General features: G+C 43.3%; 4 protein-coding genes across 7 annotated transcripts in view; 2 read left to right on the top strand and 2 right to left on the bottom strand.

The window, feature by feature from the left end:
* The window catches only part of CCNI2 (cyclin I family member 2), a 13,188-nt gene extending 3,082 nt beyond the window's left edge, over window positions 1-10,106 (top strand). Inside the window, exons 2-7 of the mRNA XM_032769207.2 lie at window positions 1,809-1,965; window positions 3,121-3,255; window positions 4,056-4,130; window positions 5,372-5,512; window positions 6,540-6,770; window positions 7,653-10,106. Of these exons, the coding sequence (XP_032625098.1) occupies window positions 1,852-1,965; window positions 3,121-3,255; window positions 4,056-4,130; window positions 5,372-5,512; window positions 6,540-6,770; window positions 7,653-8,057 (1,101 nt within the window). The 5' untranslated portion in view covers window positions 1,809-1,851 and the 3' untranslated portion in view covers window positions 8,058-10,106. The remainder of the gene's footprint in view (window positions 1-1,808; window positions 1,966-3,120; window positions 3,256-4,055; window positions 4,131-5,371; window positions 5,513-6,539; window positions 6,771-7,652) is intronic.
* A 4,837-nt stretch (window positions 10,107-14,943) lies between these two features.
* Window positions 14,944-83,230, bottom strand: SEPTIN8 (septin 8). 2 transcript variants are annotated; one of them, XM_032769205.2, is made up of 10 exons: window positions 82,906-83,230; window positions 53,417-53,531; window positions 46,895-47,090; window positions 45,258-45,444; window positions 33,690-33,851; window positions 31,145-31,241; window positions 29,708-29,876; window positions 29,319-29,451; window positions 27,369-27,559; window positions 14,944-17,143 (listed from the first exon to the last, which is right to left on the bottom strand). In XM_032769205.2, the coding sequence occupies exons 1-10, from the start codon at window positions 82,933-82,935 to the stop codon at window positions 17,089-17,091; spliced, it is 1,335 nt and encodes a 444-aa protein (XP_032625096.1). In that variant the 5' UTR covers window positions 82,936-83,230; the 3' UTR covers window positions 14,944-17,088. The 2 variants fall into 2 exon arrangements, with proteins under 2 accessions (XP_032625096.1, XP_032625097.1); XM_032769206.1 differs by lacking the exon at window positions 14,944-17,143 and adding an exon at window positions 19,166-22,192.
* Window positions 83,231-92,856: 9,626 nt separating this feature from the next.
* SOWAHA (sosondowah ankyrin repeat domain family member A) lies at window positions 92,857-96,676 on the top strand. The gene is given in 3 exon segments (XM_032769162.2): window positions 92,857-92,981; window positions 94,471-94,921; window positions 94,924-96,676. Coding segments are annotated over 3 exon segments (2,094 nt in total). The 3' UTR covers window positions 96,442-96,676.
* A 17,135-nt stretch (window positions 96,677-113,811) lies between these two features.
* Window positions 113,812-116,328, bottom strand: part of SHROOM1 (shroom family member 1) — a 73,883-nt gene continuing 71,366 nt past the window's right edge. For all 3 annotated transcript variants that reach the window (XM_032769179.2, XM_032769183.2, XM_032769180.2), the window contains exon 9: window positions 113,812-115,451. In XM_032769179.2, coding sequence (XP_032625070.1) covers window positions 115,197-115,451 — 255 coding nt within the window. In that variant the 3' untranslated portion in view covers window positions 113,812-115,196. The remainder of the gene's footprint in view (window positions 115,452-116,328) is intronic.

Below are 116,328 nucleotides of genomic sequence, written 5' to 3'. Positions count from 1 at the left end.
GATATAGTAATATCGATTTTAGCATTACTCCTCTCGTTTTGTAGGAGTACAGAAATCGATTTAAAGAGCCCTTTAAATCGATATAAAGAGCAGTGTAGTGTGGACGGGTGCAGCGTTAAATCGATTTAATGCTTTTAAAATCGGTTTAACAGCGTACTGTAGACCAGGCCTCAGAAAGTGGCCTGACTGTTTCCCTTTGTTACATTGGCTTCAGTTCTAGTTTCAAACTCTCCCTTTGGTTAACTGTTGGGGCTTTCAGTTCTGATGCTCTTTTACACCCAGTACCAATTAAAGCCAAAGTCATGTGCATTATTTTGCCTTTAGCAGAGGAGGAGAAAAACATTTCATGGAGTTTCAGCTTTGGAAATGTAGAGTAGTTTCCAGAAGATTAATGGAGGCTTTGAATACTTAACTGAGCTGCTGAAAATAGTGATAAGAGCTTCTAGGAAGCCAAGAGGAGGAAGCCACAGTCCACAGGTCTTTATAATAAAGAAAAGAAGTAGAGAACTTAAAATTTGTAAAAATCAACCCTGGATCCTGTTTCACAGGTGAAACACTGTTTCCATGCTCATGCTCTTTTCTTTCAGCTGTTCAAGTGGCACTGAAATGTAAGCATTAAAATCTTTAATTTCAGCTTGTCAATGAAGTTCACATTTCTTGATACCCAAGTGTAAGTGTTTTGACTGGTTAGAGGTGATTTTTCTAAAGCAATGTTATTAGTTTAAAATTTTATTTTTAACAATCAAATTTCCTTACCTGTGTTACTAATAGCATCCAAGATTAAAACAGCAAACGGAATTTTTTAAATCTAGTTTATTTTTTATCAGCTTGGCTGTTTGCATCTTTGCATTGCTTTCTGTTTGACTAATGGAAACAGACTCCCCAGTGTCATTTCTGGTTCTCAGGTCTTGGCTACACTGCCGCTTTGCAGCGCTGCAACTTTCTTGCTCAGGGCTGTGAAAAAACACATCCCTGAGCGCAGCAAGTTACAGCGCTGCAAAGCGCCAGTGTAAACACTGCCCCAGTGCTTGGAGCACGGCTCCCAGCGCTGTACGCTAATCCCCACGGGGAGGTGGAGTACCTGCACCGCTGGGAGAGCTGCGACCACACTCATACTTCAAAGCGCTGCCACGGGAGCACTGCCACGGGAGCGCTGTATGGCTGCAAGGGTAGCTATACCCTCAGTCACTAGCACTAGACTGTAAAGTTTAGATTCCAAACACCGCAATCAAAGTTTTATCTTGGTTTAAGCAAAACTTTTCCCCCTGGAATTATAAAACCTCATTAAAAACAATTTTATTCATCTTAGGTTTTGTGTGAAAACAAAGCAAACAAGGATGTTGAACCTGTTTACCTTAAACTAGAACTCCAGGTCTGTGTTTTCCAAAACCTTTAATGTAGCAGTTAATAGATTTTTTTGTTTTAAAAGCTAGTTAGGAACCTAATTTTATTTACAGAGCATGTGAGCCCCATAGTAGGTAATCATCCATTAGAAGGCTACTGCAAGTATTTATGCAGCTTGTGAAGAAAAGCTCTTGGCTGCATAGTTGTTCAGTTGTCTGAGGTTCATTCATCATGGATCTGCTTCTGCTTTCATGGAAGTTAATGGCAAAATTGTCATGAACTGGCATGAAAGCAAGACTGGGTCCTACCTCCTAACATCTTTGGACAACAGACAAGTAGCAAGGACATTCTCTAGGTAGTTCTCAACATTTTAAAGTTGAAGAAGCCACTATGAAAAAAAATCCTCATATAGTTTTCAGGAGTTGTGGTGATGTTTTCTAATGTTTCAGTTTTCCTTGGTTTAGATAGCTGTGCCTACCTGGGAAACTGGCCCAGCCACTTGTTGCTATGAAGTGTACCGGATCTTCTGAGAGTCAGAGATTTCCGTTCCTACTAGAGAATGCCCTAACAAGAGAGGCCAGGAATTGGAAGGTGCCAGTTTTTTGGAATTTCACACTGAAGGTATTCTTTCCTCTTTTCTTTGGAAATGCATTAGGGTTCCAGAAGTTTTTCTCCAAAATACAGCCCCAATTCTGCTATCTAATCCACATGTCCACATCGCATATGGACTAGATACCAGGATTGGGATGTGTGTCTGTCCAGGTTTCAATATAGTATAACAAGATGCACAATGTATAAAACACAATTGATCCAAAATAAAATCCAGAGAATATCCTTGCACAAATGGGAACCTGGGAGTGGCAATCGGATGAAAGGGGAATGTGTTTATTTGGGTTAAAACAAGGGACCTATATGTAAGTAATCCTAAAATCTACAGTGCTTTGTCACTTTTTATTTCCCACCCTCCACTTTCACTCAGATGAGAGTAAGAGGGGATGAACTGCGATCTAACGGTTAGGAGTCAGGAAACTAAATTCTGTTCTTGGCTCTGCCATTGGCTCACTCTGTTACCTTGGGAAGCCACTTAACCTTGCTCAGTTCTTCTGTCTGTAATATGGGGATAATAATGCTTACCACATTTGTAAAGTGCTTTGAGATCAAAGTGCAAAATTGCCTTTGAAAAGCATTTCAGGCTATGTCCCTTCTCTTCACAATCTAATGGAGTGCTATACAAGTGCAAGGTATTATTATTTATTGTATTAATGAACCGGGCACTATCATCTGAATGGATAATTTGAGATCAATACAATACAAGTTAATGGTGGACGTTATTATCTGAATCATCCCCTAATTTAGACTGTGGGCCTATCACACAGCTCTAGTTGCTTTTACATTAACATTTAAATGCATTCCATAAATCACTTACAATAATACGTCAACAAGACTTATAGTCTTTCCTGTCCTCGGAACACATCCTCACAAGAAAAGCCTGAGTAGGTAGGTAGGTTTTGCAGCATGTGCTGCATGGTAGCAAACTTGGCTTCTATCCAGTCCAAGGGTACAGCAAATTTGAGAGACAAGGGGCTCCACAAAGAACCCGTAGATGTAAAAAATCAGCTCAAGCCCTCAAGATGATCTCTACTGTTGGACTAAGAGTATAACTGAGCTGTTGATTAGAGCATTTAAATAGATGGATTTTTAAATTCTATTCCTCAAAGGTAAGTGTGTTGTTTAATAAGCCACCAATTATGTTTTAACTTTCTTCCTCCATCTCAGGGCACAGATATCTCTCCATCACACTATGAGAAAGCAGTTCTCTGGATTGCAGAATTAAGCTCCCAGTTCCAATTTTACTCTGAAACGTTTGCCTTGGCTATCAACATTCTTAACCGGTTATTGGCATCAGTAAAGGTAGAGATTCTGTTTGGAAGCTTTCTTTTATGATTTTATTATTAACTAGGGCTGCTGCAAATATCTAATTAGGATTCAGTTACAAATCTATTGGACTGGAGGTATTTTGGAATCACTCCGATAGTGAACCTCTAGAAAGCACAGAACTCAGATAGCAATCAAGGCCCTGGCACATGCTAAACTTTAAGTCAGTAGGACATAAGCAGGAGCTTCATTTAAGCACATACTTGAGTGCTGTCCTAAATAGGGATTTCCCCTGAATTATAGTCCAAATGCAGTTATAAACATGAAGGCTTTGGGTTCGTGCAACCACTTTTCACTACTATTTTACACAAACTATGGGCCTGATTGCTCTTCCCTTGAAATCAATGGCAAAGTTTTCCATTGGCTTTGGTGTGAGCAGGACAGGACCCTCTCTTACGTATTATTACTCAGATTCATAATCGGCATCAGGCAAAAGTTCAAGGCTAGTATTCAGTACCCACCAATTTACAATAAATAAATGGAATCATCACATGCTGACTGGTAACACTGCAGCTTAGGGCTGACTGTATTGCATGACCTAAGTATGGAATGCTGTGATATCTGCGCTCAGGAGGGGATTCCTTCCATTGTAATTTTCCTGTCTTTGCTTTGTTTGAGTATAAAATGATCTTTTACTAATAGAAACTACAATGTAGGTCAAAGCAGGTGTAATGCAAACTAAAGATGAAGATTTGGGCCTCTATCTGAATGACCATTGTTTATTTTAAGCTAGAACGTTGTCTTCTGTGGTCAGTGTTTTGCTCTTTCCCCTTCAGGCACAAGTAAAATACCTTCGGTGCATAGCAATTACCTGCCTCGTCCTTGCAGCAAAAACCAATGAAGAAGATGAGGTCTGTATGTTTTATTTAAATACAGTAAATCAACTTCTGGTCATTCTTGGAAGTCATTCATGTTTCCAGGCTTTTACCAATTTATCCTCTCTCTTCTTCGGTGAGCTAATAACAACAACACTTGTCTTGTCTTGATATTGCTTAACCATCATTTGGAAAGCATCATGAGTCCCTTAAATGAAATATGTATATTATTAAAGCTCTGCCCTTCATTGCTGCTGCTGTGATGAGAAATTGGGAGATTAAAGAAGCCAAGACAGGGTAATAGTTCTTCAAAGGAAGGTTAGAAGTATGTATTTTCCTGAGGGTAGGAGATGTGGCTCGACTTCCATCCAATTAAATCCCAGTGGTTTGGGGCAGATAACTTAAACATGGGTTGGTTCCCAGTCCATTCATTAAACACTTAAATCAGCAACTGCTCACCTGGATATGAGATAATCTCTGAGAGATAATTACCCAGTTATAATCATGTGGCTAAAACCTCTTGCATCATTTTAAAAGCACATCTCAAAAATCATGTAAACCATTTTGGACTAGTTGATTTTTTTTTTAATTCTAAATTTGAAATGCAAAGGCTTGTAATAATAGCTCAAAATTGCCTTTGAAGAGCATAGACTGTATCCTCTCCTCTTCATTATCTAAATGTGGCCAAAGCTTTTCTTTTTCAAACTGTGATGAAAGGAGAAGAGCTCTGGGCTCAAGGCCTTTCTAAAGGTCATGAAATAGAAGAACTCAGTATTGTAAATACTAGAGTCAGAAGTGTGTTTCTCCTTGAACATGTCAGCATCCTTGAAATGCTCTGCAGAGATGCACACAAGCCTTCACACAGTACATACCGTAAGGTTGTGCTTTGCAGTATTTTCCCAGTAGACAGGAGAAGTTGAGTCATTGGCCACCGGAAATAAGAGAACCACAAATAAAGAAAAAGCACCGAGAAACAGGCTAGCAGGAGGCTTCAGAGAGACCGTCACAACAGCAAAATAATAAGGCTGGGGAAGCAGTGCTCTTGAATCTCTAATTTCATATTCAGCAGGGTCACATTCCCTCTTGGTGTTGTCAGGAGGTATTTAGAAATCGGGTAACCTGAATTTAAACAATTCTTGGCTCCTCACGGCACCCATGTGTTAAATCAGATCCCTTTGCACGCACAGACAAAAAAGGTCGCACACAACGTTGTGTAGTAAGGTGGCTTCTTTATTATTATTATTTATTATTATTATTATTATTCTCAATTTTCACAGGTAATACCATCAGTGAAGAAGCTTGCAGTGCAGAGTGGTTGTAAATGCTCTCCAGCTGAGATTTTGAGAATGGAAAGAATTATACTAGATAAGCTTCACTGGGATCTTTACACAGCGACACCTATGGATTTCTTAAACATTGTAAGCACTAAGAATTTTGCAAAAGTCTAAACTGGTTTTGTTTCTTGTTTAAGGAAACAGCTTTTTTACCAAATAAGATTATAAAACACAGATGCACGTGCGTTCACACCCCCCTCTCCACAGTAACTTTTAAGCCACACATTCTTAGCTATCTGCAAGTCTTCTGAAGAATGTTACAGTGAAAAATGTCCACTTCTTTTAAACACACTGCTATTCAAAACCTTCCATTTTTGTTTAAAAATTATTCAAGCTGGCCCCCATTTTTAAAGGACAACTAAAATGGACTTGAAAAAGATTCCTGTACTGCACAACTAAACTCCATTTTTATTTTTTTAAATACACACTGCAAAAATATTTCTAACTATTTCCATTCTATTAATACTGTACATAGAAAGCTGTCGGAATTTTTGCTACATCACACACAGGTCCTCTCAAACCATCTCTTGCCCCTACTGGGCAATTAGACCATACTGATCTGGCACTTAGTCACATAATTTGCTAAACACTTCATAGAAACAATTACACTTTTCTTAATAAATGATCATGTGTTTATAAGGCAAAAATCACGTGATTTGAACATACCCTGGGCTCTCTTTTTATGGTAACGGATGGATATTTAAACCATATTAAGCTGCTGATTGTTTGAAAACCACCTACCATAGCCAGGTGCTTGGACTATGAATTTACTGAGGAAAAAGAAGCATTACAACTGAATTTACTCCTATCTGCTGGCCTGAATACCACTTGGCTTTTGTTGGCAATCAGGATAATGCAGTGACTTCAGAATCTGTTATAAAACACAGACCTTTTACATTCATTATAAGCTTTAAAACAGTTTGATGTTTGGCAAGTACAACACAGACTAAGTAACACATGGTAACAGGGAAAATATTTCTACACTTCCTGATGTGGATTGAAATTAGTTTGCACTTCTGGTCAATAACATATGAAACGTACAAAGTTCACTGTTGACCTCTGCTATTTTTGTTTATATATATGTGTATGTATATATTTATCTTCTCTCCAGTTCCATGCCATGGTGATGTCCAACTGGCCTCATCTACTAAATGGGCTGCCTCAGATGAATCCTTCCCGCCATGTTGCATTCTTGACCAGACAGCTACAGCACTGTATGGCATGCCACCAACTACTGCAGTTTAAGGGCTCCACATTGGCTTTGGTGATCATCACCTTAGAGTTGGAGAAGCTGACTCCTGACTGGTTTCCTGTTATTACTGATCTGCTAAAAAAAGCACAGGTAGGAGTCAAAATGGCCTCACACCACAAATTTGAGGCCAGTGCACAGATAAATGAGTAAAGCTTGCAGCATATTTACAACCAACATTGCACGTTTTTAATGTACTTCTCAGGAGTGCATGTATGTGGCAGGGTCTGTTCTCCCTTTGATACCACCCCCTTAATGTTAATGGGAGTTAAGTACTCCTGGAGGAGAGAGTGCACTGCATTTTGTTACGGGGGTCTTTTATTGTGAAAGGTGGGTTGATCACATTAGACCCAATTTTCGAGACATCTCAGTGCTCATTTGCTCTCAGAGAGGAGGAGGTTCTCCATAGTTCTTAGTGGGAACTGCTGGATGCTGAGCAGGATTGAAAATCTGCCCATTTATATGATTTAGGAATGCCAGGATCTTTCAGTGTTTTTAGCTGAAGTAAATGCAGTCTTTTGAAGATATGGATAGAGGAAGGCCACACCCTACCTCATGGGCATTTCTGTTTGTCTTGAAACGGAGACATTTTCTCTGATTTACAGAACACACATGTGCAGTGAGTATGGAGGTAGTCTGGGAGTCAAAAAACCTAGAATCTGTTCTTAACTTTGCCATTTGCTCATCATGTGACCTTGGGCTCGTCAGTGACTGAACCCCCTACATCCTAGTTTCCTCGTCAGTAACATTGGGATAATAATGTTCACCCACCTTTTGTAAAATGCTTTGAAAGCTACTGATGAGAAGCTCTATAAATGCTAAGCTATTATTATAAGCCTTGTATACTGGAAAATTTGATATGTTTTTTTTTCCTTTCACTGAGCATACTTAGAATTGCACTTCAATTAAAGCTTTGACCACAGGACAGAATCATTTACAAACTAGAGAAAAATGGTTCTGTATCTTTCATTACAGGTTAGTAGCGCCAAATTCATCCATTGTAAAGAGCTTGTGGATCAGCAGCTCATACATTTACAACCATCCAATGCTGTTTATATCTTTAATCCTGCCAACCAAGCCATCCGAGCTCATCCCAAGGAAAAGTTACCCTATTGTTATTCTGAATGGAAGAATTCAAGTCAAATTAGTTCAAGGGTCATTGTGAGTCAGCCTGTTCCAGCAACTTTCACACCTACTTCCGTCAAAATTCAAGAAGACAGCATGGAGACAGATGAATTCTATGATGGATTCAGGCACCTATACAATGAGGAAGGTGTCCCAGAAGGTAGAAGGGTCAGCATCACTGGCTCATGCAATAATCTCAGGCAAGGAGAAAGTAGTTCCCCTTGTCCTCCATTACAGCCACCTGAAATTAACTAGAGGAGGCCATAATTGTATAGGAACTAGCAAACGCAGTTGCCAATAGGTCAGATGAATGGAATGCTAGATGCTGTCAAATGAAAGCATTCCTTGTTTTGGGTAGAGCAATGCCAAAAACATTAACTTGCTGCCTTTTAAGTGTGTCCTAAAATAACGTTTGCTACTTCCCCACCATTTTTGTGTGATCTGAGCATAAAGCTGCGTAAAAACCTCAACAACTATGGATAGCTGAAGTCATACAACTCAGGGATCCAAAATCAGCAGATGGGCTTCACACTGCACTTGGAGAAACTGATGGGACCACATTCCTTGGGCAGCTATTATTTAGGCTCTCTCCCAGCATGCATTGTGACTTCAGCCCTTCCAGACTATAACATTGTTCTCCTCTACAAGCTGTTTCCATAATATGAACAGCTGTAGGTGAGTTGCCTTGTGGGGAAGGGAGCTCCCATTGCATGGACCATTAGGTCTACTAATATATTCCTAGGTGGGACCAAACTTCTGATTTAACAGTGAACAAAAATGTGTCATGAGAACAGTCAAAGCCTCTGCGTAAGAAATTCCAGTTTTACTTAAGGGCTGATCTTGAACTCAAAAGATGCTCTGAGTGCTTTGGCACCTTTCAGAATCAAGCTTTTAGGGATTGATCCAGAGTCCATTGCAACCAATGGGAAGACTCCAGTGAGTTTTGCATCAGACCTTCACAGATTATGTGGTGCAATTGAATTTTGTTCATATTGTAGCTTGCAAACTGTCTTTTTTTTTTAAACTAACTTTTACAATTTATATATTTTTAAAAACATTTGGTTCTTTGCCTTAACTACTAATTCCCACAGTGAGGCATTGAAACTGACTTCTGTAGTGTGTAACTGTTTTAAAGCAGCCTGGCAAATGTTTTAAAGGATGAGTCCTGAAAGGGTGATTGTTACTTTTTTATTTAAAATGGGGGCCAGCACTTAAGTGAACTTTTTTTTTTGTATACTAATTTGAAAGTGTAATCAGACCAATACTGTAGGGAAAACAGATTAGGCCTTGATCCTGCAAGTTGTGACCCAGTATGAAAGCTAGTTGCGTGCCTTTGTATGAGCGCAGGTAAGGCTAAGCATCAGGCATAACTCATCAGAGAGAGAGCCCCGGCCCATTCACTCTCAGTTGCGCGAGGGTAAAAATTGGGTGGGGCTAAGCAGAGACCTGGATGTAAGTGCCATCCTCATACTATGAGAGGGTTTACCCAAGCCTCACACAAGCCTTGCAGCAGCATTCTTCTTAACGAAGGATGAGGTTTCCTGGCAATCCTTGTCCTGCTCATCTCTTTTTACCTTGTGCTTATGTGAAGCATCTCCCACAGCTACGCTATGCAGGCTCAAAGCTGTTAGTCGCTGAATGAACAGATTTAGTTTTAGAAATGTTCTGTTAAAATGTTGACTGCGTAAGCACTGTGCTAAGGTCGGCTTTCTGTGTGTGTGCGCGTGTGTACATGCGTGGATGTGTAAGCCAAATTTCTTTTAAACTGCAAAAAATAGGGTGCTAAATGTACCAAAAAAATGTTATAGCAAGGTAGCGAATTAATGCAAGTGAGAGATATGAGTATGAGTGCATTTGGACACCCTTTGGAACACATGATGGAGCTGTATGGCAAGGCAAAGGCTACCACAAACTGTGAATGTTGCGCTTTATACTAGTTTAAACCACAGCCCTCCTTACAGATTGAACAGGGTGGTTTGCCAGTGTGTCTGATTGCAAAGCTGTAGTAAATAAGTTTTGAAATGGGAATTAAAAAACGATGCACTGTACCAGAAAAGAAAACTGTTTACAAGCCTTTCCATGCATCTCGAGGGCTAGTTTATGGAGGGACTTGGAATGTTATTTATTAATCCTGCCTAAGTAGCATAAGGAAGGTTTTCATTTTGTGGTAGGACCAAAAAAAGAAAAGAAAAAAAAAAGCAGCACCTTCCTTTTCTATCACAAACTGTGACTTGACTGCCTGACTTTTAAAGAGGCAAGTTATCTTTTGTAGTTTTCATTAAATAAACTGTAATCTACGTTCTAGTTTTCTGAGTGTGTTCCTTAAGGTTAAGAATGTAATAAAATTGGAATAGGGCCAGAATCTGCCCTGATGCGACTCCATGCAATCCCCTTAAAGGCAACAGGGTTGAGGGGTGTTTGTCAAGGGACAACTTGGTCCCAGGGCCATTTCATTTTCTATGCTGTTTCTTATGCATCCTCAGTAGCAGTGGCACAGCTGTAATTGGGCCTAAAACACTCAGACACATTGCACATCTGCCCTCCTGTCTAGCTTTGAGCTTGTGGGTAGTTTCCTGCCGCTCAGCTGCACAATTCATCCTACACTACTGAACGAAGCCAAATTTTAACCTCTCTGTATTCTGGTCCAAGCGGGGCTAAGCAGAAACCTGATATACTTATCCCACTTTGTATACGGTTTCTTCATTCTAAAAGGCAAACTCACACTGAAAAACCTATTCAGAGATGTCACTATTTCACAAATTAGGAACATGACTTGACACTAAAAGTGAACAGCAAAATCTACAAAGAGTGCCCATTGCAACGAAGGTATTCTGGCAGCTCTGTACCTTTGGGAGCATGCATCGCCTCTCAAACACATATTCTAACGTTACAGCTGTATCATAAATGTACTTGTTAGACTTCTGCGCAGCCTCAACAGAAACAAAATGTCATGTCAGCTAGCCACGGCTATGTTATCTACGTAAAGATCATCCATTAGAACTTGTAAAACTCCATGATATATTGCTCAGACATACTTCCTGTTCTTTTAAGGACAGAGGAGCTGCTGCAATGGTCTGACTCGAGCTCTAAGGAAGACAGTATTATCTTTTGTGTTATGCGATGCATGTAAATTTCCACACCTGTAAGAGAATACAGTCTGGGCTTATTAGCACCGCTTCCCTTATTGACTGAGCAACTAATCAGCATGGAAAGGTTCTGTATACTGTTTAGTCAAGCATCCTAAGGATCAGTAATACCAGAATTTAGAATCATGTTGCCAAGTTCAATTTCATGGATCAGTATTTTCCTTTTGCCACCCTCCCCCCCCCCCCTTTTTTTTTTTTTTTGATACAAGTCCACATCAATCACAGATTACTCTCATTCCAAGCAAGATTTGCACTGGTCTCTCCTCACAGCATTATGAAGGACATCAGTGTATTCTGTTGCCAAGTCATTGCGGCAATAGTAGCTATGGCTAAACTGTTGTGTATCATTATCAGATTAAAGAACCACTTTATTATAGAGGTTCTACCTGCCATTGCTCCTGGGCAGAGTTGTACCGATTCAGCCAGCTTTGCACTGGCTTGTGAAGGCCTGGTGTGGTTAGAGCTGGTTTTGACAGGACCACTATTGTGCCAGAGGCTTGGCGTGTGCATATTTATACCTGTGTAAAGCCAGGCATAGGTCTCTCATAACCTATGGGGAAAATGTCTATTCAGTGGTGCTTACCCAAGACTATCAAAGCTTCTGCTAACCAAACCAGCCAGTAACACATGTTTCTAGCAGAGAAGCAGCTTGGGCTATAAGACTGAGCATAGGACAGAGAATCAGGAACGCCTCATGTCTAATCCTGGCTCTGCTACTGACTGACCGACCATGTGATCTTGGGAAAGTTACTGAACTTTTGTGTCTGTTTCCTTATTTGGGAGATGGGGATAAAATACTGATTTCTCTCTCTCACAGAGCGCTGCGAGGATCATAATTAATGACACGTTTGTGGAGGGAGTGCTTTGTTCTTTAGTGAAATGTTCTCCTATGCCAATGTGTCACACGAGGAGAGATCTGGATGCAGAATATTATTGGAACATAAGATATGAGAGAAGGGCCTGGTTTTCTTCTCTCCTACACCACTGCAGCTCTATTGACTTCAGCAGAGTTACTCCTGATTTACACTGGGATAACAGAGCAGAACCTGGCTTCAGGGTTTTCTTTTCTATATTTTAATACAGGGTGAAGTTTTGGTGGTGGAAAAAAAACTTCCTGAGCCCTTACGCGATTATTACACTTAATTCTGTAATTAGGGAAATGGAGAATTTGGGGGAGGGTGGGCGGGGTTGGGGGGGAGTATACCACAGCTGATTCTGGATCCCTTTGCTGATAGTCTGTATGGATGGCCTAGGCTGGGTTACCACATTGACAGTCCTCGTAAAGAAATGCCAGAGACTAATTAAAGAATATTCCCAAAGAGCAACATAGCTCAGCAAGACAGAGCACCTTGTCCAGTATGGTGAAAAGGCTTGGGTCTGCTCTCATCCCTCAATTCTGAGCAAAAACACTAATTATTTTGGATTTAGCCTCCTTCAAAATGTTCAAACCAAGGCTCGGCTGCTTTATCCTGCCCTGGACAAGGGAAAGGCAGTTTGGGATTTTGGAAATTGAGCTGCTTTCCATTCACACTCAGACATTAATGCATCATTGTGGCATGAGCTTGGCCACTAGTCATTCACATTAAGGTTCAATCCCTCAGCTAACATCAAACCACAACAACTGAGTCATATGGGAAAATGAGCCAAAACACTTTCACTATGTGATCAGAAAGGGGTCCTGTTTCCACCTGGTCTTGGGAGAGAGACAGAATGGAGTTTTTCAGTCCTGTGGACACATCCTCTTCTTTTGAATGGTGTATTTAGCAGGCAATTTTTCCTGATGTGAAACAGCATTTAATGGCACACTAAGAGCTTCTCTACACTAAACAGCTATTAGCGACAAGCGACGCAGCCTTGTCACTAAAAGTCAGCATGTGTAAACGCTGTCGGTATTTTGCCGACAAAATACTTCCACCTCGTGAGCGGTGCTCCTGCCAACAAAGCTGCGATCACACTACCACTTGCATCAGCAAAACTTTTGTCTTTTGCAGGGGAGGGGGAAGGGGCTTTTTTAAGTACCTGTGAAAGACAAAAGTTTTGTCGACAACATCGCAGTGTAGACAAGCCCTAAGAGCTAAACCATGGCCGTTCTCCAGCAGATTGAGAAAGCAGAAAGCATAACAAGGATAGCATTCAAATGGAGGGGTGAGGTTTGTTTTGTTGTTAAGCCTTCAATGCACAGCTAATGACATGTCCCAACTTCTGCACACTGCAAAATAGGTCAGCATCTGAAGGTCTGATAAATGCCTATCGCAAACCTTCCTAAGCTGATTTTTGCATTAGGTATCTCATTTAATTCTGAAATTTATTGTATTAGGAAAAAGTTTTTTGTTTTTTTTAATACTAAAATATTCAAATATGCACACCTCCACACCAGTTAAAAACAAGTAACTGTCCAAAGTGCATCTGGACAGTTCTAAGTGAGCTCCACAGTGACGGATATGGGCAGTAACTATGCCAAGGCAGCCTGGTGGTCAATTAAAATCCTGGATAATCAACATCAACTATCAAAGATGGGGTCGTCTCTGCCTCTTGCCTTACCCTGGTCAGACCTCCCGCACACAAGAACATACAGTAACAAGTACCTTTTACACAGACGTGCCATAACGTAGGAAATCATCTGCTTAGCCTGTAAGCTGTTTTCTGATAAATCCTTCAGATACTGTTGCCTTCCAAGCAGCTTGAGATTCTGAATCAGAATCAGAACATGAACTGAACGTAGAAGCACATGCATACAGAGTGAAATAGTTTCCCATCAATGTGGTCGTGTTTCTCCTTCATTAAATGTGTGCCACAAAGATTGGCTGTATACCACAGTTAATATAGTATATTACAAACAATCAGATCTAAATGTAAAGATGCTTTGCTATGGACCTATATCCACTAGCATCAGGGCATTTCATATAATATTCCAACCTTTGATCACTACTTGCTGCACACGTTGTGCAGTTAATCTAAAAGAGAAGGTGATTTACAGTTACACATATTTGGAAACTCCCGTGGTCAGACCAAGAAGAGATCCAGAAGCAGAGCAATAAAGAAGAAAGATTTGAGACTGAAAATTCTTTTGCCCTTACACAGGTTTCTGAGAGGAACAGACGTGCTGAAACTTGAAGCAAAAGTACATGGCTATAATGGGCTAATACTTCTCCCCTTTAATAACAGTAATATAAGAACAGTAATAACATTTAGTCCCATATCCCGTCTACAGCTGTGACCAATACCAATGCTTCAAGAGAAGATGAAAAACCTCAAAGTAGAAAATTATGCAGCAACGTACCTGTGGAAACAGTCTTCTCCCAAACACCACAGAGTTAGTGGTTGGCTTATGTTTTGAAGCATGGTTTATATTACTTATAAATTTTACCCTACTTAGTGTAATTGACAATAACATATAAACGCCTAATCCTTTTTTGAACCCTACTATGCTCTTTTGTCTTAATAGACAGCACATTGCATACGGTAATTGTATTTTATATAAAATGCTTCCTTCTACATCAGTTTTAGATTAGTTTTGTTGGCCTGTCTATGCAATTCCTTTTAACCTGTCTTCACTGCTTTTCAGTTCAGTAACGTAATGGTGCACATGGTTCAATGTTCTGTATTCTAACAATGCAGAAGAGGACCCTTCATCGTCTGCTTTTGGTACTGCAGAACCCTCTAGGAGTTTTCAGCAGGTCTCCCATAGTCTTTTTCTCTGCTAGGCTTGTGGTTATTATAACTGCATTATTCTTCTTGAAAGATGTAGTCATGGCCTCCCAACAAGAATTACACAGACTTTTCGATAGTATTCACTTTCAATCCATCTGTCCAGCTATGAGACTATCAGGATTAATTTACCTTTGCAAGAGCGCCATCTTTATTTCAAGACTTGTCTACGGAGTTAGTCTGTCTTAAAAAACCAACAACCCATCCACTTATATTTAAAATATAGTAAAAGGCCAGGTAAAACTTGTTCTGTTGGAGGCAGGGACACAGACTGTCACCCCCAGTGAGACGGGCAATCTTAGGCAGGTTGCCAGCTCTGAATTCACCATCAGTGAAAAATAAATAAATACTCAGAACCTGGCCTCTTCTTGGCCCCAATCCCACTTCCATTGGCATGCGTGGGCATTTTGCTATTGATTGTTACGTGAGCAGGAGCAGACAATGGCGGGCAATGCAAGAGGCATGCACTTGCCTAAGGTTTTTTCCTTCTTGTTCTTTACTGACTGTAGGAGTTGAGATTCACCTTACAGTAAGTCTCCCAGCAGATACTGCCCAGGATCTGGTACCTCATGGAGTTTGCTTTCGTCATTGCTGGGGAGTCGCAGGGTGTGTGCCTGGGACTTTCAGTAAATGTATCTCTGTGATCGAGTGTATGTAAAATGCACCAATGTTCTGGTGATGGGAGCATTCAGTGTATGTCGTGACAACGAGAACTCTGAGCGCTCTCTGGAGCAGGCAGCACACACACACTACCTGTCTCAATATGCACACACGTTTGCTCAGTCATCCAAATTCTGGGCACATTCTGTTCAATGGGCGCTTCGTGACAGACTTCAAAATTTGGCACATTGTGGCGATCACAGAAAGCTACGTTTCCTTCCATCCTGTGGGCCAGCTCACTAGCTCTTCTTGGCTCATTGCACCATTCAAGCACTACAAAGAGAGTAGAAACCTCCCTTGAGACACTTGCCAGGGTCTGCCCTCAGATGAAGGGAGCCCCCAGCAGACACGGGGCCAGCATAGCTAGCTCCTGCCCCCACCTCCTCACAGGCCTACTGCAAGGCACGTGTTGGGGCAGGGATAGTGGCCAGAACAGGATGTGCTCCGGCTATCTCCATCTGGTGTATAGCTAGGAAAGTTCAGAGCAGCACCAATGTTGCTTAAAACCTGCACCCCAGAGAGAGAGAGAGAATCAGGGAGCTGTAACCAGCTCCCTATTAGCCCCGACTCTGCTTCTATCAGGTTTTTATTCTTATCTATTTTGAAAGAGACAAACAGGGTAAAGGGAACTAGATTTATGGGTAGGGTTATGAATTGAGACACATGGCTTCATTTTTTCACTGAACATATTTAGGTTTACTAGAAAGTACACTTTTAAAGTATATATTCATTTCACAATTCAGCTTTTTATTAAACCTACCTTTGATGCAGTCAAGATTATTCCTGTAACTAGTTTATGCATGTTTTTAAACAAAAATAAAAAATGGGCTTCTACGTATTTCAATACATTTGGTTTGGTGCAGAGAAAGTGTAGTCTTTTAACAGTATTTGCTTTTAGGGGAAGTGGCCCTCTGGCAGAAACATATAACCTACAATCCTGAACCCTACAATGTTCAGATTTCTAGCTTAAGGCCCTAGCGCAGAAAACTAATCCCCATCATTAACTACCGTAATTACATTTAGTTGTCCTTTAAAATGGTTCCATTATCACTCAACACATCAACAGATAATTTGCAGATAGAGAAGGATTCTGGAATTGCAATCCAATATTACCTGGAACTAAAGAATCGGGTGCAAGCACAGAAATTGGGGACAGAGGAAGTTTTAGGAGAGGATTTTTAAATATGAGGCACATGTGTTATCATTGGGAAAATTGAACAAATAAAGGGATTCTTTTGGCTATAGAAGTTTTCACTGATAAGCTACATTAAAAAAAACTATACAAAGTAGTTATTGCTAAGAAATATTAGAATCCGGCTGATATCTTAAGGACATTAGAAAGGTTTCTAATTACAATCGAAAAATCAAATTAAGAGGAACAAATCAAAATCCCATTACTGTACAATGGCTGCTTAAGCAGCAAGCTGAAAATCCAGTTCATGCTAACACACCAAGTCGGTTCCTCTGCTACTTGGAAACTTTAACAGTGTAAATGCTTATGACTGCTTTGTATGGGCTCTTAACCCAGAGATGATTAGTATCTTGGTTTTAGTGCACGTCATGCATTAGCCGTAATTAGCAATTTATCTTTTAGTGAGTATCTTAGATTTCATTTATCAAGAAACCTGTTCAAGAGAACTTGTCCAAATCAAAAGATACAGTATATCTTAGTCCTTGCTATATACTCTCTTCTGTGCAATATATTGCAAGCATAAAGGTGAAAGCACCAATTAATTTCTTCTGCATGAGATGTTTTGGCCTTAATAAATCTTCTAATTAACATGTCTTCCTGATGTTATGGAGCAGGCACTGGGAAGACTAAAAAAGCTACAGAAAGAACAAGACAGAGTCAATATTTAAGTTGCAGGTAAATTGCATCAAGTGTAGAGAGCACAAAAGGTCAAAGTAGCACAAAACCTCCAGTTGCACATAGGCTGGTAACATGCAGCGCTAGGCATGCACAAGGCACACCTGACTTGAACGGTGACGTATTTGCGGAAGATTTCATGTTGGAACTGGGATTTTTAAATCAACTGGGAATGCTGGAGAAATGTGACCATCATCACACTGAAAAAAATCTCTAAAATAAAGATATTCCAAAGAGACAGAAGGAAAGTGGAGCCCGTCTCCCTTGTACTCAAGTTTAACCATAATGGAGGACCTCTGGAGACTAGCTCATTCAATGAAAAAACAATTTTCTAAGATTAAGTGCCAAACCTGTCTGTGCCTTAGAGACTCTATACACTTAACCACTACACAATCCTCCCTCTTAAATATCACAGAACTAGGAGGCAAGAAATCTGGGTTTTGTTGCAGAACCAGATATAGGTTTGCTGTGTGACCCAGGGACCAGTTGTTTGATCTCTTGTTTTCTATCTTCCCCATCTGTAAACTGCAGATAATACTTACCTCATCTGGGTGTAGTGAGGCTTAACATCCACTAATGTTTATAAAAAAAGCTTTGAGATCCTTCGAAGATGGTACAGAAATGCAAAATATTATTATAAAGGCTACTTCTGTGGGAGAGAGAAGCCACCCTGAGAACTATTTTACCAGGTCACAAAGTGTTCACAGTTAATTATTACCAGTGTAGCTACTAAAGAACTATGTACACTCTTCCATCACCTTCTTTACACAGAGACTTTATAGGCCAATGTTTCTTTAAATTCCAGTTTAGGATGTGATTAAGTCACATCTGCTGCTTGGGATTCTGTGGGAAGTGTACTCATCTAATAACTCCAACATTTAACAATTCCTAACTTTGTGATCCAGGTTGGGTTCCCAGGCCGGGTTGCGATAGTATCATCAAGGCCATCAAATGTTGGTCAATGGTCATCTGCACACATCACATGCCTTCCTTCTTTCACTCATATCCATTCAAATACCCAAAGCACCAACTATTATGGAACACTTTTTATTTTTAAAGGTCAGGACAGCTTTGGCCAAAAACACAACTGGAGCAAGTGTGGGACGCTAAGGTCAAATTCTGCCTGAGGCTGGAATTAAGGTTGTTACTTATTAAGTGCAACTGTAATTTCTGAGTCCAGTAGCTTAGGCCAAACAGACCGAGACACTAATTCCTCAAGTTATACATGATTTAAGAGTTAGCAGGGCCCGTGGAAGATGCATTCAAAAACGGACTCCAGTTAGATTTTTAAATTAGCAAGTCTCTCCAAAATAATTTTGTGCATTTGTTTCCTAGGATTGCTGAGTGAACTAAGGGCACGTTGTGCCCCTGCATAAACGTATGTACCTTCCATTAACATTGAGAGGAAGTGTTCAGAAGAAGACTAGATCCCCCACCTTTTCATGGACTGAGAGTCTGGCCAACTTTATATCAGAGAAACATCTGATAGACCTATTCTTAAGAGAATTACACAGTGAAAGACTGCTTATAAGCATCTTGAAAAGCATCATTTGCCTAACAGGAGAGAAACTTAAGTTAATACTTAAGAATTTTCCCCAAGATAGAAAAGCATCTTTTTGTACACCATATGATACATTTACTAGTTAGTCATTTTTATTTCATCAAGAGCCCAATTCAGGAGGGGAAGGATAGCTCAGTGGTTTGAGCACTAGCCTGCTAAACCCAGGGTTGTGAGTTCAATCCTTACAGCAGACATTTAAGAAATTGGGTTAAATATCTGTCTGCGGATTGGTCCTGCTTTGAGCAGGGGTTGGACCAGATGAGGTCCCTTCCAACCCTGATATTCTATGATTCAAAGTCATAACAGAAAACAAATACTGTATTTGGGTAAACTTGCAATAATTTCACTGCTATTTCATTAGGATGCTATTAGAGGACTGAAGTTTTAGAAAAGTACTGTCAAATAAATGACACCACAAAACTCAAAATAAATGTGAGATTTAATAAAAGAAATAAGTACAAAGTGAACAGAAAGAATTGAAAGTCAAAAAAACAGTATGAATGACAAAGTGAATGAATGTAACATTTTCCGAGAAGTATGTTAACTTTACAAAAGAGCAGTTCCACAAATGTCTCCATATTCTTGCCAAATTAAAAACAAAAAAACCCAGTACCCACTTCTGTGTAGAATCTGCTTCATGCACACATAAAAAGTTTATAAAATTTAGAGACATCCAAAATACATTTTAACTTAAAAAGCAGAAACAATACATGGTAATGGGTGTTTAAATGACAGAAAATGAATAACTTTTCCATTAATGCCAAGATTTTAGAGATGTACGTTAAAAAAATAACCAGGAAAAATATTCTAATTGGATTGCTCATTTCGAGTATAATTTCTGAAGCAATCTTTATTTTCTTCTAGCCTACAACACAAGAGGTAAATCTTCAGCTTGGAGTGAGATTAGTGTCACATTACATTGATAACTTGTTAAATAAAAAGCAAGTACATAACTAGCTTAATGCACCAAACATTTAAATTTGGTCTCAGGCAAAAATGAAAAATCAAGTACTAACAAGAGAAGAAGCATATACTGACTTCTGTTGGAGGAGAATATTATGGTCTATCAATTCAAGAGGTTAATAATGACCAGGGAAGTTGAGGTCAGTATTTAACTAAAAGGACAAGGATGTTTACCACAACATGAAGTCAATGTATATGTAATAATAATAATTAATAATTAATATATCGTTACATACATTCTGAATGTCTTCAGAAATATCTGTAAATCTCTCTTATGGTCACGGATATTAAGCTTTTATTTTTATCATTATTATTATTATTTTTAACTAACATACTAAGGAAACAATAGTTACAGCTCTAGGAATAAAAGTATTCTGATTGCTGATGAATCAATCAGGAAGAAAATATTTGCATAGATGATCTTGTTGGCTGCAGCATGAGATCAGGAGAAAACTACTGACTGAAATCCAATAATAATGCATTTATTTGCATGTGTGATCTAATTAGCTAACTTTATTCCAACTCTCAGTACTGTTGGCCTTTGAGAAGGTAAAATAATATAAACCAGAAGCTATTGCTTTACTCATGTGATTAGTCCACTGATCTTTATGGAACTTCTCACATGAGTAAGAATACCATGATTTGCTACTAATTTGCCACATGACTATTTTCAGCCAATCATTGCTAGGATTGTCATGTACGTAACAATATGCTATATTCTTTGAGCATCTATTCTAAAAAACATATTAACCCTCAACATTTGACAGTTATTCTTTACAATATATTTAGTTTAAAGAGGCACAGCCTTAAAATTAAATGGTCAGATCTCAGCGAAGTCCTGAATAAGTGTTAATACTCGCTATTAACTCTCTTTCTTTTTAAAATGGCCTGTCTTCAAAAGTACCTGTATAATTTTCATGAGGTTCTTACTTACAAATATCAAGTAATACTGTGATATGATTTTCAATATATTCATATAAAAGGCCAACATCTGTAAGAAAATATTTCAACACCTGAGCATGTATTAAAAAAAACTGCTTTATCAAGACATGCAAGTTGAAGAACCTCAGTATACAATACAGCTAAATGCTACCTCTGAACAGACCTGCTAAAGGCTCAGCTTACAAGGCTATAACACCATTATTTGTAAAAGTCAAATAAGGAATTTGCCAGCATGTTTGTTTAAAGACTAAGAGATCTCTAAAAATGATTAGAAGAAATGAATGCTAAATAAAATGGACATGCTCACAATCAACATCTAATTAGCCAGTGTTTGCTGAACCAGTTAACCAAAATTCTAAAGGCACTAAGTGGGAGCTAGTATAAAATATTTGTTTTCTTTTAGACCAGTATCTGATGAAATTTTTGAGTCTACCTATTTTTAGCGAAGACAACCATGTCTAAATGAAAAAGGTACAATCTACCTAACACACCCATATTCACCAATTGCCTTGCCTACATCATGCAAAGGGTGGGGCCACTGGCCACTGCCTGAAATAGTATTGTTCCCTATACAGCCCTGTGGGCTAAACAATGGTTTCCAAATATCAAAACATTGTTAAAGAGAAAAAATTGCAAGAGGAGGGGACTAATGGGGCTTGGAGGTCCGTAGCCCTGCTCAGGATCAGGCTATTTGTATTCGTTACACATCTGTTTATGGCTACATTTTTTTACACTGGAAACAATTTAAAAGTTCAAGATGAATGATCAAACATCTTGACAGCAAAACACACTGGTTAAGTTACAGGTGGAGTTACAAAAATTCCATCATTCCACATAATATAACAAACCCTAAGGAAAGGAAAATCCTCCTATTTAAATGTTCCATGTTAGCAGTAAAAAAAAAAATCAAAACGTTGTCGTAGGACTTGTATTGCCACTCTCTTTATAATATGCATGGCACAAAGTGTTTAAAGAAATTAGGGTGTTTTTTTTAAAATGACCTGAGAGTAGGGTACTCAGCCTAGAGCACTCAGGCCATGTTAGGAAATTCAAAGTGTTTTTTTCAATTCTAAACTTATTCAAGTTGTGACTTTTCTTAGAAAAATAAAAGTGTGTTCTTCACACTGCTTATAACAACTGTAGAAAAAAATCAAATCAGGAGTCCCATTAAGCATTAAAAATTAATGTAATCTGTAAAGTAACTATGAATTAGTAACAATAATTCTGATAAAACAATTATGGTCACTTCACAAGTGGATGTTTGCCCATCAGGTCTGAAACAAAACAAGCCTGCTCATTTTCAGGATTAGTTGACTGTGTGTCAGAAAATTTACACAGTATGACGTTTACTTCCTTAAAAAACTATTCATAAGTCCTGTACAGATAACAATAAATTGTTACACTATAAACACTGAAGAGGCTCATTTTCTCTTTCACTTTGGTCCACTTACACAATGTTATGACAGAAGTAACACAAGGTAGGAAACTTAAGCAACTTAACACATGAAAGTACAAAGTCCACTCTTGGCCTGTGTGCGATTAACTGAAAGAAACAAAAACATAAACAAAAACAGCATGGATTAATGTTATGGAAATTAAACAAAAGCAAACTCTAGTGAAGATATATACAATGAAGAAGAGAGACCGCAGACCTGGCACTTCAGGACTTGCTAACTGCATCCTAAACTAAAGGTGGTGCGAAAGCATAATCTGGTTAACAATTGCATTTGTAAAAGCCAACCTCCCTGTTGAAACATTTTATCTGATTATCTGCAATCCTTAATCCCCAATTTTACTAATCAAAGCTATGAAAAAAATTAACTCTATCAAAATTTAAAACCAAATGTCAGATTTAACGAGCCATCTTACAAGAACTTCAATGAAACAGAATTAGTAAAGCATTTCTGCCAAGGATTCCTACTCTATCTCCCCTATTCCTTCTCCCTGGGCTTACTTATCTCCCACTCCCAGAGGCCCACAGAATATCTATCTGTTCAAGAATAGGCGGATGGTCCTCTGTTCAGACACCACTCCTACATCCACCAAATGGGCTGAGGAAGCATCCTTCAGGGCTACCTTTGTGGCATTCTCGGATCCTGATTTCCCAAGGCCTGCACCTTGGGTAGTCGGTGAGTGTAAAACACTACCATTATGAGTTGGTGGCATTTCACTCTCTCTTTTCACTGGTGTAAATGACTGCACAAGTGCAGCATAACAGAACTGGAGCGTCAGCCTTTGCCAGTTAAGAAAGCAGGAATCAAGACTCCGCAAATCCAGCCCAGCTCTCTTGTGTGACAGTGCTATGTACTAACTACAGAGTTAGCTTTACAGAGTGTCAGCCTGACTGAAGTGTTCCACACACAACCCAACAGCACAATCTGGAAGAGGCATCAAAAGATGTTTTCAGTAGTATCCACCAGAGGTCACTGTTTGCACATGTAAAACCTATCAGGATTCCAGCACTTTGCTAGTTGAGCTTTTGGTGAAACAGCCCAAATTAAAGACACTGGATAATCAGGCATTTAAACACACAGCTTCCATTACTTTCAATGGGTCTTGTGTGGCTAAATCTCCTAGTCCTCTTGGGAAAAATTTGCTTAGTTTACTACTAAGCATATTATAACTTGGGCTCGGCAGGACAATATTTTTTCCATTCCAGGAGATCTTGAAAATTTTTCCCATCCTAAATCAGGATGGAAAAAAAAAAATAAAAAATCAATCACAAATTTTCATGAACTGACAAATCAAAAAAAAAAATTGTTTTTGTTTGGGTCAATCAAAACATTTCATTTCAACTTTTTTTCTTTTTTAAAAAAACCTGTTTAGCATGAATTAAGTTAACTTTTGAAAGGAAAAGTCATTTTGACCCAAAAAAACTTTTCATTTAAATAACGTCAAAAGGGGATGTTTCAATGATTTCAAAATGTTTTTCCCAACTTTTTTTAAGTCGGGAAACTCATCAAACCGACCCTTTCTTGCAAGCAGCTTTGGTTTTGACAAATCAGCATTTTTTGGTGAAAAAATGTTTTGTCAAAAAATTGCTGACCAGCTGTAATTATAACATTCCCTATAAGGGCAGAGCTGGGTGGGATGGGTTGAGACATAAGACTATATTAATGCTCTCCCATACTCCTTCCTGTTTCCACACGGATATGCAATAATGGTTTGTTTTAAAAAAAAAAAAAAAAAAAAAAAAAAAAAAAGGATGGAAATACCATTCCAGACAAAATATTTAAAAAGTCAGAGCGTTGGCAGCCAATGGGGAATGGAACCTTTTCCAGCTCAAAATTCTTACGTTCTGTACCACGCAATCCAGCTTGAGCAGAAAACATTTTGCTATTCTGTACCAACAGCATTCTGGAACGTGCCCCCATATTTATTGCCTCACAATGACTTCTGTAGCAGGTGTAAAGTAAAAAGAGGTGATATTTCTCAAAATGCCAAACTGAACCCAGAATCTGAGACTCAAGATAGAATCTTTCTGGTTTTTCAGTCACGGTTAGTACTAAAGACCCCACAACTGGAACTTATTTAACAAACCTCTCGATGCACAAACCACAAAAGAATCCAGCTCAGTCTCCCGTCAGTGCATTCAGAAGTACTTACGTCAGCCTGAATAAATAGTCTGTAATTTTTTCAGTTAGATTCTTACTCTGTTAGTCTGTTGTCATTTTTTCACAGTCCCATTTCTGACTGTTACCACCATGTAATGATAGTGGCAAAACTCAGACTATTCAGTCATGGGTTAGTGACGATGGTGTTTCAAATCACATCTCAGATTGACTGTTAAATAATGATTTGATAGCTATCTCTAAATGGAGAGCTAGATAATCCATCATGGCTGAGATGCGAACTGTCTGGCTTCTGCTGCTGATGAGGAATGCAATTTGTGCACATCCCATATTCAAATAAATTAAGTCATAAAGTATATGTAAATTAGCATGTTTGTGTTTTTTTAATAAAATGTTAAACACTGCAAAATTATTAGAGAGAGAAGCTGAGGCAGCAAGGGCCAAGTCACCTAGGGATTTAAATGTTCATTTTAAATTCACCCATGAATTTGGGTGCTTGTTAAACAGTAGGCAGGCCTGCAAACTCCCCTTCACAGTTTAATGTACCTCCCTCTTTATCCACAACATCCTCTTCAATTGCATTAACTCACACAATCAGGACAAGATGCAACTCAACCTGTTATTCCTGTCTCAATACAGCTCTTGAGCAGAGGTGGTCAACAAGGCCACACTGTGTACTGCTAACGATGATTAATTATATCTCCCAAGTACTGAAGACTATGTCATCAAATCAACACACTAAGCTGTGACGGCCTGAACTACACTTAGTAGCATCCTCCAGTCACAAGATGTACAGAACATTATGCAACACTCAGAGCTGCAACAAAGGCAGCTATTCAGCCATGGACTATACTCACTATATCCAAGGGCAGAGTATCAAGTCATTCTGGTCTTAAAGATTCTTTATCCTGTAAGGGAAGGGCCAGATTCTGATCTCTCTTACGTTTGTTTCAGTTTACACATGTGTAACTGAGGACAGAATTAGGCCCATTGTCTTTTGTCTAAAAAGCCCCATGACATTATTCAAATCATTTTCATGCAAAATCATTGCTGACATTTGAAGGCTTGAAATAAATTTAGCCCAAAGATCTCAGAGGGCCTTAATTTGCACTACATTTGAATGGATGATCCTTTCATTATAATATAATATTTTATAATCAGCGCTTGGATTCTAGCTGCAGGCAGCATGTGCATAAAGCATGCGGGACAGAACCAGAATTGGTTTTTACTGCATCTGGAAAATGTTAATACAAAGTAAACACATTAAATAATAGAAACAGTCTTCCCTGGGAGGAAACAAACTATCAACTGAAGTGTTAGCGTACACTGTACTGAAGTTAGCATCACAGAGATAATATATTGGCTTGTAGTATAATATTTCATAGGCAATCTCAAACCTGAAAGCCGTGTTGTCAATAGTAAACTTGAATTATGATTGCTACACCTGATCTTTTTCTTTCCATCATCAAAAGTATCAGTTACTGTTACCACCAGCTTGCTCTGGATCTTATGGAACATAAAGAGACTATTTAAGTTCCTCTGTGCAGGAGAAAACAATGTAAGATGTTAGAACAGCGGAGAAGTATAGCAGTTTGTAGGGTGATCCCTTTTCCATTTTGTTCCCAATCCTCCACTCATAGAACACGGACTTCAATGGGAGCAGGAGCAGACCATTTGTTTCACTGTTTTCTCTTTTCCCCTGTCACTTGCATAGGGCTATACTGGGAAAACCATTATTCTCACTGATGAGCACCCTTGCTCCAGAAGCATTACTGCTGAACTCAGTGGGAATGCCTAAGAGGCCAGTCACAGAGATACCAGAGTCTGGCTCCATAGGGTAGAAGAAAAATCTTCCTCATATCTAAAGGTCAGTGATTCCAAAATAGGCAGGAACAAGACCCAAGGGACCATGATGAATTTCATACCTTCCCTTCATTTTTAGGTGCCCATTTTTTTTTTTTAAACTCTTTACTGTCCAGCAAAACCAACAGCCCTTCAGCATCCTACAGACACAGCCCCAAACCCTGCAGCTCACAATAATGTTATTGCACTGCCTGAGGCCAGGCCTGAAGGACACTGCACTATTTGGTTGTTCTGGAATCCTCCTCTTCCCTCTCCTGGGAAAGAGAGACAACTCGTTTCCCTAGGCTAAACAGGCTGAGCCAGTCCTTGAATTGGCCATCAAGGAGGTGGGCATAAATGTCACCTGACTCTCTCATTCATAAAAAGAACAGGAGTACTTATGGCACCTTAGAGAATAACCAATTTATTTGAGCGCAAGCTTTCATGGGCTACAGCCCACTTCATCGGATGCATGTAGTGGAAAATACAGTAGAAAGATATATATACACAGAGAGCATAAAACAATGGGAGTTACCATACACACTCTAATAAGAATGACCAGTTAAGGTGAGCTATTATCGGCAGGAGAGAAAAAAACCTTTTTGTAGTGGTAATCAAAATAGTCCATTTGCAGCAGTTAACAATAAGTTGTGAGGAACGGGGGGGCGGGAGGAATAAACACGAGGAAATAGTTTTACTTTGTGTAATGACCCATCCACTCCCAGTCTTTATTCAAGCCTAATTTAATGGTGTCCATTTTGCAAATTAATTTTGATTCAGCAGTCTCTCATTGGAGTCTGTTTTTGAAGTTTTTTTGTTGTAACATTGCGACTTTTAGGCCTGTAATCGAATTCCAGGGAGACTGAAGTGTTCTCCGACTGGTTTTTGAATGTTATAATTCTTGACGTCTGATTTGTGTCCATTTATTCTTTTACACAGAGACGTATGTCGTATGCTCAAATAAATTTGTTAGTCTCTAAGGTGCCATAAGTACTCTTGTTCTTTTCGCAGACACAGACTAACACGGCTGCTGCTCTGAAACCTCTCGTTCTTAACAGGCCTGAAAAGGGACAGGTCCATTTCCTCTCCACTCACCCAGGCTCCTATAGGGGGCAGATATAACCAGACCATTTCAGGAGGATTGGAAGGATGCTGGCTTAAGATTTAAAATCCCCTTTAATTTACTAGCTTTACAGCTTCCTTCGTGTGGCGTTTTATTGTGTTTGTTTCTGTCTCAAATGACCACGCTGTTGAAAGAATAAAATGTTTTGAATGGCTGGAAAAGGTTCAAGTTAAACTGCTTACTTTTTCTTGTCTTTATCCTTCTTCAGTGGCTGTTGCGAAGTAGCTTGCAAAGACTGAGACTGCAGGGTTTCAACTGCTAGTTTCCGCTTGTTGAAGGCATTCATCTCGTCCTCCAGCTCTCTCCTCTTCTCCTCCACCTTCCTCTTCTCTTCTTGATGTATCCTCTTTAAATGCTCAAACTTTTCATGTAGCTGGTAGAAGACAGACTCCATCAGCATTGCCTCCATGACCATCTGCTGGGCTACTGCCCCAAGCCCCTCTTCTCCCCAAGGAGCAGCAATCACAGGCTCTTGCTGCTGTGCAGAGTCCCACTGGGGTCACAGAGCTTCACCACAGGACTGAGGGGCTGAAATTGCTGCTCTCTCTGCAAGACAGGAGCCTAAACTACCTGCTCTTTGCATATTACTAGCCTTTGTATGTAAAGTGCAAGACATGACAAACTCAACATTGTCTGTCTCAATCTCTCTCTAGCTCAGGGGTAGGCAACCTATGGCATGGGTGCCGAAGGCGGCACGTGAGTTGATTTTCAGTGGCACTCCCACTGCCTGGGTTCTGGCCAATGGTCCGGGGGGCGATGCATTTTAATTTAACTTTAAATGAAGCTTCTTAAACATTTTAAAAGCCTTATTTACTTTACATACAACAATAGTTCAGTTATATATTATAGACTTCTAGAAAGAGACCTTCTAAAAACGTTAAAATGTATTACTGGCACACGAAACCTTAAATTAGAGTGAATAAAATGAAGACTCAGCACACCACTTCTGAAAGGTTGCTGACCCCTGCTCTAGCTGCTCATTCTAATGTAGAACAGCAAGAGGGGAAGGAGGTCTCTCAGGGCCAGGGCACTGGATTAGGACTCAAAAGATCATGATTCAGTTTCCAGCTTTATCACAGGCTTCCTCTGGGATGTCAGTCATGATAGTACGTGCCTGATTTTCACAGCCCCCGTTGGTACCAACCGGAGTTGTGGGTGCCCAGCTCCTCTCAGAAGCCTTAATTTTCAGAAGCATCAAAGTGGCTCAGGAGCCTATGACCTCACTGAGACTTACGCAATTATTCCCATTGTACAGAATGGGGAGGAGGGAGGCACAGAGAATAACATTTCCAGAAGAATCTGAGCCCTCGCTGACATTCAATGGGACTTAACGCTTTTAAGTCACTTAGGGTATGTCTACACAGCATTTTGGAGTGAGCCCCCGCAGCCAGGGTCAACAGGCTCCGCCTAGCCACACTTGCACTAGTGTTCTAAAAATAGTTGTCTAGACAGCACTGTGCAGCTGCAGCTTGAGCTGGAGCTTGGGCAATGAAGTCCACCTGCTCCAGCACTTCTCTGAGTTTTCTGTCAGTGACCCCTTTCATGCAGCAAGCCTCTGAGTGCAACCTCCCTTATAAATCAAAACCACATTTGTAACTACTGAACACTATTATAAATACTGGAAGTGAAGTGGGGTTTGTGGGTAGAGGCTGAAAGCTCAGGACCCTCACATAATAACTTCGCGACTTCCTGAGCGACCCCCAGTTTGAGAATCTCCGGCCTACTCCCTAGGTTTCAGAGCCTGAGCACTCACTCACTCCCGCTTGCTCCAAAATGCTGTGTGGACATACCCTTAGGTAGTTTTCAAAATGTCATCCTCTGTGCCTCCCTCTCTGATCTGTACAGGGGGAATAATTTCCTACCATGCCAGGTTACTGCAGGAAGAAATTCATTAACGTTTGTGAGGTGTCCATATCCCATGGTGATGGGGCCCACGTGAGCATCTAGCTAGATACCATGCGTACATTTGAGACCTATCCTCAGGTGCTGGGATATGTTACTTGGGGAGACTGTTACGTTACTCTGCTCACTGTATTCAGCTCACAGCTTTCAAGTGCTCACACTTCATACATATCTGGACCTCAGAGTTGAATGTGTGGCTTGGGCTCATCTCACAGGTCTGATATACTCACCTCTCTTTCCTTTTCTTTCAGTTCTGATTCAGTCTCCTTGACTTTGTTCACAAACATTTGCCTCATTTCTTCCTCTTTCTTCTGCAGTTCACCTAGGAACTCTTTTCTTTTGGTCTCATAGGTTTCTTGAAGGCTGGATAAAAAGCAAACGAGACACTACGGTATTATTCAATAGTGACTAGCAAGGCTACGGCCATCTAAATTGCTTGAAGGCAGAGGGGACAGAGAAGAGAAAAATATCTCAATCAGCAGAGAGGTTCAAAATCAATGTTAGCAGGTCTCAGTCTAGTGGCCTGATCTTGCAAGCTCTCTGCCCAAGGGGATTCCAGCTGATGGAAGGTTTGCAGAATCACTACTGGAAACGGATTGGGAAAATAAGGGTCACTCACCTGAATGGCTGGCTGTCAGGATCTGTGTCCTTGAACCCCATCTCCTCCAGCTTGCACCGTCTGTACAGCTCATAGTGGCGGGTGTGAGTCTGTTCCCGAAGATCTTCCATGTTGACTCGAATCAGCATTTCTCGCAGTTTCACAAAGTCACAATGACTTTCATTCTCGACTGATTAAACAGAAGGGAAGAAATTTCAGCAAACACCGGGTGAGGGGGATTGAGAGGCAGGGAAGATTGCAAGGATACAGGCAGGACAGATTAACCCCAGCGAGATATCTCAGGGGATGTGTACCTCTGGTGCAATGAGCGAAGCTTTCCAACAGGAAAGCATTGCAGAAGCAGGGCCTTTCTGTTTCAGAAGCATCTGCCTAGGCTTTATCACAGGCTTCCTCTGGGATCTCAGTCATGATAGTACATGCCTGATTTTCACAACCTCCGTTGGTACCAGCATTTCCAGGAGCAAGGGTCACGAGCACAAAAGGAACTAATGGTGGACCTATGAGAGAAGCTATGGGACTTGGTCCCTTCCATACACTGCTGGCCATGGCCATGGCTGTCATAAAAAGGATGATGGGGCATGTGCACAAAGGTGGGTGGGAGTGGTTCTGTCACCAGGACTCTGCCCCATTCAAGGAAAAGAGGAAATAAAATCCAGGAAAAATACATTTCCCTTCAACCCAGTTCTGTGTGCCGTTCTGAGCTGTTACTTTGACAGCATGGTGCTCAGGTGAAAGATCCTGCCCAGACTGCACCACACGCGTTTTGAGAGGGGCTCTGAAAGGAGAAGCAGCACTCGAGGGAGGGCGCTTGTACTGCACTAAACATCCCAGCACAGCACAGAGTGAACGCCTCCAAAGCACCTGAACAAGCTAGGGAGGGTTATAGTCCCCCACCTAGACATTCAGCACAGAGCCACCATTGCTGGGAGGGTCACTGGAAGAGAGAGAGAGAGAGAGAGAAGCAGAAAGACCCTCAGGAGCAGCTGAAGTTCCCACCCTGCTCTGAGAAGAGTTCCCACACACTGTATAAAGCCAACCCTCCTTCCAGGGCTTCAGTTGCATTGGTTACAACGGCTCATCATAAACTTCAGTCTAAGCTTTCACTCTAAAATTGGCTGCTCCTAGGGCTTTCCCTGCAGCAACCTTTCTGACCCAGAGCTTAGCTCTCTCTGTTCAGAACCCTGCTCCAGCCTGGTTGGAGCAAAGGGAATGCACCTGCCGGTATGACCCAACTGTAACCACACTGCACCTTCAGGCACCTGATAACTTGATTCAACAAAAGAGCCACGAATGATGATAGAGTCCTCGGGTCTCTTGCCCTGGCACCCACACACTGACATGGTGGTAGAAGGAAGATGTGCAAAAGAGAGCGTGAGCACACACACATGCCGAGAGGCTTCACAGCTCTGAAATGTGCCCTGCCGTTGACTCCCTTACCTTGCACCACCCCCCATGGGTACTGCCGAGCTCTCACCAGCTTGTTTCCAACTTTCACCTCCTCTGTGCTGCCAACAACGGCAAAGGGCAGATGAGCCTGAAACAGAATCAGCCCAGGGATTCAGTGCACATGCTAGAATCTCTCACAGGCATCAGTCTTACAAAGCGACCATGAGCTGCTTCTAGCCAGGCACAAAATCTGTTTCAAAATCATTTATCTCAAGCACAGAATCTTCTTTACTCAGCATGAAAACAATCTCCACTCTGAAACGGTATAGGGCACCTTGCGTCGTGCCCAACACTTGCTTGCCATGGAGCTGTGCAGTGTGGCTTGGAGCCAGAGCATGGCACAGCAGGTTCAGGTACCGGCTTTGGCACTGAGTCAGTTAGAGAGAGATTTTGTTAATGTCCTGGACAGTTACTTCCAAACTACAACTGTTCCCAACACATAAAGCATCACTGGCTTCCACGGCCAGCAAGTAGAGGCCCCTCCCTGACAGATTGTTTTTATTGCTGTAGCAACCCCAGTGTGCTAAGCCCTGTCTGCACACAGAGGGTGGGACAATGCCTTCCTTGAAGAACATACAAACAAAGACATTTGTTAGTGCTGATTTGCACAGCAGCTCACATGAAGGCACAGGATGGGGCACTTGCAGGACATGTCACATGCTGGTTTAGTTATTAGAGACATGGTGTCCAACAGTGAGGGCAGGGGGGAAATCACAACACATTTAGGGAATGTGGTATCAAGATGACGTCATCAGCTTTATAAGTGCAGTAAAGGAGGATGTTGGTTGGACACAGCCCTTACATAGAGAACTACAGGCACTGTCAGTCACTCTGTCCCATCCCAAGGCAAATATCAATTAGAGAACGCGTGTAACATTCTCACTACTCTCCTCTGTCGTGGCACTAATGCTGGAGATTGGAAAATCACGCTGCAATAAGTGTTATGGCAATTACCAGTACAGAATGACCACCCAGCCACACTCTAAGCACCAGACAGCTGACTTCCCCAAACACCAGCACATGCAGGGTTTTACTGTGATAGATACCAGACTGGTCCGATTATCTGCTGATCAGCCGGCAAAGCTCTCAATAGTCAGTGGGAGCTTTGCTGGAACAAGGAACACAGAAAACACTAGGAGGTAGGTATTATAATGGTAACAAGATGTGGGTAGGTATTATGCTCCCTGTTACAGCCAGTATCCAGAGTTCACCACACTGTTAACGTACTGCAATCTTGGTCTGCTTCCCAGGGATTTCAATGGGGAGAGGTTAACAGAGGTCCTTAATTAATAGGAGGAAGTAGACTCAAAAGTAGAACCCATGGGGAAATGCTCCCTCTTCCATTCACCATCAACAATTTTAACAAAAGCAAAAGAATTTTCATTTTCAACTTTTTTCTGCATTTTTCAGTTTTTTTATCCAAAAAAAAACCCAGCGACCAAAACCCAAAATATTTCAGCCAATGGGGCAAACATTTTTTGTTTATATTGCAAAATTTTGCCCAACTTTTTCAGTTTTTGGTTGCCAGAACACATCCCCACCCCATTTTCATATTTGTGTTTTTTCTTTTTTGGTGAGAGATAAAAACATTTAATCAAAAATGGAAATTTACTGTGGAAAAACCAATTTTAGTTTAAAAAACCCCAAACACCCTACTTCAGATGAAAAATGTCAACCAACTCTACTCAAAAGCACAATTCAGATTCCAGATAGCCCAGTTCACGGAAATAAGCAAGACTCTCACTCACTTAAACCAGGGCTGAATTTGGCCTTAAAAAAACCCAACGACACAGCAGAGTACAATCGTCCCTATTTTTATTTTAAGTTGGGCTCAATCTATTTGGCTTCCTTGGCTTAGGAGATTCTAAACTAGAGCTGGTTGAAATTCTTCATTCAAAGCTTCCCCTCCCTGCCATGAAAAATGACCTTTTTAAAAAAAAGAAAGACAAACAATTTCGGCGCAAAGTTTCCTGTTTCAAAATCTATTAAGTCTTCAACAAAAAATTAAAACTCAAAAATGTTTCAGTTTTTCTCCTCTCCCTCCAACTCTTCTCCATTTTCTCCTTTTTTCATTTTGCTTCTGAAAAGGATGGGGAAAAACCCCAAACTTCAAAAACTGAACACTTTTCTGTTTTCTCATCCCTAAAGTCAGAAAATTTCTAATTTTTTCTAAACATTTAAAAAACAAAAAAAAATTGCAAAAAACGTGTTACGACTTGCTGCAAACCCAGCCTTGAAATATCAGCATGCAATCTATTTTAGAGCAGAACATGGCCTCTCATAAGAACTGTATGAGATAAGTAACAGTCACACTTTAATTAAATTCCTGTACAGTGAGGTTGAAAGGCACAAACAAAATCATGTCTCTTCCTCTCTTTAGCAAAAGCCGAAGGCCTCTGTCAGATGCACTGCTCATCTTTAAAACACATCTAGTATCCACACAACCCCCTTGAGGACCCACTTTAAAATGCATCATTGTCCAGCAGTTTCCTTTGTTACAATATTCAGAGGAAAGGCAATAAGCAGCATTACTCACATTCATTACAGAGTTGATCTCTGCGACAGCTTCATCATCCGTGGGGAACTGATAGATCTGCACTCCATTACTGACCAGCTCACTCATTATCTTTATCTTAAACTTGTGCAGCTCGCTCTTGGAAATGGTGTCTGCTTTGGCAATGATGGGGATAATATTAACCTACAATGGAAGTAGGGGAGAAACCAGGGGAACCATTATAGGGCAGATCTGGGAGCAGCAGCCAATCATTGTCCCTGGCTGAGCAGCATATTGATGGGTTTAGAGCCGCTATGGCATGGACCCTCTTAGAATAGCTGAGCCACCTGGACGGCCCCTTTAAATTTCTTAACATCCCACACGTTACACTTTGCATGTAATAAGACAGGGAGCAGCACCAGTACAGCTAAGCAGTGGATGGTGTAGGATGCCACCATCTAACTACGTTTTCTGCAACAGAAACTCCTGGAGAAGCTAAACGACAAATGCCCCGTGATTAATGTGGACAATGAGTAGATCAAACTTTCTGTAACACATAGAAAAATCAGCCAGGATGTTATCTTCAGAAATTCTTTTTCTGGTTTTTGCCTCAGCCCAGCGAGCACTGGTACAAGACTTCGGTAGTTCGCTAGTTCCTGTAGGTGCAGCCATGATCAATAAAGCTCATACTTTTGTGCTTCACTATTGTCTTGTTTAGGCCATTTCATCCCTGAAATGTTACAGAAAACGTGAAATAAGACAGCGTGATTCAATGGGGGAAGAGCAGAGACTTGCTGTCAGAATCTTTGCAGCAATTTATTTTAACGCTTGTTAAAACTCCGCTTGAGTGCCACACTATGTGTGTGTCCTGCAGATTAAGTGAGCGACTGGGAAATGACACTCAGCTGTGAAGTGCCCATGTTCTTACTCTTGGCATTACTTAACAGTGTTTTCACATCAGCAGCTCAGACCCAAAACAAACACTGTACAGTTATCTCCCTCCAGGTTCTGCAAAGCCATTTCCCACAGCTACGCTAACCTCCACAGGGAAAGAAAGTCATTCATATTCACTGCGTAGCCCAGTCTAGCAAAACTTAGGGCCGTTTTGACATTTCTCAGGCAGGAAGCCATTTCACTATCATCTAACACTGTGCAGAGCTGGGAAGCCTGGTACACAAGGCAGTGTTGGAGTTAGGGTGGAAAGTCTTCTCTTGTCCTCCCTCTGGTGGGTGGTGAACGAGAAAGCACAACGTAGGAGGAAGGAGAGTCTTGGGGGAAGTGAGGAAACAGGCTTTGCTTTCTCTCTGGGGAACATGGCACAAGGAAAGGCAACAAGTTGTGAATGATTTGTGATGTCTAGGGCTTTTATAGGCCACCCTTGGAGGTGCTGTGTGTCTGATGCTAGAACACACAGAGTCTGAAGGCAGCTGGAGTCATGGGGGTAGGGAAAAATCAGTTTACTGATCTGTCTGGGTCCTCTGGGATACAGGGGGTGACAGCTGATGGTGGTGAATGGCAAGGGCTTCCTGGGGAGCAGGACCCTTTTCAGTAAGTGCTTTTAAATAATTTCCCTCTGCCCAGAAAAGTTACGAATGACCACTGAAAAATTCTGTACTGGTTCCATACTCCAAACAGGGAAACACCAGACTCCAGACAAATTAAGGGAAAGTCTGATCTGCCACCTAATGTTTTTCTACTTCCTGTATTTTTGACCTGCAGAGGTTGGAATTCAAAAAACTGTCACTTGGTCGGTCTATTGACACCCATTAAAATAAACAAGGCTGCTCTCCCAGCTCTGAAACTCTTTGTAACTCGCTAGGTGGCTTTCCCCAGCTTTCATGCCATCCCCTGCTTAGCTCTCTGGTAGAAGGGAGACCACTTATTGGATAAAAAAAGTGACCCAATTCGTTAGCTGCCCCATCATGATATTTTCCCATATTAGGCTTTTGTGAGTGACATTTCTATTCATGAAAGTAAACAACAAACAGCTGGACTCTGGCAAATTCTCCTGCCCAGCTCCTATGACATACCTCAGTCCTGTCCTATGAGATCTTTGCAACTCAGTCCCAAGCTTCTCCTGATTAGAACCAGAGGTTAGGCAGGACAGTCCAGTGGTTAGGCTGATTAACCTGATTCTCCCAAGCCCCAGGTTAATTCTCTGCTCTACTACAGATTTCCTGCATGACCCCAGGAAAGTCACTTAGGGCTTGTCTACACTAAGGCCAGGTCAACACTAAATACTTAGGTTGATCCAGCTACGTCACTCAAGAATATGATATAGTTAAGCCAAACTAAACCCCAGTGTAGACAGCACTAGGCTGGTGGAAGAATTCTCTTGGGGAGATGGATTAACTATAGCAACAGGAGAACCTGTTCCTGAAGCAGCACTTCTAGTGAAGACATAGCTGCAGGAAAGTTAATCCGAATTAACTGCCAAGGTGAGTTAGTTAAACCACATTAAACCCTTGTGGGGATACACTGATTCAGAATTAGAGTGCCTTTAGTTCAGCGGAGCTTAATTCATTTCCAAAGGTTTAACTAATCCACTTTCAATTCATACCATTAGTTAATAAAGATTAACTTCCCTGAGTGTCCTTGTATAGACAAGCCCTTATTCTTTCTGTGCCTCAGAGCCCCCTCTACAGAATGGGAGAATAGCACTTCCCCATTTCGCAGCAGTGTTGAAAGGATAAACATATCATTCAGAAACTATGGCAACAGAGGCCATACGAGTACCTAAGACAGACAGACAGACAGCCTGGAATGCAGTCTGGCTGTCTTGTTCCAGTTGCCAGGGGCCAAATGTCCCTCTTGTGGAAAAAACCATCATCACAATGGGCTATCTGGTTAACCATCTGAGCAGAGACAGAAAGGACTGAGTAGACCCAGAACTCCCAGTGCTGGTCTCTCTAGGTCTGGTATAAGGCCCATTGACCTGTGTGGAAGAAAGAATGACCTTGGGAGGAAAGCCCAGGACAGACTGTACGCAGTGTTGCACCCTCCAGCATTTCCGGAAGTTTGTGCTGACAATTCAGCAGGGCTTGTGCTTTTAGAAATATTGTTTAGTCATTCCATTTTTGGACAAATTAATCATCCTGTTTCCTAACATACCCTCTTCTCAACAACCCAAATCCACCAGAGAAAGGATCGGAACCTGGGGCTCTCTCTGACAATATGTCCCATAGCAGCTAATGAAGGATTAGAACATTGAAACCCAAAACAGGGATCAATTTGGCTCAATTGTCTTTATTAGTATTAAATAGTATAATCTGACCACGCAGTCAGGTCCTCCTTAGAATTAGCTAAACTCAGCCTTCTACCTATAACAGTGCAGGAGGCAAAGGGCCCCACACAGTTTGGTATGCCCTTCGAGTGGGAATGAGGAAGCAGAGATTGTGTTAACAGCTGTTTCCCCTGGTATTTTCCTGGGCCCCTGCACTGCTCAGATAAAGTGCAGGCCAAGGCTCCTAGGATTTGGTTCTAATCCCCGCTGATCAGATTTTGTTTGCCTTGAAAAGGCATATCAAGGAGAATCCCCTGCTCCACAATTTGAGATCCAAGACGCTTTTTAAATAGATGATATGTCCAACTATCAGCAGCCAATACAAATATGAATGCCAGCAATTAGCTAACAGCAAAAAATAATGATGCTTCAGTTGAATTAGTCTTGGATTATTCCAACTTTTCCTGACACCTGGCAAAAATATGAACAGTGTTTAAAAAAAAAAAAAAAAAAAGACTGCATCAGGAAGGTATCAGAAAGCATCCTGTTACAATGATTATGTCATCTCCTTCAAACCAAGTTTCACTTTCCAAGAATTTGTCAACTAATGATCTATACAAGAGGCCTGGATGAAAAGCAGGAGGTAACCCCCGCACACACCCTCTCCCTATCCATATTCCTCTCTGTCTACTACTCCCTTCCTCTACTCTTTTCCCTCCTGACTTTGATTTCCTTCATTTTATTATTTTTTTGTTTTGATACGTGTCGTAAGAACCCCTGTCCCGGGAATATTGCTGTTAATGCACAGAAGAATCCATGGCTGTGTAAAATATCTTGGTCTTTTCTGATGGATTTCCTTCGTACTTGCTTTATATATTGGCTTCTAGAATTTGTTTGGTTTGGTGCACAAAAAAATAAAAAAGATTGAAAAAGTCTAATAAGTCAAAAACAACAACAAAACAAATGGGGTTTCAAGTGCTGTTGAGCTTGATCCACCCACCAATGTACATCATTCCTCTTATAATGGCCTTCGTATATCTACTTCCAGTGTGAAGGACATAGCCCCAATCAATTGATATATAGTTTAGCGAGGGGTCAGAGCCAAAGTCTCATCTCACTCCTGACTACGTTTATAAAGCCAGAACAAGCCCATCTCAACAAAGCGAACACGGCTGACATAGAAAGAGGTTTATCCTTCCACTACCTGAGTAGACCCTAACAACCCAACACTAATAATGCTTTGCATGTACATAGCGTTTTCATTCAAGGATTCCACAGTGATTTACAAACAATAACTGAGCCTCATAGATCCTATACGGGGTAGGTAAGTGTTATCCCCATTTTAAAGACAGAGAAACTGAGGCACAGGAGTTTACCATCTGGTTTTCAGCTCCCAACAAAATCGATGGGTGCTCAGCACCTCGGTAAAATCAGGTTACAAGTGTCTGAAGTCAATGGCCTAGCTGGGAATAGGATCCAAGGGTCCCTGTGTTCTCACGCTGCTGCTCTAACCTCTGCACAGTCTGTGAGAAGGAGTGATTATATGTAAGGGCAGCGCTTACTGATTCGTTCTGCTCAAACCCCTACTTGCCAGGCCTCAGAAGTAAAGCTTTCTGAGATCTAATGGTAATCCCATTCATGCCCCTTTCTGATGTGATCCTGGTATTTGCTGTGTATTCAGAATTCCTAAAAAGGATGCAGCCTTCACTCAAATATCATTGGCTCATTCCACAATGTTAAAGCTTTGGAACAAAAGGGCTATAAAGCACTCCATTTAGAAACCTTGCAATAGGGGGAAAGCCCTTGGTCAAGTAGGATCCCAGAGCGAAGCAGTAATTGTTGCCTCTCTCCTCGCCCCCAACAAGAAAAGGGAAGTGAATATTCTTCTCCAGCTCCAATGGCATCTCACCTTATTCTGTACCCTGGAGGTTACCCGAATGATCCCGCTCACTTTGCCCTTCCTCGGCACTGGGTTGCTCCAGTGTAAAAAAACCAAGGCCTAGGAGGCCATAAAGTATAGTACTGAATAAGCAGCAGTAAACTACCAGGACACCAAACAGGGCTGGCTAGTGAGAGTTGCTTCAAACACATTCTGCAGAGAGCAAAACTCCTGCACCTTTGAATTTAGTTTTCATTAAAGTGCCATTGCACCCTGAAAAAGGACTGTGGAAAACTGCACCTTCTTACTCCTCCGTTCTGTAAATCAATACAAATTAATAGGTTTTAATTTTTTCACACTCCTCTTAGCACCGTAGAGTTAACACGGCTGGATTCTATTTTAGCTTGTGCACCATCAATCAAACTGTTCCCCGAGTTCCAGTTACACCTGTGGATCCTCACTGATGGCAATGGAGTGGTACAGGTGTCACTGAAAGCAGAGTCTGGAAATGCACAGAAACAACTAAGGGCATAAATTGGCCTGCAGAACCTCTCTGACTGGTGATGACATGCAAGTAGTAAAAAGTCCATCTGGGATCTCTGAACTCAGGTATGGCAAGCAGTTACCTTTATCTTGTAAATGGAGCTCGTTGATTGCGAAATCATGGAGAGATGATAAACATGGAGCCCCAGGATGCCAGTTTTACAGAGTAGCTTTCTAGGGCAGAACAGCACTTTAAATTAATAACTCAGCATGTTTATCTGTGCCACAGGGAGATGATTTTTTTTTTAAGTTCTTTTCTTATTTTTCTACTCGCACCAAGGGAAAAGCTAGACACATTTCAATTCAAATATGCCTCTTCTTGTTTAACACATTTCCAGTCATCTATTATTTACCTAAAATCCAGCTTTGAAGATGTTTCTGGCTGCCTGGAAGTAATTAGATACAGCAGACAACAGCTGGCCGTGAGCTCAGCTGCAGAACAAATGCGGTATTACAGCATGATGGAAGACTTCACGCAAAAAAGCCTTAGAGGAATCTTGAAAATTAAGTACTTAGAGCAAGACACATTATTAAAATCAACATAGGGAATCAAAACTGTATACCAAGACCTGACCTCAGACTGTTAATATGGTACAGCAGAGGTATAACAATCAGATTCCTACCAAAAAAAACCAAGTCCCTTGCGAAGCAAGTCTTAGAACTCAAGCCAACGCCGTATGAGAGAGAGAGGACGATGGTCTAGTGGGTAAGGGGCAGGACTAGGATTCAGTAGCCCTGAGCTTTGATTCCTAGCTCTGCCATAGACTTCTGACCTTGAACTTGATCCTCAGAAGATCTCACTGAGATCAACACCTGTTGTGATTAAACCCTTAGGCTTTGCTATGCTGGAACTTCACTGGAAAACTTTTATTGTTCAGGGGTGTTAAAAAAAAACAAAAAAACCCACACCCCAAATGACAAAAGTTTTACCAACAAAAAGCACTGGTGTGAACAGCACTTTGGCAGCAGGAGCGCTCTCCAGCTGACAAAACTGCTGCCACTCGTTGAGGGTGGAATTTTTTTTGCCGTGTTGCTCAAAGCTGCATAGTGTACGCATCACCTTAATCCTTCTGATTCCTCAACTGCAAATGGGGGATGACAACATTTACCAGCCTATCAGGAGAGTGTTGAGAGGCTAAATTAATGAAAGCTTGTAAAGCGCTTTGGGATCCTGGGATGGAAGGTGGTGGTGAAATGCAAAATATCTATACAGGCCTGGATTCAACAGAAGAAAGATCACCAGTCTCCCCTTTCCTAGTCATCTAAAGACACTGCATAAGTCTAGGTAATCATTCCATGAAATACAATCACTGTCTGAAGGCTTCAGGAGGGGATGCAATGGAACAATGTCAGTGTGGTTTAGTCAACTGGCTTAGCCAACTTGAAAAAAATACTTATATACGGCCAATTACAAATGATTAATTTTGGTATGATCCTAGCGGAAGCAGGGGAACAGTCCCGCTATAATTTTTCCTGGCTTCTATACTACCCCACTGGAATCTCTGGCTTAACTCCCTTTACCCAGATGCCTGCCTGACCGCAAGGACTCCTCTTTCTCTCTCCCATGCAGCAGAGTCCAATAAGGCTGGGCCCAGGATCCGTGGGGGGATTAACCCCCAGTTTCATCATGGGAAATTCAGGACAGAGCCTCGGGTAGCTCCACTCTGGAGTACTCCCTCCGCACTGTCCACTTCTCTGCCCAGTGATCACTACTATTGAGTTCTAACCAAATACAATTTATTAAACAGCAATTGTAAACAAATAAGGACCTGCCTGCGTGGCCAGCTGGCTGACTTGGGAGGGATGGCCTCTCCCCACTGGCCCTGGGGACCTGTCAGTCCCAGGATTCTGACTCTTCTTTGGCCCTTCCCCTTTCTCCTGGTATTAGGAGAGGGCCAACAAAAAAAGCACTACGTTTCAGTAAGGGGATGTTAAGGGAAGGGAATGCAGGAGGAAAGGAATATAAAAGCTTGGTGGGACCACCACCACCACCACCACCAAGAATGCCAGGGAAATCACACATGAGCATTCTTGCAAACATACTTTAGAGAACACGTAATGCTGGCATCACACCAGGAGACAGAGTTTATTAGAGGAAGGTTTTCAGATGCCCTGTGATGTTAATGTAACAGCAACTCTGGGGTGCTGGAACAATTCGTACAGCGGGGGTGCTGAGAACCATTGAACCAAACCGTAAGCCCTGTATATGATGAAAATCACCTCAAGCCAGCGGGTACAGCAGCACCCCCAGCACCCCTCATTCCAGCACCTATGCAGTAACTACAGTTACAAGCAAGGCGATCACAAGGTGGAAGCCAGTAAGCGGTGCCAAATAAAATGGAGCCAGCTGCTGGGGCTAGCATGGGACACAGACATCTGCAATCTTCTTCCAGTAAATGTCTGCCCTTAAGGAAAATGCATCAGAGACACCTTTGGACAGAGGTTGGGTTGGAGAGTGAACCTTAAAAGTGATTCAGAGGGTCCCTGGTTACTGCAGAGTCCATGCTCTAGTTTACTCCTGTGCAATGCAGAATTTTGCAGAAATTAATGTTGTGTGCACAGAATTTCCTCCACTCCCCCACCCTCGCCACAATGAAATGGGCTGCAGAAATGTTGGCTGCCAGTAGGGGCCGCTGGACCCAGCAGAGCCCAGCTCGCAAGTAGAACACCCTGAAGGAAGGAGGCAGCGCATGCAGCAAACTCTGTGCAAGCCTGGGGCACAGCATGAGGCTGTTTCTCCCTCTGGATCCCTGTATCTGGACTGGAGGGGGGATGGGTGAGTGTCTGGGCAAAGGAGGGCCCCATTCAAGGTAAAGTGACCTCTGCAATCATAGGACAAAAAAGTGCGGTTAGTGGGTTACAGATTGTTGTAATAAGCCATGAATCCAGTGATTATCTGTTCAGGTCATGATTTTTAGTGTCTAACACAATTATGAATTTCAGCTCCTGGGCTCCTCTTCTGAAAGTGTTGTGCAGGTTTCCTTTGAGGATGAGGACTGGAAGGACTTAGAGTGATTGCTTTGTGAAAAGTTGTTCACCCACAGGTGCAGGGGTGGGTTTTTTGTGCGTCTTTTATCATTTTCCTATGTGAGTATATTTGAGAGCACAGTGACTGTCTGGTTTCACCCACATAGTTGTTACTGGGGCATTTAGAGCACTGGATGAGGTGTGCCACACGTTGTGATAAGTGTGTGTAAGACCCATGGAACTTAAAAAGTGTCTTGTGGGGGGTGTTGATCATTATAGCAGTAGAGATATGTTTGCAGGGTTTGTATCTGTTGTTCTGGCATGGTCTGGTGCTGCTTTGAGTTGGTGAGTTGGTCTGTGGGGAGCTTGCTTCTGATGATGCTTTGGAAAGGTTGGGGAGAGGTATCTGAAGACCAGAAGTGAGGGTTCAGGAAAGATTTCTTTCAGGACAAAGTCCCCAGCAAGTATGGGTTGTAGTTTGATGATACCCCATGTAGATTCCACTGTGGGGTGACAGGGGTGTGGTATGCTGTCAGAGGAGGGGTTATTTCTATACTGAAGTAAGTTGTCTCACTGTATTTGGGTGGCCCATTTCAGGATGCGAACTACTTCTCTGGTGAAGTGTCCCTCTTTGGTGAAAGCAGTTTCATGTATGAAGGTGTATATTCCGGACTTTCTCCTTGGTTTATATTCTGTGGTATCCGAGTGTTTGGCTGTAAATAACAGATTTCTTGGTGTGTTTAGGGTGGTTACTGGATCTATGAAGGTACGTGCAGTGATCTGTGGGTTTCTTGTATACGGCTGTCTGTTGGGTTCCATTATTAGAGCTGACTACAGTGTCCAGGAAGTTGATGATTGTGTGGGAGTGTTCCAGAGAGAGTTTAATGGAGGGGTGGAAGTTGTTGAAGTTCTGGTGGAAATCAATGAGAGTGTTTAAGTCGTCTGTCCAGATGACAGAGAATCCTGTGGCACCTTATAGACTAACAAACGTTTTGGAGCATGAGCTTTCGTGGGTGAATGCCCACTTCGTCAGATGCATGTAGTGGAAATTTCCAGGGGCAGGTATATATATGCTAGCAAGCAAGCTAGAGATAACGAGGTTAGTTCAATCAGGGAGGATGAGGCCCTATTCTAGCAGAAGAGGTGTGAAAACCAAGAGAGGAGAAACTGGTTATGTAGTTGGCAAGCCATTCACAGTCTTTGTTCAGTCCTGAGCTAATGGTGTCAAATTTGCAGATGAACTGAAGCTCAGCAGTTTCTCTTTGAAGTCTGGTCCACGAAAGCTCATGCTCCAAAACATCTGTTAGTCAATAAGGTGCCACAGGATTCTCTGCTGCTTTTACAGATCCAGACTAACACGGCTACCCCTCTGATACTGTCCAGATGACGAAAACATCATCAATGGATCTCAGGTATATCACTGGTTTTGTGAAATATTTGTCCAGAAATTCTTCTTCAAGGTGGCCCATGAGGAGGTTGGCATCCTAGTACCCACGGTTGTTGCCATGATTAAGATAAAGCATTTGTTGCTATTATGGATGAGGATGAAATGGATGAGTTTGAGGATGTGTTTGGGGTGGATCTCTGAGGGTTGTCTATTGTCTTGTAGATATTTGAGGCAAGCAGCTATGTGAGGGATGTTAGTGTTTAGCAAAGTGACATCCATGGTGGCGAGGATGGTGTTCTGAGGGAGGTTGTTAATATAGCAGAGTTTATGGAGGAAGTCAGTTGTGTTCTGAAGGTCCAATAAAAGATATTACCTCACCCACCTTGTCACTCTAATATCCTGGGACCGACACTACAACTACATCGTATACAGGTAGCTATAGACATTTAGCTAGTGATGGAGAAAAATGACTGGCAACCTAAGTGTTAAATATTCTTCAAGACAACGAAATCACTTTTATTAAAAAAGCAAGATGAATAAGACATCAATGACCTTTCGAGCTTGCCTCCAATTCCCTCACAGCATGCTGACCAAGTAGAAAGTGTGTCAAAAAGCCTACTTTAAGCTGCATGAATGTCATGTAACAAATCACATGACCAGTTGCCACCTAAGGGAGTGACTGCTTGAGGACCTATGTAACAAAAAATAGATGTAACCACTAGCTAGACTATAAACAGACCTCCTTTTTAGAATTTCTATGATCTTGCTAGGTTATTGCCCTGGCCATGCTTTGAGAAGGCAACATGATACAGGAGTTAGACCATTGAGACACGTAGGTTCTGTTCCTGCCTCTGATTTGTTGTTTGATCTAGAGCAAGTCACTTATCCTCTTTGACTTATTTTTCCAATGTAAATATAAGGACAACAATTCTAAAGTGCAGCTGTGGTAAGTCAAGTCCATATGTAAAAACATTTTTCATCGACAATTGTTTCATCTGTATATCCAAGGGCAAAATCTGTTATCTTTAGCAAGAAGTCTCCATTTTTACTGCTTTTTGCCCGTTATCACTACTGATAGGACAATACAGGTAGCTCTGCAGTTCTTACAACACAGCTGTGGGACAGCGAACTGGAGCCTATCCTGGCTTGCATGTCAGCAAACCTCCTCTCTCCCTCCTTCCCCCAAAAACAATAGTTAACTAAGTTTCAGCTGGAGACTCCCTTGTTTTCACAAGAGATGATGAGCCAGAAACACCCCAGCTTGACTTTCAGATCTCAAGCAAGTTATTACAATGACGGGTGCTGCAGAAAAACTTGAGAGAAACAAACAAATGCCTAGTTTTTCTTGCAAAAGGAGCAAATTTTATATGGACGCCACCGAGAAGAAATTAACACAGAACCCCATGAAACCATCTATATGAAGTCACTGATCAGGCAGATCTGTGCTTTAACCAGCCTAGCTCACAGAGCTGTTACAAGAATTCATCAGTTGATGTCTGTGAAGTGGTTTGAGACCCATATATGGAAGATGCTATGCATTAATATTGCCCTACATCAAACTGAAAGCATACATTACTTTTGAAGAGTGGATGCTTGCCTTAAATGCCTTACCTTGCTATCCAGCTTTTTCATCGTTACCAGATCTAAGGATTTGAGTGAGTGCCCAGTTGGAGTGATGAAGTAAAGGCAGACATGGATTCTTGTGTCATGATAATTAAAGAGAGAACGACGGATTTTCAGCTCTTCTTGCAAGTAGTTTTCAAACTGTGTGTCAATGTAATCAACTACTGGCCTGTAACTAAAAACAGATACCATTAGCAACCAGAATGCTGAAGTTTAAATGAAGTTGACAGTTTAAAGCTATCATGCATTTTCTCAGGCCTATTATTTAAAAACCATTTACAAAGAGGCATAACATTTTTTAGCCCTCCACTGGCAACATGCAGAATGTTACGTTCACACACGCAACTTCTAATCAAAAGGCGTATTGCAGCATAAAAGGGATTAATGCTGGTGGAACTGAAATATGGAAAGCAGACAACTTCCATACATCAAGCTTTGACCAGATTTCAGGTGTAAAGTATCTCAATATAGTAGCACAGCAATAAAAATAATCCTGAAGAGCCTTTACCACTGGATAGCCATGGCAGATTATAACTACTTTGAAAGGAGGCCAATTGAAATTATTGCAAGATGTCTTACAGGGACTGAGACTCATAGACTTTAAGGCAAGAAGGGACCATCATAATCATCTTGTCTGACCTCCTGCAAAGGTCACTTGATCCAAACAAGATGCACGAGCAGTTAAATGGGAGTGGGTGGGAGCAACCAATATCACAAACTGATCATTGTCATCATGGACAATTCCAACTATTTCACAGTTGGTTTGGTTTTTTAACTAGATTTGTAAGAGTTTACAGGTTAGCCAACGAAGCCATCTGAAAGGGAAGAAACTATTATTCCCTGCTAAAGACAATGGGACAAAACCTGAGATGTGCTGAGCATCTGCAATTCCTATTGACTTCAAAAGGAGCTGCAGATGGTCAGCATCCCTCAGAATTTGGCTCAGTGAGTTTTTGAGTGAGTTAACTAGATCTTTGATTTAAGACACAGTTCTGTAGGTTCCCCACTAATAGCATTTTTCTGACTCATGATGTGAGTGAGCTCCCCTGGGTAATACGTTTTGGATGATGGAGTGATAACACAACAAACCCCTCACCATCACTAATAAAAGGAGAGATTCTGCACACAACGGGACTCCTCATAGAGTAGAAGACTACTCAGCCTGAGTACGGGTGGCAGAATCTGGCCCAACGCTGTGAAAGAAGCGGTTTACGGCTTCTTCAACAAGCCTGGAGGAAAGAATTGTTCCTCAGAAGATATCCTAAGAGAGCCATGTGTGTCTGTTGGTGTGTCTTTCACTGAATTAAGCAAACAAGTCAGCAGGATTACACTGGATTCTTTAAGACAACTTACAACACGTTACAGTTTGCAGTGCCTCAGTAGCCTCACCCTCTCTCCTTAGCCAAACTCCCTCTAGCATTCTCCCATACTTATTACAGCAGCTCATCCCTGCCCTCTTCAGTCTAATGTGGCCATAATCAAGACTCCTCATAATCCAAATGGGAAAATTGGGTGCCCAGGAACAGAGGCTCTGTCTGTAACATTGCAGGGAGAATCACATATAGCTACATGTTAGAACACTAGAGGCTGGTGCAGAAATGGCGACTAGATGGCATGTGACCTGCCTTTCATCTTTATTTATCTGGTCTCCAAACCCCACTGCATCCACGATTGTCAGTTTCAGGTGCACGTTGCTCTCCTGCAGGTCATAGGTACGCGGTCGTAAGCGAACTGCATTCTCGTAGTGACTGGCCTCCTCCGTCTCAAAAGTGGTATTGAAAAGTGTGTTCATTAGTGTGGATTTCCCGATGCCTGTTTCACCTAGGAAGGAAGGGTCACCAGTTCATTGCAGAGTGGAATTCGTAAAGGGACTTCAGAGTAAATTAATTATAGAGCAGAACAAAAATTAAACTGTGAGAGGTTACTGCAACTCCCCCAAGTTCAGAGAGGTATAATCATTGTGATGTTCCTACTGCCCTATTCCCAAAGGCCTCCGATTCTTAACCTTATTTAGCACATTGCTTCTGCATCACTGTTCATCCAAAGATCTCAAAGCACATGCAAACTAAATCAAACCAAACGTAACCAGAACCCTCCGCTGCCTCCAACCTAGATTTAGAGCCCAAAATGATGAAAGTTAGGGAGAACATAACACAACTTACAGGACATTCAGTTCTGATTGATTCTTCAGCTCAAATGCTTTTGTTCACAAGTTACAGTGTACTTGGCTTAATTTTTGCATACCTTTTAGGATGTACTCACAAAGCAATAGCTCCAGGTACTTAAAACAGTTAACAATGCAAGTCAGTGCAGTGTGATCTACGTTCCATGGATCTGTGGCAGAACTACATGAAATGTCTGTTTATGTCTTCGGATTCTCTTTTTCTCACAGTGAGGTTTTTCGTGCGTGTTTTAGCAGTGACTGATGTATTTGGCTTTCGGCTTCCTTTGTTTGGCCTTGTCACTTGTCCCTCTTTGGGGATTTGCACAAGCGGGGCAGGCGTGTCCCCTCTGTGAGACAAAAGACTATTTCCACCCATCCAGGATTTCAGATTTTGGCCACTTATGAAACAACGGAATATGTAAATTTTTTTTAACAGACAGGGCAAAATCCCTTGTTAGAGTAACAGCATGTGAGTCCCAAGTGGTGAATCTGGCCCAGAATGTGGGATGAAGAGGTCAGGATTGAGAATCTGGGGTGGTCAGAGCAACCTCAGTTGCTTTTATTTAGTCCTGTACTGCCTGTTTGTCAATGGGCACTTCCTGAGCGTGCCTGTGGAAATGGAGAGTTTGTGAGCGCACACAATGAGCTAAGCGACTGTCTTGCCAAGTGCATGCCTAATTCCCCGACCTACATGTGTATGCAGTGACTGTGTGCACAGAAGGAGCCCTGGAGCTCAGGCTTCTATAGGTGTATCCTCATTCAATGGAGGTATAATTTCCAACTCAGGTAGACATACACATGCTAGCTTTCATCCAGCTAACATGCTAAAAATAGAAGTGTAGCCTGCACAAGTGGCAGGACAGGCCAGACGCCCCAAGGACAACTCTGTCTGGGACCCTAGGTACTCACTTAGGCCACTAGCCCCTCCTCCCTCAGCAGCTACAGTTCTATTTTTAGCAAACTAGCTCGATCAAAGCTAGTGTGTGTATGGCTACCAGAGCTGAAATTTACGCCTGAAACTCAAGTGCAGACATACCCTAAGTATGAAAACCAGGCCTGTTAGTACTAGAGATGGTTTCTGGTCATTTTACATTAGTAAATGCTGCTAGCTAAGTAATAATAAATCTTACTATACAACCACTCTACAAACCCTTTCTTTAAGTCTCCAATCAAAGCCAGATCAACCTAACAAATGCCCAGAGGCTTTAAAACTGCTTGTTCCTCAACTATACTCTTAATCCTTTCATCCCCAATGTGCCATTAATAAGGGTCAAAGGTCTGTAGGGCTCCCACTGCACAGAAACCCTCAGCCCCCTTCTCTTCACAGAAGTGGACCTGCTAAGTCAGCTTAACCTGTCAGCCAACACATCTGTTCCTCTGTTGTGCACAGCTGGCCTAGCGGCTGAAGGTCTGCCCTTGCCCAGCCAGAATGCATATCAGACAGCTGCTCCTCATGGCCCCTCTGCCTGCTCTGCTCTCCTAGCAGCTGCTGTGCCCCATTGAGCCATCTTGGAGGTGAAGATTAGAGGCACCATGAGTTCTTCATCAGGGGTGTGATGAACAAAAGCGTGGGTGTGAGCACGACGTGCTGGAAAACACCCCATTCTGACGCACAGGGTATCAGTACGTGCTGATGAGCAGGCAAATGCATGCAGTATTGAAAGAAGGAAATACAGAAACACTGCTTGGGTGTTTTATTTATTGAGATCCCAGTGCAAATCCCATTCAAAAGGCTTAAAACACTCCTTAGATCTGGCTTGGTATAAATAAATCTTCCAAAATATTCCCAGGCTGCACGTTACAGAGACCAGGAAATGGTGCTGCATGGCACAAGAGTGGTTGCGAGGCCACACTTCAAGTAGAACCAGCCAGGCTGGAATCACAACGAGATAAGCATAAGAAAAGTTGCCTTAGGTGCCGAACTGAAGCCACCCAGGCAAACTTCTGAAGGAGAGAAGAGTTGCTCAAAGGCAAAGAGGGGCTGGAATGTTTTGAAATATAGTTAACAAAAGCCTCAGCTGGCTGGGGAGATCTGGTGATAGAATCCAGAAAGGGTAGAACGCTTAAGCTGAAGAGATGGGTTCCTCCTATAGATCTCCTGATGTACAGAGCTTACTTAGTCATTTTCCCCTCCCCCCAACATTGCGTTATTGCCCTTAGTCACATGCTCCAATTCACATCAGCATGGTCTGTGGCAAAGGTAAAGCGAGACTAACAGACGTTTGTTTGAGGTAGTTAAACCAGTCTCACATATTTTGGTCTTGCAGGCCACATACCAAGTGCCATACTGCTGTACAGTCTTGGCAGAGCATTACCCAGGAGCAAGGCAGCAGGGATCCGTTGGTTTAGCATCATCCCCCTCTCCTAATGTATGATCTGTGCGGGAAGGGCTAGAAGAAATCTTTATTAAGTTGAATAATTTAGACAAGCAGAAGGATGGAATGTGGAGTCAAATGGGGACACCAGAGACAGGCTCAGTGGGAAGAAGACTACAAAACTAAGAAAATTAATAAAGGTAGGTTGAGGGTCTCTCCCAGATCAGCTTCCCCCGGTGAATAATGATCACATGAACAGCCCAGACACCAAGACAAACTGTAAAAGATAGAAAGGATAAACCATACTGCTACATTTTCGGCATTGACGGGCCATCATTTTAACTTTCCTAGGCATGCCCCTTCCTCGCCATCATCTTTTGGAACCGATAAAGAGAGTCTAAGGTGCACCAATCTGCTGAGCTGAACCAACATGTTTATGGGACAATGGGATAACTGGCAAGCTGCTAGACTACACAGGTACCGAAGCCTAATACTAGGTTTTTATTTTAGACATAGCAGGTTTTGGAACCCTTCTGCTCCCACCTTGGAGAACAAATATTGCGTGGAATATTTGTACTGTAGATAGAATGGTGGAGAGCCAAATACTGGATCCCACAACAATGGCTAAATGCCATGGAAAGGAGACAAAAAACAGCTGATGATCCAAGCCCATGTGGCAGGGAAGTCATTTGGAAAGCTCAGGGCTGACCTATTCAAAGTCTGTCAGGAAGCACTGACTTTCTCCCAGCATTCTCCTGTCCAGGTTGGGTCAGGACTGGGAGGAAGAATTTGTAATGGCAGTCAACAGCTGTAACTGGGTTCTTCTCCCTTTTCCAGGGAACTATAGGAAATCTGATGATCTCTCCCACTGTTTCATAGATTTAAAGGCCAGAAGGGGCCACTGAATCATCTACTCTGACCTCTTCCCCCCTCAAAAAATAAATGTGGCGATTACAAATGCACGGTCTTCTGCTGCTGACACACTGCTTTTGAAGAATGACGTTACAAAGCCCAGAGTAACATCCTTGCTTAACTTTAAGCTCTGGGTACAAGCAAAGCTGCTTACTTGGGGTTTGGATATGAAAAGAAAAAAAAAAAAAAAGGTGTAGGTAGGGAGTTCCTAAAGAGATGAGGATCGGAATAAGGGAAGTATTCCACTGCCCACTCTATGTAAAGCTGTATCTAGTCTGGGCAGGAAGAGATCTTGGAACACATTTCAGATATTGAAAATATCACTTCCCCTGCCTTGATCACTGCTCCAGAGCCAGTGCTGGGAAGAATTCTCTGCCCCCAAAAGCATTTCAACTGTTATTGCGGGTTGCTGTACTTTAAACCTAAAACAAAAGCATGCCAAGCAAACAAACAAACAAAAATCATCTGCAAGCCAACATCCCCAGCCATCCCCAGAAAGGACTGGCTTCAAGCAATCTGTGTGGGATCAGCTACTAGAATCATGCACAAATTGAAAGGGAAAAAGCAAAATTATTATGAGATTATTGTAAGATCTGTTCTCTAGCAACCAGCCAGCATGCTTAGAAATAAATGTTTTACGCTGAAGGCAAACAGGAAATTCCATCTTTCTCTGCGGATATAAATGGACCCAATTCAAAATCCTGGATTCACCCACCCCCAAATTCTGCCGAAGTTCCAATCTGGACCCAGCTCAGCAATAAAGCATTACTATTTCTAGCTGTAGTGATAGTGATTCTTAAGCCTATCATCAGCCACTTCATTTCCCCATCCTCAATCCATATGTCTAAAGCCCTACCAAATTCACGGTCCATTTTGTTCAATTTCACGGTCATAGGATTTAAAAACATCATAAATGTTATTATTTCAGATATTTAAATGTGAAATTTCATGGTGTTGTAATTGTAGGGGTCCTGACACAAAAAGGAGTTGTGGGGGGTCATAAGTTATTGTAGGGGGTGCGGTATTGCTACCCTTATTTTTGTGCTGCTGCTAGCAGAGGCACTGCCTTCAGAGCTGGGCAGCTGGAGAGTGGTGGCTGTTGGCTGGGAGCACAGCTCTGAAGGCAGAAGCAAGGCTGGCATGGTATGGTATTGCCACCTGCACTTCTGTGCTGCTGCTGGTGGAGCGCTGCCTTCAGAGTTGAGTGCCTTGCCAACAACCACCAGCTGCCCAGCTCTGAAGGCAGCACAGAAATAAGGGTGGCAATACCATGACACCCCTAAAATAATCTTGTGACTCCTCACCCTTTTTTGGGTCAGGACCCCAAGTTTGAAAACCACCAGTCTCCCTCCTGTGAAATCTGTATGGTATAGGGTAAAAGACCAGATTTCACAGTCCATGACACCTTTTTCATGGCCACGAATTTGGTACGGCCCTACATATATCCCACAGCAGCTCAAGTACAGAAGCTAATTCTGTTTGTCCTCCCATCATGATCTGACTGCAGTAAAACAACCGATGGGCAGGAAATGTTTTTTTTTCATCTTTTGAACATTTTTGAGAATTTGAAAGATCTTCCTGTCCCAAATTTGGTTGAAAGGTCAAAGTATCAAAAACTTTTGTAGACCAACAATCCAAAAAAAATTCCCAAAAACAAAACCCCAGTTTTGGCCAATTGAACCATTTTGTTTTGATTTTTTAAAAAAATATTTCATTTCAATTTCAACCACTTTTAAAAATCTAATTAGCTTAAATTTCAAAACAAAAAGTTGTTTTGAACCGGAAAACTGGAATTTTTCATTTGAAAAAAAAGTTGACATTTTTGGAACTTTTGAAAAAAAAGTGTTTTGAGTTGAAAAATTCATCAAAACCTTTCCCACAAAAAGTTGCAGGTTAGATGAACTGGCATTTATTGACCAAAAAAGTTTAACAGAAATAAAATTATTATTACTAATTATAAATAAATAATAATAATCCCTGCCCAGCTCTCTATATATAGAATATTTCAACAGAAAAAAACCCTTCAACTATCTTTACAAAGAGGAACACGGTTTCCCTCATAAAACAATAAAACATGACATTATGTTAATGGCAGTCTGGACTTCTGAGTGCTATTGCAATGGCTGGCACCTTGGCCAACACACTCGGGACTGAATTAGGGATCTCCAGAGCTGCTACAATTACAACTACAGAGGATGAGAGTCCATTTCAGCTCCAGCTAGAGAACTTTAACTCTGGAGATCTATTCTGAGGGGAACCTGTAACACACACTTATCAGTGGTTTACACTTTACATTATTCCCAAATCTAATACAGACTCATTGTTACACTTTCGCAAAGTCATTTAAGGACAAAACTTTCCAAAAGTGCCCACTAATTTTGAGTGCCTAGTGCATGATAGGCCATTGGCAGAACACCCACAACTCCAACTGATATTGAACACAGCTGAGGGTGCTCAGAGCTTATGAAAGGCAGACCAGAGGCGTCGAAAGTTGGGCCTACAAAATAAGCTAGCACTTTTGAAAATTTAGGCCTATGTGGTTTGCCCAAGGTCACACAGAGAGTTTGTGACAGAGCAGGGAACTGAACAAATTTTGGCCTTAACTTCTCTGCATTTTCCATGTAAAATTCCAGCAACGGTACTTATCTGTCTTTGTGACATGCTCTGACATCCATGGATCTCATGCGCTACTAGATGATTATTTATTGTATTACTATTACTAAGAATTTCCCTAGTCTGTGGTAAACTCTGCTTACCCACACAGAGGATGTTGAAGCTGAATCCTTGTGTTACAGATTTGCTGACAAGCTGATCTGGGAGACTATCAAATCCAACATGGCCCCCCAGGGAAAGATTCCGCTTCTCTTCATTCTGTTAAAGCAAACAGAGTCAATTTAGCGAGAACACGTTAAGAGAGTCAATAGCGCAAGGGCCAAGGGATAAAATCACAAGAAACGTTACCATCGTACTCAAGGCAGCGCGTGTTTCCGAGTCACTGAGGGAATCCTACCACTACCCGCACAGAGGTTTATTATGTTTTGATATCCACATTCCGGACATACTGGTAATTATAGCCAAGCATCAGTAGAAAAAAATCTAATCTTAACAGGGAATTATCTTAAAGAGACAGCACACTAAAGTGCTGAGCCACTCTGGAAGAAAAAGTCAGGGCAAGATTCAGCTGCATCCAGCTTGTGGAGAATAAAGCAGGAAAAAAAAAAATCTTCCCATGTTTTATCGATCACTTCCCTCCCCCTTTTATGTTCTGAGAAGTTCCTGCACTGAATGATGTCAGAGCTAGTCTAGGGCTCCTTCAGAGCCCTTGATCTTTTTCCTTTGGCTTTGCCTTAGCAGCTTTGTTCAATCATACTTCCAGGGGTACATCTTACAAGGGGAGGCAAATGAACCCTCTCACCTCACCATCTGTGACCATACCAGTTCCTCTTCTTCTTCAGCTGTTCCTATCTCTCCCACCCTCCCCCCACACATACACCTTACAATCCCATCTGTCGCCTTCCTCCCCAAGTGGAAGAAGAAGCTGGTCACTTCTACTGGAAGCTTTGTTTAGAAATAAATAAATAGGATTGACACTGGAGGAAATAACTCAGAGTAATAAAATGTCTCTCTTAATAAATCACAGACAGAAAGGCATGGAGCCTCCAGTCTGCTCCAGCTCCCAGGATTTTATGCTACTGTTCCTGGGGCTCTGAGTAAATACACACAAGCAAGGAAGTAATCAGCCCAGCAGAAGACACAGGCCAAACATCTGATGGCATAACCAATCAGCTCCAGGCTTCAATAAGCTAGCATTTGTTTATACAGGGACTGAATTTGGCCCAGGGACTCTACAGGATTATTATCTTTCCTTGTAGCTTAAGCCTATTGGTCCCAGAAATTGACAAATATGCTTGCAGTTCTATTCACCTTGCAAAGTTTAACTCTCTGCCTGCCAAGGGCAATCAATGGAATGCATAACAAGGGCACAGAGACTTAGCACAGACACTGCCTGCCACTGCACACGGAAAAGGGAAAAAGAAAATTGTCAACTGAAAATCCAGAACCACTGTTACTAGTTAGGAAAGTGCATAAAAAGGCTGAACTCAGCCCTGGAATAAGCAGACTAGTTACTGGCTCAATACAGGAGTAAAGGGGTGCAGTTCTGTGCCCTGTGTTACACAGGAGGTCAGTCTAGATGATCTAATGGTGCCTTCTGGCTTTAAAATCTATGGGACATTGATTTCACTAGAATCAATGGACAAGGGAAATTGCGTCCAGTATCCTTAGTCCATGTGATTCGGAATAGAACTGTTGCAAAGTGTTTAATTTTTCTATATATGTTTAGATTTACAATCAACTTTCACCTTGTCTCCACACAGCCAAATAATACCACCAAAACCAACTGAGCAGACCACTGAATTTACAAACTGTTTTTTCTTTTCGTTTTCAAGTTGCCTCTAAATGCAGTCAGACCTAATGGAGAAACAAATGTCCAGAAATGTTAGGGTACTGCTTATTCAGTTTCATCCTAACATTTCCTTTGTGGAATCACACATTTGCTGTTGTGACATATTTAAATACAGCTTTTTTTTTCTTTTTTTTTTAAATTACCAGCACAGGGAGGTAAAGATAAGTGTCAATTTATCTGATCAGGTTTTCCTGCTCCTGTTCCAATCCCACACTACTCTGCCCTGATGTTCCAGTGTGTAACACAGCCAGACTACAGAAGCCATGCATTTAGAATAAAGCTAATAGGCTATCATATTTTAATATATATTCCCATGGGGGAGGGGAAAGTTCTAAAAGCAGTAACTTGAAATTCATTCTCTCTGTGACAGCAAGATTCCTAAACAAAAGATTAACGTGTTTAATTTCATCTCAAGTCAAAGTTCTCTTCAGTCCTGCCTTGGGAAGAATAAATAAGTATTTTCTTTATTTTAAAAAGACTTTTAATTACAAAAGGAATTTTTAAATGGCTGAGGCAGCTACCACATTTGAAATAAGACTGAACCTTCTTTTCTGTGGGTGTTGATCTGTTTTTATTATCTTTCAGATGAAAATTATCACAATGCTCTCCCTGAGCAGAAAGAAAAGCTGACCATAATCGTTTGTTTTCTTGCAATCAATTCCTGTTTAATCTATCAGTATTGACTGTTCTCACCAAACAACAAGGAAGAAGCCATCACCAAAAAAATCCACTTCGAGAGAGTCTATTCAGGCTCAAATGTGGTCAAGTGCTTAGATACCAAAAGTATTTCCCATTGTTTATCAACTAAACTAGGACCTGCATTCAGAAATAACTCATGTTCTCCCTAAGCCATGTTCACTTGGCCTATAAACACACTGTATTCAGGTGTTGAAATTCCCCTGCTTTCCTCCACTAATTGGCCAGGCTAGTCAGAGATTACACTAGTGTAATCTTTCAGGCCTTTGGCTTATTTTTCAGTTCTTACTTCGCATCTCTTTCCATGGTGACATGTTTCAGAGTGGTAGCCATGTTAGTCTGTATCAGCAAAAACAACGAAGAGTCCTTGTGGCACCTTAGAGACTAACAAATTTATTTGGGCATAAGCTTTCTAGAGCTAGAGCCCACTTTATCAGATGCATGGAGTGGAAAATACAGGAGCAGGTATAAATACATGAAAGGATGGGAGTTGTCTGACCAAGTGTGAGGTCAGCAGGATGTCAAGGGAGGAAAAATAACTTTTGAAGTGGTAATGAGAGTGGCCCATCTCACACCTCTTTCAGACACATCTTGTCTACTGTCTGAAATGGGCCACTCTCATTACCACTTCAAAAGTTATTTTTCCTCCCTTGGCATCCTGCTGTCAATTGAATTGTCTCATTAGACTGACCTCACCCTTGGTCAGACAACTCCCATCTTTTCATGTATTTATACCTGCTCCTGTATTTTCCACTCCATGCATCTGATGAAGTGGGCTCTAGCTCACAAAAGCTTATGCCCAAATAAATGTGTTAGTTTCTAAGGTACCACAAGGACTCCTCAACTCTTTCCATGTCACTTCATTTCCAACCATGTCATGGAGCTGGGTACTGCAGTACATTAGCATACTCAGCTCTCACTCCAGAAGACACTGGTTCAACTCTTAACAGCGGGAGTAAGTCAACCTTCCCATCGCATTTTGGGATGATTTGTAGTCTTGGACCAAAGCCAGCCTAGCGAGCATACATCCATACCTGAGAACCCTCTGCCTGCCAATGCATTTCAGGCCTGAGCTGCCTGTCAGGGCCTTGTCTACACTATGGAATTAAGTCAGAGTAATGTGGCTTACTTCAGCCTAACTCTGTGTCTACCCTACGACAGCAGCTGAAGGGCAGTGGGTCTCCAACTGTGAGTAGGGCTGACAGCCAACAGGCGATGTAAGTAACGCAGTGTCTACATAGATACTGTGTCACCCTTACTATGTCAACCTAAGCGCTACGCCTCTCGTGGAGGTGGAGTTATTAGGGTCGGTGTAGTGGGTGACTTACATCGGCGGGAGCAACGTTGTAGGTTGACCCTTACATCAACCTAACTCTGTAGTGTAGACCAAGCCCTAGACAGGCGCCTCAAGCCTGAAATGCATTGGCAGGCAGGGGCCCCCTGTTTCCAGGCATAGGATGTATTGAGAGTCTGGAGCCTCCCTACCACCTGCCTGCACTGTGCTTGACCAGTTGTTCTTGGTCCATTTTCATAAGCACAAAATTAATGCACAAAATTTTTCAAGAAAAATGACACATTTCCTCTTCCCTGCCCCCTTTCTGTGCCTTACTCAAATTGCTGTTTACGTTTTGTCTTAGTGTTTGCTCTTTCTCTTTTCCTCTTGCTTCTTACAAGGAACACACTGTGACAGGGACTAGCAAAAGCACCATCTGGACAGCTAAAGAACTCCTTGAGGCTTCCGCCCACATTCACTCCAGCCTCTCAAAGCTGGCTTCCCTTTCGCCCTACCCACATCCCTTAGAGAGAATCCTCCCCCGACATGGTCACACAGGTTAAGATATTATCAGGTAGAGTCATTCTGATGCAGAAACTATGCGGCAGGAAAGCATATTGCTTACACAGAAAATCGACTGTTACGGTTATGCGTGCATGGTGGGGGGGATCGGGGGTCAACCAAGCCTAACCAAAAACATACACCAGAAGTTTAAGATGCTTTCCATAATCACCACTGTCTGGAAAGGAAATAAACAAGGCTGCCTGAGAGCTATGATTAGAATTAGAATGCCCCCAAAAGACTTGAGAGATGTTCCTAGGCAACAGCCAGCATCACTGTGACTGATTTTAAAGCAGGCTCTAGCGAGGCCAAGCTAAATCAAAAACTAAAACATGATCAGGGAAGGGAAGAAGAAAAGCCAAATTCCCAACAGTTCTTCTTTTGCTTCTCTTTGCAATGTTTAGTTACAGGGTGGTATGTGTCAAGAAAGGAGGTGCATCATTGCAAATGCCCCTGTTAAAACATCGAATCTCTAAACTGGTGGTGAGGTTAAAAATACAGTGAATGGCAAAAATGTGTCCAGTATAGTTGTGATGATGTTGTTTTTCTCTCTTATTTTTCTCAATGGTGACATAATTTGATCCAAATCCAAGACCCCGTTGCCACTTTAGGCAAAGCAGAAGTCAGCTGAATCTACTGGAAAGAAAACAACCATTGCATTGCCGATAAAGACTAACATGGCTACCACTCTGAAACATTGCATTACTGTTACCCTACCATAGTCCAACTGCTGCAGCTACCTAGAAGGCATTAACGGTATGGCAAGGGCAGTTGATTTGTTCGATTTTTCTATGGGAAGCTTCCGGCAGCTTTGATTGGAAAGGTAACTCAACCACCTGTTTAAAAAAAACAAACAAACCACACTTCAGCTGAAATATATTTAGTGGGTGCGTGTGAGAGAGAGACAGACAGAGAGAGGGAGAAGTACCAACAAAAATTAATATAAAGTACAGAGATCAGAGAAAAAGGTATATTTTTCTGTATTTTTTCCAGTTTGCTAACTTTGTGCTCTTCACAGCTCTTTGTGTAGAATCAGTTTCCCTGTATAGCCAGTTCCTCTTGTTGTTTGGATAGATCTTTCATATAAACAACCAAGGAGAGGAAGACTTTTTAACAAAATATAGGAAACTGATTATCAAAGTACCATGACTAGTGCAGGGCTGGTGGAGTACCTGAAACTATTTGTATCTCTTTTTTAAGATGGTTAGATTTCAAATGTACAGTCTTCAACACATCTGCTTTCACCACACTACCAGGTTATCTCAATGACACATTAACGCAGTTCTAACAGTAATGAAGGTGTGTCCCATCAGCTTGAAAGTGACACAGATTATCAAACAGTGACCAAAGGTGTCTAGGTGCTTCACAGAAGAAATACACAACTCCTACCCCAAAGAGTTTACAGTCTAAATTGTAGGTGTGACAACTAATAGAGGTGACAAATAGTAAGGAGGCAACAGAGCTTTTACAGAAGGCAAAAAGACAAATAAAAATGTTTCCTTGGCCGTTTTTAAATCCAGTGGAAACCATATTTTATTTGATCCCCCTGCCAGGTCTGCAAACCAGACAATGCAGAATTGAGCTAATGCAGAAGAGCCGGGACGTGAAACTGACTAGCCTGTTTTCACTGCATTGGAAAATGGAAATAGACTGTATAAAAGAGTAAATCAGATATTTAAACTGTAATAGCTACGGTGTCATTGGTACCCCACAAGGAAGGAAATCAGGCCCTGATCCTGCAGCTCTTACTTAAATCATTAGTCCCATTTGACTAGTCCACAGCAGCCACATCTTCTGTAATGCTTCTGTTCTTTGGTAGTAACAGCAACTAAGAAGAATTACTACTTTCATTCACAAACATACGTTAGAGGCTCTGCAGGGAGAGGTCCAGATAAGTTTTCCCACTTCTGACAAGCCAGGCCTTCCACGGGCTATGGAGGCCCTTCCTCCAGTTTATTCACATCCCAGTCAGCTTGCAGCTGGTCTGTGAATAATTCTGAGGCTTTAGCCTGTTCCTCTTAGATGAGAAAAAATACTTTTTATACACTTTGCAACATAGTAATTATTCGCTTGCTACAGATCTGTGACACACAGATTCCCACAATAAAAAGCCTTGTAGTGTTAAATAATATCTTCCCAGTCACTTAGTGCCATCCAATGACAGGCTGCCATCAGGATTTTACTCAGAGCTTTCCAAAGTGCTCTTTGAAGATTTTCTACGCAATGAGATATTATCTGGAGTTTTAACTGGGACACTAAAGGCTTGTTTGTATTAAGAACCTATGATTTGGTGGGGAACAAAAGAATTATCAGAAAATCAGGATCAAATTCATTAACAGCTCTAAAGTGCTTTAAATATTTTAACTACGTCAATCATGCCAGAGAATCTCTGAGTGAGCTGTACCGTATACCATTTAAACTGCACAAATGGGCAGTATTAGTTTGATCGTGCTGTGGCTGAGGATGCCAGAGGAAACTTCATGACACCAACCATTGGCCAGAAGGAAATGGATTTCTTCCTATGTTTTGATTGTTTCCTCATCAGGACAAGGATCCATAGGTGAAGTACCAAGCAAACTTTTGGCAGTATAAATAAAATCATTAATAACAAAAATTTGCAAAAACACTAGGGATAACTGATCAGGACAGGCAGAGAAATATACCATTTCAAACCAGTATCCACTCGCCCAGTGGGTGAGGTAATACCTTTTATTGGACCAGCTTCTGTTGCTGCTAGACAAGCTTTTGAGCTCCCCAGAGCTCTTCTTCAGGTCTGACGATATACAAACTGACATTCATACCTTTGTGTTGATTATAACATATCCTCCCCCAGTACCTCTTGCAGCTAGAAGATTGCACCTACTGACTTGTGAAGGTTACAAAAAGGGACACGGGGACAAGGAGGAATAGAGTCACAATTTTTTCTACTACTTTAGGTCCATCCATGTCCCCACCAAAAAGACATCAAAGCCTTAATCCAATAGATTCAAAACAGTCTTTGAGGGCTTGTCTACACCACGCAGCTTTTGACAAGGCTGTGTCAACACAGCCTTGTCGCTAAATGTCAGCATGTGCAAATGTTCTTTGTCCGTACTTTGTCGACACTTTTGTCAACAAAATACTTTCAGCCCCGCAAGCGATGTTAGCTTTGTTGGCAGGGGGGATTAAGTACCCATGAAAGACAAAAGTTTGTCGACAACTTTGCAGTGTAGACACACCCTGAGAGAGCTAAGATTTCATTAAGAATAGAGTGGAAAAGGTGATAAGTATTTTACTACAAAACAGAGACTACAGTAAATACATTTGGGTATGGGGAGGTGTAGTGTATCAGAATTCAGCAGTATTCCCTTAAATAGTTTGCAAGCTGTCTATTGGTCCCCACTGTCTTCTATGTCTCAGAAGCCACCGGAGCAGCAGCGTGCACGTGTAACCAGGCCTTATACACTGTATGTAGTCATCTGACACAGCTATTTGGACCCCATTTTGCCTGTGTGGTTCCTTCCTGTTATGTCTGTGGTGTGATTTGCTCTTTACACCCAGGAGGAACAGTAAGGAGGGACAAACCACCGACAACAGAAAGCAGGTGTCGCTATAAGGCAGTAACTCCTTACGTTTTCCTGTCACAGCCTCTTCTTACTCATGTCCTGGATGCCGTTCCCTTGGACATCTGCCATCATCTCTTCTTTTGCCTGCCACCCAACCATTGCTCTCTTTTTCCCCTCATATATTTTTTCTTGCGTTCTCCTTCCTCTTTTCCCTGCTCACCTGAAATCTCCCTGCTTCTCAGGAGGTTCGAGACATCCACCAGTAACTTCCTCAGACTGAGATGCATGCATTTTGTGCTGAGAGAAGTATCATGGAAGCCAAGCAAATGCAAGATTGGGTTGATGTACAGCTACCTGAGCCTGCACTGCCATACAGGTGAGCTGCATGCATGTGACCAGCTGCATTCAGGGGCCTATGGAGGAGCAAGGAGCGTAGGAAGGTGGCCTTCAAGGAACAACCTCAGCAGGACTATTTTCAAAGCCCAAAGTGTCCAATTCTATGAGGTGTTGATTTCCACTACCATTTTAGGAGCTGAGGGCCCTCAGCACCTTGTAGGATGTAGCCTCTGCTCTCTGCAGTCACCAACTGGCCAGAAAACATATCATTAATGGAAGGTGAACATTTTGTCCTTCTTTTTCAAAACAGAAAGTGCCCAAGGAGAGGCTGCACCAAAAAAAGATCAGAGGGACCAAACTAGGAAGCTTTTGAATGAAGGGGTGGGCATCAGGCATTCTACATACTAACAAGCCTTAGCTAGCAGGAAAAGGTGGCAAAGGAACGAAGAGAAAAAACAGCAGCAGCCAGTTTGGTCGTGGTCCTTTAATGAAGTCAGATGTAGTTTTCCTGCTCCCAAACTCTTCCTGTTTTCATCCCCAAATTAGCATCAATTTCAAACTATATCATCCCATTTTCCAGCCCCTACTCCCAAGAAGATTCTTTTCACTGCAACACGTGCACTTTACAGAGAACGCCACCATCAGACTAACTCTGCTTCCTCTCGCGTGTACCATTTCCCCAGCAGGCCTCTGGCGAAGAAAGGAGTCGTGCTGTCTTATGCCTGCTGTGGATCTGACCCCTGTGGGTTCTCAGAAATGCAGGTGGCAGTGTGAGCAGGGCAGTCCTCAAAAGGGACTATCAGCACAGACTCACCTGAAAAAGTCCTCCTGCTTTACTTGACCTAAAAATCTGGTCTTTGCCAACTGCCAGTTTTAATCTTAACCTCATTTTAATGAGAAATGCTGTTTGACAACTGACTCTTGTGTTTTTAACAGGCAACAACCCCAACACTTTTAAATGATTTTGTTTTTTTCTTAATGTGGCAACTCAAAGCAAAAAATAAGCAAGTGCCACAGGCCCAATTTATCTGGTTAAGTCTGATGCTCAGTATGTTCATTAAAATCTTAGACTCTACTCTGGCAAACACTTAAGCACATGAGCAACTTGCAAGTAAAGTTTTGAGGATCAAGACTTAATATGTAAATCATGCAGCTGTTACTCAAGGAAAACACCACAGGAGTGAGAACTGTTGGGCTTGGACCCTAAGGGATTATATAAATGCGGCATTTTCTTGTTTCTAAAACTCCCCCTAACCTCCCCTTCTATGGCAAACTAAAGCATGTGAAACAAAAGATAAATAGCAGGCAGTTTTCCCAGGCAAAGGCTTAACAGAAAAAAAATGTTCTTTTTCATAAAAAATAAAAATGGCTTTATTTTAAGAAAGTCATAAATTGTAAATTTAACAGGTACAGGGTTCCCCACCAATGAGCCCAGCCCTTGAGAACACTCCCTGAACTGTCGTCACGGCTTGGAAGAATAAAAATTGGAATAAAATTGCTGACTGCCTTAACTCCAGCCAAGGTGTCTAATTAGAACTAAGGTTGCCAATTTTGGTTGGATGTTTTCCTGGAGATTTAATCCCGTGACATAATATTTAATTAAAGATTAATCTTTAATTCCTGGAGACTCCAGGCCAATACTGGAGGGCTGGCAACCCTAATTAGAACACGGTTGAGGCTGTAGCATTCCAAGAGCTAATCTGATAATTGGGAGGACGAATGGTTGGACTGGAACCGAGTCCTCTAGTTTCAATGCCAGGAAACTGTGACAAGTTTCACTGACAGCCATGTTTAAAGCTTGCATCTCTGAGCCTTTCTGTTTACTGCTTTCTTCAATAAAACAATGGAAGCCAACTCTACACAGTCACAGGGCGTTGCATCGAAGGGCTTTTCCAGCTTGGAAACTGTCATGGACAGAATATGTTTTCATTTACAGAGCATCCTCGGTCCTAGGGAAGTAGGTAAGAGTCACATGTGCATAGTGCAGAATTTGGCTCTTAGAGCCAGGAAGCAGCCCAAGAACTATAGCCTGGATTCAAACACCATCACACCAGGAGCTGAATTTTGTAGCTTGGGTAAGCTATAAAATTGGCATCGTTAGCCCAGCACCCATCAGTACCCTGTAACATCAAATGTATTATGAGATTTGTTCTTCTGTATTATAGTAGCAGCACCGGGGGGGGAGGGGGGGGGCAGTCAGGGATCATGGCCCCTGGTTGCAAGCATTGTACAAAACACATAGCAAACAGATGGAGGAAAGGGTTTACAGTCTAACCAAACTACAGTGTGAACAGGATACAAGGAGAAACTAATGTTAAGGAGACAGATTGCAGTTCCCAGCCCTCAGTTATTAAAAAAAGTGAGATGAAAAGAAGGAGGGAAGTTATATTTTTACATACAAAATATCCCTTAGGTGCCATTTCTGGGCCCAAACCTGTGAGGTTCTGAATACCCTCAGCACAACTGGTCTTCGCTGGGAGTGGAGGATGCTCAGCAGATAGCAGGATCGGGCCTCTTATTAATCACAAAGAAAATGACTTTACCTCAGAGATGGGCAATCTACAGCCTCCAGGCCACATCCGGCCCACGGGACCATCCTGCCCGGCCCCCAAGCTCCTGGCCTGGGAAGCTAGCCCTGGCCCCTCCCACGCTGTTCCCCCTCTCCCGCAGCCTCAGCCTGCTCCACCGCGGGCACAATGCTCTGGGCGGCAGGGCTGTGAGTTCCTGGGGCAGTGCAGCTGCGGAACCTGGCCTGACCCGGTGCTCTGTGCTGCACTGTGGTGGTGGCGGTGGCGTGGCCCAGCTCCAGCCGGGCAGCGCAGCTATAGTGCAGCCAGCCACCGGTGCTCCAGGCAGTGCGGTAAGGGGGCAGAGAGTAGGGGGATTGGATAGAGGGCAGGGGAGTTCAGGGGTAGTCGGGGGGGGAAAGGGTCAGGGGGCAGTCAGTGAAGGAGGTGGGGTGAATGGGGTGGTGGGGGAAGTCAGGGGCAGGGGTTCTGGGGGCAGTCAGGGGACAAGGAGAAGGGGTGGTTGGATGGGGCAGGAGTTCCAAGGGGCAGTCAGGAATGAGAGGAGGGGTTGGATGGGGAGAGGGGGGAGTCCAGGGGCGGTCAGGGGACAGAGAGTGAGGTGTGTGTCAGGGAACGGGGGGGTTGGATGCGGCAGAAGTCCCTGGGTGGGGCAGATAGGAGGTGGTGGCCAGGCCACAACCCCCTCCCCTAACTGGCCCTGCATAAAATTTACGAAACCTGATGTGTCCCTTAGGCCAAAAACTTTGCCCACTCCTTCTTTACCTTCTCGTTCTCTGCTCCCTGGCACAACGGCACAACATCAAACACTCTAATGCAAAAGTCAATGGCATTGATTAAGATACTATTCACTTGCCTCCCAAATGAAAAATGAATGGCACGGGGAAATTACTCATTCATGTTGCAGCTCTGCAGTAATTCAGGGCCCTCCAAAGGAATCTTAATTATGACTAAGGTGGGGTGGGGGAAGGAAGATTACGCAGAATAACTTGGCTAACCTTTTGACAGGTAAGTGGGCAGGGTGAGGCAGTCTCAGAGGCTTACTCATTCTGTAACGCCTTACTTTTGTCTGTCTGTCCTTCCCACCACCGACAATGTGTGTCTTAACCACACAGCTCCCTGCTGGTCTGGATGTCAGACCTGTGCAAGAGCGAGAAATCATGTTGTCCTCTAATGGCTGCAGTCTACACAGGATACAAACCCTTATATAACTACAACAATACTACCGTATATGGAAGGCATGATCCTGGGAGGCACTGAGAACCCACAACCAGATCAGACCGTCCATCACATAGGGCCCTTCCTCTGACTGTCTCCAAGAGCTTTACAGAGACAGAAATGTTATTGTTCTCACTTTACAGATGGGGAAACCGAGGCATGGGTTGGTTGAGTGATTTGTCTAATGTCGCACAAGGAGTTAGTGTCAGAAATAAAACACAGGTTTCCTGGCGCCAGCCCCTGGCTCCAACCAGGAATGTTTCAAAGTTAATGCTAGTTTCTATATCAATAATATGCCAGATGATTTTCCTTCAAGTTCCCACCCTTCTGATCCTGTACCTTTTACTTTACTAAATCCTTTCTTTTGTTATTAAATAGACCACCCACCAACTGACATTTTTTAGGGGCTGAGCAGCACGTACCGCAAAGTTTCATGGAGTAAAGTTTCTTTATCTGGGCCTGGCAGATTAGGAGGAGTAATGGCAAAGCCACTGTCTGACCTTCCAGGAGCACTTTTATGATCCTGGCAATGCTCAGACTAAAATTCACAACAGACCCAGGATTTTTTTTTACAGATTAAAACGTTATCTTCCCTGAACCCATGTGCTGAGCACTATTAAATAACATATTACTGCTCTGTCAAGCAAGTTTGACATTATGTAAAAATGCTGGTTAAAGAATAATAGCATCAAAGAGGTAGCAAATTCATAGCTCGGGATAGGTTAATGATGGCTAAGAGGTGCTGAGGCAGACAGCAAAGCAAGTATCCATAGAGGGTTTAGGTAAACTATCCATACTCTTATAGAGGCAGTCGATAATCATAACACAGTTAGCTGTGGCCTGATGAGCAGAGTGCTCAGTATTAAAATTCACCATATGATGAGATATTGATGGTACAAAGCTAGACAGAAGAGAGGAGACTCCCTGACCTTTGTGATGCTAGAAAACTGTAACATCTAATAGCAATGCAGGTGATACTGAGGCTATGTCTTCACTACCCGCCATATCGGCGGGTAGCAATCGATTTCTCAGGGATCGATATATCGCGTCTCATCTAGATGCGATATATCAATTTCCGAACGAGCCCCTATCGATCCCGGAAGTCCACCAACCCGAACGGCGGTAGCAGAGTCGACATGGGGAGCCACGGACATCGATCCCGCGCCGTGAGGACGGTAGGTAATTCAGTCTAAGATACTTCAACTTCAGCTATGTTATTCACGTAGCTGAAGTTGCGTATCTTAGATCGATTTCCCCCCGTAGTGTAGACCAGCCCTGAGACTCCACTGGACCCCAATTCAGGTAAGCAGTTAAGCACCCATTTAAGAGTCACTGAAGTCAATAGGACATAAGCATATCGTTAAGTGTTTTGTTCAATCAGGGCCTGGTATTTCAAAGCAAAGGCAAAAGTTTAATGGATCAATAAGAGCATTTAAACATGGGGTTTGTATTCATTATTTGTATTATGATTGCAGTCTGCTGCATTTGAGCTTCTCTCTTTTGCCTCAGCACAGAGTTGGCTGGGTTATTTTGTGGCTAGCAGAGAGGAAAGCATGTCATTGTATCTGCTGCTCTCTGCTCTTTATGTTTTCAGGGTGCACCTGTGCTGAAGGTTCAGTGACATTCTCCCACCAGGGGAGGTGCTAGCATAAACTGGGCCCCCGGAGTTTCATAAATTGTGCTGTCTAGCCCTGAACACATCAAGCTGACATGGTGGTAAAATACGTCAGCCAAGGCAAGGCACCATCGGCTCATCATCAGGTTAATTCTGGGAGCCCTCCTTAACAGAGCTACTCACATAAGCAGTATCCCCGACCACAAACGTTTGAAAACGAAAATCAGGAGTCAGGCCCTACAAATCAGGACATTGGCTAAAATAGTGAGGTTCTGAAAATAATAAATTTTGGTTTCCTTCCTTGGATTTGTCTTCTGACTTTTGAACCTGAAGGGGGTCAAAATTTCAAGCTTTTTTCTGCAACCATGAAGGTTAGAAGCTTACTTTTCATTCATATAAAAAACAGAGATTCTCACCTAAATCATCTGGCTCCAGAAGCTGGCGATTTATGAACCACCACCAAACATCATAGGACATGATATAAATCACCAGAGCTGGCATACTGCAGAAAGGCTCTACCAGGTTTCCTAACAGGGACTTTTCTTTCTTTCTTTCTTCTTTTTTTGTTTTGGTCCAAACAGGCCAGAAACCATGTTCTTAAACAGCTGGCCCACAACAATGAAAGAGCTGCTCAACACTAGGTGTCCCTCTCAAGTGCACCTCATTTGACAGGATGTCACGCATTTCACTCCCAAATTGCCTATGGCGCACACAAATTGAGTGCCCCCTTTCATTGTGGAAAATTATTGACATCAGAAATGAAGGATCATGACACAGAAGCCAAGGAGAGAGCCAGTTATACTAAAGGAAAGGACTGGCTGAATTTTAAGATTCCTGGATTAATAATTTATTGGTGCTGCTCCTTTTTGGCCTCTCTCATAAATGGCCTTGGCAAGGCGAGAGGTATGAAACCGGCATACACCATTCACTCCTGGACATCCTCTACAGGACAGGGGAAGAGAGGATGTAAACCCTTCCCCCTTCTGCTTACCCAACTATGTCCCTCTGCCCTCACAAGGCCCCCAGACAGTGACAAGAGCCCTCCACAGAGATCAGGCAAGAGAGACAAGGGAATCCTGCCATGGAGGCACTGATCCCCACTCCCTTCCACAGAGAGGAGCTCAGAACCACACGTGGAGACACTCAGGAAGGGCAGGGGGTGATCTGGCCCTATATTAACAGCTGGCTCCTCTAGGCAGCTCTGTGAGACCTCTTCCTTACTAGTTCAGTGTTGCTGTTACTCTGGTGATATTACTATCATGCATCTAAGTTCTCAGCATATTTGCATTTCCTTCTCCATTGAGGCCCACAAGCACGCTCCAATATAAGCACCACAGATTTCACATTTGAGTTTTGACATCACAGCCATGGCATTTCTTCGTACAAAGGAGACTATCTTGGCTACACTGGCGCATTACAGTGCTGCAACTTCTCGCTCAGGGGTGTGAAAAAACACTCCCCTGAGCGCAGCAAGTTACAGTGCCGTAAAGCGGCAGTGTAAACAGTGCCCCAGCGCAGGGGGCACAGTTCCCAGCTCTGTAAGCTAATCCCCACGCGGAGGTGGAGTACCTGCAGCGCTGGGAGAGCTCTCCCCCAGCGCTGGCGCCGCAACCACACTCGCACTTGAAAGCGCCGCTAGGGGAGCACTCCCGCGGCAGCGCTGTACAGCTGCAAGTGTAGCCATACCCCCAAAGTTGCTTGATTCCCGTTGCATAGAACTCACGACAACAAAGCTTGCAACAGAGTTCCGGCCCTGCACGGCACTGTCCAGAATTAAAAATCACGCACAGGAAAAACAATCCCTACCCAGCCCCACCCTTCCATTTTAACCCTTTTCTTAAGAATGTCAAGAATTTTCCCAGAACACTTACGCTATTATTCAATGTCTCTCCCAGCTTCAAGATGCCAAGACTTGGCCCCAAATGTCATCAAAGAAACCAAACCCAGAACAACAAAATCTGTGTTTAATTTTATTTAACACTGTAACAAAATTGCAGAGGCAAGAAAAGTTTGGATCCTCCTCTGTTCATAAAGTGACACTTGCAAAAGATGAAAACAAACTGCACCCACCCTGAAAGTTTGTAGGCTGATTTTCAGAGGTTTGTAGCAACCCCAAAGCCCATAGAAGTCATTGGGAGCTGCAGGTGTACAACATCTTTGCAAATCAGTCCATTGTTGTTTATTTTTCACACTGCCCTTCCTATACCATGGGTCCCTGATCCTGGACTACCCTAACCAGGCACCTCCCAGGAAATAAAGTGCTCTGTTTCCTGTATCTTTAAAATCCAGGCTCCTGGGTCTGATTTCTAGGGTCACCCAGCTATGTAAGTGTTGTTATCAGGCTCATTTAACAAACAGAACTCCATTTAAGGACTAATTTTGCACTTCTTACGCAAACAAAACTCCCAAATTCCTCCCCTTTGCCTAAATGGTGGTGAGATTTCTCACACCACCTTGTAACGATATTTAAATAGCAAACCAAAAGCTGAGCAAATCTCAGAACCAATCTAGAAGCCTGGATTTCTATATGCCTGCACATCAGAGCGCTTTCCTCAGCTCTTGCAAGCAAACAGTTGTATTATATACCCACACTTCTACCTTTTCCCACTGCGCTTACTCAGCCTTTCACCCCCAGGGCAGCTCTTCACAGAATTATGTGGATTGCTATTTGCTTTACACCAGCATCTTGCGGGGGGAGGGGGATTTTTTTTTTTTTATAAACAACATTTATTGTGCCAGGTAAAACTTCAGCTAGGTAATACATTGCTGCCCATCTCAGCTTATATACTGTACATCCATCTAAGAACAAATACTATCTACAAATACAGCACCAGTTCAGCTTTCTACAGATGAAATGACCAGCTCTGGCTTATATTCCCCTTTAAGCCTTTTAACTGATAAAAAAAAGTACGGAAATTTGCTTTCTAATCTCTTAGCCATTCAGTTTCAATGTCTGCAAGGTCTAATCACATTAAACAAATGAGGATTAGACATAAGTTTTGTCATTGCCACTGAACACCCAGAGACAAGGTAGTGAGAATAGAAGTTGGTCCAATAAAAGATATTACCTCACCCACTGTATGTCTCTCTAATATCCTGGGCTACACAGCTACAACACTGCATACAATATCTACCATGACATATAAAGTTGCGCTCAGATGCCTCTCTCATCTTTTACTGAACCAACTATAAGTAGCAAGAATATCCAGTTTCAGGAACACAATATTTAAATATGCTAAGAAAACTCCCCCACAATATTCAGTTTAAGATTTAAAGATGAAACCATGTAGAGCAACACAACCTATAGGATACAGTCAGCTCAAGCTTCAGGTACGTGGGCAAATATGAGTTTTGCAAAACCTCATCTGAATAGATATGTTCTCATGAAGGCTTCTTTTATTTTCTAAATAGTTATCAAAAAGGTGGGGGCTTTGGTTTTTAGTTTAAACTTTCCCATACAATGGGCACAATCCTAGTTCTGCTAAGTCAGTGGCAGAATTCTAATGGTCTTCAGTGGGGGCACAAGCAGGCCCAGAGCCCCAGAACACCAACTCAGGAAAGCAAGAACCATCAAACATATTGTCTCCTCTCAGAGGGGCTGACCCAAAGCTTACTGAAGTCAGTGGAAAGATGCCCATTGACACAAAAGACCTTGGCTCAGTCCCAAAGTACACCTGTAACTCCATTTATTAGAAACATCTATGTGCACTGAAGAAAGAAGATACCTCATGATAGATATCTGTGGATAATATATTTTATTGGACTAACTTCTGTTGGTGAGAGAGATATGCTTTTGAGCTCTGTGTAAGCTTGAAAGCGTGTCTCTCTCACCAACAGAATTTGGTCCAATCAAATATATTACCTCACCCACTATCTCTCTCTAATAGACTGCAACCAACACAGCTACATCACACTGCATACAATATCTATCATGTCATACAGAGCTGTGCTCAGATGCCTCTCCCATGTTAAAAGCAAAACTAAAAAAATCACTGTTTTCCTGTTTTATCTGGTATTTGGATCCATAAGCTATACATTCAGGCTCTGAATGAGCAAGCCAGGCGTGCCACATAGAAAGTCTTTTGCAAATACAAACTTTGCCTTTGAGAATGAAGAACATCAGGGGAAACAGAAGGAAACTATGGAACCAAAAATGAAAGACATTTCCTTGAAGGGATGAGAAAGTTCAGCACTTCAGCTGCATAAGAATTCCATTCCCCTACAAATAACCTCTTACTGAGAAGGCAAAAGTTAGAACAGATACTTCTTCCTCAGTTCCTTATTTAAAAAAATATCCAAGCCAAGCCATCTAGTAAATTACCCTCCGTTTTTGTCTTTTAGATAGTATTTACACAGCTCCTTAGTTAATTAACCCTCACAACCCAATGCAAGGGGATAAGCATTATTTCTGCCCTCCCCCTCAAGTTAGACACAGTAAGTGACTTTCCCAAAGTCACACAACAGGGCAGTGGCAGTGCTGGCTTGCAGTCCCCTGGTCTAACCACATTTCCCTCCCAACCATCCTCTCTCCTTACGTTGAGTAATGGGTCTGCCAGTGAATGAGACACGCTGCCAAGTTCCACCCAGAGCAACATGAATGACTGTTGGAGTAACCGAAAGCAGAAGTTTGCCCCACAACCTCAAAGAGATATTAATGGGCAATTCTACACCACATAATGGTTTGGTAAAGGTTAATGGCATTTTTTAGGAAGTGTCATCGAAAGAGGAGATGATAACTCTGATTCATACTATGTAATTATCCAGCTGCTCTACTCTGTATGCTGGATATTTGCCACCAAGATTATTTGTTTTAGTTACTATTTAAAATAAACATGGTTAATTCCCGCATATGTTTCCAGAATTCCTTGCCTATTTATAATGAATTCCATCATTCAGTACTTTTTTTTAGGCAAGGCAGAAAGGGATTTTGGTAGGGGGTTACTCTTAAGAGAGTCAATGAATTCTGGTCATCACTGGGTTTAGTTTCCAGTGCTCATGACACAACAATCCAACACACAGTATCTCCAAGACATTTCCATTTCCAGCCAATGGAAAATTCTCTGTATATGAGTGAGTTTCATTTTCTATAGATTTTCATAAAGAAAGACAATGAAAAGATATAAAAAGGTAAATGATTTACAGTTTGTATGTGTTTTGAAATACCTCATTTTTCATATGTTATCCCAATAGAATTATGCAATGACAGCTTATCAAAACTCTGAGACCAGACAATACAAAGTCAGACAATACTACACAAACGTAACACGTTAGGGTGGAATTAACAGAGATAAAATAGGAGAAGACATCCATGAATGGGCAGAAGAAGAAAGGAGATGGCTGTGGTGGCAGAACGAGGAGAGAAAAAGCAAAGGGGTTATATGGAATGGAAGTCTGGAACTGTTTTAGCCACGTCAACGTTTTGTACCCAAACATATCTAGAAATTGGGCCCAAATTTCTCTGAATTCATATAATTGTTCTCTATGGTGATAAGCTATTCTTTCCTTGGCTGCTAACTCAGGCAGTCCAAATACCACTACTGTATGCCGTGTTCTGGTGCTTAATGGCAAATATCAGGAAAACGACAAGTAACCTAACCTTTAAGGCAACGCTGTACATATGCACCATAACCACTTGGCTCCAAGAGCTACATAAAATCATCAGGCTAATAAGCTGACTACTATATATCCTATTAACTGAGACCTTTAGAAAGCTGCAAAATACTATTAATCTGAAGAGTCAATACAATTCAAAAAGCATCTAACAGCAAAACTGAAACAGAAGAAGAGAAATTCAGCATAGTCCTTTCAGCCGTGATACTGCAGAATAAACTCTTATGCTACAATGCCTACGGAAGATGAAGAAAGCAGAAGTAGTTCTCTCAGGGCCCATTCTTGCAGTCCTTATTCAGGCAAAACTCCCACTAAACCCATACTGTGTGCCAGGGCGGGCAAACTATGGTCTGGGGGCTGCAGCCAGCCCTCCAGAAGTTTTAATCTGGCCCTCGAGCTTCCGCCGAAGAGCTGAATCCAGGGCTTGCCCCGCTCCATGTGGCTCCCGGAAGCAGCAGCATGTCCCCGCTCCAGCTCCTATGCCAGGGGCAGTCAGGGGGCTCCACACGCTGCCCCCGCCCCAAGCACCACCTTCACAGCTCCCATTGGTAGAGAACCACAGCCAATGGAAGCTGCAAGGGTGGCACCTGTGGACTGCGCAGCGTGCAGAGCTGCAGGGCTGAGCCTCCATGTAGGAGCCCAAGGGGGGGGACATGCCGCTGCTTCTGGGAGCTGCTCGAGGTAAGCGCCTCCCAGAGCCTGCACCCTGGGCCCCCTCCCATGCCCCAACCCCCTGCCCCAGCCCTTATCCCCCTCCCAGCCTCTGAACCCTTCGGTTCCAGCCCAGTGCACCCTCCGGCACCCCAACCCCCTCATCCCCAGCCCAACCCAGAGCCTGCACCCCCAGCTGGAGCCCTTACCCTCCTGTACCCCAACCCCCAATTTCGTGGGCATTCATGGCCCGCCATATAATTTCCATACCCAGATGTGGCTCTCGGGCCAAACAGTTTGCCCACCCTGCTGTATGCTAACTGAAGTAAGCTGGGAGAAAGGGTGGGATTAGAGTCCAACAATTTGCCACCCTCATTCACCAGGGCCTTGGTTGGAATATACATCATTTAACAACCTTCTAAGGCATGACAGTTCATGGGAACTTCTACTGTAGCTGTTTGACATATCTGAAATTTCATGTGTGTGAGACACACACTTTTTGGCTACAATAAGGAATTTCAACTTCTAAACAAAGTCACCCATCCAAGTACTGACAAAACTGCCCATCCCTGGATCCTATTTAGCTTGGGAGTTTAAGAGAGTTCATAGCACAACAGGGAATATATTTGGCAGAAACTTGACATATCCATTGTTGGGACAGGCCTGTACCCAGATTTTTTTCAGAAAATAATGTTTCCCTATAACCTCTTTTCAAATAACATTTGACACCCCTTCCCCTTCACCCTTTGCTCCACCCCAAAAATGTCGGTCATGTTTCAGAGCCTATATAGCTATTTATGCCAGCTAGCAAGCTTCTGAAAGGGACACTTCAAGGCCTAGACCGAAGACTTGAGCGATTCTGTTCTTCTGAACCTTCTCCTCAAGTTCCTCAGCTCTCAAGCTGTTCTACAAGTTAGCATGGGGCACTCCTGCTATCTAACATCCCATTGTTTCAGGGTCCCTTTGTCTCAGACTTTATTGGTTTTATTTAAGATGGCCCCAGCTCAAGTTCTGGAAAAATGTATGGATTTTATCAGTCAAAAATCAATACAAATGTTTTTGACCAATGTCCAAATTAAAAGCCCCCAAATCTCACCACCAGCCTCTCAAATCAACATTTTCTCACTCCCCCCTCACACACTTGATGAAGTTGGAAGTGATATGGTGCAGATATCCTGGCCCTGAACGAACGGGGCACTATTCTCCCTGTTTCATGAGACTCGATTCCTTCAATTTACTGTACAATCTGGTTTTTCACATACTGTGTCCTATTCCCTCCTCTCCCACTCCAAACAAAGAGGCACACAGGAAAGGGATAGGGAGATTATCAGGAAGAAATATTGCAAGAGCACAAGAACAGGCATGATGGAGAAAGTTCCACAGACACTAATGACTGATCCTGAGAGGTGGCAGGCAGCCATAGTTCCCACTGGGGTACATCAAACCTTGAGATGAAGGAAACAGGAACAGCAGGTACACTGGGAAAAAAAGATAGAGGGCCAGTTTTCCTGATAGTAGCTGGAAACAACATTGGCATAATCTTCCCAAATATAGTGTAGTTCCCAAAATGTTACCACTCCCCACAATGCTGGAGATTCGCTGACATCTCACAGCCACAAACCAAAAAAGAGGCCCTGTCATCTCACTGCATCCCAGAAAGAGAGAGTTGTTCTTCAGGTTGCATGTGTTATTGCTTCTCTAGAGGGCATGCTGGCGTCAGATGGTTCTAGGATTCTCTAGTTTGTGTGTTCTTACTCCCACTGCCTCAAAGCTTGCAGTGATCACACATATTTAAAAAGAAACTCCGAACTCCCACTTGGAGTAACGTATCTATATTACGGGAGGAAGAGATGCATTGGATTTGCACTGCCAGAAACAGCAATGCCTTTGGAAGAGTTGATACTTTTCCAGAAGACATTTGTTCTGCACATAGAGTTAAAACACTGTTCTCTGGAGCCTGACAGATTGTGGGTCAGAGAAGGATGATCTTGGGCAGGTCACTTGGGGATAGACTGTGGCTCAGAAATGCAGCCAGCAGTGCCAACCTCATGCGGAGGAGAACAGTGAGGGAGATTATTTCCCATCCACCCTCCTCAGGCAAGTACACATCCCAGCTAGAAGATCTAGCCAGTGCATGGAAGGGAATACGCTGCACACTCTGATTTGGAGTAGCAGATCTGCAGCTGCACTTGCCTCCTGATCTGTTACCAATTTTAAAACTCACTTCTTTTTGAAGTTCCTGTTTGAATAATCTCACTCTTCCAAACTGAGCACAAGATCAAAGGTAAACACTCAAGCTGGACAATAAGAACAGACTAGTCAGTTTCTCTCTAGGGCTCCCAAATTCTAGCAAAATGCTGCAGTGGGCTGGGTTATAAAATCTGCAGGAGAATGTTTGTATCCAAATAAAAATTATTTTCACTGGAATTGTTTAAGTCGTGGGAATATTTCTGAAATGTTATTTTCAAAAATATCCAACCTACATTTGGGGCCTGCATTGCCCCAACAGTGGCCTTTTCATTGGCAATTGTTCAGTCCCAAACTGGATACATGCGGCTTTCTCTCTTCTATGCTCAGCCTGTTCCTCATGCCCAAATCATTCTGTGAGGCCACACAAGACAGTGTTTGACAGCAGAATCCTTTTCATGGAGAGAGGAACTGTGATATCTCAAACACCAGACTCTGAAGTGACTATATGCAACAGGCAGGAGGATACCAGCTGTTAAGGAGAAAACTCCTGTTTAAACAAAACCAGCAGTGAAGGCAATGCAGAAAGTTCCGCAAGACTCATCCAATACTGGTGAAACTTTAGAGATATTTTAAAAGGTTTCTCCTGGTGGTTCCTCGTGGTCATTAGCTACACAAATAAACAGGTGACAACAATACGACAGCACTCATAGTTCTTCCAACAGGCAACAATCGTTGGACTCTCTTAAATGTCTGCCAAAATCAAACAGGCACATGAGGTTAGCACCGAAAATTCCACCATCTCTTCTGCATATACAACCAGGGCCGCCCAGAGGATTCAGGGGGCCTGTGGTCTTTGGCGGCAGGAGGCTCCCGCCACCGAAATGCCACCGAAGACCTGACACTTTGGCAGCGGGTCCCGGGGTGGAAGGACCCCCCCGTGTGGGTCTTCGGTGCACTTCAGCAGCGGTGCCCGGAGCAGAAGGACCCCACCACCGCCGACTTGCCGCCGAAGACCTGGAGCAGAAGAAGCTCCAGGGGCCCGGGTCCCACGAGAGTTTTCCAGAGCCCCCGGAGCCAGTGAAAGACTCCGCTCCAAGGGTCCCGAAAAACTCGTGTGGGAACCCCTACAGGACGTGGGGCAAATTGCCCCATTTGCCCCCCTCCCTGTGGCCGTGTATACAACTCAGGTATACCTATGCGCAAATCACCAGTTATTATTCCAGCTGGTCTCCAGCATATATAAATCCCCAATCTGTGCAGTCATAGTATTTGCATATATAGATTAGGGATGACATTTTCAAAATCCAGGGCCTAGGGGAGTGACAAGACAACAGCTGCCCGAACAGTCACTGTTAAGGCTGAATATCAGGCCTGACACATTGGCTCTAACTCATACTAATGTGCCATTCTGAGGGCAGTTAAGGTCAAAGTGACTTACTGCATTTGCACCTATCAATTAATGTATTAGTGGGTTAATCGGATTCTTAACTATGTTACTTGTTGAAATGAAATTAGCCAGACTCTTTGGACTATTTTTAATTGTGGGTCTCCAAATTTTGTCCCATTTTAAGCTCCATTTACGCTACCGCTTTTCTTCAATGCCTGCTCTCCCACTTCTTCCCCTCCCACGTCTGTTAACTCTCTCCAGATCCATTGCATTTCCCTGCCACTGTTCTCCTCCTCCTGCTTTGCTTCTCACATTTTCTGCACATGGTGATTGGCTGTTGCACAGCAGATATACCAACATCCTTTTACTACTGTACGCTGGCACAGCACTGGCAATCAATCACATGTGTCACCTCTTAAGCACAGGATGGCTTGGAGGACTGATAATGAAATTAATATTTTTCATGTATAGGAGGTTGGTTCAAGTGCATCCCAGCTCAGTAACATCTGATGGATATTTGGTAATTTATATCTGCATCACAAACCAGCTGGGCGGTTTTTATTTGTTAACCATGTCAATAGACACACCAGGGTAGTAATGGGCACAGAGACTGAACCATCCTCCCCTATGTATGACTTCCAAGTCAGAGCCGGAGCACATTAATGGAAAGCTAGTGCTGCCAATGCCTGTGCTGTAACTGTTGTGGGGATCAACAGAGGACTACAGTCTCCAGGACTGTGAAGCCAACATCTCTTACAAGCACTATATTTACAAGAACAAAAGCACTCTTGAGCACTGATGGTGTGATTCTGCAGCCTAGAATGAAGGCAGTCTTAAATGCAGCTTTCTGTGAGAGAATTTTCTTTTCACTTGTTTTTGTTGATTATTTCTAATAGTACCACCTCACCGGAACTTCGTTGTGTTGGAGGGGGCTGTTAAGACATGGTGGAGAACTATACTGGAGAAGCAAGCAGTTGGGGAGTTTTTAAATACAGATTCTTAATTTGAAGAGTCGTAACACAGTAAGGTATCAGTGTCAACTAACTGATGGCACCATTACACTATACAATCCCTAAGACTATTTAATCAGATTGCTTTTTGAAAAAGCAATCTGATTAAATAGATAGATAGATAGGGTTTTTCCACAATGTTCCTCATGGTATATATGAGGAAATGCTAATTGTGTAAATAAGGACTCTGGACTTAGAGCATCACAGTCATTCTGAAAGAAATTAGCCTCATTGCTCCTTAGCAATAAGGAACTATTATCATCTGAACTTTACAGTAGCCATAGAGAGGTTAGATGTCTTGACCAAGGTGACAACATCTGTAGCAGAGCTGGGAGTAGGACTCAGCTCTCACAACACAACACAACACTTTAACCACACAATCACTTTTCTTCCATAAGTGTTGTCTCATGTAAACAGACCATCTAGGCAGGTCCACTGTCAACATGGGGAGGAAGTGGTCGGAGCTCTCCAATACACCTCAACCCCAATATAATGCAACCCGATATAACACGAATTTGGATATAACACGGTAAAGCAGCGCTCCAGGGGGCAGGGCTGCGCGCTCCAGCAGATCAAAGCAAGTTCAATATAACGCGGTTTCACCTAACGCGGTAAGATGTTTTGGCTCCTGAGGACACCGTTATATCGGGGTAGAGGTGTATAAATTAGAAACCACCTGAGATTTTTAGTTCTCCCCTCCCTGCTTCTTTCAAGTATAAAATGCTCTCTCCTGCTACTTGGGCAATACTGAGACCACCTGATGTAGCATCCCTGGCCTTTAGATAGGGCCAGATTTTCAAAAGAGCTCAGTTACCATTCAGGCACCTAAAGGAAATGAACCAATTTTCAGTGGCAGCTGCTGGGCACTGATCTCTTCTGAAAATCCAGCCACTTCATGTAGGTGCCTAAATGGGAGCTGAGCTCTTTTGAAAGTCTGACTCTACCTAAAGATCAGTTATTTATTATTATTGAAAGGCTGAGCCCACAAGGTGCAGGTATGAACCCTGTTTTCTCACAAGTTCAGCGAGTGCTGCATCTGTTGTTCCAGCTTAATCCTATCTGCAATTATTATTGATTCGTTTTAAACCAGGTCAGTGTTAATGTCACACACACACAGCAAGCTAATGTTCTAGAAATTCTTACATAAATATCAAACAGGAAAAAATTACATCCCCATTACACATAAATGATTCTGTTTCCATTCTCCACTTCCACCCCATCCCTCCCAAAAAAAAAAAAAAAAAAAAAAAAAAAAAAAACAAAAAACCAACCAAAAAAGCTGTACTTGCATTATGTGAACTTTAAACAATTTACAGTTTTTCAATTACATTGAAAGGGAATTTCTCTCCCTGTGGCCCAAGTATCACTGTCATGGTATAATTCCCCACTCTGAACCTTAGCGTCCAAAAGATGAGCGACGACGCATGAATTCCTCTAACTTAATTACCAGCTTAGAACCTGTAGCGCTGCCAACCAGGAGAATTCCTAGTGCTGGTACACTTGGCCCCAAAACCTTGCTGGGGACCCCAAGACCCAGACCTCTGGATCTTATCACAAGGAAGTAAACCCTTTCCCCCACCTTTGCCTCTCCAGGCTTCCCCTCCCTGGGTACCTGGAAGATCACTGTGATTCAAACTCCTTGAATCTTAAACAGAGAGGAAATGCACCTTCCCCACTCCTTCTCTCTCCCTCCCAGACTCTCCCTGAGAGAGACAGTAATCCTAACACAGAGAGAAATTAATCTCTCTCTCCCCTTCCCTCCTTTTCCCCACCAATTTCTGGTGAATCCAGACCCTGTCCCCTGGGTCTCACACCAGAATAAAAAAACAATCAGTTCTTAAACAAGAATTTTAATTAAAGAGAGAAAAACAGTAAAAATTATCTTTGTAAATTTAAGATGGATTAGGTACAGGGTCTTTCAGCTATAGATACTGGAAATACCCTCCCAGCCTAAGTATTCAAGTACAAAGTAAAATCCTTTCGGCAAAATACAAATTTGAACTCCTTCCAGCCAAATACACATTTGCAAATAAAGAAAACAAACATAAGCCTAACTCGCCTTATTTACCTAGTACTCACTATTCTGAACTTATAAGAGCCTGTATCGGACAGATTGGAGAGAAACCTGGTTGCACATCTGGTCCCTCTGAGAACCCAGAGAGAACAACCACCAAATTTTAACAGCGCACCCAAAAACTTCCCTCCCTCAAGATTTGAAAGTATCCTGTCCCCTGATTGGTCCTCTGGTCAGGTGACAGCAAGGCTTACTGAACTTGTTAACCCTTTACAGTCAAAAGAGATATAAAGTACTTCTGTTCTATTAACTCCTACTATCTCTTTATGACAATCACTTTTAAAAATTCACTCTCCAGCTGAGAAATTTTATCCCAGGTTGCCGAGCAATGAAGCAGAGCTGAAGACTCTTGGTAGAAAGAACTATACATACAAAACAGTAGAAGGAACTTATCTGTGTTAGCACAACTGACGTCTATAATTCAAGTGACCATCGCTTACAGCCCCATTTATTTAGCAACATCAAAATACAAAATGGTGCGTTTAGGGGACTATGCTATGTAATGTGGCGAAGACATTTTCCATTCTCAAAAGGTAGAAAGATACATCATCAGCCTGTTTATGTAGGGTACCCTTCCAACACAATTTTAAGCCTTTGACAAAAAACAGCTTTAAGCCAACAGATTTCTGTCAGATCAACTTCTGGTAGCAATTATCCAGCATGTATTGCCGCCCTTCTATTCCTCACCTAAGTCATGTTTCAGATTTATTATACAATATTCTTTGTACATTGGCTAAAGAACAAAGATAAAATAAGTACTCTTTAAAAAAGCACCTTCAAGCACAAGGCTAATTTTTCTTTGTGCCAATTACTCTTTATGGAAAAATATAGGTGGCAAGGGGGAGCAATAGCTCAGCGGTTTGAGCATTGCCCTGCTAAACCTAGGGTTGTGAGTTCAATCCTTGAGGGGGATTGGTCCTGCTTTGAGCAAGGGGTTGGACTAGATGATCTCTAGAGGTCCCTTCCAACCCTAATAATCTATGATAGTGTTAGCTATGGAGAGCAAGCCTTTGGCAGTGTTTCAAGAGATCTACATACAACTGGTATCCAGACAATTCTTCTTATTGTAAACAAGGCCTTAACTCACTTTATTTATTTTTCTCATCCCTATATAAATGCATACCTATGAACACATGAATATTCAACTTCCTCTGTGAGCATATTTGGCATCACAATGATATTCACAAACTATAAACATCTTTATGAATCATTTAAGCATCAAACCACACACTGAAACTATACAATAGGCTGGATGGAAATTTTCTTCTGAAATTTATAGTGTATCCTTAAAACTATTGCAGAGTGACCATTTGTTTGCTGGAAGCATATTTCTGCATCTATGAAATGAAGCTTTAATACCAACATCTGCCATTTGGCTCTGAGCCTACACCCACACTTTATATTGTGATTTTATGTATGTGATATCCCACCTGTTCCCTACAGGTCTGTAATCTGTTCTTTCAAAACAAGCATATCAAAACATTTCAGTGGTATTTGTAGAAATGTTGCAATGTTTCTCTAAAACTTTCAAGCTAACATTAAGACACACACTAAATCATACCTGATATTGTTTATAAAAGTGCAGGTCAAACTGTAAATTAATTTGATCATGCAGAAGCACCCACAAGATTGGTTATAGAAATATCCTTTCCTTCTTTCTTGTTTAGATGCCAAGGTTTACACAATTAAGGATTTGCAAGGGCCAAACACATCTGCCAACTAAACAAACGTTTGCTATATTCTAGATAAGATAATGGCATGCACAGGAGTTCAACAATCAGCTTTTTTCTTTTATTCTGAAGAAAACAATTATTTGTTGTAGAAAACACTGAGTAGGATTTATAGCTGTACAGAACAGCAACATCTCATGGGGCTGGAGAAACAGAGATTTAACTTTTTTTTTATTGGGATAAATGAAAAGTAACACAGAGAAAGAATGAATCAGCACTACAATACACAACCCAAGTTAAAGGCCAGATTTTGTCTTCCTTAGGTTGATTTAAATGGAACTGCCCAAGAAGCAGTGTGGTGCTTAATGTGAATTACAGGATATAGTATTTACAAATATTATGCCCCAGGACAAGTTCAAACAGGGCATGATTCTGCCACCCTTAATCATGCCAAGCTATACTTTACTCCACGAGCAGAATAACAAAGGTTATTTAGCTGTCTCCAGCCCCATGAGATTGTATCAGAGTGACTCATCCCCAGAGCCTGAGAGTGCTCAGGGTAAGCTGGCAGGATTGGGCCCAGAATGATCTGACTACCTTTCTAGCCTGCTGGTGTCTGGCTCTTCATTACTGGAAGGAGACTCTCCACCTACATTCAGCAGGACTGTCCCTTTGTTGTGTCAGAACTTGCGAAATGGAACAGAAGAACCTTTCGGGTTTGTAGAGTTAAACATTGCAACACGTCTGCAAATACCCAGCTCTGCACAGACCCAGGATCACCTCCCCGCCCCGGATCATCTCTTTCAGCCCAGCACTCCCCGCTCCCAGCGAAAGCCCAACGGGGGATCAGTTCCCGATCCCCGCGTACTAGCAACGCCAGGCGCCCCGCTGTCACCGCCCCTCTCCCCTTGTCCCTCCTGCAGCCGGAGTCCCAGAGCATCCCACTGCAGCAGAGCCCAACCTAGCCCGGGGAGGGCGCGGGTCCGGGCTTCACACCCAAGCTGGGGCTCAACCCTCCAGCCCGCAGGGCCTGGGCTCGCTGGCAGAACCGCGCTGGGCACGGGCGAGAGGGTCCGTCCCTGCGCGCTGGGCTGGGCTGGGCTGTGCGCCCCGGGGCTGCCGGAGAGCCGGGACCCCCGGCCGCAAGCTCGCTGCAGCGGAGGCTGAGCCCTGCTCCGGGCTGCACCCCCCTCCTCCGCCCTCGGAGCCAGAGGCCGGCAGCGGCTGCCGGTGCGGCCCCGGGGGGAAGCTGCCTCCAGCGCGTCTTCCCCAAACTTCCCGCGCGCCCTGGCACAAAGCGGCGAGTGACACATCACCTCCCGCCCCGCCTGCAGCCCGGGCTGGGGGCGAGCTGCCCGCAGCCCCAGCGCCGCGCCCTGCCCCGCCGGGCAGCGCCGAGCGCGGCTTCGCACTCACACAGAAGCGCTCCAGGTCCGTGGCAGCCATGGCTGGAGCGGGGGGTCCTGGTGTGGGTCTCTGGCCGGGAAACTGCCTTGCCGGAGCCCCGCTCTGCTCCCCGGATCGATGCGGCTGAATGAATCCAATATGGCCACTTCCTGGAAACTCCCCTTTGCAGGCTGGAGAGGCCAAGGGGAGCCGCCCTCAGCGCCCCCAGTCTGGGGGGAGCCAGCGAGGGAGGGGGGGACTCAGGGCCACCGCAAAGACACCCTCCCCCGCGCCCCTTCAGCCCCAGCTCCTCTGCAAAAGGGGCCGGGGGACACCCGGACTGCGGTCGCCGCGGCTGTGCCGCCCCGTGGGGGTGGGGGGATGCTGGGAGTTGTAGTCCGCGCCTTTGCGGACCCTGTGCCAGAGACGGGTTAACTTTTATACAGGGCGCAGCCAATGGCATCAGTACACGGGCTTCGAGGGCCCAGAGCCACCTTCCCTTGGGGAGCCGCCGAGAACCCCAGCGAGCCTGAGTAGAACGGGGAGCCCTGCCCGCCTCCCTCCTTGCTGGAAAGTGCGGGGCTGCACCAGAGGGTTGGCTCCGCCCGGGCATGCCAGGCGAGAACGTGCTCCTGCCACGGGCCGCTGGAGGCGCGAAGGAGGTCCTGGCAATTTAGCTGTAATAGTGAAGCAAGCAGGTGAGTAACCAGGCCTGCCAGGAGGGGAAGGAGTCCAGTCCCATCACAAAGAGGGGAAGTGCTCTAGAGTAAGGCTTTCTGCTGGGTTCTCCCATTGGATCTTGTCTTGCCAGCTTGTAAGTTGTTTGGAGCATGGAGAGTGGTGACTTGCGCAGGCTAAAACTTAACAAATAATGGATTGAAATTATATTATTAGCAGAAGTGGTACTATAACACCAACAGACCCCAGTTGTCAGCCACGGGATCAAAGCGGGGACCTCCGGAGCTTAGTGCATGGCCAAGTGGCTCTTAGCTAAGGCTATAAAGCAGACTCATTTAACGCCCTCTCCCTCTAGGTGGTCTCAGTGCCACTAGATGGGACAGAACACCACACCCATGAGGTGTGTGGGTTACATACTTCCTGTATCTCAGGAAGCACATCCTGAATATCAGAGATTGCCCAGTTAAAATGCTGGACAAGCCTCCACTTGTAATGCCAACAGACCACGGTTGTCCAGATCATACCTGGGGCCTCTGGAGCTTAGTGCATGAGCCTCTACCACATGAGCTAAAAGCCCACTAGCTGTTAGCTAAAGCTGTAGAGCAAACTCATTAATCTCTCTCTTTAAGTGGTCTTGGTGCCACTAGATGGGACTGAACACCACACCCAGGAGGTGTGTGGGTTACAGTAGCACGACCTGTATTGAGATTGCCCAGTACATCCCGTTATAAGACCCTGTTTTCAGTTGCTTATAACTTTGCCAAACTTTAACCATTGAGGCTGAAATTTTTCATTCCTCATTTACTTCCCAGTTTCCACTTTCCGCCACAAAGGAGGCAGGGATCGGACAGTTCTCCCCCTCCCCATTTGTAGCAAATGCCTAATTTTTTTAAACATTCTATTTCATGTATTTTGTTACCTGTTTCTGTAGCATGCCTAGCATGCTTGTGGTGTTTGAGAATAAATAATGATATACCCACAAAAACACACTGGTTTCAGCAGTGTCTTTTAAAAGAAGCTAAAACAATAATAACTTACCTAGCGCCTTCCATAAGAGGATCTAAAATGCTTTATGAACATTATTGAATTAAACCTCAGAAACCTCTCCACCTCCTGCAGGTAAGTATGTAAGTATCACCATTAGTGAAACTTTCGAAGAGCTGAGCACTCAACCAATGAACAAATTAAACAAATTAAAACTGAGACCATTGTTAGTTCCGTCGCGGTCTATCTCACGGTAAGCTTGTACTCCATCGGTCTATTTGTTGTATGCACCTGTTACCTCTCATCTTATACTTGGATTGTACACTCTTTGTGTTATGTGTACTTTACATGTGTTATCTTATCCCTGACTGGAGCCTCATAAATAATAATAATGAAGTAGTGTTACATTATACAGTAATGAGCTGGTTTGCTGTGGTACAGTAGGTGTATAAAATCATGAGTTAATCCATATGATCTTTTATTCTTCCCATTGTTCCTTAATCATTTTGCAGGAGATCAGAGAGGCATGTGACTGGGCTTAAACTGGAGAAATAAAACCGCAGGATATGAAAATCAGAGGTAGCTGAGATAACTGGAGTGACTGGGGCAAGGGTCATCAGAAATAAGCTTTCTAGTCTCTATTACAGAAACCAGGTCCTGTGATGAAAGTGCTAGGATGTATTTTCCCTGCAGCAGTTGGGAGGTATTTTCTAATTAGGTATCGTCTGAGTGAGCTGCACTGTGGCTTACATCAAAGAAGGATGATAAGCCCAGTGCTCTTTGGCAGATATATTCCTTTGTCTTTCCTGAGCCCATCTCCCATTTGTACATTCACTTCCAAGCGGTTTCCTGCTCTGTTAATCTGCACTCTGACAGTAAGGCTGTCAAGATGTCATTTTTACAGGTTCTTTCCTGAATATGAGCTTTATCAAACACATTTATGGCCTGATCCTGAATACCGTCTATCAGGTTCATAACTTTATGCCTGTTAGTAGTCCCTTTTACTTTAATGGGACTAACCATGGGCCTGATCCAACGTAGTCAATGGGAGTTATTCCACTGACTTCAGTGGGTGTTGGATTAAGTCCAAAATTGCTAACATACAAGACCAGGGCTTCATTTGTATTTTTAAATGTAAACTGAAAAAAAAAAAGGTGCCAATGCCCTTTTTTGCTTTTTTTATTCTGTATAAAGTAGACCTGCTTAGTCTATTTTCTCTCCCCTGCCTGTCCCCGCTCCAAAAAACAAAAAATTCTGTTCTATAATTTTAGTACCTTAGAACTAACAAGGATACAAAGTCTTGTCTTCCTGGTGTTGCTAGAGGCTTTGAGAACTGGAGTGGGAACTTTCTCAGATCTCAACCGATGGCTTAGGCTTGCTGAGTCCTTCACCAACAAAGCTTTCCCCTCCCATTTGTTTGTCAGGAGTTTGAATTAAATAGATGTTAGCACAAACCAGCAAAAATCCCACTAAAAGTTCCCTCCTCTCACAGATGCTCAGGCTGTCGTCTCCGCTTTCTTCTGGTGCCTTGTTCCCACAAGTTCTCCAGTCCTCCAAGGAATCCTCCTGCAAAAACAGGGAAATCAGGACCTGATACTTCTAATGTGCACAAAAGGCAGATTTCTTAAAAAGGCAAAGAAAACTTTGCAAACCTTCTTTATCACATCACAAAGAAGCAAAATAAATTAATGAAAAAACACAAACTTTTCTTTTCTTTTCTTTGCAGGTGATCTTTAAGGCCCCAGTTTAGCAAAGCCCTTAAAGTACTTGCTTAACTTTAAGTATATGCTTAATTCCCACTGAAGCCAATGTCTGTGCTTAAAGCACATATATAAGTGCTTTGCTGAATAGGGATGCACTTAGTAAATCAATTAAGATTCTTTCCCACTGGTAAAACGAGCATGGTCCGAGGCCCGTTAAAGCCAGTGGAAAGACTCTATCGACTTCAGTGGGCTTTGGATCAGGCCCAAGGAAAGTAAAGATTGAGAGAAAAGGAGAGGAAGGAAAGGGAAAAATCCAGAGACATGGTAACTGGGTCGAGGGACCACTCTGTTGTAACTGGGTCCTGTGACCTGATTGTATTTGTAGCAAAGATGGTGCCTGATTCTTGAAACATTTTCCCTTTCTGAGGTTGATGCCTCTTCTCATGTTCTTTGGCTGCACCACAAGGGGTGTCATTGATACGTGCTTTGCCCCAGGATCAGTACAGGATAAATGCCTAGAGAGACAGATAGACAGCATGAGGATTTTATTTTTAACACCTTATTATTTCAGAGGACACATTGTTCCTAAGCATAGGGAGCCTGATTCTCTATTCCTGTAATGCTTTACAGCAGTGCAACTCTGTTAATTTCAATGGCTTTATGTTGGTGCAGAACTGGTGTAATAGACAGGAGATTCAGACCCATTAGGTTTCAAGACACCTATCATTCTGCAGATTGTTCTTAAGCACTCGGGAATTAAATGTATATTACTATTGAGTTGGGTGGGCGTTCCTTCCAGGATCTTTAACTCTGGTGGAGTATTTCTGCCTACTGAATGTTATGTTTACTTAGGGCTAGAAGATTGTGGATTTGTCACAAGCCCTGAGTACGCTCGTCTGCCCCATGAACAGAAGAGGGAGCCACTAGTGAGCCAAAGACAGAGGTGGCTCCAGGCCCCAGCACGCCAAGTGCGTGCTTGGGGCAGCAAGCCGGGGGGGGGCGCTCTGCTGGTGCTGTGAGGGCGGCCGGCAGGCTGCCTTCGGCGGCTTGCCTGTGGAGGGTCCGCTGGTCCCGCGGCTTCGGTGGACCTCCCACAGGCGTGCCTGTGGTGGGTCCGCTGGTCCCGCGGCTTCGGTGGACCTCCCACAGGCGTGCCTGTGGTGGGTCCGCTGGTCCCGCGGCTTCGGAGGACCTCCCGCAGGCAAACCGCTGGAGGCAGCCTGCCTGCCTTGCTTGGGGCGGCAAAATCCCTAGGGCTGCCCCTGGCCAAAGATTCACCTTTGGGTCCTTGGTTCCCTCTTTGCCCTGGGAGAAGGGGAAGGAATCTGCACCAGTTCTTTCCTTGGTGCAGATTTCCTCTTTGCTCCAATCAATGTGCTGGCAGAGGCATTGGGAGTAAGAAGGACAGGACTCCACCCACAGAAACAAAGGAGTAGCAGCAGCCCCACTGGGACAGTTTTCTCCACTGGCCCCACACACTGTGATCTAGGATGCAGGTAGCCCATGCAGGAGAGAAAAGGAGGCACTGTATGGCCTTTTACTCCCCTGTGCAGGCGAATAGAGCAAGTGACTGTCCTGCTCCTAATTTCCTAGCTTTCACTTATGCCATACCAAAGCCACTTGCGGCCCTTTTGTACCTGGTTACATATTTTTCAGGGCTGCATAAAACCCTTGATCTTCCTGTATCATCTGCACAGGCCAAGATGGGGGCTGGATTTGATTCCTTCCACATTATTCAACACAGGCCAAACAACTAAACATTCTGTGGACCGTAAATTGTTCCTTCTGCCTTTGTTTTACTGCAAGATGGCTTGAACTGGAGTGGCTTCACAGTCGTCGCTTTAGCTTCAAGACCACTCAGGAGCTGAGTGGCTTTGAATATCATTAGTAATAGTGTTAATACTTTGCGTTTATAAGGCCTGATTGTTCAGAGGTGCTGAGCACTCATAGCTCCAGTTAAAGTCAATGGGAGCTGCAGGTGCTCAGCTCCTCTGAAAATCAGGCCCATTCTTCCCCCTTCACACCCCCTGAGTTGTACTTTACTCCTTGGAGCAGTCCCAGCGAATTGCCCAAGGTCTGAAAGCATGTAACCAGCATAGTTGGCAGGGGCAGCTCCAGGCACCAGCGCACTAAGCGTGAGCCTGGGGCGGCAAGCCGCGGGGGCGGGCTGCCAGTCGCCGTGAGGGCAGCAGTCAGGCAGCCTTCGGTATTCGCAGTAATGCGGATTTGGCAGCATGCCTGCAGGAGGTCTCCCAGTCCCGCAGCTTTGGAGGCAATTTGGCAGCGGGGATGCCAAATCCGCATTACCGGTGGACCTCCTGCAGGTGCGCCACGGAAAGTCACCTGACTGCTATGCTTGGGGCAGCAAAATACATAGAGCTGCCCCGATAGCTGGGAACAGAACCCAATCCCCTGACTCCTAATCATAAAGGGCCACGTTCTCCCACCCTCACTGAAGCTGATGCTGTGAGTAATCCCAACAATTTCAATGAGTTGCGCTCATGACTAAAGGGCTATTTACTGTGGGAAGAGGAGCCGGGGAGAGAATCAGGAGATTAATCTGTGTGAAACAACAGGCAATAATATGAATAAATAGAAACTTTTGGTAACATGGAAAATGTCATGTAAATGCTGTCTGCTGTTGTCCATTTAGTAATGTTCTTTTTAATTGGCCCTTGAGTTGCAGTGGAGCCTTACTCCTCCATCAGATAATGCCTTTTATCTCTAGATGTTTTGCCTCCTTCCCAGACTTTTGTTTGATTGTGTATTCAGTGAAAGTTACTGCATTTCTCTCTGGAACAAAGGAAGAACTCTTTGCCTTCACATAACTCACCCTTTGCTTCACAAGGAAATATCAACAAGGAAACTGGAAAATTGTGGCTTCGATCATTCTTGTTGGATTTCATATAGGAGAAAAATCTAACTTTCCCCACTGAAGGTACAAATTTCATCAGTGTCCAGTGCCATACAGATCAAAGGGAAATCTGCAATCTTCTCTAAAGCAGGATTCTCTTGTCCAACACTCCTTAGGCTGGAAGAAGATTGGAATCTTCCCTGCCCATTCATCCTTGCATTTTTCCTGCCTCGTCTCCTCTGTATTGCAATATGATGCCTCACCTTTCTTACAGTTCAGAGCAAAGTCATGTGGCTTCTTTGTTAAACAGCTTTATAGTTCCTGTGTCAAGGAGCAGGAGTACTGGACTGGCAAGGCATCCACCTTAACCCTGAAGATTCAACAGATAGTACTGTGATTGCACAGCCTGGATGTGGATGCTGGATTTCCCACTTCATTTTCAGGTGCTGCATCATTTGAATTGTTGCAACCATGCAATACTATCCTCCTTCCACTGAAGATAATGGCAAAATGCCCACTGTTAGATGTGTTTGCTAAATTGGCAATACTGATGGGTCCCTAAAGCTGTGATGTTTCACAAACACCCACAACACTTCCTGGTCAAACATGTTAAAAGGGGGACAGTTCCCTAATGTTTGCAATATAGAGTTAGCAAGCTGTAAAGTTTGCTTTAAAATATAAGTAGCAGAAAATTAAAAGATTTTTTTCTGTTTTCTGTACTTTTCTTTTCTCCTAGCTGACGAACTGGAAGCACCAAGACAGTGGGCTAGAAGTCCTCTGAGAGGCAGCCTGCAGTGTTCCATAAATAACCAATCCAAAGATATGCACTTTTAAGGTTTTGGGCAAAAGGAAAAAGAGAGAGGCAAAATTTCCCCTTAAGACTGGAATTTTCAAAGGTGTTAGGTACCACATCACCAATACTGTTCAAGCCTGATTATCCTCTGTATTAAAATTTTTTTCCTGAATATATTTATGGTGGTATTCAAAGACATCATCAGTTAGCATCATTTCTGTAACTCAATCTACTTCTTAATCAGTTATGGAGAAATAAACTAAACACCATACAGATAGAAAAGCCCAGGGAATTTGTCTATAAATGGATAACCTTCACCAGGTCTGAACCACGTATCAGGGAGCAAGACCAAGCCAAGCGTTTGCCATCCTACAACACTAATTCATAATGCCCGGCTCTTATATAGAGCTTTTCATCTGTAGGCCTCAGAGTGCTTTGGAAAAGAGATCAGTATTATCATCTCCTTTTAATAAATGGGGAAACTGAGGCACAGAACTGTGTAGTGACTAGCCCAGGATCACCCAGCGAGCCACAAGTGGACATTATTTTTTTTAAATCCAATTAAAACTGGAAGTAGCAGCATAAATCCAAAAATAGTGTAGGAGGATTCCCCACATGACTACACAATTTTCCACCACCCCAGGATTATTATTATTAAATATTTATATTATAGTAGTATCCAGAAGGCCCCCAACTGGGCTGGGGGGCCTATTGTGCTTGGGGCATGTACAAATACAGAAATGAGACAACTCCTGCCCTGAAGAGTTTAAAGGCTAAAGACGCTAAACACACAACCAGACAAAGGCTGAGGGCTGGGGTCACAAACAAATGAGCACAGGTCTGAAATGGTACCGCTTAGTTAGTCAGGTATATTGTATTTTGTTTTAATTGGTGCAAGGAGTAAGTACCAACCTTCTAATAGACACTCAATCAATGAGAGCAGTGGCGGATTAACAAATTTGCCTACAAAAACCTGCCACCCGCGCCCACCATGCGCCAGCTCACCTCCGCTCCCTCGTGGCAAGCCTGGGAGGGAGGGGGGAGAAGGGGAGTTGCGGCACACTCGGGAAATAGACGTGGTGAAGCGGCGGTGAGCTGGGGCGGGGAGCGGTTTCCAGCCTCCCCGAGTTACTCCCTGTGCCCGCGGGCCCCAGCTCACCTCTGCTTTGCCTCCTCCAATCACGTCGCTACTCGCTTCTCCCTCCCTCCCAGCGCTTTCGTGTGGCAAGCCTGGGAGGAAGGAGGGAAGTGCGGCACGCCTGGGGGAGGAGGCGGGCCAGGGATTTGGGGAAGGGGCAGAGTTGGGGAGGGAGCGTGAGCAAATTTGCCCCCCTAGACCTAGGCCTTGTTGTTGGCCTAGGTGATAATACGCCGCTGAATGAGAGGCTGTGAAGGGAAACACGCCTATTAACATAATGATAACCGGGACAGCGGGGAACGAGTATGTGTAACTGAGGCGTGATCTACACTACTGACTTATGTTGGATTAATACATCGCTCAGAGTGTGGAAAATCCCCCCTCCCCAAGCAACATAGTAAGACCAACCTGACCTCCAGTGTAGACAGGAGAGCTTCTCCTGTCGACACAGCCACATACTCTGCCAGGAGACGCTCTCCTGTTGGCATAGGTAGCTTCTTCATTAAGCACATGGCGGGACTGTACGTGTAGACAAGCCCTTAGTCAGAGTGCAGAAGAGAGTAACTTGTGGAAAGAGTTTATAGGACAGAGTAGTTAAAGTGAGGAAACCAGTTCACGTCCATCACAATGCAAGACACATTTCCGCACACTTTTCCAGTGCTTTTATTGTCATCATATGGCCCTATGCTCCCTTCCACTTCTGTGGGTGAAGGAGACACCACATCCACTGATCCCAGCTGAGGAACATGGGCACGAGATATATCGCCTCTGTAGCACATTTCCCCATCCCACAAGATGACAGGTCTGTGTGTGGAGAGAAGATGGGGTGGAATGAGACTACAGTGCTGGTCAAATGTGGAGCATTTGCCCCCCTAAGCTGAGTAGTAAACCTTCATAAGCTACTGCAGATGGGGTTCTGATGGTCAGGGGACAACCACTTGCTGGGTGAGGGGAACAATGCAGAGACAGTGGGCAAAGATCCAACAGCATCCATGTGGATCTCTAGGTAGCCATGGCTTTTGAGATCCAACCTGCTGTCACTTTCACAGGAGCTGTCCACACAGCAGGCCAGCCTACAGGCATGCTCACGCAGTAGTCAGCACCGGTGAACTGCACTGATTTCCAGAGAGACTGGCAGAGATTTTCAGAGCTCTTTGTGTAGAGACAGCCTGAGCACAGATGCATCCCTGCCTGACTTTAACCATTGCCAACAGTGTCTCCTTGGAATGCCACCAAATTCTCCACAAATGTTTGTAAAATCAGGCAAGTGGTTCCAGAAACCCTGTCCTCCTTAGTTCTTCTCCCTTAGCATATTCCTCTTGTTCATTCTCTGCGAGACAGAACGTAAGAAGTGAAGGATAGGCACAAGGTAAGAGGAAAGGTTTGCAACACAAAGGATGCAGAATGAATTCTGAGGCTTTCATATGTCTGTACTAGATTCTAATAACCAACCTCTAAAGCAAGACATAGCAATTAGTTTTGGATGTTTGTTTATTATTAGCTCTCTGCGGTAAGCCAGCCAGCATCCAGGGGCTGCTACAAACAAAAAGGCATGGCTAATGCATTGGTGGCATTAGTAAAATACCATACACAAGAGACAACACCAGCAAAGTATGTGGTTACTGTGCGAACAGTAGGATAAGCATAGTGAGGCAGTGTTAGGCTTCTTGAAGTAATCAACGTAGGAATATTACAGAGCAACAGGCTGTGATAATATAACACAGAATTAAGTGAGAGAACATTAGTACAGTACAGCACAGACACTTTGAGAAACTGGTTCAGTGCCAGCTGTTATCAAGGGATGAAATGTTTTCAGATGAGATTTGAAGAAATGGAGAGAGAAGATGAAGAGATACAAAAAGGATATTCTATGCAGCCAGTGGGAGTTACAGAAGAAGGCTCTTGCACCAACAGTAATGAGGGTGGAGGAAAAGAAAGGAAGACACTGCCAGATGAGTAGAGGAATGGGGAGCACAGAAAGATGAAGACCATGAGGAAGGCTGCACCATGAATGGTAATAATATGCAGGGTTTAGAAATGGCTCATACTACATTGTTTCCAAGTTTAAGACGCTGAAAGTTAAACAAATGTATTTTCCCTTTCCCATTCATTCTTGCACAAACAGTCACTTTTATGTCTCTGCCTTCCCAACATACTGACTCCACTTATTTTATGTTCAGTCTCTTTTGTTGTTTGCCAATCAAACTGGTGGGTCATTCAAAAATCAATGTCATGAGCTGGTTGGGAACAGAGTGATCAAAAGAAAACAAGCCTTGAGGAATGAGTGTCATTTACTCCTTTCTGCCCAAAAGGCCTTTGGGCCCAATTCTGCACCCAGTGATGTCAGGGGAACATTGCTTGAAGTCTTCTGAACCACTTACAAAAAATTAATAATTTTAGACATTAAAATGCAATTAGAAATAACAGATGTGGCAACGTATTTATAAAGCTTCCTTCTGAAATATTAATGTAAATGTGTTTCAGAGATTGTTTAGCTATATAATATAGTTTAATTCATATGTTTTTTCTTGTTTGCAGAGAAGAGAGTCTATAACTCACAAGAATCACAATTGATCAGCTGTTTAAATATCAATGGAAGCTTCTTTAGAAATATAAAAATCTGACTTTATGAAGCAAAGTAATTATATCTAAAGCTGTGTCATCGATTTGATAATAACTGAGACAAAAATCATTATTTTAGAAAGTTGGAGCAGAAGCAAATTAATGAAACTTTTAAATCAGTCCAAGCAATTTCCACATGGCTGGAACTAATGTTCTATGAGACACAACTTTGTTCAATTACCGTCCAAAGTTAATAGAGTGAATGAAATTGGAGTTGTGTTTACATAGGTTAGATGGCGGCAATTGTAGCTGCTCAGCATCTCTCAGGACTAAGCCCTTAAATCTCTACATTTTATCTCAACCATTATGTAGTTTAGCTGGCACAGGCACGGCACAGGCAAAACAATGTGTGGGACTGTATTCCTTGGGTAGCTGCATTCTCCTGGGGAATGAAGCATTTTTAAAAAAATACTGAAAAGTGTTCTCCACTGTATCGTCCTCCCCCCCTCCACCCCCCACTTGGGTAACTCAGACAGCTGAACTGATTGCTCAAAATTTCCAAAATAGGATACATTTCCCCTGGGTGGGGGGTGGGGGAGTAAAGCCTTGCAGGTAAAGAGTCAGCCCCAAAAGGATTAATTTCTTTTCAGTGACAAGCAACCGAGAACAGGGAGTTAGAATCCAGGCCCAGCTCCTGTGCTGGTGCCAGCGCAAGGCTCTGCCCTTGTGGAGCCACTTGCAGGACTGGCCCCAGCTGTGGGACTTTAGGTGAGTCACTCTGATGCTGGAGAAGTCAATGGGAGCTGCCAGTGTTCGCTACCTCCCTATTCCTCCATGCCTCGATTTCCCTACCTATGAGATAGTGATGATATTTTTCTGACAGTGCAGGGGGTGGGAAGGGAGTCACCAGGCTGAACTCGCTGGTGTCTGTCAAGCTATTGATCCTTGGCACAGGCTGCTTATTGGCCGCAGTTAGGCGGTGCTCAGAGACAACGGTGATGGGCGCATTTAACGATGCAGCGAGCAGACCCGGGGGTAGGGCTCCCAGCGGAGTCTCCGCGCGGGCTGCCGGATTGCACAAGCCCCGCAGGGTGCCACCCACACGGTGCGATGCGCTGTGCTCATGCTGCGGCCAAACCCTTCCGCTGCCAAGCGCAGCCCAGGAGGCTGGGGAGCGCGCCAAGCCCTGCGGCTGGGGGCCTCTGCTCCGAGGCGTGAACTGCGGGCCGGAGCCAGCGCTCCCCGGGGCAGGCACAGGGGCGCCGCAGGGGTCACACTCAGGTGCATCTCGCCTACAACTCCCAGATACCTCCGCTCGCGGTCCCTCCGCCACCCCCCACCTGGGAGCGGCTGCGGAGCAGAGCCGCGCCCGGGGAGGCAGCGCTCGCAGGTGCAGGGCATGGCCGAGCCGGAGCCGGAGCCGGAGCCCAGCCAGGCGGCCCTGCTGGGCTTCCTGCGGGAGCACGGCGGGCAAGTGCGGAGCGCGGAGCTGCGGGGCCGCTTCAAGCCGCTGCTGGAGGCCGGCGAGCCCGGGGAGCGAGCCGCCCGCCGCGAGCGCTTCACGGCGCTGGTGAACAGCGTGGCCGTGGTGAAGGAGCTGGACGGGGCCAAGTTCGTGGTGCTGCGGAAGAAGCTCCGAGCCCAGGCTGGGGGGGAGCCGGGCGAGGGAGCGCAGCCCCCCGAGGCGCCTCCGGAGGGCTCTGGGCGGAGCGGGGCAGGGGGGCAGGGGCGCGCCTCCCCCCAGCTGGCAGCCGAGGAGAGCCGGTCCCCGAAGCCTGTGTCCGAGCTGAGGGGGCTGTTCCAGAGCCAGGATGGCGAGACGCCTGGGCCCCCCCCGGGGATGGCCGGGCCCCCCAGGAGAGAGGCCCCCCAGAAGCCCTGCATGTTGCCAGTGCGCTGCCCGCAGCCGGCTAGAGGGGCTGAGGAGCTGCCAAGGCAGCAGGAGCAGCTTGAGGACAGAGCCAGGCTGCAAGTGGGGACCCTGCTGGACCTCCCTGAGCTGGCCTCCCCCAGATCCCCGCACATGAAGAGGAGGCAGGTGGACGAGCCGGGTGTCAGGTCGCCCCGCCTGCGAAGGGTGTCAAAGACTCAGAAGGTGAGCGAAGAAACCGGCTGCACTGCTGCTGTTCCCCTGGAATCTCTGGAGCACGAATGGCTGGTGAAAGCCACCGCCGGCCAGTGGTCCCAGCAGCTTCATGGCCTCTTGCTGACAGATGCCAATCTGGCAGGGAAAAGGGACTTCATGACCGGGTTCACAGCTCTGCACTGGGCAGCTAAGAGTGGGAACTGTGACATGGTGGGGAAGATCATTGAGGTGGCCAAGAAAGGTGGCACTGAAATCGATGTGAATGCCAAGTCCTACGGAGGTTACACTCCCCTCCACATCGCTGCCATACATGGCCGAGAAGATGTCATTACCACATTGGTCAAGACATACAATGTCAAGGTTAATCTGAGAGACTACAGTGGGAAAAAGCCACACCACTACTTAAAGGAAGGGTCCTCTTATGCCGTCAGGCATTTGCTGGGTGATCCCGACCTTCACAACAGTATCGGACATGCCTTTCCAATCAAGAAAAACCCAAAAATTGCTGCTTCCATCTTGAGCTCCACCAGCACCTTCCTTGGAGTCTTATCTGATGACATGCCCTTCTATGATCTAAGCAGGGGTTTGAAGAAGACTTCTTCCTTAAATAAGCTCCTTAATGCATCTGCAGGCTCAAGGAAGAAGCCTAAGACTAGGGGGACTTTCTCGTCCTACTCTTCTCTTGTCGAAGCAGTGGAGGAAGAGCAGGAGGAGGAGGAGGCCACAGTGAAACACAGACCAGCTTCTGAGCTGTTCTTCAGTCACTAGTGTCTGTCTTCTTGAAATCAAAGTAATGCGAATAGTGTATAGAAGTTTTCTTGGGCCCAGATACTCATGGATATTTAGGCTCCTAACTCCCACAGAAATCAATGAGTTAGGTGCCTAAATACCTTTGAGGATCTAGGCCCTGGTCATCTTTCACAGAAGCAGTCTGTTTCTCACCCCTCCCCCCCAACTCCCCTCCCCAAGTTGTTTAACAGTCAACTATATAGGGTCTGATTTCAAAACTCATTGAAATCAATGGCAGTCTTTCCACTGATTTCAACAAAGCTGGATCAGAGTCTCTTAAAAATACTGTACCTACCGATGTACTGATGTGTTAATTTAATCCATAAAGACTCCCTAACTCTATGCCTAATGGCTGCAATATTTAAAAAAAAAAATACTGTGTGGACAGGTTACAATGCTTAACGTACAATCTTCTTAATCTACAAATTCCTCCAGTGAGTTTGTAATTCTTTGAGGTGGAAAGTAGGACTAGGATAAGGGATTGTTGCACATTGTATTTACACCTTGGTTTTAAGATCGATCAAACCTACTGTACTTTAAAATGGCTTTTTATCCTGCAGGTTTAAATAACAAGTTAAATAATAAGGAGGATGGATAATTCTGTATGACATTTCCAATTAATTTGGTAACAAATAGATAATGACAAAGAAAATCTGTTTTTTAAAAGATTATTTAGAGCTCTAACTTTTTAAAAACAAACTTCTATGCTAGAAATGCTAACTAGCAACTGTTCTAATTGTTGTCTAATGTATTTTACTATGTGTAGAATACAAAACCATTTATGCAATGAGAAAAAGCAACCCTAGCCAATCGAAACACTAACCTGTCTACCTCAATTTAAATGCTAGATTACCATTGTTGACTTCAGCATTTTTTTAGAACTTTCTGACCACAAAACAAATGGTTCCAACCAGCTATTTTGATAATACTGTGAACTTTTAAGTGTAATGGTAATTTAACAAATGCACCTTTAAAAGAATCGAACAGACGTTTAAAATGTATGATCGTGGGACATTCAGGTGAAAATCTAACTACAGGGAAATTTTCCTCAGACTATAGATTTTTATATATGGATAGCCAACTGGAAATACAAGTTTAGGTGACTATTTTTGTGTTGCTTGTCCTATAAATGTTAAATATTGTGTTTGACCCAATTACAATAAAGAGTTATAAAACCAAGATTTTATGATGTTAGGTATTTCATAACAAAATACCTGCATGACCTCTACTAAAACAACGTGTATCTGAACACTGTGTTCCTCTTGCTTCTTCTTTCTGTCTGGATGTTCACACAGTTCAACATATAATTCCAAAGAGCATGTAAATTTTGTGTTTAGTGCCATGTGATATTTCCAATGAGTGTATTAAAGTTGGTTAAAAGTAAAACTAACCTAAATAAAATTTCTTAATGTGTCTGGTTCTGCATATGCAATCATGCATTTTAACTTAGGCCTGGTCTACGCTGAAGTCGACGTACTTAGATCTACTTATCGTGGTGTCTTCACTACGGTGAGTCGAGTGCTGCTGATCCTCTATCAACTCCACCTGTGCCTCTCTCGGACCTGGAGTACAGGAGTCAACAGGAAAGCACTCGGGGATTGATTTATCGTTTCTAGACTAGACACGATAAATTGATCCCCACTGGATCAATCGCTGCCCACCGATCCAGCCGGTATCGAAAACATACCCTCAGTTTCAAAGTTTATGGTCAACCTAAAGGACCAATTAGTCCCCCTTGTTAAGTCCCTTTGATGATTTGTATTTATGTAGTACTTTTTCCTCTGCAGATTTCAAGGCTCTTTGCTACAGTAGGTAGATATTATCCTATATTATAAATGGAGGGGAAGATATTCAGCAGGTGTAAATTAGCTTAGGTCCGCTGACTTTGGAGTGATGTGGAGTCATACCAGCTGACCCAGTGTAACAAGCACTGAGGTCAGTTGACTTGCCTAAGGTCAGAGATAGTTAAGGGGCAGAGTTGGGAACAGAATCCAGGTTTGACTCCTGTGACCAGTCTATTGAACCACAATCATTTTCTCTTTAAAACTGGAAGCTATTTAAAAACCAGCATACAGTTCAACCATACAAGGACAAAGCTGATTGTATCATTATGTTTGCTCTGCTTGTTAAATCCCCATTAGGTGGTCAAGTTTCTGCAGTGCCCCACTACTTGCACACACTGCAATTCTCTGCAAGTCAGTAACTTTCGGAATGTTTTTGATTTCAGCCTTGAATTAAACCCAATACTTCCTCTTTCTGTCTGCATAACAGGCTTTGTTGAAACATTCCACAAACTGTACTGCCCTACTAGTGCAGACTGGAAAAGGCATCTTGCTCTCCTCCCCACCTCCTTTTGTTCCCCTCATGTAAAAATACTACATGGAGTGGGCCACATTCATCCCAAGAGGAACTCTTGATTCCAGGGACAGCTTGGCCCTGTTTATCTCAGAAGATAATGGATTGTTCTGGATGAGCCCTGCTCATGTATTGAGCTAATCAAGTGGATAAGCAAATGTTAATGACCAAGCACCTCATGATTTCTATATTTGGCATTGGTAGAGTTAAAAAAATAGCCAATTGGTTCTGTAGCTGATGATGTCAATATGATCAATATGATAGATACTAACCTTGGCATAGTGCAATTGCAAACCAAACCCTTGTTGCTCTAGAAGAAAAACCTATGCAGTTAATACAGCCTACCCCTATATGAATTTCTTAAGATTTACTTGTAGACCACCTGACAGTATATACCTCATTCTGTTCCTTCAGCCTAAATGGGCACATTGCAAAGCCTGAGATATTGCAGCCATGTTGCAAAGTAAAGGCACTTTAGCTAGTAAAAATATTCAGTGGCTACATGCATGAAAACTATCACTTGAGTGACTCAGCCCTTTATTATTCTGAGATGACATGATAAAATATGGATAGGCTCAATCCATGTTCATATTTTATTTTGGAATCTTTTATACTGTTTTTGAGAAAGTGTCCTTTCATGTTCTCCTGCAGATAAAAAGCGTACTTGCAGTAAGTGTTTCTTAGAACAACAAACTGTGGCTATATCTTCAATGCAAAAAAAGGAAAAGGATGTGTGTGTTTTTTTACATCAACGTAGCTGTCTTGATGTAAAATCCAAGTAGAGACAAGGCACCCCAAGTGGAGGCTATAGAGTTGACCTTGACTATCTACATCTAGGTAAAAGCTGCCTGTGCCTTGTCTCCACTAGGATTTTACACTGACTGAGCGAGTTCAGTGTAAAAAACATGCTTTATTTTTGCAGTGAAGACAAAGCCTATGTGTCGTTATTATAATTCATTTGGACCATGTTCCAGGGTGTGTTAAGCACCTTGCAAAACAAACAGGGAAGAGTTTGCAGTCTATAAAATAGATGGGTGCGGCTGACCGTCAACAAGTTTATATGGTGACTCAGTTCATGCCTACCTTCTTAGTAAACAATTTTTTCAAAAACCTAGATACTAGTTACTGAGGCCGTCGTTAGTGTTCCCAATACCATTTCACTTCCACGCGTACAAACAATACTCAGAGGTATTGAGAATGAATCCATTGTAATTCTATGGAAATGAATTCTAGTGAACTATAACTTGAATTCAAACCACGGCTCTATTGTTCTGCATTTCTTTTTCATACACTACAGTTGTGATTGTAAAGGAGACATAGTATTTAATTCCCAACAAATCAGAAAGGCACATTTCTTGGCAATGATCAAGGTTATATCAGTTTTATTCTATTTGAGGACTGAATCTTGCCCTTTGAAGTTACAAGCAGATGGATTTTATAGTTCTCCATTATTTCAAACTACAGTGGGGTCAAATTTAACAACCTCTATTTAGGCAAAATCCCCAGTGAACTCAATAGGAGTTTCACCTGAATGAATGGCTGTGAGATTTGGTCCTTGATGCTTTAATAAATGCATCATAATACAGCACATACTACACAATAAGGGAAGGCAGGTAGCTGGCTATCCCCTAGTATCCAATGATACAATTAATTACATAGTGATATTCTTACTGTAAATATAAATCAGAATCTAGCACAGGGATCGGCAACCTTTCAGAAGCGCTGTGCCGAGTCTTCATTCATTCACTTTAATTTAAGGTTTCGGGTGCCAGTAATACATTTTAACGTTATTAGAAAGTATCTTTCTATAAGTCTATAATATATAACTAAACTATTGTTGTATGTAAAGTAAATAAGGTTTTTAAAATGTTTAAGAAGCTTCATTTAAAAGTAAATAAAATGCAGAGCCCCCCCGGACTGGTGGCCAGGACCCGGGCAGTGTGAGTGCCACTGAAAATCAACTCATGTGCCGCCTTCGGCACCCATGCCATTGGTTGCCTACTCCTTATATAGCATAACATTTTATAAAAATGTAGTCACATTGAGCTGATTTACCCAAAGTCTACAAGATCTATCGTGCAACACCCACATCAGGTGGGTTAAAGCTAGATTATGTTTTAGTTGAATTGTACTCAAGGTCAGAAACAAGTAACATTGGACCTGTGTTGCTTAGTTTATTTTCCCCCCTCAACATAGATATTTCAGCCTTTGCCAAAGAATCTCAGTAGCTCAGAAAGTCGGTGCTCGGACAGGACACTGAGAGTTGCTGTTATGAAAAAAATAAAATAAACAAACCCAGAAGATAGATAGCTCCACCCAATAGTAACTACCCAGAGTGAGTGCAGAAAGGCTGGACTTTGACCTCCAAGACAAGCTATGTGATAGCAACAAAATGACATGCTCCCAGTGTCAGGTCCCTAATGACCTTTTTGTGGGATGCTGAACATCCCTCTCAAAACTAGCACGGTTCTCTGTAAATCTCAAGAGTTTGCCTTGGAAAAGAACCTCTTAAGGAAGATTTTAGCTTCAGGCTAGTGACTGTACTATAAGCAAGGAACTCTTCTCAATAGTCTCAGCTTTGGTGTCATTTCACAAGGCATTTAGGCTAAACATTTTTTAAAGTATCTCCCTTTAGAGTGTCTCCTTTTAAAAAAAAATATGCTGACCTTGAAACACACAGGGCCAGATTTGGAGCGTTGCTGGATCCCCCACATCTCTAGCTGGAATCAGTGGGAGCTGCAGGTGGGAACACGGGAAGAGTGGACCCTTTTGAAAATGTTGACCTCAACCTGTCTGCCTTTGTTTCCCCATCGGTCAAATGGGATAATCCCTGACTCACAAAGGCAGTGAGTGAAGAGCAAGTACTTTACAGTCAAGTGATAATCACTGTTATTGAACTGTTTCTTTACCAAGTGTGTTTAGATACGGTAGGGTACAAACATAACATGAGTAAGAGCCTCCTCCCTGTCCTGCCCTCTCCTTTCTGCTCCTCCTCGCCTTCCTGCTCTGCCTACTGCCATCCTGGGACCTCCATTCCTTTGCCTTCTGATTTACATATGAATCAAAGTAAAACTGAACCATGACAGTTATTGATGTTTCCAGTGATTTGTGCTAATGAAGAACTCTCCAAATTAAGATTGCACTAGCATGCCTTTGGCACAGATGCAGTTTAGGCACAAAGAGCGTGTTGTTTGCTTCAGAGGGGGAAATAGAGCACGTGTTCTGTACCATACTGAGGAACGTTCATTTACTATTAGTTCATTAATGATAAAAAAAAAATGGCAAAACTCGAGTGCACCTTGGGTTGGGGACTGCTGCAGAGACAGCATCTTAGTTAATGTTTGTACATCGCTTGGGAAATGCCATTACATAACGGCTGGGTATTATCATTCGTATCCAGCAGGGGGAGCTAGAGTCACATGTTCCTCAAACTGATACCCATTACCCTTGAAAGGGCAGCAGTGCCTGGCTGCGAAGGGACTCCAATCCTTGGCGGGGTAACTGCAAATGTGGGGGTTAGAGTGTGGCATGAAATCTGAGGGAGGAAGGGAGCAAATTGTTGGGAGGTCTGACAAATAAGCCAGGTCTTCTTCCATGCCATCCTGGGGGGACTCCTGTCCCTTTCTCTCACTCCCTCTGTATGATCTTCCAGTCCTAGGCCTGGATGTGGGGGCAGTTAAGGTTGAAGTGGGCCCAGACCCACCACACATTTCTGGAAGAGGCCTCCCCACACTCATCCTGCCTGGCTTCCTCTACTTCCCGCTTCACACAACTATTCCTCTCAGCCTAAACTTCCATTCTGGCTCCCCAAAGAGCAGAGGAGAGTAAAAAAGCTAGAAGACCGAGCAAGATTTCCACCACTGATGCTCTATACCACCTCCCTTGTTGCTTCAATCAGGTACAGGCCAGCTATCAACCAGCAGTGAAAGCGTTTACAACTGTGACATTTTAAATGGTCATCACTAGACTTCAGCTTCTCCAGGCCCTTGAGGCCAACGGAGGCATCCCACAACTTTCAGCTCTCTTGTTTCTGCCAGGCTGCAGACTCTGGCAGACTTTACTGCATTGATTTACTCAGGCTGGAGACTTATGAAAGCCTGGATACTGGAACACAAGATGGCAACTTCTGAGGGGAAAGCGCTGCTTTGCTGAGCTACCACAAACCAGCCCACTAGTCAGTACCTGCCTGTACCCTGAATGAAGTAGGGATAAGCTTGGGGATGGGCAGTCCCAAAGATCAGTCCGTGCCTCCTGGACTGTACTGGAGCTACTCTCTGGCTGTGTGCACTGTTCAGAAAGGTGACGTTAGCTGGCAGAACACAGCGGTTTACATTCCAGGGATGTGGGCTTGATTCTCCACTCCCTGGTGCTCCTGTAGTTACCTAAGCCTGTACACAGCGAGTTTCAAATGCTACCAACTCAGGGACTCAGGATGCAACCCCAGGGGAGGGGAGCCTTTATGCTTCCTTAGTGCCCTCCAGATTCTGGGCTTCTCTGGGGACTGAAATGGCTCTGGGGTTGCACTCTGGGCTACAAAGCAATGCTCAGATCACTACAGGCCCACCTTCTGCCAATCCCACCGCTGATACTTCCCCTGCATTGGGGCTTCTGAGGGGGACAGCACACTACAGTGGCCCTACACTGTGTGTGTGATGGGAGAAATTCTCCTTTGCTAGCTGCAGCTTCTATCCACTGCCAGAGAACCATGCAGGGGATAGAATCTGTCCCTGGTGTTTTGCTCCCACCGTGCTCTCTTATGGCAGAGCTGTAAATGACGACACAGGATCCTAGGCAGGGGAGAATCAGGTCCATAATCTTTAAACAAAAAGGGGCTAGAAAATGTGAGTGAAATTTTAGCTGCTGCAGGAAGAAACAAAACAGCAGAGACCCTGCACTAGTGATGGGGCACAGGAGGAGTCTATCTGTGGAAGAATTCTTACCGCCTCTCTGCTCAGACAATCCTGAAAGCTGTAAGATTCCCACCTACAGTTTATAAGAGACAGAACTAAAGGCTTAATATTCAAAATGGATCCACATAAGCTTTTCCCATGCAGGTACATTTTATATAACAGCACATTATATTTCTAGCCCTGTGCTTGAGGGAGAGATTTTAGGCATTGCTTTTAAAAATATAATCAAAGAAGGTTTTAGTGGCAATTAAGCACAGATGAAATTAAACTTCAACCAGCATGTGATCAGCTTTGGCCCTTGGGTATTTTAGGTGTGTTTCATGTTACTAGTTTAGCTTTCTGAGCCTAGTTTTTTTTGTACAAGTCTGAGATGGTTTTCCCCCCACACAGGGCCTATACGCTAGCACAGGCTCTTAGGCCCTTCTGTAAGGCTCAGGGGCCCACTGGCACCAAGGGTCCTAGCAGGGAGCAAAATGGTGCTGAAGCTACTGTACCCGGAAGGTTCCCACATCACAACCAAGCACATCATCTAGTCTCACAACAAGAAACTAACAAGGAAGAAGCAGAAGCCAGTAGAGTCCAACTTTAGCCCAGCATTAATCTTTACTCTCTCCTCCATGCCCTCACCCATCCCAAGATACAGACTCACCTTCTCCCCATCCACCCCCCACTTTCTGCTGTATGGAAAACCGTGACCCTTTCCTATGGTCCACTGCAACCATTATGCGACGTGTCAGAAACCCCAGCCCCCACATACCTAACCTCAACATAACAGGCAGGGTCTTCTCCTACCATAGACCCCTCCACCCCCCCCCCCACACACACTCCTCATTCATACCAGAGATCTCTCCTTCCTACCATTCACTCATTGTCTACAAATGACAGTACCCATATGGAGACTAGAGGAGAAAATATAAGCCACAGGTGTAAGTCACACAAGCATTTCCCTGTGGGGAAGTGACTGTGGGGCTAATGCTATCTAGCTTTGATACTTAGATGAACCCCATTACTGGGGTATTTGAGCACCTCTCAATCATTAATGTATTTAACCTCATGTACCCCTGTGAGATGGAGAAGTGCTATTTTCCCTATTATACAGCTCAGGAACTGGAGCCCAGAGAAGTTAAGTGACTTGCCCATGAGTCTCAGCCTAGCACCCCCAATTATTGGACTAGCCTTCCACTGATAGGTGTTGAGCATTTCCTGGGATTTACCTCCCATTGACCAGAGAGCACACCGGTCTGAACCACAGAAAAATGATCATATGAGAAACTAAAGGCCTTCTGCTCTCAGGATCATGACCTGTTAGTCCCCATCATTGTTAACACCCTCTGTCTGCCTTTGTAGGCAGCTCTGAATTCCTCTAGCAATAATCTTCCTTTCTGGATTTTGCTCTTATTCTGAGATTTACTTGTTGCATAGAAAAGCTACCCAGCAGCTTCACTAGAGTCTTTAAAAGCGACTTTACCCTACTGGAATTCATTTAAAGAGATTTTTCATCATAGTTTCATCCTGTTTAATTTGGCACCTGTAGTATCCTTCCTTCTGCTAGCTGACTTGAGAGACAGCCATATCTAAGAGCTAGCAGTGTCTGTGGCTTATCCAGCTTTACACAAAGCACAGATTTAAAGGGCCTGCATCACTAATCATGCTGTGATGGGCACATGGAAGTGAAGTTGCTGTGTGTCGAAGAGGAAGGCTGTAGCCATACTAATTTGTGTTGTGATTCTTAGTAGATTCCACAAGCCAGACCAGGTCAGATCTGGAATGGGAGCCCTTTGAAGGTGTCAGCCTCTCCCCAGTCAGGGTTTTGAGGCATATTGGCAAGAGTGGGGGGAGTTTGCACTGCTATAGTCCATGCTGTACTTGTCCTGCCATTAAAGGACTTGAATCCTCAGGGCTGTTAGCCTGATCCCGTTCAGTTCACTAAGTTCAGCTTTGTAATTATTACTGTGATGAAGAAATGTGCTGCTTTTAGATTAGAACATTAAGGTGCCCCTGAACCAGACAAACTAGATACCCCGTTAATATCAGCATTATGTTAGTAAAACCTTTTTCTGTGGGCAGAAAAGAGCTATATGTGTGAGCAGAATGAGTACATGTAGTATTCAGGGAATGGTGCACGTCAGCTGCTTTCCCTGCCTGAGACAGCTACCCAAAACATGACTGTCTGGAAGGCTCAGCATTCCCTCCCTGCTCCTTTTGTCCCACTCCCCTCTTATATTAAAAAATAAAAGTCTCTGGATTGTCTAAGAACATAGCTGAGCTTGGATCCAGTCCAGGAATTTAGCGTATGAACATAATGAAGAATCCATTCAGCTTTGCTGTGGTAAATCATGTATTTATGTATTTAAACCAGGCCGGCTTTCTAGTTCTTGAGAATAAACAGTCAACAAAAGAGAATCAAAATGTTATGTGACTTGAGCTCAAGTCTGAGCTAGACTGTGGACTCGCTAGAGATACGGGGCCAAGTCCTGGACTTCAGATCCCAGCTCAACCTCCCCAGTTTGGATCAGTGCTTTGATCAGGTTCAGGCCCATAGTGAGGATTGCCTCTTAGGGCCCAACCCTGAGAAGAGCTGAGTGGCCTCAATTTGCCTTGACTTCAGTGGGAGACAATAGTGCTCAGCATTCTGCAGGAGATTCTCAGCATTTCAGAGGATTGGGCCTTTGCTAGGTAGCCAGTGAGCACATGGAATCTGTCTGTGTGGCTTTTGTTTGCATTTTCTCAACCTGCCTTAGGCATCAGGGTGACACTTCTGAGCATAGTAACAAGTGACCGCTCTTCTCATGGCTTTTCAGTCCCGGGGTAGCTGGAACACCATGAGGAGACCAGCTTGCATGATATTTTGTCCCATAAATAGCACCCCAAAGAGTGTGCAGGGGGACCCTGTAGAGAAAACACTCACAATTGTTGCAGAGTTACCAAGACATTCGGGTTCCCGTGGAACTCAAATGAACAGTCCTGGTATGTAATGTGCTGTGTGGACGGGGTGGGGGCAATATGGGATGCTGTCACTCACTCTTTAAATGACAAAGCTATTACCCTATTTCTTCTTAGTAAAGCAGGTGGTCTCAGCATGGCCACTCCCTCAATATTTACCACACAATGATGATGGAAAAACAGAGCAATATGTGCAAGCGTCCAAGATTATTGCTACATGATGGCTTGTTATGGGTTCCTCACCCCTCCCACATGCTTTTCCTTGGGCAGTTTCTTCCAGTCTCTGCAAGCCCTGGTGTGTGTATCGTTAGTAGCCATATACCAGATTCGTGCTTAGATAACCTAATGATGGAGAGTGCATTATAAATACATAGAATAGCAAGGACTCATTTGCCTCCCAAGGACATTGACTCAAAGCATTTGATTACCACTTAACCCCACCACCAGCCCCATCCTTGACCAGCAAATGAGACTCACCTCCAGAGCAGGAAGCAGCAGCCATCTTGGCTGCTGAAATGGAAGCTGGTGCCATTTTCCACTTCACAGCAGGAGTTGCCATGGGACAGGGAAAGGGGAAGTGATGAACTAGAAGTTGTTCTTAAAGTGGTATCTTCTGTGAGGTGGCTTGGGATAGGGAGAAGTCATGGCCAGAAAGCTTGTTAGAAACCCCCCTCACATTAATATTTGTAAAAGAGGAGCTTTGTTATTCTCTAAACCAAGCCTATAATTCACACAGTATTTTAGTACATGGCTTCAGCCACAAATGGGCTCAGCTTCAGGGGGCTTGTGACATTTTAGCTGTCTCTGTTACAATGACAAGTCATATACATTCAGGGGAAAATGGTAAAGTTCAGTTGATGCTTCTTGAGTGGTTTTTGGGATGCCTCTGGTGCTAATCCATGAGGTTGTATGAGTCCAACTGCCTGCTCAGTCTAAGACATGGGCTCCCTTCTGGGCACTGAGGACTAGTTGTGTTCTACTCTTGGCTTAGAATTCATTTACAGTCAGAATGTTGCCAGGAGTTCCCAAAGCAGAGGGCATCATTGCACTTAATAATTACTGTAGAACCTCATTAATTCACACTAGTGCCTAGGACTGGGAGACCCATTGCAGATCCTGCAAAGAACACTAGACAAACAGACAACTGAAAGCGTCTTAAGTGGGGCTCCAGGCAATGAGGCTTGGCCAAAAGGAGTCCATTGCTGCCTTTGTGCATCCAGGCTTGATCTACCACCCACTGAAGTCAATTGAAAGATTCCCAGTTACTTCAATAGGTCTGAATTCAGCTCATAAGTGAACACAAGTCTTTTTTTAGAAGTCTCATATTTATTCCCATGCCACCAGCATAACCCTGACTCCCATCGCTAGGCTCATGCTGATACAGTGATGGTTCTATCCTGTGGTGGTCACCAACACTCCTTGCCCTCCCTCCCCAACCTGCTCTCCTAAGGAGAGAAGGCTTTTCCCACCTAAAATTATGTCTGCCCTTCCTCCTCGCCTCACATCACTCTCTGCAACCAGTACTTTGTATCTGTATTTAGCTGTAATTAGTTCCTGCCCACTATGCTAGTACTATCTATTATGTTTATTTTATGCAAGGAACGGAACCTTCCTAAGGCAAGCTCTCACTACAGGGCACTACTAACAACTTTTTCTTGGGCAGTGGGCTGAAGCCACTCCTTTGTTTGGGTTTTGTGGGAAAAACCAGGCCTGCAGATTAACCAAGTGAGAGGTAGCAGGCTTCAGCTGGAGTTTGATTATTCTGTCACTTTGCGAGTTCTGTAGGACTGCATTGGGGATTTGCTGCAGTGCCTCGCTCAGCCCTCTGGCAGTGAGTGGATTCATTCTTGACATTTTCCCCTATCTAACTTCCTCTTTGGGTAAGAAGCAGTCCAGCAGGTCTAGCAGTGGTGAGGTGCCAATACCCTGCAACTCTGCAAACCAGTAATTTTCCAGTGCTTTGAACAGGAGTTGGAATGAAGATCAGAGGCACTGGGACTTCCTTAATCTACTTGGCAGATCGAAAGTCACTATCTTTGCTGAAGCAATCCATGGCTGCCACCCAAATTAGAGGTTAGAGGTGGAAGGTTATCATATGTGGTAACACCACTAGGAATGTGTGGGGGAGGTGTATTTATTTGCACTGCACAGAGCTTTAGTTGTGTGCTGGTTTGGGGCAGAACACCTACTAACTTCAGGAGAAAGGCTTGCACAATCGGGACCTTGTTCAGTATCTACAGTTTCAGAGAACTGTTGGACCCTGAAAGCAGAAATGCTGGGTCCTTTTATGACATTGTTTCTTTCTGCTCCCAGCTTTTACCTAAGCAGAGCCAGAGTGAAAAAGATGGATGTAGACGGAAACACTGGAGGGTCACAGTTTTCACAGTAAAAGGCTTCGTTACTTAGAGCTAACTGGTACCTCGCACAGGTAATGCTTGTGAACAGATGAGAGGCTGTGGACTGCCATTGGGTCAATGAGTGGGGAGAGGGGGAAAGAATCTTTCCTACCTCTTCTAAAAATATCTATTTTCAATATTCCCTACCTCCTTCCCCTTTGTTGGTTATGGAAACTTTCCTGACACACATTGGAACTCTCCATGCCTTAGAAGAGCAAGGTCAGTGAGACTCAGAGGCGTAGCACTGTTGGGATGAGGTGGTATTTGTATTTATCTTGTTTACTTGAAAGGCAAAGCATGGTGAGTGCAAGCAGCTGATTGCTCTTTGTGGGAAGGTTAATAGGCCTTTAAACTATTGTTAGAATTATTCAGGTCTGGGCCAAGCAGGTTTTAAAAAAGAATCCCTGTACCTCTCATTGAGGTCAGACTAAATGTATATCCCCAGCTATACCCCTAACCCTAACTTTAAAGCAGAACACCCCAGCCCACAGTGGGAATTTTAGATGTACAAGGAATGTAGGACTAGCCTCATATGTGCAGTCTGAACTACCCCACTGCTATCATGGGACTTCGGGCACTAATGTAAGAACAACTGACCTCCACACCTGCTAATGCTCCTCAGAGGCGGTTTCCTTTTTGTCTACTTAGAAGTTGTTCCCATATTTCATCAACACTTGCACTTTTACACTTTCCTGAGACCTAGACAGAGACATGACAGAGGAATTTGGAGAAATAAAAATAGCACATACATGGCACTGCCACTGTAACTACTTTTTAGACAACAGATCAGTTGTAGTGTTTGTTCATTAAGGCCTTGTCATATCATAAAGTTTGGTAGTTGTAAAGATAGGTCTATCAAGCACTATGTGCAAATACCAAAATATTAAGAGTGAGCGAGAATTTGCCTAGTACCCAAGCCAACTGCACATCTGCTATGAAAGACCAGAAGAATACCCTTTTAATTTCTGGTAGTTTTAAAGCTACATCATTGCCTCAGGATGCCTTGGGAGGGAGGGATTGATTGAGCTGTTGTTATTTATACCAAGCAAGTTCCAGCTTTTAATATCAAGCAGACATCTTATAAACAGCCCTCTACAGTTATATTCTTGGATTGGGAAAGGGACTATACGTTTGATTTCCATTTAACAAAGAGATCACCCATGTGGTTGCATTGCCAATTGACAGGCAAGGCATTGTTCTTCACCACTTCCAGTGGTTTAAAACTTTTATTCATTCTAATAAAGTTAAACTTGAACTACAGTGGTCATCCAGGCAAACATCTCTGTAAAAGGAGCAGCTGTGGAAAGAAAAAAAGCATTGCACCTTCAAATCAAACTTCTTGATATATATGCATACAAACAATTCAATAGGTTTAACAAGAACATGCGTAATGATCTTTCAGAACTGTCCATTCCTTGAACATTTAATTTGTAGGTGTTTTTTAAAGTCAACTTCTGAAGGGGAACTGTCATGTTAAATCTTTAGATAGTAAAAGGTTTCTTTGGGTTATTAATAATACCTTAGACTAATGAGACCAAGGCCTGGATCCTGCAACTACTCATGCATATGCTTAACTTTGAGTAGTGTCACTGAGTTAATGTACAGAATTGTGCGCAGAATTAGGGCCTAATTTACTTATTACCATTTCTACTATTTATTTTGTGTATTTCCTTCATCCTAGACAGTGAAACTAACCTAATGAGTTAATTTCAGTCTCATGTTCTGATTCCAGGGCTATAGTACCTGAGTTGCAAACAATGCAACAGAAATGTTTCAATCCAAACCCAAAACTGATTTAGTTAGAATTTTAAAATACTTACAATATTTGTATTACTACTTAGGTTTGTTTTTACTGAACCTAAATGTGTGGCATGAATCACCTGATAGCGGAGAGATGGAGATCTTTAAGGTACCTTGAACTTCATGTTGTTGGTAAATCATACACTCCTTTTGAAATGCCTTTCAGGAGAGGTCAATTTAACCACGAAGGGTCTAGTTTTCCTCACATACTGGCTTCATCCTGGTGGAACTCCATTGACTTAAGTGGAGTTACCTCTGATTGTGTGAGAGGAGAATCAGGACCAAAATGCTTTTGAAAATAATCTACATCTGATGTATTTTCTGCTATGTCTGTCACATTATCTATTGCACTGAAACACTCTTGTATAAAAACCTTCTGTCTGTCTAGAAGAGCAGCATCAGACAGGAAGGCGTTTTCTTATTGATGCTTATTCTTCCATTGTATAAAGATGTACGTACAATAATGTACAAGGATCTCTGTGAATGATGATGGGTGTTTGCTACTGACAGGTAATGAAACAATAATGAAGCAGAAGGTTGGAAAAAATGTGTTATTTCTCTGTCCATAATTCTATATTTCAACATAACCAACATTCCAAAGTACTAACATGGCTTAATAAATGTTTAAATGCATAGAAATATCATCTGCATTTAATTTACACTAAACCAGTTTTTGGGAAGCGAGAGGAAAGAAACATTTAAAAATGCCACAGTCAGTTTTGATAAATTGTGCTAAAATATTCAGTTGAAACACATAACATCTCTTTAAAAAATTCATATAGAGTCTAAAACAAACTACTGACTTTTCAAATTCTGCTAATACCAGTATTGAGTTCACTAAAATTAGTCCCATGACTAAGGCAGACACAATTTGGACTGGACATAAGACCAGAATAGTATTTTGGGGGCAGATTGTACTACTTGCCATGTCACCAGCTTTCACAATTTTATCACAAGTCTCATGCTACTTGGTGGTTTTCTTCAAGCCCCAGCTCTTGGAATCCTGTGAATATGTGAGAATCTGCTTTCATTTATTAAAAAGAAGGTCGGGGGATGGGGTTACAAAGAAAAATGATTGCAGATGAAAGTTTGAAAATGTGGCTTGAGTGTATCCTAATACTAAAGTATGGCAAATTTAAAAAAAAAACAAAACCAAAATTATTACCGGTTAGAACATGACCTGATGCATTATTATTTTTGAATGGTTGGCGTCGGCGATATTGCACTTGTCTGCTCATGCAAAGGAGGCCCTCATGTGGACGGGGCTTTGTGGATTGCAAGGGTAAGGCTAGGATGGGCCCCATTCCCAGTTCTGCAAGAGATCCATTGCAAAGTCCATAGAGCCTGAAGCTTTCACAGTTTTCTGCTAAGCCCCTTCTGTGCTGTGGAACACTCCTTTAGAAGATTACAGGGGAAAGAGCTGCAGGAAGATGGGCAGTAGTAATCTTTTGTACAGATGGCCCTGGCCTCTAGTGGATTCCCATCGCTCCATGTAGGTCATCTGGATCGGAGCCACCTGACTGTTCAGGGGGGGAGGCTCAAAACCCACCCCAGCTCCCATGTTGGAAGTATGAGTAAAATTCCTCAGGGGTCCTCGCTGACCTTTCCTTGCCCAGGCCCTCTCCTGGTTGTGCGTGTTTCTGTAAGATGGGGATATCAAGCTCTCTTGACTGTTAAATAACTATTTCTGTTGTAAACTTTAAGTTATTTGGTTTCAACTCACTGCTGTCTGCTTCCTAGGCCAAGCAGTTCTGTGCCTCATAGCAAATACACTTAAAAGACAGGCAGCACACAGTACGTGAGTCATAGACTTTCAAGAATTGAACGCAAGGCTTATTATAGCAGCAAAGACTCTTCGTAGCGTCACTGACAGTATTTTTCGCTCTGTGTTGTGAAACCTGTCTGTGAGCTGAGCTTTAGAAGCAATTCCCTCTGAGAAAACGTGAGAGTCAAAGTTCTACAGCCAGAGACCAGTTCCTCTTTGAGCACAATTTCATTGGTGTTTGGGCTGTACCAAACCATGGTTCTGTTTATTGTACAGCTGCATACTGAGTAACCAGACATCCTCCACATTCAGCAAGTCATGTGACAAGGCAAGAACTGAAAAATAATGAGAACATGTCTTTTTAATTACTCATCTCACCTCTGAGTCTGGAGGACTTTTGTTCAAGATGAGCCAAGAGGAACAGAGTTTTTTACTGATATCAATTCTACAAAATAAAGATTAACCTGCTAACAAAGGCAGGTGGGGGGACACGATGAATCATCTTGTTTGCTGGGCTATCCCACATAATTTGTGCTTAGTATGCCCTTACTGAAGTGCCAACATAGAAGAATGCCACCACACTGCAGCTGATCCCAGAAAAGCAGATAAAGCTGGAGCAAATCAGGAAAGGGGGATGGGTGGGAGAGTCTTTGCGGCAGTGTAATATGGAAGATCAGAAATCAGACCCTCTAGGAGTGGGAACTTGCTAGAGGGGGTATCTTGTTCTCATGCTTTAGTAACCTCCGCTGACAGATATGAGGGTTGGCCAGTCCCACAGAGCCATCTCCACGTGTGATTGGATGAAGTATTTAATGGTAGAGAGCAGTATGTATAGGTGAAGAGGGAAATCTCAAAACTCTGAAGGAACGCCCCCGCCCACAATATTTGGTAAGGGAAATAAAGGATGATAATTAATAGTGAGTTTTATTTGCAACACGGGTCTATGAACACTGGCTGTGCGTGTCTGAAAGTTCCATGAGCAGGGGCGGCTCCAGGCACCAGCACAGCATGCGCATATCTGGGGTGACAAGCCAGGAGGTGGGGGCGGGTGGCATGTCGGTCATCATGAGGGCAGCAGTCAGGGAGCCTTCGGCGGTGTTTCTGCAGGAGGTCTGCTGGTCCCATAGGCTTGGTGGCAATTCAGCGGTGGGTAAGCTGAAGGCGCAGGATCGGTAGATCACCTACAGAACCACTGCCGAATCTGCGTGACCAGTGGACCTCCTGCAGGCACGCCACCGAAGGCTCCCTTACTGCCGCGCTTGGGGCGACAAAAAACAGAGCCGCCCCGTCGATGAGCATCAACCATGAAAATTTTCTATGCTGCATCAGACCCAAGGAGCCTTCCTTTCTGATGCAGGGGATAACATTGTCTCCCTTTCTCAGTATAACAAATCTTGGTGACTTCTGTCACTTGTGAAAACATCAAGACCTGCCTTCCCCTCCAGTTAGATGCTCCAGTTAGATTCATTTGATGTTCAGGGAACCTACCTCTGATACACCTAGTGATAAAGGAGTATTAAATGAAACAATTTCAATAGAGTAATATCACTTGAAAGACCTTCAATATATATTATTTTAAAAGGACATTGTCAAGCAACTTTTCCCGTCTTTTTTTTTTGTTTTTAAACTCATGGTTTACAAAAACTCTTCGAAATTCAACCACTTTGTATCACAGCACAGTGATTTTTCATGGCAGGGTCCACAATAATGCTGGGTGACTGGCACTAAGTGAAGAAATACAAATAAACCATGTCGCAATCATTTGAAAAAGAAGTCACCTAGGAAGCATTGCGTGGACTTTGCAGATAGCTCGGGTAGGTGTCATTTTTGGATTTACCATCTTCAAGAGCATCCCTTTATGTCAACTTCACCCCTGAATACTTCCCTATGGCCTGCGGGAACCCATGCCCACAGCTCTTCCTGCAGCCCTCATGAGTTTTCTGTTGAACATCTCACCCAGATTCAGATGAAATAACCATTGCATTCTACAGCTGCAAAGTCACAAAAGGCCAGGGGGATTAGTGCTGATGAAAAGAGCTCAGTGTTTTTCCCGTGACAGTATGTTCCATTATTACATGTCACTCCTAGGTATTAACTGGGGACAGCTATCATTACATTGTCGGAGGAATTTCACTAAGTGGCCCATGGCAGTGTGCTTTGGAGTTGTTTATCCTGTGTTTAATTCACAATTCAAACACCCACATAATCTCTTATTTTGAATATTCAACCCACCCACAAAGAGGAAATATTTTTATGATTCTTTTATTGAGATGATGTCAGTCTGGAAACAGACGGGCAGATGACAGGGAGAAGGGAAAATGTCAAATTAATAAGGGTGACATGTCTCATCAGTCATTTTCAAGATGCAATCTGCTACGTACTGTAAGATTTTGTCATTCAGCTCATCCAAAGAGAAAAACCCTTCCAAGCACTTATCGACACTAATACAAATTCATCAAACTGATCCATGTTCATGTCTTAGCAGCAATGCAGTGAATATGTACGGAGTTCCAACACAATGCCCAAATCCTCCATTCCTGAAAGCGGGTTCCCTGTTGCTGTGCATCAGAGCAAGATGCTCTTCTCGAGGCTCTCCAGCTGCTCCTCAAGAAATTTAATCTGCTCCTCAAGGTCTTTCTGTTCAATCAGTAAAGAGGTCTTAACTTGAACAAAGTGTTTGTAGTCCTGGAGTTGCTTGTCAGTCAGGTATCTGGAAAGGATACCAGAAACCACTCTTTCCCTGCGATCCAGGTTTTCTTTCAGATCTTTTGCATCTTCCCGCTGTCTAGACAGGAGGTTGTGCCGTTCATTTAACGATTGCTAGTAGGGAAAAAGCAAAAGCAGCATACACCGTGAAAACCAATAATTTCTGACAGACTCTAGATCTTCATTCTGGAGCCACAGTGTATTAAATTTAATTACTTCCCCTTGCGGCTTGAGATTCTGGATGGCTTCTCCTTGACTGAATTACTGTCCCTTGTGGCTTGCAAGGTAAAAGTGGCTGGCAATTCCCATCAGGATTCACTTCTTTCATGTTGTCCACAGGAAGCAAGTCAAAGGTAGTAATAACAACATATTTAAAATCCTAATCATCTCAGTATGTCCTGTCTACCCTGCATCTGTCTTGTGTAGATTGCAAAACCTTTAGGGCATAAAGTGTTTGTATCTGCAGCCTCAACAGAGCCAAACAGTGTCAGTGCATAACAAATTATAGTATATTATTAGTAATAATGTAAAAGAATAAACTATTAATGTACCTGGAAGAGAGTAACCTGCTAAAGAAGAGCAGCTACTAAGCGAGGGTGGCTTTTAAAACAGTTTATATTAATTTGCTTAAGTCTGGCCTACATTAGGGAATTTTAACATTTCCCACCATCGCTAACACTAGTTCAGCCAGACCCATTTTAGTAAGGTTAGCAATGTGGGAAGTTCTCAGTATCATATCAATTAAACCTGCTCAGAACAAGTCTAATCAACTCCATGCTAAACAGGGCTGTTTGAGCCTGAGGGTATGTCTACACTACAGGATTATTCTGATTTTACATAAACCGGTTTTGTAAAACAGATTGTATAAAGTTGAGTGCACGCAGCCGCACAAAGCACAAAAGTTCAGCGGTGTGCGTCCATGTACTGAGGCTAGCGTCTATTTCTGGAGCGTTGCACTGTGAGTAGCTATCCTGTAGCTATCCCATAGTTC

This window comes from Chelonoidis abingdonii, chromosome 7 (assembly GCF_003597395.2).
Source record: "Chelonoidis abingdonii isolate Lonesome George chromosome 7, CheloAbing_2.0, whole genome shotgun sequence".
Lineage (NCBI taxonomy): Eukaryota > Metazoa > Chordata > Testudines > Testudinidae > Chelonoidis > Chelonoidis abingdonii.
Note: the sequence above shows the minus strand (reverse complement) of the source record. Positions and strands in the feature narration are given on the sequence as shown.

Bases quoted from the DNA above. Each gene is read 5' to 3' on its own strand.
- SEPTIN8 (XM_032769205.2), bottom strand. From the start codon at position 82,935: ATGGCTGCCACGGACCTGGAGCGCTTCTGT. The intron at 45,445-46,894 runs GCAGGTCACATG...ATCTGTTTTTAG, and splicing joins CAGATAAATAAAGATGAAAG to TTACAGGCCAGTAGTTGATT. The intron at 27,560-29,318 runs GTGAGTATATCA...GTCTTCTACCAG, and splicing joins TGAAAGAAAAGGAAAGAGAG to CTACATGAAAAGTTTGAGCA.